The sequence below is a fragment of the Phalacrocorax aristotelis genome, chromosome 17 (genome assembly GCF_949628215.1).
Source record: "Phalacrocorax aristotelis chromosome 17, bGulAri2.1, whole genome shotgun sequence".
Lineage (NCBI taxonomy): Eukaryota > Metazoa > Chordata > Aves > Suliformes > Phalacrocoracidae > Phalacrocorax > Phalacrocorax aristotelis.
In genome coordinates, this window is record NC_134292.1 from 11162052 (window position 1) to 11299710 (window position 137659).

The 137659-nt window shown below is 48.6% G+C and overlaps 9 protein-coding genes and 1 non-coding gene across 25 annotated transcripts in view; 3 read left to right on the top strand and 7 right to left on the bottom strand.

Moving 5' to 3' along the window:
- Positions 1–447: 447 nt before the first annotated feature.
- LHX6 (LIM homeobox 6) lies at positions 448–17051 on the bottom strand. 4 transcript variants are annotated; one of them, XR_012663445.1, is made up of 11 exons: positions 16890–17048; positions 16250–16390; positions 15830–16015; positions 15627–15748; positions 9801–10021; positions 7050–7150; positions 6873–6968; positions 4719–4893; positions 3906–4009; positions 1423–2115; positions 448–914 (listed from the first exon to the last, which is right to left on the bottom strand). XR_012663445.1 is itself a non-coding variant. In XM_075111772.1 (10 exons), exons 1-10 carry the CDS (start codon positions 16962–16964, stop codon positions 2095–2097), a joined length of 1242 nt encoding a protein of 413 aa, XP_074967873.1. In that variant the 5' UTR covers positions 16965–17048; the 3' UTR covers positions 448–2094. The 4 variants fall into 4 exon arrangements, 3 of the variants coding, with proteins under 3 accessions (XP_074967873.1, XP_074967875.1, XP_074967874.1); XM_075111772.1 differs by having other exon boundaries at positions 448–2115; XM_075111774.1 differs by having other exon boundaries at positions 448–2115; positions 16250–16315; positions 16890–17046.
- Positions 17052–19410: 2359 nt separating this feature from the next.
- RBM18 (RNA binding motif protein 18) lies at positions 19411–32513 on the bottom strand. 3 transcript variants are annotated; one of them, XM_075112665.1, is made up of 6 exons: positions 32495–32513; positions 32079–32195; positions 25772–25898; positions 24421–24507; positions 22518–22603; positions 19411–21141 (listed from the first exon to the last, which is right to left on the bottom strand). In XM_075112665.1, the coding sequence occupies exons 2-6, from the start codon at positions 32189–32191 to the stop codon at positions 20982–20984; spliced, it is 573 nt and encodes a 190-aa protein (XP_074968766.1). In that variant the 5' UTR covers positions 32192–32195; positions 32495–32513; the 3' UTR covers positions 19411–20981. The 3 variants fall into 3 exon arrangements, with proteins under 3 accessions (XP_074968766.1, XP_074968765.1, XP_074968764.1); XM_075112664.1 differs by lacking the exon at positions 32495–32513 and adding an exon at positions 32270–32474; XM_075112663.1 differs by lacking the exon at positions 32495–32513 and having other exon boundaries at positions 32079–32390.
- On the top strand, positions 32358–46382 carry MRRF (mitochondrial ribosome recycling factor). Of its 2 annotated transcripts, none has more exons than XM_075112661.1 (7): positions 32358–32406; positions 33201–33401; positions 33856–34011; positions 35252–35370; positions 38271–38362; positions 44194–44353; positions 45825–46382. In XM_075112661.1, exons 2-7 carry the CDS (start codon positions 33227–33229, stop codon positions 45900–45902), a joined length of 780 nt encoding a protein of 259 aa, XP_074968762.1. In that variant the 5' UTR covers positions 32358–32406; positions 33201–33226; the 3' UTR covers positions 45903–46382. The 2 variants fall into 2 exon arrangements, with proteins under 2 accessions (XP_074968762.1, XP_074968763.1); XM_075112662.1 differs by lacking the exon at positions 32358–32406 and adding an exon at positions 32729–33012.
- An 11264-nt stretch (positions 46383–57646) lies between these two features.
- PTGS1 (prostaglandin-endoperoxide synthase 1) lies at positions 57647–70323 on the top strand. Its single transcript, XM_075112264.1, has 11 exons — positions 57647–57785; positions 63414–63530; positions 63698–63838; positions 64601–64744; positions 65172–65353; positions 65461–65544; positions 65928–66174; positions 66756–67042; positions 67960–68107; positions 68479–68854; positions 68932–70323. The coding sequence occupies exons 1-10, from the start codon at positions 57695–57697 to the stop codon at positions 68832–68834; spliced, it is 1797 nt and encodes a 598-aa protein (XP_074968365.1). The 5' UTR covers positions 57647–57694; the 3' UTR covers positions 68835–68854; positions 68932–70323.
- A 4240-nt stretch (positions 70324–74563) lies between these two features.
- On the bottom strand, positions 74564–82993 carry PDCL (phosducin like). 3 transcript variants are annotated; one of them, XM_075112268.1, is made up of 6 exons: positions 82935–82964; positions 82119–82283; positions 81478–81521; positions 80853–81027; positions 79612–79793; positions 74564–78518 (listed from the first exon to the last, which is right to left on the bottom strand). In XM_075112268.1, exons 4-6 carry the CDS (start codon positions 81019–81021, stop codon positions 77967–77969), a joined length of 903 nt encoding a protein of 300 aa, XP_074968369.1. In that variant the 5' UTR covers positions 81022–81027; positions 81478–81521; positions 82119–82283; positions 82935–82964; the 3' UTR covers positions 74564–77966. The 3 variants fall into 3 exon arrangements, with proteins under 3 accessions (XP_074968369.1, XP_074968366.1, XP_074968367.1); XM_075112265.1 differs by lacking the exon at positions 82119–82283 and having other exon boundaries at positions 82935–82993; XM_075112266.1 differs by lacking the exon at positions 82935–82964 and having other exon boundaries at positions 82119–82791.
- A 5111-nt stretch (positions 82994–88104) lies between these two features.
- RC3H2 (ring finger and CCCH-type domains 2) lies at positions 88105–113762 on the bottom strand. 3 transcript variants are annotated; one of them, XM_075112269.1, is made up of 21 exons: positions 113622–113762; positions 105081–105377; positions 103666–103783; positions 102990–103223; positions 101889–102064; positions 100402–100602; positions 99869–100001; positions 99500–99618; positions 99044–99156; positions 98127–98435; positions 97181–97395; positions 95770–96197; positions 95181–95351; positions 93915–94070; positions 92325–92538; positions 92083–92167; positions 91479–91560; positions 90943–91077; positions 90275–90382; positions 89065–89213; positions 88105–88453 (listed from the first exon to the last, which is right to left on the bottom strand). In XM_075112269.1, the coding sequence occupies exons 2-21, from the start codon at positions 105309–105311 to the stop codon at positions 88255–88257; spliced, it is 3576 nt and encodes a 1191-aa protein (XP_074968370.1). In that variant the 5' UTR covers positions 105312–105377; positions 113622–113762; the 3' UTR covers positions 88105–88254. The 3 variants fall into 3 exon arrangements, with proteins under 3 accessions (XP_074968370.1, XP_074968371.1, XP_074968372.1); XM_075112270.1 differs by lacking the exon at positions 113622–113762 and adding an exon at positions 113270–113388; XM_075112271.1 differs by having other exon boundaries at positions 88285–88453; positions 89084–89213.
- LOC142065910 (small nucleolar RNA SNORD90) lies at positions 100095–100203 on the bottom strand. The gene has a single exon (XR_012663557.1). It is a non-coding gene; the product is annotated as a small nucleolar RNA SNORD90 (small nucleolar RNA).
- A 734-nt stretch (positions 113763–114496) lies between the features above and the next one.
- Positions 114497–118947, bottom strand: ZBTB6 (zinc finger and BTB domain containing 6). The gene is made up of 2 exons (XM_075112154.1): positions 118851–118947; positions 114497–118698 (listed from the first exon to the last, which is right to left on the bottom strand). Exon 2 carries the CDS (start codon positions 118691–118693, stop codon positions 117410–117412), a length of 1284 nt encoding a protein of 427 aa, XP_074968255.1. The 5' UTR covers positions 118694–118698; positions 118851–118947; the 3' UTR covers positions 114497–117409.
- Positions 118948–119943: 996 nt separating this feature from the next.
- ZBTB26 (zinc finger and BTB domain containing 26) lies at positions 119944–127376 on the bottom strand. Of its 4 annotated transcripts, XM_075112147.1 has the most exons (4): positions 127276–127376; positions 126942–127016; positions 123324–124581; positions 119944–122984 (listed from the first exon to the last, which is right to left on the bottom strand). In XM_075112147.1, the coding sequence occupies exons 3-4, from the start codon at positions 124569–124571 to the stop codon at positions 122970–122972; spliced, it is 1263 nt and encodes a 420-aa protein (XP_074968248.1). In that variant the 5' UTR covers positions 124572–124581; positions 126942–127016; positions 127276–127376; the 3' UTR covers positions 119944–122969. The 4 variants fall into 4 exon arrangements, with proteins under 4 accessions (XP_074968248.1, XP_074968246.1, XP_074968245.1 ...); XM_075112145.1 differs by having other exon boundaries at positions 119944–124581; XM_075112144.1 differs by having other exon boundaries at positions 119944–124581; positions 126942–127375.
- Positions 127374–137659, top strand: part of RABGAP1 (RAB GTPase activating protein 1) — a 77033-nt gene continuing 66747 nt past the window's right edge. For 2 of the 3 annotated variants that reach the window (XM_075112113.1, XM_075112116.1), the window contains exons 1-2: positions 127374–127487; positions 134248–134449. In XM_075112113.1, coding sequence (XP_074968214.1) covers positions 134300–134449 — 150 coding nt within the window. In that variant the 5' untranslated portion in view covers positions 127374–127487; positions 134248–134299. Of the gene's footprint in view, positions 127488–127551; positions 127732–134247; positions 134450–137659 lie in introns of those variants that run through there. The other variant, XM_075112114.1, reaches the window with a different exon arrangement.

Sequence of the window (137659 nt, forward strand, 5' to 3'; positions counted from 1 at the left end):
TGCTAGCTTCTGGCTGCAATTAGACAGAATACTGGCCTAACTGTCCAAGGTGTTATCACCACACTCTCTCTCTCTCTGTATTTTTAAAATATGTATATACACACACACACACACAGAGCGGTATGTGTGTATACATATGTATTTGTTCCGACAGATATCAATGCACACTTGTATTCAGTTACTTCTCAAACAAAGAGACCTTGGCGGCCACCTCAGCAGACACCCACATCTCCTTAAGCCGCTCCCCGTGTGGCTGGAGCGGCGAGCGCGCCTCGGGGTTAGCTGGAGCCACGAGCCCGCCCGTCAGCGTCACGCGGAGCTCGGGGCCACGGTCAAGAGGAGGTTTGCCGCGTGCGCAATACGGACTGGCCAAACCAGTGGGATGGCTGCCCACCCAGCCAACATCGGAGATTGATCCAGGATCTCCCAGAGAGAAAAACCACATGTATCTACAGTTTGAATTAAAAACAAGTTATGTAAGGGATGGATTCCTGTCTTCTGTTCCTCAGGCACAGTTCGCTCATATTACACACTAACTGTGGCTCATAGTAGGCTTTCACATTCTTGGAAATGCGGCCTCGCAGACACTTAGCAGCAAGACAGACCCGTGTGCTTCCATGGAGAGAGGTTTCATTTCAGACCTGCTCTTGGCTCGGTGCAAACTGAGAAGGGCTGGCAAAGATTACTTGTTTACTTTTTGTTATTACCGTCAATGAAGGATCATTTCGGAGTTTTTTTCCTGATTTGGGGCCAGGCTGCCGAGCACTTCCTTTGCTGTTGCAATGAGCCCTGCAGCGCCTGCCCTGCTGGCAGCAGTCCTCCTGGGCTGCGCCTTCATCCGAGGACTTGGCAGGAGCCACAGCTGTACTCCAGCAAGGGAGAACAACAGGAGGGCACAGGGGCTCAGAGCGACGCTGCCAGATAAAGGAATATGCCATCACCTTGCTGTCCACTCAGCTAGCGACTGTTCCTGCTGGCCTTACTGTGGCTTTCGCCCTTTTAACTCCTCTCCACTTTCTACCCCACTGTTTCCACTAACTGAACTTGGGTCCGCACCAGGGAAGAACATTTCTACACCTTTATGGTTAGCTTCCATTGAGGATTTCCCAGTCCCAGAGTATGAAGTGTCTGAGAGTTTTATGTAGATACATTCTGAAATCACCCATTTGTGGTCCAATATGACTCCAAGGAAATAAAGTAGCTTGTTAATAAAGAACAAGAGTAAAAAATTAAAAAAAAAAAAGATTTGGCAGATGGCTGTGAGACGAGAGAGATATTCAGTGCTCTAAGAACGAGTCAGAAATCAAAAGCTTCAGAGTGCTAAACCTGGCTCTGCCACCAACCCCCATGGTTCCTCTCCATTTTGGACATCTCAGTTTCCCCTCCTATAAAACATGGGGAAAAACACTAAGATTTACTTACCTTAGAGTGATCAAAGGACATGTGATTCTAAAGCACTTTGAGGAGGAAGAAAAACTGCCTATTTCCAGCTGGCATCGTGTTTTCCACTTAGTGGAGTTTCAGCTACCCGCGAGTTTGGCTCAGGAAGGTCTGTCTATATATCAAGTTGCTGAGCCAAAAAAGCCCATTTTCAGATTTCACACATGCAAGTGGAAATAAGGAGGGATGTCCGGGAACCGACAGCACGTCACTGGTGCAACAAGAGAATCAGGCCAAACCACGTAAATTCCTCCTTCCTTTATGTTCAGAGGTGATCATCAACCCCCCTGAGACTCAGCATGTTCTGGTTTGTTCATATTCCCATGGGTTTGGGAGCAAGATTTGCAAGCACAGTAGAGTCACTAATTTTGACTGTGTCTGGCATTGCCTTGGAGAGACTCACGGTCATTCTACAAGTCCACAAGAAACAAGTGAAAAAATGTAACTCTGCACTCAACATACACATACACAGAGTGTCGCTGGAGAAATAATAGTGGATGTTAGGTGCTGGTCAATGGCAATAACTGAGAATGCTGGATCTGAGTTTCTCCTGCATGACTGACAACAGTTGCCTTGGGCCGGACGCTGTGTTTCAGCGGCTGAGGGGCAGTGGTGCTGGTAGCGCCATGGGCAGATGAGGAAGAGTTCGCGCAGTCAATACTGAAAGAGGATGACCTAGTGGGAAAAACGGGAATTGAGCGTTAGCTGCTTTCACAGACAGACAGCCCTCGCAGTGGAAAAGTGTATTCAGGGACCAACAGACCAGACATGAGCCCCGCTGCGGCAACAGGTGCCCACGCAGCCGCTCCCCCACAGAAAAAACCCTGTCTGGAACCACTGTCTGTCCCGGAGCCGCCAGCCCTGCCCACAGAACGGACCCGGCCGGGGAAGGCATGGGCGGAGGTAGCGGGACTGTGGCAGCACACAGCCTGGGAGAGAGGTGCACCTCCGGGCTCGCCTTTAGCTGTGAAACTGTATCATACTGGGCAACACACTGAAACCGGTATTTATTTGCTCTGTGCTACGGCAGCTACCAAGAAAGATGAAGACCATTGCCAATGGTCCTTACTCTATTTGCCTCACTTGCTGATCATCACAGGCTTCCCTCAAACCGCTGTACCTCGCTGCTCTGTAAATACAGTGTCTGCCCTTGCCATCGTGAGGGGAAGCAGCCGCTGAGCTGGTCACAACTCAGTCTCCCGCAGCCGCTGCGTTGGGTACCCCGAAAGGAGTGTGTTTGTGGGTGGTGTCCCAGTGCAGAGGGAAACAGAGCCTTAGCGTTTAGGTGTTTTCTCAGGATGGCGGCTATCACTGGTTTAAAAAAATTTCTGATGTGGAAAAAGAGGTTTCTTCAGGTTTCAGGAATTCAACATGCAAGTGATTGATTGGAAAAGGAGATGGTTGGGGGGGGCGGCTCCATGACCTGAGAACCCAGTTCTGCAACAGCTGCGAGCAAGTAATTGCATTTATATCACAGAGACTACTTGCTGCAGTGAAGTTTCTCTGAATGACAGCACTGGGACTGTGTAATATTTTCTGAAAACTCTCCAGCTCACTGTGCAGATATCATGACAAAATGGTAGCATTTCAACTCAAAAAATACTCATCCGTACCCCTGCATGTGCTTATCAAATCAGACCGCAATAATCTGCAGATGCTGCATTGAATAGAGCGCTTTGGAAAGAGATTCCGAGAAATTCTAACAGTAAAGACAAAAGCTAAAACCAACAAAAGTTGCCAAAGGCTTGGTGTTTCCTCAAAACAAAGCCACTTGAATTGGGATCCTAAATAAAATCTTATGAGCCTAAGCATATTTCAGAAGTCTTGCCCCTAGATAAGCTGTGTGTTAGAACAGCTACTTTAAGTGCTGAGCAGAAAAATATCAATATGCAATATTGTTTCCTGGCCAGACATTGTGAAACAACATTCCTACTTCAGATATTGTAACAGCCAGTTGTTATTTTTTTAAGCAATACTGGAATCCCCAAGAAATGAATCTTTCTTATTAACTCACGGAAAACTGGAAAATCAGCACATGCTAAAGGTGTCCCCCCCACACACTGTTAACAGGCAGTTGCTGTTTGCACTGACAACGCGTGCGGGCAGCTGAGGAGCGGAGCGGGAGAACGGAGCTCGCTGCACATGGGAGCGGGAGAAACCAGAGAGAGAGGAGTTCAGGCAGGAGGATGTCAAAAGCCTTTAGTGAATGCAGGCACAGCATCCCAGCACATCACAACAACGAGGGGTAATTAGCGAGGAACAAAGTGATGCCATTTTGGCCAACAGTTGGCACATCAATCCAGGGCCACCAAAATTAAGAAGAGACACATGAGCGGGTGGCAGCTGCCAGAGATCATGGAGAAGCAGTGATGCTGACAAGAGGCGGCAGTGGTAATGATGTTACACAAAAATCTTTGCTACAGTTGAGGTTTGGCCCCAAACCCTGAAACAGGGACTACAATTACCTTCTCACCCCTATTAGATAGTGGTCCTTCCATGTCTGCTTTGAGGTGCACTGGTGGAGCAGTGTAGGGAAGTCTACAGTGCACTTGTCCACACTGTACCTGACCTGTGGATGAGAAGAGGCTTCAGCCTCTGTTACTACAAACAACACACGCCCTGCAACCGGCACGGTCAGGCTTCCACCAGGGAGCAGCTCGGGACACGCGTGGAAGAAGATTTGCCCAGTGGATCAGGCGGAGGCACAGCAGGAGCCACGTTTTGCTACGGCCGCATGGGCGAGGGACGGGAAAAGCCTGACAGGAGTCACGGAGCCAAAACCTCTGTCCAGGCATAACCAAAGCTGCCTGCCACTAACAAATGATTCACCGGCACTTGGCAACTGTTAGAGAAAGCAACTCTGATCTTGTGAGCAGGAAGGAGACCACTTGACCACTGAGCTCAACAGGGCACATTCATGCCTCTTCTCCATGACAAAGAAAACACAAGAAGGGCCAAGGACCAGTCCGGTAAACCGGGGCAGTGACTTCCCTGGGGATGAGGTATGGAGGGAAAGAGGCTGCAGCAGCCTCCTCTCCCCTCCTTCTGTCATCTGGGGCTTCACTGTAAACGGCCCTTCAGAAAATCCCAAGACAAAGTCCCTCAGATCACGAGCAGGAGGAGGAGGAGGAGCACGTGCACCAGCCATGCACCCGCAGTACAAGGGTGTTTTTGACAGCGCTCTGTGCTGTGGCGCTACCGCCTGCTCCCGGGGAGCACCCCGCTGCCCTGCCATCCCCAGGCACCCCGCTGCCAGAGCCCTGCGAGCCAGCACTTACTTTCTATGTATCCATGCAGCGTCACCATCCGGGCCCGCTCAGGGCTGCTGAAGGGCGAGTAGTGAATGTCATCGGAGAGTGAAGAAGGTATGCGGGATGGGGGGGCTCCCGAGGGTGGCACTGTGTGCTGGGGGGTGTGTTTTTTATGGCGGGCTCTGCAGTTTTGAAACCAAACCTGAAACAAAAGCAGTGAACCCTGTGTCAATGGTGAGATAATTAGACTGAAGTGTGGTCCTTCACCAAGACCCTGTGAGGGATGTCTCTTCCATATATTTTAAAAAGGAATCAAATTTAGAAATCTGCATGCTGAAAGACCTCACCAGCATTCCATCAGCTTCCGTAGCTTTGTTTTACACTCACTGAAGAGTTTTGTCTCAAGATAGTAGAGGCTTTAGGGTGCCCCAAGTGGCATCTCTACTATTGATTCATCTTGGTCAAAACCAAGGCTGTTCTTTATTAGGGTAATTAAAACTTTCAAGTTTGTCGCAGGAGTCACTGAGTAAAACACCCTAACTAGGTGATGCAGAAACTCACATTAATGATCACACTATTCTCTTTTACACTAAAATCATTTTAATGGCAAGCTGCTTCCTGAGCTCGAAGGGCTGTGAAAGCCCTTGGGAACAGCACCGTACCAGCCACGGGAGCGGCCAGGCAGAAATACCCCTGGGCCTGGGCTTTGGCTGGGTTCATCCCTCCCTGCAGGCAGAAAGCCTCGTCTCTGCATGGCTTCCACAGCAAATGATGGGAGCACCTTTCAAGGTCTTATTTAGATTTTAACCTTCAACCCCAGCTAGCCTGGCCTAAAAGCACAGCTGATATCAGCTCGGAAATGCATGAGCGTTGGCAAAACAAGAGACAAGGGGAAACACAACTGAGTAAAAGCTTAGCCTAGGAGCAGATTAAAGCAATATTGTTTTAATCAGTTGTGGTTTATTGTATTCAGAATCTACATCAGCAGAACATTAAGGCTGAGAAAGGAGGGCACTGTGGGATACAGCCCTACTCCATCTGAGCAGCAGGTATGAGCCCTCTGACCATACCTCACTGCTCTAATTGAAGGAATAGTTAGGGGATTACATGCTAGAGTTAAACATGGATGGAGGGGGTTCTATGCTAATGTGGTGATTTCTTTCTTATGCCTTAATTTTTGAAAGATAGCTGCAAGTAAAAGTCTTCTCCGAGGCTGAGAGAAGATCAGCTATCTGAGGCCACGCATGCTGGACCAGAGAGAAGGAAACAGTCATAAGCATTTGACAAATTGTTTCCTGTTCAAAGCGCCTTTAAAAAATATCCACATAAAAAATAACCCAGTGTGCAGACTGCTTGATCTTTAGCTAAATGAAGAATCTCAATAACTGAGGCTCGAGCCAGACTTTCACACACGAATATAAATGTGTCATTGGCAAAACAATCCTGGATGAAAGCTCTAAATGTACTTTAATCGCTCATGTTTTTATTGTATGCAGAAAGTATGTCAGCAGAACATTACAGTGAAGAGTATAAATGTCACCAGGGAGCAAAGCTGGGCTGTCCATGGGGACAGCGAGCTGGGAGTTGCAGAGGGGACGCTTCTCAGTCCCTACACCACTGCTCTCCCTCCCCTCCTGAACAGCACAAGCACAGGGACTTTCCTGCAACCGCTTCCCCTGGGGCTGCAAAACCACTTTTTCTTTAAACTTCTCAGTCCCAGCGCTTCCCAAAGCAGCTGGCTCTGTCGGCTCCTAGCGGGGATGGCTGCCAGGGAAGTGCTCGCGCTGCCTGTGCCTGCTGTCAGGGCTGAGTACAGAGCGCTGGGGTGGCATGCTTGCAGCAGCTTTCCCACCCAGCAATTTATTGGGACTGGCTGGGGCTGTAAGTTTGGGGATTTTTCTTTTTTATTGCATCATAAGAGGGAAAAACAAATAGAAAACCCACAAGCGAGACAGGAAGGCCGGTGCTGGCATCACAACAGGACCCGGTGAAGCCAACACACCAGTGAGGCAGCGCGAAGCTGCTGGACGCAGCAAGTCCTGGGGTCAATGTGTGGGAGCATGGGGCTACAGGGAATTGAGCCCTGTCTAGAACCAGCCTTTTGGTGCACATCCTCTGCCCCCCTTCCTCAGCCCTGCTCAGCCGATGGTGCCCGCACCCTGCCCGCCCCCAGCCCCTCACCTGAATGACTCTCCGACTCAGCCCCGTCATGTCCGCCAGCTTCTGAAGCGTTTGCGCGTCGGGGTTGTTGTCCTGAGCAAACTGTGCCTGCATGACCTGCGGGGGAGAGGAGAAAGGGGCTCAGGATGAGGCCAGGGAGCTGCGGCCCCTCTGGCCGCCCCGGCGCATCCCCGCTACCTGCAGCTGCTCAGCGGTGAAGGAGGTGCGGGCCCTCTTGGCTGGCTTCGGCTGGCTGTCCTGCTCCGAGGGCACAGCCCCCTCCAGTGTGATCCCGTTGCCTACAAGAGAGAAGCCCTGTGTGCCACGGATCAGAAACTCTCCTGCCCACCTGCCTGTCAGACCGGGGGACAACACCCCTGGCATCGCAGCGTGGGGCACCCACAGCATCCCTTGCTGCGAGCAGTAGCAATAAGAGAGGAGACAACACTGCCACTTGGGAGCTGTCCCAGGCTGCTGAGCCTCTCCAGGAGACACCAGTGGCCCCGAGGAGTGTACCACTGAATTAAGAAAAATGCAGCAAGTTGGTGGAAAAAGCGGGGTATGAGGGATGGGGAAACGGCAGCAGGAAGATGGATTTCGAGTGATGTCCCACTGGCCCTGACTTGCAGTCACCACTTGGCCACGTCCTCCAGCGAGCAGCCTCAGAAGGGGACCCTGCCTCTGCTGGGCTCACCAACATCCATCATTCCTGCCCCATGCTGCTCCCCGTGACCCTGTCTTCCCCTGCGGGCACTGCCTCCTCCAGTCATTTGATTTGCTCAATGTTTCAATGGGGTCTTTGCTGCTTTCCCTGGCCCCAAATCCTCACGGCACCCCAACCTCCTACTCCTGGCTCCCAAAGCAGCAGCAGGAGCTTCACTGTCCCCACGGCCTCGAGGTGCCCACACTCTGAGCAGCAACCACGCTAAGAGGGACATGCCAAGGAGGGACTGTCTACCCACTTGCCACACGCAGCGTTGGGGCAAGCCCAGCCATGCTTACACAGCTATGGGGGGTCAGCCGGTGCTGGGGTCCCTCACTCCTCGCTGGGGTCCCCGCTGTAGCCCATGTCGTGCCCGGCCTGGCTGCTCTCGGTGGTGTGGGTAAAGCACCAACAAGTGATGGATGAGGGAGGATGCCTGAGCGGGGCTGGCGCTCGCCCCGCTCCCAGGATGCGCCTGCACAACCCGGCGCTCGCTTTACAAGCTGGACTGAGCTGTGATTGTCTTGGCTTGAGTTGAAGGACTTTCTCATATAGTTTGACTTGTTCTTTTAGGATGATGAATGGGACTCTGACTTCAGCAACATCTGTTTATTTTTCTTGTATGTAAAACCTCATGTGCAGAAGAAATTGCTGGGTAATTACTGGAGGGGGGGGGAGCACAGCCCTCCAACTCCGCAGCAACTGCAGCTCTCCAAAGTGATCCCATCCCCTTCTCAAAACTGGGGGACACTTGGACACAGGTACCTACACAAAACACTTGCCTTGTGCCCCAGCACTGCGCCAACATCGTGGGGCTCAGCCCACACCAGCAGGACCATACAAGCAGCAGCAAACCCATCGCCCCAGCCCTCAGCTGGGGTAACAGCTCTGTGGGAACCCCAGCGCCAGCCCCTGCAGTCCTCACACAAGCTTGCTCCTCCAGGCCACACAGCTTCTCCCCCTCCATCCCTGCTCCCCGCTGCCTTGCTCACACCACCGCAGCAGCCAACCATATGGACCAAGATGCCGCAAACTGCCTCCCAAGCTGAGACCCTCCCAGCCCAACCGGGCACTCTGTTTTCATCCTCTTACTCAAGCACTGTAAACAGAAACACTGATTATTTTCACATCAGGTTGTTAATGATTTCCACATGCTGCACAGGCCAGGACATGGCATTTGCCTCCTTGTGCCCCCCAAGCACTGGTGAGGGTCATGAGGGCTGGAGTCCTGCTCCCAGCCAGGGGCAATGCCCCAGCACAGCTCCAGTCCCAGCAGGTCCTGGGCACAGGGGCCCATGGAAAGGCAGCCCCCAGCACTTCCCTCAGTGACTCTGCAGCTGCACAGCATCCCTGGGTAGCCTCCCCTTGCCCGGTGCAACACCCACGTGATAAAAGCAAACAGCCTCACAGACTCCGCGGCCATCGCTCGCCACAGGTGCGAGTACAGGAGGGAGAGGGACCAAGCCTTGGCCACAGCCAGCAGGGCAGGACCTGGCCAGGCTCCCTCCCGCCCAGGCACGGCCGAGCCCAGGTGGCTGCCTGCTCCCTGAGCTACGATCGCTGCCGTGTCAACATATCTCAGGTGCTTTCTGATGCAGGACAGCTCTGGCACTGCCTGGCCTCCCCGTGTACCACGTAGGACTAACCCCACTCATTCATTCCTCTGAGAATCTCTCTAGCTGCTGCCTCGCAGAGGGTTGGGGCTGGGCTGTGCCCGAGGGGAGGGAGGTGCTGTGCTGCGTGACCTCGGTGTCACCAGCCCAGCCCCAGAGGAAGCGAGGCTTGATTGGGAAAGCAGAGTCTGGCCAGCTGCTCGTGGCATGCCGCGGTGAGGACGGCAGCACACGGCGCGGTCCAGCTGGGAGCGGCGTGTCCCCGGGCGGGCAGGGTGGGTGGAAAATGATGGGAAGGTTTTGTCGGATCGCCAGCTTTCCCACCTTCTAGATTTATGACTCACAGCCTCAAAATCCCAGTGGCTTCCTCACTCGCTGCATGCACCGCGCCAGGCTGCGTGGGACTGGGGGCTTGTTCCCGGCGTTGCCCGTGGCACATGGGTCTCCCATGAGCCGCTGGTGCTGCCAGCACATCAGCCGCCCCCAGGAGCCCTCTGCCAGCCCAGGACCTCACACTCAACACCCCCTGGGCCACCCATCACCCCCATTTGGCGACAACAGGACCAACCCCAGCACCCTATAACGGGGGTCAGCCCAGGACGAGGCTGTGACCGCGGCGTTGGGGCTGCATACCGTTTTCTGCCGCTCGCTTGAGGTTCTCTATCATGGTGTCGTAGTGAATCCGGCACAGCACCTTCTCCTCCACCAAGCCGAACTCCTCGCCGGTGGAGAGCTGCCGCTTGCAGGAGAAGCAGGCGAAGCAGGCAAGGTGGTAGGCGTTGCCCCGCGCTCGCCGCACCCAGTCGCTGGCGTAGATCTGCCTGCCGCAGCGGGCGCACTTTGTACCAAACCGGCTGCGGGAGGAGAAGAGGCAGGGTGAGGGCAGGCAGGGTGAGGGCAGGCAGGGTGAGGGCAGGCAGCACAATGCGGGGTGTGGGTGCTGTTGCCAGCCCTAACACTTGCCCTGTCCAGCCCAAACCCCAGAACGCTGATGCAGGGAAAGGGCTGCGATGAAACCACTCCACCGGTGCCGTTCCCCCCACAGCAGGGCAGCGTGGGCAGCGGTGTGGGCAGCAGCAGGGTGTGACTCGCCGTGCCGCCGCGGCGCCAGACCTGACCGAGGGGCTGAGGTGACGCAGCGCCATGAATCAGCCTCCAAGCCCGTGGGCTTTTTATTTTGATAACAGCCAGTGTGAGACTCGCATGGAAACTGTGTCAGAGCCCGTTCTCTCCCATTGCCATAAATCAAAACATGTGTTTTCTCCTCACACGTACAGATGCATGCATCTGCTTTTCCTCCTACGAGGAGGTCTCCTTGCTGCGAGAGGACGATGATCACGCTTGAGTGAGTTATGCTGGAAAGTAGCTCGGTGCAACGAAGAGGCAACAAGACAAGCCAGGATCCCCACACTGGGTGCGGGGGGTTTGCATACCCTTCTGAGAAAGCCCCTTTCTGCCAGGACGCTGCCAGCCAAGGGCGGGCGATGCACAGGGAGCAGCAGCCAGCGCCTGCCAGGAGGTGCTGCCCGCGGTGCAGGCAGGGTCAGGCACGGCCTTGGTTTGGCTTCTGCCTTTTAGTATTACTGCTGCTTAAAAAAATAAATGCAACGGGCAGGAGCAGCAAGAGCAGCAGCGGAGAAGTGAGCATCGCCTCTGTCACCGCAGAGCTGGTGCCGGCTCTGACACAGCCCTGACTGCAGCTGCTGCTCTTCCCTTCCCACTGCCTCGGACTCCCCGGGGAGCTCCCCGCGGCCCCCCGCTGCAGCCAGGCCCCACACATTCCCAATCCCCGCACCGGCCGGGGAGCGGAGCCGCTGCCGCCCCTGCCTGAGCAGCTCCAGCATCTCTCAGCGCAGGCACAAAGCACCGAGAAGAGACGACCGCACCAAGCGGCAGGAGCCACCCTGCACCGCAAACCCCTCGGTTCCGCTTGGCCAGAGCAGCCCCAGCCACTGCGGGCAGGCGGTGGAAGAGCCCAGGTCAGCCCACCGCAGCCAACGCACGCTGCCCGCGCCCAACCCCGTGCCGCAGAGCTGCTGCCCGCCGTGGGCTCAGCGAGATGCAGAAACACTGTCCTGTGCTGGAATTACTAATTGCAAAACTATTTGGGAGGAAAGGAAAGGTTTAAATTTTTCAGCCTGACCATAGCTGACAAAAAAAAAAAAAAAAAAAAAAAGGGCTGCCTCAGAGAGGACTTTTCTGTGTTGAAATTATACAGACTTAGCTAAGAGACTTCACTAATTTACTTCAGATGAGAACATTGTAAACTGACTTTGTGCCAGCTAGTTTATATAAACGCACAAACAAAAGAACTGTATTAATTTTTTATTTAGAAGTAAAGATCATTCCTGTAAATCGAATTACTTTGAACAATGTGCTATGTAAACAGTTGTACTTGCTGAACGGTATCAAACGAGGGGCAGGCATACCCGAGCTAATAGCACGTGGTAATCGCCGCTCCCCGCTCGGATCACAGCCTGCTGTGGGGAGGGGGAGCATGGCACGGCACCTCCGGGACCGAGGGGAAACTGAGGCACAGGGCACTGCGCAGGAAAGCTCACACATCCCCATCACGCATTAGCTGGGATCTGGGGGAGACACTCAGGTGGCCCCAGACCACAGCACAGTATCCCCCTGGGGCCAGGTGGGACCCCCAGGTTGGCGGCAGTTCCCAGGGAGCAGGGGCTGCCGAGGGCACAGGGGGTCCTGGCACTGCAGCAGCCAGCGCAGGCTGTCCCCGCAGAGCCACGGTGCGGGCAGCGCCCGGCGAGAGGCCAAGCCTGGGCAGGCAGGCACGGGCACGGGGGCTGCATGGGATGAGCCACCAATGCTGTGCCCACAGCTCATGGCCAACACCTGCCTCTGGCACCAACAGCAGCAACAGGGTGTTACAGAAACCAGTCTGAGCCGGGGCCAGGCGCAGGCACCCGCCATCACCCAACAGACACCGCCACCACAGGGACCACCAGCGATGCAGGAACGGGGAGAAAAACACTTGCGAGCAGCCTACCCTGACCCATCACCACTGGAAAGAACAGCTCAAAAATAAAACAGACTTTAGTTCACCGAGCTCGAAGGGCAACGATAGCCCAAAGACACCTGTCTGCTCAGGGCGGCAGAGCACCAGGCGAGGGGGTCCCCGTGGCTCCTACCCCCCGCCCAGCGGGGATGCAATGCAGCAGGAAACACAGAGCCAGAGGTTTTCCCCAAGCCCAACACTGCAGCGCAGGTCAGGGCATCGCCAACATCTGCCAGAGCCATCAGCTCATGCCCCACATGTGTGGTTTGTGGTCGGAGGAGCGGATGCTGCCAGCTCGCCATGACGGTTAGCGCCAGGAGATGGAAACTCCCAAAAAATTTACCAGCAAAGACTCACCCAGAGAGACTCATCCCAGAGAAACTCATCCCCCAGGGCTGGCTGCAACATCTGGGGCATGGGAAGAGCAGGGGCAGGAGGACGCCCTGGTGCATCCTGGCTCTCACACACCACTTGTACCCAGGTGTTGCAGCTCCTGGATCCCTGCTGTCCCTCCCCGCAGGCAGGGAGCGGGTGAGGGAAACAGTGCCCAGGGCCACAGCTCCAAATGTCCCCATCGCCTCCTCGGCCTGCTCTGTAGGAAGCCCCTAGCACAGCCCCCAGATCAGCTGCCGCTTCCAGTCATCATCCCAAACCGCACAGCAAGCCAGTGGCGAGTTGCCGCAGTGAGTCCATCTCCATGCTGAGCAATGGTGGTGCTCAAGCGGGAGCATCATCCCGGTGAGACACGATGGCAAGGGGCGACAGATGGAGGCCACCTGGGCTGCAGCGGGGCGGTGGGCACTGGCCCACCCGTGGGTCACAGCTTTTTTGCTGTCCCAGCCGCCAGGGACACACGGCGCGGCCAGCGACCCCATGCTCGCATGCCCAAGGGCTGCCCATCGAGGCTGGGAGCCACGGGGGTCACAGCAGGGTGCTGTGGGAATCATACCAGGATCACACCAGGCCTCCCTGTGACCACAGCCGTAGGAGCTTGGCCGTGAGCAGCCCTCGCATTGCCCGGGAACACAATGTTCTGCTCAATGAGCTCCAGTTTTAATTTGGTTCTCCTCAAAGCGCTGGAGCCCTGGATGCCAAATGCAATTATTTGACAAGACACAGGAAACAGCAGCGTTTGCTTAAAAAATGCACATAAGGCCGTGGAGCCGCGGCAGTGCCAGCACTTACGCAGCCCCTCACGTGAATGGGGAAAAGAAGGTTGGACAGACCAGGCCAAAACATGCTCGCTGTCGGGCAGCGGTGCCTGCCCGGCAGCAGGGCAGTGCCTGTGGATGGCCCCCCAGCCCCGGCCACCCGCGAGCAGTCCCGACTCCCAGGGAATTAACTCTGGTGCGATAAAAGCTGCCGCGCGCTCCACACAGAGCGCATCCCGCGGCCCCTTCCCATCTGCCTTGGCTCCAAAGACCCGCACGTGTTAGGATGGGGTTTCTGCTTTGCTTTTTTTTAAAAAAAAGCAGAAAAACAAAAGACAACCTGCATTCTTTATATGTAGCAAATAATAAATAATAGAAAAAAAAACATTTCAAGAGTCAGATTTGTCCTTTGCCAAGTACCGGGTCCCAGCTGGCCCGGGCTCACCAGGCTGTGGCTGGGATGCTCCCGGGGGCTGGGCGAGTGGCCCCCGAGATGGGTTTGCCAGGGATCGCCGGGGGGTTTCTGCCCTGACCCGCCCCGGCCCCGGCGAGCAGCCCCCTGCTGCAGACCGGCACCGGGGCTCACCCGGGCGGGCTCTGCCGCGGCTGCCCTCGGGGGCGGCGGGAGCAGCCGGGGGTCGCAGGGAGCCCCGCGGCCCAAAGGAAAATTTAAAGAAAAAAATTTTTTTTTTTAATTTTAAAAATCTACGCCATATTTTTCGGGAAAAGGGCAAGTGCGGAGCGCGGTCTGGGAGCTCCCCTACCCCCCAAAGCAGCTGCCCGGGAACCGGGGGCGTCCTGCGGAGCCTGCGGCCGTTTTCGTTTTGGTTTTCCTTTGGCATCCGCGGTGCCGGCGGCGGAGACCCCGCGCCGCGGCCGCTCCGGGGGCTTCTGGCTAAAGGGGCGCTTCTGAACAGCCGTTATTCGCTGTATTTGCTCGAAAGCAATTTAGGGATCCAGTCGCTACTTTAAAACCGCCTTTAGAAACGTCCACTCTTATAAAAAAAAATCATTAACAGCGTCGGAACGGTTATTAATCAACGAAAAACGCTGAAAGTGCCCCGAAACAGCAAAAACGGCGCCGCGGACCTCGCAAAACCTTTCTGCCGAGAGTGAAGGAAATTTCGGGGAAACGGCCAAAATAGAGCCGTTTAAAAAAATAATCACAATAACAAGAGGGTTGGGCGCGAGGCGCCGCGATCCCGCGGGGACGGATCCGGCTCCCGGCAGCTCCCGCACCCGCTGCGGGACCCCGCGGCGGCACCGAGCCCGGCGGGGACCGGGGCTCAGCTCCGATTTAGCCAGTATTTGGAGACCCTCACAATAAAAAATAAATAATAAAAAAAAAACCGCTAGAGAAATCTCAGAAGGTTTTTCCTCCCGAGCCTACAGCACCTTTGTCCGCCGAGGGACCCCGACCCGCTCCGGCGGGGCCGGAGGATGCTGCCGAGCCCCCCGCCGGGGCCGTTCTCCGTTCTCATGCCCGCCCACCATTCCCCTTCCTCCCCGGGACAACCAGAATTCCCTCATCCAGACGAGAAGGGGAAAACCAAAGCGGGCAGCTCTGATGTTTAGCTAAACCCCCGTGAGGAGCTCGGGATCCTCCATCCCCTCACGCCGCTCTTTTGGAGGAAAATTCATGGTTTAAGGTTTCTAGCCCAAAAGGCCGTCGGAGCCAGGAGCAGCCTCCCCGCGGGACGCGCTCGCGCGGGGGATGCGGGTCGGGTCCGGCCCGGCCGCAGGGGCTCGCGCTGCCGGGAATGCCTCTGGGTCCCGGAACACGCTCCCGCCGAGGGCGCTTCGGCGGCTCCGGTTGCGGCCGGAGGTTCCTAAACAGCCGCCCGGCACCGCAGAGCCTCGGGCACACGGTCGCCCTCCTGGCAGAAGCCTTCAACCAGCATTTCCCCAGGCGAGGGGACAATTTCCCCACCCACCCCCCTCCCGCACGGAGCCGGCGCCCAGACGCTCCCGCCGCGGGGCCGATGGGCGTCGGGACTCGGGGCGGCCCGTACGGCCCCGGCTGCGGGCGAGGGGGGGGCCACGGGCACCCCGGCAGCGAGACGGGGCGGGGGAAGGGGGGGGGGGGGCAGGAACCCCTCCGGGAGGTGGTGTAGCTGCACCCCAAATCCCCTTTCCCCCCACATGCCCCGAGGGGACGCCTCCCCCCCGCGCTGCTCCGGGGAGCCCGGCGGCCTTTTGCAAACCTTCCCCCCGGCAGCACCCGTCCGCAGGCGGCGGGGATTCTGGCTCCCCCCTCCTCCCGGAGCTGCCCCCCAGCCCGTCCCCTACCTGAAGTAGTCCATCTTGCAGAAGATCTCCTTGTTCTTGATGTAGCAGCTGTGCTGCTGCCGCAGCGAGGTGCGGCACACGGAGCACTCCAGGCAGCGGACGTGCCAGATGAGGTTGTTCACCTGCGGCAGAGAAGGGGCTGAGACCCGGGGCCGCCCCCCGGGGCCGCCCGCCGCCCCCCGCCAGCCCCCGCCGCCGCTCACCTTGAGCAGGTACCGGTCGAGGATCTCCAGCCCGCAGCTGGAGCAGACGTTCTTGCCGGCCGACGGCGTGGAGGAGGAGGAGGAGGATGGCGGGGAGCAGACGGACGGTGTGGAGGGCGTGCTGGGAGCCGAGCGGGCGTCCTCCTTCTCCAGGGCGCCGGGTAGCGGCTCCCCGTCGGGCTGCGACTGCGGGCAGAGCCGCCGCGGGGCCGTCAGCCGGGGCCCCCGCCGTCCCCCGCAGCCCCGGCCCGCAGCGTCTCGACGGGGCCCCGCAATCCCGGCCCGGAGCGTCCCCGCAACCCCTGGCCCGCAGCCCCGCGTTCTCGCAGCCCCGGGCCGCAGCAGCCCTGGCCCGCAGCATCCCCGCCTCCCCAGCCCGGAGCATCCCCGCAGGTCCCCGCAGCCCCCGGCCCCGCTTACCATGGTGCGGGCGTGCGGGTCGAGGCAGCGGGCGCTCCCCTTGGGCAGCGGCTCCGGCGGCATCACCTTGCGGGAGAGAGCGGGAGAGGGAGGCTGCGGCTCCATGCGCCGGGCGAGCGCGGGGCACCCTATATAAACCGCCTCAAAACAATAAATAAGAACTTTCTAGTGGCCATTTAAATCCTTTGCAACAAAAGCTGCGTCTCTTTAATGAAGCAATTTGAATGTGGATTGAATTCTCTCCCTGCCTGCACTTAACCCGGGCCTCTTGAAGTAATCGCTCGGTTCCCATGCGAGCCAAAGCGCTGAAAAAACCCCACAAACTACCTGCAATTAGAAATTGCCGTAAATGCCCGAGATAAGAGGTACCCAGAGTGTCAATTCCGGCTGTCAATCAGGGAATCCATCAGGCCACCCAAAGAATTGCAAATTTGATTTTTTTAATGGTAGTAATTAAAAATCGAAATTCTTCCCCCTCTCCCTCCGCCGAGCACAAAACGCCCCAGAAAACGCCGGGATGGAAAATCCTCGCCTCGGGCGCGGGAAGCAGCGAGCGGCCCCGGCCCCAGCCCCGGTACCGGCCCGCCCCGCGGTGCCCGGCCCCGCTCCCGGCCCCGACGGCAGCACCGGCGGCGCTCACCTTGCCCGCCTCGGCGCCGGCCGGGGCGCGGCGGCCCGGGCCCCGGGGCTGCCCGCCCTCATGGCTCCGGTGCATGGGGCGGGCGCGCCCCGCTCCGCCCGCCGCCGCCGCCGCCGCGCTCCGTGCCCGCGGGCGGCGCGTCCCGCGGCCGCGGCAGGAAGGGCGGGGAGCCGCGCCGGCCCCGCTCCCCCGCCGGGGGCGGCCGCGGGCCGGGCAGGAAGCGGCGCCCCCCCGCCGCGCCCCGGGGGCCGCCCGCCCCGCCGGGCCCCGCTACCTGCGGCGGCGGCGGCCCCGGCGGCGGCCCCGGCACCGCCCGCGGGCGCGGCGGGGAGGCGGAGGGGGGGGGAACACACACACACGCACAGACACACGCGACGGGACACCCGGCCCGGTCCTCCCCCGCCGCACACGGGCACTGCCCGCCCCGACGGGGCGCACGGACCGGGCCGGTCCCGGGGCAGCGCCGCCCCGCAGCGGCCACGGAGCCCCCCCTCCCCACGCGGGGCGGGATGGGGTGCGGTGGCGGGGATCGCACCCACCGCCGCGGCGCCTCACCGCCCGCCGCTGCCCGGCCTTCATTAGTAACCTGATAATTCCCCAGCAAAGCCCCGGCAGCGGTTCCACCACGGAGTAATTGCAGGACGGTAACGTGAGCTGATGGCGGCCGGGGATGGATCCTCGCCGTTATTGATTTTGACAGCTAAATTGTTAACCGAGAGGGAAATCAGATGAAAGCCATTTTAGAATAAATACAAGACATTAGGTTTAAACATTGAGGTTGCAAGAAAGGCCGAGAAACCCCTAGGAAACTCAGCCCAAGGCCCGCTGCTCGTCCTCCCCTCCGCAGAGGAAGGCAGAGTGGCAGGGGGAACACGCACAAGTGCGGAGGAGCGGTGCTGAGAAAGGGCAATTTAAACCACTCGTCCACGCTGGCGGGGTCTGAATTAGCTCCGACTGCTCCAGAAGAAACACGTAGGAGTTTTCACGGACACAGCCACGAAAGCTGCCTGCCCCCCTGCACAGCGCCGGTCAGAACAGGGCAATGCAGGTTTTATTTGCATCTGAGCACGGCGCAGGGCCGCTGCCACGGCACACCGCAGCACGGGAACACTGACAGCCTGCTCTTATGATTACAGACCAGGTGCTCTGAGCACTGCAAAGGCAGAACAGGGTTAGGAAGGGGGTGGCTTCAGCCCAGCCTCTTGCCTTTCCCCAGCCTCGGGATCAAGTCTTGGCGCTGTGGGCAGCCGCTCTCCCGCCCTCACTGCCTGCTGCGAGCGGGATGATCTCCGAAGTGCGAGTTGCACAGCTGCCTGCCCCAGAACTCCGCCCGCACGGTGCTCAGGGAATGCAAAGCGACAGAGTTGCTGGGTATTGGCATCAACTTCATCCCCTTTCTTTCTCCCCAACATGCTGCCTCCCACCAGCGCTGGAGCTCCTGCAAGGCAGCATGTCAGGGAGCAACCGTGCCAGAGCCCCGGGATTTGGGGTTAGGCGTGGTGTATGTTCTCACGGGTGAAGGCATGGTTTTATACCCATCCCAGTGAAGGACTCTCAGTATAGGCAGGAAGGTTGTTGAAATACAGAGGGGAAAACCCACACCGCGGATGTGGTGAACACTGTCCTTGGTATCCCACCTCACCCCCAGGGATTTGCTGGAAATGCAGGGGAAGCAAAGAAACCCCTCTGTGGGTTAGGACCGTACACCAGAGGTAAGGAACAGCCCCACGCCGGCTCCTCAGGGGAGCCAGGTGTCAAGGCCAGCTCTCCTTCCCAGCACCAGCCTGCCAACCTCATACTTACGGCTTCAGAGTCGGCCGCATCCTCCACCAAAGCGAGGTCCTGCTTCCCAGTGCTTTTCAAACCTACTTTATGATGGTTGATGGGCAAAGCCCCAGAGCTGTCGCTCATGAAAAACATTACTGAGCATTTACCTCCCCCCAGCTCCAGGGTTAGAAACTCTCTGGTTTTGCTGGGCTATCGCTGCCGGCGGCCAAAGAGGCACCAGGTCTTCGGGAAGCCGCAGCATTCCTGGGAAGCGCAGCCAGCACGAGCGCCTGCCAGGCCGGTGGCGGCGGGAATGACCGACACAAACGCCAACCTGCAATAAAGCTCCCCCAGGTCTGAGTCTGGCCAAATGACAGACAAGGCACTTCTGTTAGTGAAAAAAAAAAAAAAAGACTACTGCTATTGTACCCAGATTTGTATCAGTGGACTTCGGCTGATGCCAAGTATTTACCACCCTCACTTCCTGCTTGCCACCCTCACTTTCCTGGAGGAAAACATGCATTTTAAATGTTTATTTAGAGCTGCAAGAATTTCAACAAATTGTATTTAAATACAAATAAATAGCAAAGTAGGTTTCTGATGGGAACACAACCACGCACCCGATTTGAATCTAGGTATTTTCTAAATTCCTAATAGAAATAGAATTGATTGCTGTTCTAAATAACAGAGATACAGACGCGGAGGACTACAAACGTTAGACCACGCAAGAACAAAACACAGGCTGTTCACAGAGGAATGTAAACGGGTGTTATTGACATTCATAGGGGTACAAACTCCCAGTGGTACTACTTTTCTCTTTACTCAGGTACCCAAAAAACTAGAAAGCAAATATTTAACAGCACAAGACCTACTTTTGAACAATTCAGGCTTTTAACAATCCATCCATCACACACATGCACAGCTCCATTCCAGATGCTCGGTTTGGCAGCAGGAAGTGTGCTCTGCTTGGAGGTAGGTGTGTCGCTTCAGGAATACAAACCTTACTTTGCTGTGCCAGTGAGCAACACCTGTGTACAGAAATGAGGGGCTGTTTAAAAACTGTTTTCCTCCTCTTGTTTGAGACCACCGTTAACCAGCTTGGGGAAGCAACTCAGGAGTGACCGACAAGGTAAGGATTCACCATACAAAGGGCTAGAGAGCGCTGACATCGGGCAAAATCAGACCAGTATCTCCTGGACCCTAGCGCACACATTCTCGGACATCCCCCTCACGCACAGTCACAGCACTGCGTGGAGTAAGGAGAAAACGCTGCCAGACAACGTTTTTTCCCTCAGATTTCTATTTTGCAGATAAACCTTTAGGGAGAAGAATGCACTGCAGATCAAACAGCTTAAGTGAAACGCCATCCATCAGACTTGTAAATGAAGCACCTGGTGCAGGCAATCCTCAGCATGCAGCAGAACCATTTTGCCACAAACGTTTGGGCCACTTTACGGCCACCGGCCCCCTTGGTCTGGCTGCTGGGCAAGCGCTGAGGTCACGCACTGACAGACGTCTCTGAGGCTGGAGCGCTACTCTCACGTTGTCACGTCTGGTTTATGAGGAGCTACCACCGAAGGCGATTACTGAACGCCAGCATTGGAGAGGCCACTGCTGCGCTCTGAAGCTTACAGCGCAGAGCAGACCTCAGTGGCATGTGAATGCACTAATTCCTACGTGGAGGCACATACCTACAGCCTAAATGACACTGAAAATACCTGTGCTGTGTCATGACTTATCTTAGGGGTATCACAGCATAAAGTCATATCTTTAGAAGTTTGCAAATCGAAATGCAAAATAAATTGGCTTTGGTGCATATAAAATATTGCATGTACAGTTACTAAAAATGTTGCAAAATCTATTTAAAATGGATTTATTGAGATGAAAAAGTTTTCCATGGTAACTACAGAACGTTAATCAAAACCAAGTGCTTCCCCTCCATTAAAAACACAGATCAGAATATTTTTTGTTCAAAAATACTTTAAAAAGTAATCAGTTAAATGGAGTATTTTTGGATGTGCTTTACTCCATACGCTGGTTACTGTTTCTAATCTTGCTAATGAATGCACACTAACGAGAGGTTGTCTGCGTGTTCATCAGAGGCTTTGAAGGGAACCTACTTTTCTGAACAGCGTTCAGCTGTCAAGCTGCACTGGCAGTAAGGAGTATTCAGCAGACCACCTAAGGTGTTACAAACACCGGGCCACGTACAGTGGCCGTGTGCTCGGGTGGCGGCATCCTTCTCACTCTACAAAGTACAAAAGCATTGGAGGACTCCAGGTGTACAAAGCAGTGTTTCTTGCTACCATTATCCATTCGTAAGCATCATCTTCTAGATCTCCAGGCAGCTCTGGAATAAGGAGTAGTCCTTTTCTTATCTGGCGGTTTGAAGTAAGAATAAACAGGTGCTGCAGGGTATTCCGCATCTGGATTTTCTGCCATCATTTTCAGCTTGGCTTCAATGGCCTTTATTTTTGCACTGACACTGCAAAGATGAAAAGCAGAAGAGAAATTGAGCTTGATCTTAGCATGGAATCAGACTACAGCAACCCGGAGATGATGCTGGCATGCGAATACTTAGTCACACGAGGAGGGGCTACGCAGCCCCCATCACTGCAGTCACAAGCAGCGTGAAGTTGGGAGGCAGGAATCTACTCCTTAAAGCCCACGCTACTTCATTTCAATCCTCAGCACGGATTTGCTCCTCCAAGATATATCACAGCACCACAAAATAACAGTCCTTGCACCTACTCAGCACTTTCTTGAGGACACTGAGCGAGACAAGTACACAACAAGGCTTCCTACTTCATGTAAAATGATGTCATTTAGAGAGGTCTGAGCATGTGCAGCAGCGCGCAGCTCAGACGAGGCTGCTGGAAACAGCAGAGAAATGAAAGCCAGACTTCCTCCCAGCTACAAGACTGCTCGGGATGGGAAAACCCCAGACTCTAATTAGGTCAGGAAGAAACATTATTTCAGCATTAGCAGGGTTTATCCCAAAGGGAGAAGCTATCCCAGGTTACACCTCAAATTCCTAGGACTTCCGTTATTCACTCTGCTCCATCGGGTACGGACCGAGGAATGTTCCCTTCTCCACTGTGGCTTCTTGCAGCATCCATCCTCACTAAAACAACTCCTTCATACCACGAACATAGCTAACAATCTGCACGACTCAACCCTCTCTGCTCGTTGCTTCCTAGCACGTTACTTCTGAATTCCAAGCTCATTTTATCTGTACGCAAATTTATTATCCCCAGTCCTGGTTCCTTTAGGGTTCCGCTGACAGAACGCAGAGGAAACTCACACACCCTTTCAACCAAACTGTGAATTGGCAAAACCGCACTATGGGCTTTAGGTAAACAGAGAGGTTGGAGAATTTAACTGCATCCCACAGAGAAGACCTACCAGACTTAATGCCATCAATTAAAAAGAAAAAAATAGTTTTATGTGAAGTACTACTTATGATTTTGTTTTAATCTTTTGCCACTATAATCGAAGTCCTTGCTCATAGGCATGGTGCTTAATGAAATTAGTACAGTACAAAACCTCTCACCAAAATTCACATGAAGTGTAAAGCACATTCTGGCCAAAGGAGCTGGAATGTTACGCATTCCCAGTTCCTCTCCTCACCTCTTTTCCCTCCTACCGCCCTAGCTTCACACGTCAGAAAATGAACTTCAGATGTGAAGTGTCCCACATCGAATTAGTTACTTTGCAGCATGCTGCCCTTCTGAAATCTGCTTTTCTGCCATGTTGTGTTTTTAGCACAAAGATAATGCCAACAACTCCGGATCTTATTGAAGAAGTTAGTGCCCTGCCACTCCCATAGTTTGGTCACCTCTCACCCACCCCATCTCCTACCTTAGGTTAGACTGGGGCGGCTCCGTGCTGGAAGATGGCTCCAGGCTAATTGGAAGGATCTTCTCATTCTTATTGTGATCATATCTCTGTGAACAAGAGACCAAGGGTTGAAGTCAGCTGGAATTACAAACAAGGAAACATTTGCCCACAGATATGCTTTGAAGTTGTATTAACATCTCCTCAGATTTTGTAAAGCTTTTGCTAGGAATGGTTTTGGTGGTCAAACACTGAAATCCCAACCATAATATTTGTTTAGTACCAACATGGAATGTAGAGTGATACCTGAACTGAACCTTAAACCTTATCCTATCCTACCATTTATTGTTCCCCTTTATCTAAGCCATGACATAAAGATGGTATATTTCAAGGTAACTACTGTACTGTATCGCTATGCTCTTTACACAGATATTGTGCAGAGCCAGAAGGTAACCCAAGCACACGACTGCACAGAATCATGCTGTGCTGGGAGAGAGAGAGAATAAAAAAAGACCAGATAGAAACCACCTCCATTCTGCAGAAAGCAGCTTGTGAGTCTGTCATCTCTGTGAGCAACAGGCCTCCTGAACTATTCGCAGCAATCTGCTTCCTTATTTCACTTGGCACAAAGTCAGGTTTGTTTTTCAGCAGAGCTGCTCAAACTGACAGTGTCTGGTAAGCCTTGGCTGCTCATCTTAAAACTACTTAGCACGGTGCTGGTATTGTCTAAAATAAACACTTGTTACAATAAGCCCAAGTTTTGTGTTGTTAAATCTTTCCATTCACAGATCAGAAAATGCCATGCAAGCTGAACTGATTATGTGTCCTTGTTCTTCACCATGCCCCAGCCAGCCAAGCACTGCACTACCCCACTGAACTCCCAGTGGAGCAGACACTCCTCTGGCTGAAATTCCTTTTATGGCCTGATCATTCTTCAGGCATCCAGACGCACGTGGCGCTCTAGTAGCTACAGAGCTAAGGAAAATGGAGACTGGATCTGCACAAGCTTGGATGTGCTGAGAAGAGCCCAGAGCCCTCGAAGCCAATAATTAAAACAACATGGTCTCCTCTAACAGAGATACCTGGTTTGTTCTGGGTTTTTTTAGCATCCAAAACAGATGCACTAGTATACTTGATAAGAGAAAGGGTAGAACGCTGCTTGTAAGATAGTCAACACATGCTAAAAGAAAACTGCCCAAAGGCAAATAGCAACAAGAAGCTCCTCCCTGGGTCCCCCCAAATCCATTTCTCTGCAAAGGAAGTTATTAAGAATAAATTTCCCAAATACCAGACAGTAAATAACTGCAGGAGAAACAAGACAAGAGTTTTAAAAAAATTAAAAAAAAAAAAAAGATGTTCCAGAAGGTACTGCCTACATTAACATTAAAAACTTGATGTTTTGTGCAACAGACCAAGCAATAAAAGGATATTTAGCTTAGATGTGAAATATGTTGCTTTAAAGTCAGAAGTAATTAGAGCTGCTGCCACATAAGTGCTTTCAGAAGTGGAACAAAGCAACAGAGTACTGAGTAATTGGGAATTTCCATGCGTCTCCGATCCAAAAAGGGAGCAAAACCACAAAGGGAAGGATAGAAAAAACTTTCAGCCAATCACTCAGTTAAGCTTGGGAAAAGTTAAAATGTGGACATTTATAGAAGTAATCTGTTCATATTGCTCTGATCAGAAACTCCCTTACAAAGAACAACAGGTAAAACAGCCTATTCTTACGCACAGCAAATCCAGCATGGTTTAGGTAAACAGGAGAAACAGCAGATTTTTAATACCATATCTATGAGAGTTAGTTCCTAGAACAGACTGAAATTATCTTGCCAGGCTAAGACAGCCTTGACAAGAATCGTTCCTCAATACTAAAACTTTTCAATTTTGCAAAATAAAAAGCAGTTCTTGTTTACACCGAGCAGCTTACCTTGACTTGTGCATGTGCCCACCGCACCACCAATTTCTTGGAAAGGGCCAGCTTCCCATTGAGACATTGGATCGCCTTTTCTGCTTCCTGCACAGGAGGCACAGGAAGACAGTTCAATAAACAAACCAAGTCTTTAGTCAAAACCGACTCAGATGTAAAGAGCCTTTTCTTCTTTGTATATCAGTTTTCTGTAAGAACAGCTAATGACAGCAAAGCAAGTTTATCCCATTGTATCCCAATCCAGGAGTATCTCAGGAGACACCAACATCCATCTGAGGAACCAGACTTTTATAAACCAATAAGGCTGATTCTTTCACATGTTTTGGGGGGAAGAAATGGGGAAAAAAGACCAGGAATTTGAAAGCACCAAATGTAGAGGCCACTGGAACAGCATTCTGAGGGAGGTTTATGCTACAGGAATTTCCCTAGAAAATATTGTGACTCATTACAGTGATTACATGTAATTCATTAACACCTATCTATGCTTATTCCAGATCCTGCTCATCCGCACAGCGGGAATTATCCACTCTGTCCTGATCTAGGCTCAGCAGCGGAATCTCAGCTTCAAGACACTCCTATAAAACTTGATTTACAACAGTTGAAAATTTATGTCACAATGCTCTTCCACCTGGCCATAAATAACCATTCCAGCCTAGCTCTAGAGCTAACGCACAGTGTCTTCCGACATCCTTACCAGCACCTGCACAGCAAAAAACATGAGGGCATACAGCCGCAAGCAGTCTCCAAACACGCTGCTGTTCTTAACTTTTGAACAATTCTAGCAGAATTATGGCAAAATAACTACAGCTCTGATGTTACAGGGGAGCATGACTGGAAATTTCGATTTGTACAAGAGCTAAAGCCCCAGAGGGACAGCCAGGGGAAGTTCACCCCAGGGTGCTGCAGATTTGTCATGTCGTGCATCTGGCAGCATCACACAAGTTGGTATCTGTGCATTCACAAAGCCAAAGAAAAACTAGGAGGGCTTCAGAGTGGTTCTGGATTTCAGGTGGTCTGGCAGGGTGATCCGAGGCTCTGAGTGGATCACAGAATCGCCACTGCACAACTCCATGAGCTCAGTACAAAAGTGGACCAAAGAACTAGCCCTTTCCAATTAGCGTTAGAAAGCAGCATTCAGGAAAAGACAGCACAGGACAAAGGAAATCACTATTGCTACTTCCAGGAGCAGTCGCAGAACGGCTGTCACAGAGTGGGGCTGTTAGAGTCTGTGGGTTTGTGTAGGCAAGGTATTTAACTTATCCCTTCCTGTTTCAGCTTTATATTGACATAAAAAAAAGATGGGGAAAAAAGCCAGTCATTTAAATGAGAGTTTTAGATAAAAGCAACATACCTGTTTGGTCTCAAAGTTCACAAAACAGTAACCCCTTGGCTGCCCCTCCAGAGCACCAGACTTGTGAAAGAGAAAGTCAAATTGCTTTACTTTGCCAAACTTCTGAAGGAGTTTGAGAAGGTGATATCTGAAGGGGAGAGAGGACATTTGTAAAACCTTCCACCACTCTGAAAACAAGGCGGCGGGGGGGGGAGGGGAGGAAGAGAGAGAAACCCCCTGACAAACACACACACTCAGTTGCATAAACAGTTCGGTTGTGTCATACATGTATTCCCAACTACCCACAGAGGTGGGTGCCCTTTGCAGCAACCCTGCAGCATCCATAGCTCTGAGCTGCATTATCAGTGACTGCTCTAAAACGCCCAGGCACAAAGCTTCCCTCGCAGCGGTGCCAGCTGTAGGGCATGCAGAAGATCTATTAACAGTTGCCTTTTGGACAATTATGCAATGTTTTGCTAGGAGTCTAGGAGAGCTTTGCCTCCTGCTTCTCTAAATGACACCTACTTTCAAGCATAAACATTGTGTCCCCCTCCCCAGCTCTGATGTGACCATCTGAAGCTCCATTCCCTCCATTCCCTCTCCCTGCACAAGCAGTCCTAGCCTACAGTCCACAGCATCCTGTGCCCCTCAGGATCCCCATTATTCTTGCTGCCCTCCCTTTCCCTGTGCAAGCACTGCCAGTCCCATCCCTTCCCGGTGCCAAGCAGTATCAGCGCACTGACAAGGACGAGGCTAGATCATACAGAAATGCAGCCACTCTCCCACTGGCCTGGCAGAGCTGGGAGAGCAGGAAGACAGAAGAATAAGCAGAACAAACTGCAATCCAGTAACTGACAGTAGACCAGGCAAAAAGAGGCACTGGACACATCTCAGTATCATCCAGGCCAAATCTGCCAGTGCTTCTGGCTTGAACAGCTTTTCAGAGACATGCACAGGGAAGTCAGACACTTATTTAGCCAATTATCGTCCTGCCATCCAGTGGGGAGTCTGCTGTTTTCAATAAAACTGGGAAAAGCCAGAATAAATCTGTCTGTTTAGTATCTAGTGCACTGAGCAACCTAAAATTAGGAGCACATTTGTTGTACAGGCCACATCTAATCCTGAAAGTTCTTTGCAGATTTTTGTGCTGCCCTGGGATTGAAGTGTTTAACACTAGCTGACCTAGCAGGAAAACGACACCCGTCACTACTTCACTGCCTGACCCCCATCCCAGGAGTTTAAGAATTGTCTTAGGGTTTATTAAGCTTGTCTTAGTCAGGACTCATCTTCTCCTGGTCAGCTACGCAGCATCCGTCAGCGAGCCACAAGGTGTAAGCCCAGTTTTCAGCTTGCAAGATAACGGTGCTCTGAAAGCCTGCCAGGATAACTCAACGTGCACATGGGCCACCAGGCGTTGGATGAAACCGTGCATGTCCAGGCATGAATGACCAGCAGTGGCCCAAGACAGCCAAATGCATCAGGCAACCTTAGGGACAGTCCAAATGGAAAGGGCAGACAACATTTTTCCTAATAAAGCCTGATAGGATGTTTGAAAAGGGCCATAGCCCTTTGTTAAGGGTCAGAAGCCAGGCAAGAAAGTTCCAGGAATGTGAGTCATCTCACAGGATGGGTCATGGTGGACATTCAGGATATGCACTTTTAAAGAGGTGAAGGTGCAGCAAGTGTTCAGACGAGCAGTGCAGATGGGCCAATTTATCTCCCAGGAGAATAAACACATTGTAATTGATTATGGAAGGCTTCCTACATCCTTTGGAATACGGACGAAGCACTGTGGTCTTCCAAGAAGCCTGTGCACCCTCGGTCTCTGCTCAAAAGGCAAGCAAGACAGAAAAGCAAGAGCAGAAGAAAGAAGGAGCTGGTTACATGGTAGCCATGTCTCACCACTGCTCCTCAAGCTACCAACAAGCAGGCAAAGACGTGCAAGTAAAACCAGTAAACTTTGGAGACATGATGTCCCTAAAACCCCACATGTGGAACTTTCAGAGGCTCCAAAACATGTGGAGGCACCTCAGATTTGTTTCTATAAACATATTGCTACAAAAAGCACTTGCCATTTCAGCAGTATGAAAATAACACCCTTACCACCGGAATGGTGTTCCCCTTTCGGCAATTACAGAGGCAGTAGAAGGGCAACAATGATTCTCATCGCATTCTGTTTAGCACCAACAAACCCCCCACGGCTACCCTGCTAAAAGGAATGCTTTGTGGTTTTTTTCTGAGAACCTCCGCATTCAGAAAATACTTTCTTAGCAGCAAAGTAGCAGCTGTTCCTTTAAAACAAATTTCATTAAAAGTCTAGAAGCAATCTACGTAATCTATCTTATTTGGAATCTTTAGATGGTAGGTGATGCAAACACTCTTTTCTAAGCATGCACACAATTTTTTTTACAACTGCAGGTCACCTAATCTCCATGGAACAGCCCAGAACTGGTGTCTTGTATAACAAAGTTTCACGCTGTGATTATGATTTGTTATTGTTAATGTAGTGAGGGCATTAACAGTAACTTGACAAGTGGTTCTCCAAGCCAAGAGGATTTCAGTGCTGAAGGAAGACCTGTCACGGAAAACCTGAAGCCTTAAAAAAAAAAAGTGAGAACATGTGAAAAGCTTTACTATAGCAACGACTTGGGTTATCCAGAGCTTGGAAGTTATTCACACAGATGTGGCCCCACCGTGCTGTACGGATCACCGCAGCCAACCTCAATTTCCACTTCCTGTCATCTGATGCGAATGTGAGACAAACCAGCAGCTCCCCCATTTCCTTTTCCTCCACTCTTCCTCCTGGCACCCCGAGCGCTATTCAAACACAGGCAAGGCTTCCTCTGAACAATGCTGTCCCAAGGATACCGCAAAGGTACTGGACCACATGCAAAACCTATTATTGCGAAGAATTTTGCCCCACTGGGAGTCAGTAGGAGTCTGTAACAACAACTTAGGCACACATTGTTTTCTAGGTGAGACTCATCAAGATGGGATCCTAGACAAGCAGCAGAACAGACAAGGAAGTTGAACACCCGCTATTTCATTCCCGTGGAAAATGAATGGTCATTCAAAGGCTACTGGAAACTAGATAATGTGTATGTGTAGCTGTAGAGCTGGAAACATAACATTTTGGACAGGCAGAAGTTTAAAAATCTCAAAAGGCTTCACAAACAGGAATGGGCAGAGGAGGCAGGCCTTCCCTGCTTGCCACGCGGGAGATGTAACTGAAGTACGGGTTTTTTCCCCGCAGGACGGGAGCATTGAGAGGTGATATGAACAAACTGTTGTGCCACAGCACAACTCCCATGCTGCTGTGCGGCTGGGACCACATGCTGCACCAGGCAATGCTCACGGTGATGGCGAGGGGGCTCCACGGCTTTCTTGCTCAGTGGTACCAAACCCAGAACTGACCATCTGCTGCCCTTGTTGTGCACTGCTGCGGCAGACCCCGCAGCAGGGATCATTCAGTATCAGAAGTGCCTGGAGACAATGTCCTATGCCACGAACAGCCGCATGGTCCTACGGTGGCAGCTCACCTCCTTCCAGCTGCTAAGAATACACTCAGCAGACTCCTAATACTATCTTCTTCCAGAGGCAGAACAATCCTCTGAGGATGCTGGATAAAAGAAGCCACCCAAACAAACATCACCAGTAAGGGGGACTGACCACAAGAAGACACACCAAAGCCCAGTACATGGGGTATGTCAGTGTTCCAGATCCTTTGAGACTCCCATTTGAGTCACAGTTACTCAGTATGTGCAATAACCTCCTATAAGCCATCAACTTGCAGGCTGTAATTTGTGGGCAGCCCCACGTTTATATATTCCTATTACTGCAGCTTGTGCTCAAATGTGTATGTTACCTATTAACTCCCTAGCACTTGATTGCAGCTATAGGTTGCTCTCTAAACAGAAGTCTTGGATTAATTCAAGACTTTCTGAACTCATTTCTGCTCAAAAAAGTCACAACCAGTTATTAACCCTGCTAACAACTCAGTCAGCTTTACTCCGTCTTAAACAAATCTAACAAAAATTGCAGGGGCAAATGAAGAAACAGCTACTTAGTTTTCAGGTGTATGCTTTTAGTCATGTGATTAGTAAACTCAACAGGGATCATTCAGCTGAGCAACGAGGAGCAGAGACCTAAGCCCATAGGATATGAAAGCATGGGTCAAGATGATTTATAGAAACTTACGGACCTGACACAGAACCACACTCTTTCTCTCTACACTGATAATGTGTTAAAAGTATCTTCCTCTTTTTCATTCACAAGGAAACAGAGACTACAATATAGTTTGCAGGAGAGAAGAGCCATTTTTAAAGAAAAACTAAAAGCAAGACACAGAATTATAAAGCTTGAAGTAAGCAACAAGCACGGTCACTCATCACTGGGCAAACTTTAGACGTTTAGCAGCATGGAAGTGTTCTAGGTTTGATGCTGCTGGAGAACGAAGGCCCTTGCCCCCAGCCACGATGCTGCTCTAGACATAGTCCGCGGCAGCGAGGGTATGAGGGCAGCCGTGCCCCATGCCCAGACTGCTGAATTCATGCAGCTGTAATAGGTTATTCAAAAAGGAACAGCCTGCCCATGCAAGAAGCCGACTGAAACCCTACAAAAGTCATTTCACCCAAACTATGAAAACAGTAAATTTTGCCATATAGAGCAATTAGTTGTCTGGCCTAGATTCAGAGGAACAACCTAGACTGAAAGGGTCTTTAAAAACACCACTAATGATCACCCTGGGAAGTGAAGGACCCCAGGCATTTACAGACACCCCCTATTCTTCCCCTTACACTAACCCAGTTTCTTGAATCTTTAAGGACCCAGCAAACAACACACTCAAGAATCCCTATATCTAATTTTACGTGGTCAGTGAGTGTGGACAAGCCAGAGTAACGTAGCTATGGCATAAAAATGGTAATTAATGCAGAAACCACCCAAAGCTGAATGGCTGAAAAGCACAATGCATTAATGATTCCATTTAGAGGCTATTAGAAAACTGCTCCGCTAAGATGAACCACATTTAGAATAAAAACCTAGCACCTGCACACACACAAAAAGAAGCAGGAAGAAAAAGTATTCCATGACAGGCATATACAATAGTTAATCAGAAATGCTTGTTTCTTGAACATGTATAAACCCCAAATTGTTTTGGTTTGGTGTGCTTTTATTTTTTTTAAATACAACCTGCTGATTTCTCAGCACACTATCCAAATATTGGACAACAAGACATATTTCCTTGACAATTTAGCTGCTCAGATATTATGTTTGCTCCAAAGATAATTATCTATAGTCTGGAGAAAACACAAAATGCATACACACACACACTTGCATTTGATATATGCACTTATCCACCATCAGCAGCCGGTCACATCACACCCTACCTCATCACCACTCAGTTACTCGAGTAACTCTCCTCTGTTCAGACTACATACCACTGCTGCCACCAGCAAAATAACTAAACAAGGGTCTTGGTCACCGTGAAAGTCTCAAAACTAAATTTTGGATGTTTCCCTAGTCTGAAAAACAAAGACCTTTTCAACCCCTGGGCTTCCAGCCCAAGCAATGACTCAGAGGATTGCTGTGTGCAGTAATTAAGCACCTGCCTCTGAGCCCCTTGGTCCGTGGGGCCAGCACAGCCCTGGGACACCCCACATACACACTGTTCAGGCCATCCACTGCCAGGCCACAGCACCGAGCTGACACAGGGCCGCCCACTCAGCACTGTGGGAGCTGGGACTGTTTGAGTGGGTGACCGTCACCCCTTTCTGCAGGCCAGAGGCAAGACCTGGGTGCACTACATCAGCCTGCGCTGCTCTCTTGGGCACAGGGGCACTCCCAGATCAGGTCCCCCACACTGTCCGCCATCCCACACCTGGACGAGCCCCCCAGCAGTGGAGCCTGGGGAGTGCTCAGACCCATGGGGGCAGACAGGGCTGGGGAGGGACAGGTCAGGAACGCTAGCAGTCAGGGGTGGGGGTACCGGGGTGGGGAGACGTGTCACTGTCTGGGGGCACTTCACTGTTTGGGGGGGGGCAGCATGGCTGATGGGGGGGGGGGAACACGGCTCCTCTGATGGGGCAATGGGGGTGGTGAGGCTGATGTGGGGGTGATGCGGCCCCACTGATGGGGTAATGGGGGGGATGTGGCTGATGTGGGGGAACACAGCCCCACTGATGGGGTAACGGGGAGGGGGGTTTGCGGCTGCTGGGGGCGGGGTAGCGGAGGGCCGGGAGGCCGGGGGAGGAGGGGCCGCTGGTGGGGGATCTCGGGAGGGCCGGGCCGGGCCGGGCCGGGGTGCGGTGCGGCGCAGTCAGTCACTCACTCCGTGATCTTGGGGTCGAGGTTGCCGATCCAGAGGCGGTGCCCATCCTGCAGGGCGCCCTCCGAGAGGATGGAGGCGTTCTCCAGCGGTAGCGTCTGGCGCCCCGGCTCCATGGCTCTGCGGAGAGCACCAGTGAGAGCGGGGCCGGGGTCCGGGCCGGAGGCCGGGGTCCGGGCCGGGGCCGCACTCACCATTACACCGCGGGGCCGCGCAGGCCGCGGCCGCTCCTTCCTCGCGCAGGCCTCGCCCCACCCTTGGCGCCGCTTTCTGACGTACCGTCGCCGCGCAGCCCGATGACGTTGCCTGGCGTACGTGAGGCTGCGCGACGGTGAGCGAGGCGGCGGGGGGACCCTCGCCCGCCCGCCCTCCTTTCCCTCTTACTCCACCTCCTCCCCCTCCCCCTCCCCCTCCCCAGCCTTCACCGGTCCCGGTCCCGGTCCCGGTCCCCGGCCCGGCGGGCGGGGCAGCCCGGCCCTCCGCGGGGCACCGGTGGAGCGCGCGGGCGGGGCGGGGCCGGGCCGGCGCCTCCTGGGGGGGGGGTGGGGGTGGGGAAACGATACACCACTGGGGGCGGGGCCAGACGAGGGAGGGGTGGGGCTGGTGTCGCAGCGGAGGCAGAGAAAGGGGCGGGGCCGTGGTGGGCGGGGTCTGTGCGCAGGCGGGGCGGGGCCGGGACCCTGCCGGGGTTCCCGGGGAGTCCCGCGGGATCCACACCCTGCCGTAATGCCTCCGAGCCCCGAACAGCCCCGGCTGAAACAAACCCTGTGAATCCGGGGCGGTTTGGGGACCTTAAACTTCGTGGGGCAGAAATAACAATTTCTGCTCAGCTGATGTGCAAATCCCAGGTCCTCTGAGGAGCGGTTCCTGCTCAGAGGACGTGGCTTTTGCGTCCCAGGCACGTGCCCCTCTGGAGGGGTGTGCAAAGGCCGCGCAGGTAGGGTGGGCACGGGCTGGCTGCCACCCAGCCCCTTCCACTGAATCTACCCGCTGGTCACTGTGCCATGGCCAGACCCCCTGCCCCACACTGCTGAACTGTCACCTCACACTGAGAGGTAGCCTGAGGCCTGAATCTGTTTCTTTTTAGCATGCCGAGTGGACCACCTGCCTTTTCTCTTTTTGCAGGTGAGTTAAGAGAAGAGCTGCAAACGATGGCTCTGGCACTAAGATGCTTCCGTCATCTGGCTTCCCTGCTGTATCGTTCCCCGTTCGCGATGATACGGGGGCTGCCGCAGGCTCCTGCGGGCTGCCCAGCCCTGCTCCGTGATGGCTGCAGGCAGTGTGTCCATCGGATGCTGCTCACCAGACAGCTAGCTACCAAAAAAGGTAAAGGCGGCAGCCTTTTTCCTAGTTTTACAATGCCTCGGTACCTGCCACAATTTCTTTTCTTATTCTTTTTATCTTGTGTACCAGCATTGACCTGCCTTAGGCAGACCGCAGCTCTGGAGGAGCTGGTTTGCCTGACAGTGTTGCAGCGTACAGGAAACCTTAGTCCTTCCCACGGGAGAGGTACCTCATGGAGCTGCTGCTGCGCTGGGGCAGCAGGTAGCAATCGTCACAGTCCAGGCTGGAGTCAGTGCACACAGCGTGACCTACAAATACATTTTGGCTTCTGGGCTCAAGGGCTGGGCTATTTACTCATCAAAAAAATGCAGTTACGTCAGTTTCTCTTAGACTTAGTTCTGAATCGTAACAGGGGTTTTAATATCTTCTTACTGCTTTCTCATGCAACAACTAACTGTTGTCAGAAATAGAAATTAATTTTATGTGTAATCTGCAGCTAAAGGTAAAGGGCAGAGTCAAGCCAGAGTGAATATCAGTGCTGCCCTAGTTGAGGATGTTATCAATTTGGAGGAAACCAATGAAGACATGCAGGCAGTGGTAGAAGCCCTGAAGGAAGATTTCAGCAGAACTCTCAGTGTTAGAACCTCACCAGGTTGGTAACTTTCTTGTACGATGCTCTATTGCTTGTGAATAAGGATACGAGTCCCAGTAACAGAGAACTCTGATTCATTTCAACGTTGACTTTCTTATTATTGTTATTCACTGAGCACCCAATTACTACAACCTTGATGTCCCCAACTAAAAGCTTTCCTTCACCCTGAGCTTGACCAGGAAGAATCCATTTTTGTTAATAGCTTCCTGGAAATAGCTTTTGTAAGTGGGAGATGTCAAAAGTGTCTAACTGAACTGTTTGCAGATGTGATGAAGCAGCAGGTTGTCAGCTAATGGTGCAGTAGGGCAGGAAAAATCCAATTGCCATTAAATTAGCCTTTTGGAAATTGCCGTCAGGCTGGTGTCTGGCATATACAAACTTTTTTTGCTGTGTGTCTTTGTGGTTAGTGACCTTTACAAGCCTCATTCACTTAGTGAATTTTGCGTTCTAGTAAGAAATGTGAATATATTTGACTAAGCTACAGTTACTATAACACTCTGAATATACGAATTTGTAAGTAGTATTGAGTTTCAGGGATAAAATTTAACATTAAACAATGACCAAATTTGAATCATTCACCACCCCAGCTCTGGCAAGGGCACTTCAGTCTTTAATGGAGTTGGAAAGCATACCTCAGTCTCTTAACTATTTATTTTAACCATAGGTATTTTTTTTAGTTGAACTGATAAAGTACCTCTTGTCTCATGTGCCTTTTGGCCTGTTAACATTTTGCAGCAGAAACTAGAGAGCAGATTAAGAGTAGCTCAGGGAGAAACTGAATACTTTAAATTAAGCAGTGTACAACACCTCCTCTTGGGACTTGGAAAAAGAATGAGGGGTTTAAAAGAACACTGCTAAGTTAAAGACAATAGTTGTCCTGATTTTTATAACAACATTTTGATTTCCTTTGAGTTCTAAGAATTAAAAAACTAACCATTTCCTTTTAATTCTTAACAATCTTGCTTAGTTTTCCTTTTGTAGTAACAAAAACAAGCAAGAGTTTTGTTTTCATGTTTTTGTGCTTCAGAGTAGCATTGATATATTTAGCTTGCAAATACCGCAGGAGACACATCAACACAGCAGCACCTGAGGTCTGAATAAACATGGGTTTTTTTTTCTTTTCTAACATCTATATTCTGCGTACCAGAAGGGAAGCGGGACACTGCGTACGCGTTTTTCTTCAGCATCGCTGTGAGCTGCCGTATCATACTGAAACTCCCCTGTGTTTCGTTCTTTTGAGGGGCCCTTGATCACATAATCGTGCTGACAAAAGATGGGAAGTTTCCACTGAACCAGCTGGGGCAGATCTCACAGAAGTCACCACAGCTCATTATAGTGAACATGACCAATTTTCCAGAGGTAAGGACACATTACCAAAGGCGTTGTGAGGGGAGATAATTACCACGGGAACAAGCAGGTTGATGCTGAGCAAAGGAACATTTAGACAAAATCAGTCAAACCTGGCAGGGGCAAGAGCTCTGGCTGGGCTGTGTGTCGCGTTGCGGCTGACACAAAACAGAAGCATTATTTTGCTGCCGACTGCGCGGGGTGAGCGACTCTCCAGCCCTGCCTGGGGCACAGAACATCTCACGTGCAGCGGCACAGGGTCACACGAGAATTACACGCTGCCCGTCAGGCTGCGATTGCTCTCAGGGTCCTATCCAATAAATGCCACAGTGTGAGGGGTTTGCTTTGGGGACTGGTTTCCCACCAGTTAGATCTGCAAGAGCCTGGTTGAAAAGCGGCATTGAGCATGTCACAGCCCAGATGCCTGGATTAACTGTGCCCTGCCAGGTCTCCCCATTTCCCATGGTTTTACGGCACCCAGTAGTCTTGACCGTGCACACACTCTCCTTTGGTTCACCTGAATTACATGCGTGGAAGCAATGCTGCATCTGCCCCATCGTATTTATGTCATTTCAGTTCCTTGTGAAGATGTGGCCACATGCAGAACCAGAGGTGTAGTTAGAATAGTCTGTATTTGTGCTGGGGAGACCATCACGCTCCTTTAAAACTTGCTTACTTATCACCAGGGCTGGTGATGCTTCCTTGAGAGCTCATGGAGGCAGCTGCTGATGTAGCCTATAAGCTTTTGAAAAGCCTCCCTAGCAGGACTAAGCTAGCCCCGTGTTAAGTGCTGCCCCAGGGCCTGACTCGGGCACTGCTGAGGTTAGTGAGCTCCTCCCTTGGCAGCGCCTGCAGGTCAGACCCAAATTAGGTGCTTTGACCTATCCTCTGGGGGAGCTGAGTTCCCTTAATTTTCTGCATGAGCCTTAGTTAGACTTGCCCCTAAATGAGGCAGCAAATCTGAATCCCACCTCAGGATCAAGCACGAGTGGTCCCCTGCAGCAGGCTCACAGACAGAGCTGGGCAGCCACGCAGATAGGAGCAGTAATGAGCACAAGGTTAGCTATTCATCCTGCTCCAGGTCTGGAGGTTTGCCAAAGCTTATCTCTATTTATTTTGCAAAGGCTTTCCCCAATTAATTAAGTCAGCAAAGTCTCAGAGGAGGTCAGTGTAAGGCACTTGATGCCTAAGTGTTTCTTAAAGTGTATCCAGCATGTATAATGGCTTTGAAGAATGAAGGCCCCTCATCAGCGAGGGCACCGAGGTCCCTCGGAGTGCCGGAGCTGAGAGGGCCGGGGAAGTCACTCCATGACTTAGCCCGTGTCCAAGCGGGAGCTCAGGCTGAGAAATGGGCATGTGAGAAATTAAATATCACACTATACAGCATTGCCTACATTTGCTTTCTCAGCCAAAGGACCATTTTTCATTTGAAACTATTTCTCTCAGTGCAATTGTTTTATGCCGTAACTGTTCCATGGATAGACTGAACTCTTTAAATCGTTACAGACACTTTTATTTGATGTCATTATTTACAGCATATAGTCAGTACTTCAGGGCATTGAAAAGCAAATAAAAATGCCTGAAGAGTCGGGGAAAGAAAATAACTATAGAAAAGAACTTGCAGGGCCAAATTCTGTTTGCCCGAGAGTTACGAAACCAAATAAGACTGTTTTTGAAGCACAACTATTTATTCCATGGCTGCAAGAGGAGGGGGGCAATATTGCAATATTTTCCCCTTCCACCATATCCTCCAATTTGTATGTTAAACAACACAGCTTTTACTGAGCATTTCCTTCCTACAGAGCTAGCACTTTCCATAGAATAACGCGTTTACATTCCTAACGTGCTGAGATCATCTTGGTTACATTTTCTCTGCCCTTGTTGTGTTCTAGAGGACAGCAGTTATGTCTTACAAAACACTAGTAGAGCATTCATTTCATTCAGTGATGTCACACGTCAGAGACCTAAACAAATACGCAGAGCTTTAGTTTGTGCCTCAGTTGACAAAAGCTGAACTTCATAAATACAGTCTACTGCAGTAGCCTGGAGCTAAAGTTAACAGTGGGAGAGAGTATCAGAAATAGCAACGCGCCTTGTAGGAAATGCCACGCGAGTGCCACAAGAATACAGACTCGCTCGATCTTGTTATTGTCAATGTCAAGAATGAAGCAACCTGGCAGAGCGCTGCGGGAGCTCCCGGCGAAACTCTGATTTAACCATAAAGCCTGACACGTTGTAAACGTACACCAGCGCCCTGGGATGGGGAAGGAAGCCTTTTAATCGCTCTGCGGTTACCAGGCAAACCTGCGCACCCCACCTTTTAAGCAGAGCAGAGTGTCAGCAGCAGTGGTGGAGTTTTGAGAAGTTAATCCTAAGTAATAAGCTGTAAAATAAACATAGAGCTGGGCACAGGCGCTATTTCTCAGCCAACTGCTACTGCCCTGATGTAATGTGATTAGGTTGTAGCACTGAAGTGGTTAAGTTAGTTAACGTTTCTAAATTGGCACTGTGTGATTTCTAGTGGGAAACATTCAACTGGAATTTTTAAATGCTCAGAATCTTTCATCTCCTTTGCCACAGTCAGGCTATGCCTTGGGAATTTATTGCGGTTTCACTCTGCGTTGCCTCAAACCATTCAAATAGTTTCAAAGAAGCAAAACAGTTTTCTTTTGTTGTTGCTTCCCTTCCCCTCTGCCCCCCTTCGTGCCCCCCTACCCCAATACCGAGCACGGCCGTAGTTTCCCATTCGGTTTGATCAAAGCTCTCCGCACCAATGTAACTTCCTGATCTTACTGGTAACAGAAGTAAATGTTTCCATGTTCCGTGGAGATGGATTGCCAACTATTGACAGAGTTCTGGCATATGGGAATGATTATTTCCTAATTCCCTTTACCTTTTGATCTGTTTTACAGAGCACAGCTGCAGCTACGAAGGCTATAAGGGAGAGTGGCATGAACCTGAACCCAGAAGTGGATGGGACAATAATTCGGGTGCCAATTCCTCAGTGAGTATTGGTGGCTGCCTGAGTTCATCATAAAGATAACGCGATAGGTTGCAGTGAGTGCCCTTCAGAGGGTAAGCATGCACAACTGCTGTAATGTCATGATGCAGCTGCTTTCCAAATAGCTGTGTTTCAGGTTCAGAAAAAAATCTCAGCTCCGAAAAGCATCTGGAGGAAGCTCTTCCAAGTGTCTGAGCTCCAAGTCACCACATTTTGGCATCTGGTGGTTGGCCTTACTGGTTTTTATCTTCCCCCTGCAGAGCAAAGTTGGTCCTAGCTGGCTGCAGCACTTTGCAAGAGACAGCCAAAGGCTTTGGAAGCTATACTGCTATAATTCAGGGGCTGATTCTTTGCCACCCTGCTGTAAATTCCTTGAGTTACACCAGCGCAGTAATGAACCAGGAGTATTAGGGGTGAATAGCACCTTGCTGCAGAGAGCACTAAAAGCGAGGAAAGAAAGAGGGAGGAAATTGATAGCTTTGACTAAAAACATCGACTCCCTTTTCTTGTGTAATACACATTGTGTAACTGATGGCTGCGTGGAAACTTTGGTATAGGGCTAATAGAAAAGCAGGCTGCTCCTGGCTGAGGACTGAGCAGCGCTTCCCTCACCCATTGCAGGTGTCTCCTAGCCCTTGGACGAGGCAGGAGGTGCCACTGCATCAGAGCTTCAGTTTCGATCAGGAGAGCGCTTTTGAAGCGATCCTGATGATCCCTGCTTAGTGTGCTTCGGGCTGCAGCATGCTGGGGTCTCTGCCTGCAAACGGGATTCCTTTCAGAGGAAACTAAATAGAGAGTGGGAGTGCACTGAGCGCTCCCCCACTGCACGGATATTCTCAGTGCCTGGGACCAGGCTGGACCTCGTGTGGAACGAGGCCTCCCGGCAGCTCCACTCCTGCTGCGCGACTCGCTAGCCTAGACCCAGCCTGTAACGGGCAGTAGCACTGCTCTGCTGGGTTTGGGTGGTGCACGGAAAATTCACGAGTTCCTGTGGGTGCTCAGACCCTGAAGCGGTGGAGCCGTCTCAGTACCCTGGGCAGATGCGGGGGTACGTGATCTCACGCCCTGAGGCTACACAGCGCTGGGATGCTGCAAACAGCGCCCACAAAGGGTAAAGGCAGCTCCGTACGCTGCCTGTGCGCACCAACACCTTGCACGTGCGCCACGTTTTACAAACAGGTGACTTCTCAGTAAAGGCGAACCAAGTTATTTCTCGTGCTTTAGATCGACTTTAAAAATTCTATGGAATTTTATCTAGCATTTTGAACAGAGAAGTCTAATTGCAGCTTTCCGTTGCTGCCGGTGAGAGGGAATGACATTATCATTCTATTTGCTGATTTTCTTTTCCCCGTGCTCCCTGCCCTTCCCCCATTCCTCAGGAGAGGAGGCAGAGGAGGAGGAGGGCACCATTATCTTCATAATTGCTGAGGCTCCCGGGTTGCTGCACAGTGGTTTGATTGTTAATGGGCACTTGGGTCATCCTTGAATATGAATTGCAGGGGAGGAAACTCCAAAACTGCAAATCCCAATCTTCTAAAAAATACTGTTTTTTAAACAAAGGTGTATGGTCTGTCACTATCTTTTGCAGTGCTGCGGAGAGAAAACAAGTCTTGTCTCCCCAGGGAAGATCTGCCTGGTGCGATCCCTTGTTCCCCTGGTGTGTAAGGGTTGCCGCTCCTGGCCCCTCTCTCCCAGGCTCGTTAGCAGCCCAGGGAGTCCCGAGTTAAAGAGGTTTTTGGCCTGGGAGATCGGCCCTGCAGGTCTGCCCTCGCAGGCACCTCCAGTCCCATTTTCTCACCCGCTCTTTAGTAACATGACTGGGGCTTTCAGAGTTTCATCCACTTATCAAAGAGACAAGCAGGCTGTTTCAACCTTTTAAAACCTTCTAATGCAAGGGGTGGGGGGCAGAAATAATCAAATTCTGCTAGAGGCCTACCTTTAGTATTATATCCCTGAATTACCTTTTTAAATTTTCTAAGTTTTTCATTTTTTCAACTCTAAAGGTCTTTACGAGAGAATATACAGATGCAGAGAAATTGCCAGAATTATGGCAGGTGTGCAGAATGGGCACACAAATCAGAAATGAACAGACAATAGTGTTTCCACAGAAATCAGTTTTTTTCGTGAGGGCGGGCACACTAAAAGTAAAATCAAATCTGAATTGTCCTTGCCTGTTATTAAAAACACTTTTTAGTCTGACCTATCAGCTGGACACGCGTGTCATATTTTGCCTTCAGCTTTGCTTCAGTGCTTGAGTGTGTTTTGACTGAGTGTTTTAAAATGGAGTTTACTTTTCAGTATTTATTCTATTAGTTTAGTCTTTGCATTGCAGTTTTAACAGAAAAAGTACACTTGTTTCTTTTGTGTTTACTTCTGCTTCCTGCTAGGATCCCCTCTGCTCTCTAAGGCATTCACCTATTTATGTTACTAGTGCTGCATAGGCAATATTTATTTGTTTAAAAAGTATTCTCTGAGGGTTTAAAAAGAAAAAAAAAAAAAGAAAGAAAACGAGCCATGGGAACATTTGTATTGGTTGATCTCTTGGCCAAATTTGATCTGACCTTGTGTCTTTTATGGTATTGCCTCATTTTTAGATTCATCTTTTTTGGACCCATTGTCTTACACTGGATATTGTTTGTAAACTAGTAATATTTTTACACATGCTTTACTGAAAGCCAGATGACTCATGAAAGTTTAATGACTCATTGTGAGCTTTTTTCCTTTGCCCTTTAAGAAATCTGCAAAGATACCTACTGTGGGGAAAAAGGACGTAAAAAAAATTCATTTGAAAAAAACAAAGCTGTTTCTGATCTGTGTTGCTCTGGATCACTCATCATCAGAAGTCTCTTGCATGCTTTTTGTTGAGCAATATATGTTGCACCCTATGTTTATCTGCAATTTTGCATGCCGAGTATCTAGTTAAGCCCACTTTCCTTTAACTGATCCCTCTCGTTCACAGGAAATTCCTAGCATTTGAGATACAGAAATTACTCTTACCCGCATAAACGTCTTGCGTTGGAGACGAGCCGTGGCCTGCGCTGTGCTCGCTGTGGGTCTGCTCCTGCCGTACGCGGGGAGAGGAGCATCCAAGGGTTGCAGTGCTTAAACCGCGGGTTGCTGGTGGAAGCAGAAAAAGAGGAGATGTCACCCGTGGGGCGGTGTGCGTTTCGGAACGCCCTGGCACACCAGTCGCCAGGCTCTGTCCTGATGCTGGCAGGGCCGGACCGTGCCGGGGGGAACGGCAGGATGTGAGCCTCGAGCTGCAGGGGAAGGCGTTCCCCCAGGGGAGAGGGGAAGGGGCAACAGGCAGGGACCTTGTTCTTGTTCCCTACTTCTGACACCCCTTCCCCAGGTTCACTTCGTGCTTTTTTTTTTGCTTTAAAGAGGGGGTAGGGGCAATGGTTTCTAGACAGAAAAGAAAATGTATCTAAGAACAGCTTAAAAGTCCCAGATCTGGGGGCAGGATTAAACAACTGTCCTTAGAAACCGCGGGCCTGGCTCGTGTTGATGGATTCCTTAACCAGAAACAGCATCTGCTTGAAAAAGTGTCCGTTTCTGGCATTGTTGGTAGCATTGCTGAGAATTTACACACAGTCTGGCTGGAACATAAAACCCGCTGAGAAACTCCACGGTGCTGCGCAGTGATAAAAAGAAATTGGTGTTAATAAAGACAGACAAGGAGGCATGAAAGCTGTGACCCCATGCCAAGAAGCATAGGAAATCTGGCAGCGCTGCATAAACAAAAACATTTCCTTAAAGGCTCGGCAGCCCCAAGCAGGCGAGTGATACCCTCAGCACAATTCGCAAAAGCTGAGCGGGAGCGGGGAGGCAACTAGCTGACAAGCAAGCTCGGTCTCCCACAGCTGAGGTGGCCCTGCTGTGGACCGACTCGCCTTGCCACCCAGCAGGAGATGGGAGAGATTTCCAGCTCCTTCCTCCAAGTTTAGCAGCCAGGATTGACTCCCCACCCCTGCAAAAAGCTGCCTGAGAATCTGACCTCACCTGGACCTCTGTTTGTGAGCCAGCTTTGCTGGTTTCACATGCGCCACGGGACCTCTGGCTGGGGAGATCGAACACGAGAAGCCCTAAAGGCATCAATGTTGGGATGTGGAGGAAACCACAAGTAACCCCACTCGCTTCTAATTAAGTGTTCAGTCCAGGCTTGAGCCTGCCCTAACCAGAAGCCTCTCGCCACATGTGAAATTCACTGGCCATCTCCCTTCGGCTGTCCCTCAGCAGGGAGCAGGACAGGCTGGGGGGGCCGAGCTGCTGCCTGCGGGGTGCCCCGGGTGAAGGCAGCGTGCCCGTGATGGGGCAGCATGGATGCTGGGGCCGGGTCGCTGCTCTCTAGGCCTGTCAGCTTTTCTAGCTATCCCAAATTCCTGTAATTACTAATAGGTTCTGGGAAGCGTATTCCCTCTTGCACTGTGAAATAAAGATAACTGGCGAGAGGCCGGCGCCTCTGCAGACATCTGCTGCGAGTGACCTGGCTGCCGAGGGAAGGTATCGGTGCACGTGCGACTTGCTGGGCTGAGCACAAGCTCGGGAAGGGCTGAGGGTCCAGTCATGCCCCGACAGCCTCCCCGTAACGCACACCCACGCAGGGGCAGAGCTGGTGCTGCCCTGGGAGCCCTCGCCCCACATTTCCTGAGCGCTCTGCAGAAAGTGTCTTGGCCTCAGTGTTTTGGTGACCCAGGCTGTTACAGCCAATTTCTAAATACTCCTGTGAAATGTTTATTTTGCAATATCTTCTGCGAGCAGACAGGCGCTCTCTTGCTAGCAAGCCTCAGCGAGCACACCAGGGTTTTTCGTTCTCAAGGCAGTCTGGAATCTTCAATAGCCATGAAAATAATTAAAATATTATTGTTAAGCACTAGCAGTTGATGTTGACAGTGATCAGCTGTAGGTGCTGGAGCATTACCAGAGCTGAGGTGACACATCAGCCATTGGCCAGACTCCCTCATCACCTGCAGTTCTTAGTTTGGGATGGAAAGTTGAGGACTTTCTTATGGCACCACAGCAGTAACAGGCCCTGCATCAGCGGGAAGCAGGAGCTGAAGTTTTCCTGAGCCGAGTTGCCTGTGGCTAGCCATGTCTAGCATCATCCTCTTGCCAAAGCAGGCATTCGCATCATCTTGGTTGAAAAGCCTAGTCATGATGAGCTGGAATAAGGTTGAGCAAAACCTAAGCTCTGTAGCTTTTGAATATATAATTCAGGCTGTTCAGCTGCAGGGAGAGGATACCGAGTTTCAGGTAGGGATAGACGTTCCTCCCAGCTTTGCAGGATTACACTTTCCAGCTCTAGACCTGAGCGATGGAGCTGGGTTTTCCCTCTTTCCCACAGATGCTTTGGCAGCAGAAAAAAAGAAAGTCTGGACATTTCAGCATGACTTTCAGGCATTGCAGTGACAACTATAAAACAAGTAGGATTCAGTCCAAGTCCCTCGGTTTAGGGCTGTGCTGGTAACTTTCCATTCTAGGCTCAAGACTTGCTTCACTGGGGCGTGCTGCCCTGGCGATGCTGCGCAGAGGTGGCTGGTTCGCTCAGGTGGTCCAAAGCAGGATAAAAACACATCCTGAGCTATTAAGTACCTCTGCCCTTACGACATATAGCCTCCACACAGAGCGAGCTCTATCTTAAGACAGGCAGCTTTTGGGTATCCCTGTGCAGCCCAGCTCGGTGCTGCACAACAGCTCTGTCTAGGCCAGTCACAGAGGTACCATGGCAGAGAGGATCGCTGCATTTACCCAAAGGCCATTGCAGAAAATAGATCTGGCTGTGCTACACATAACGCTTTTTCCTTTTGGTGTTTTTTCTTTCCCTTTGCTGCTAGGGTAACGAGAGAGCACAGGGAGAGCCTGGCCAAGCTTGCCAAGCAGTCCACCAACAAATCCAAAGAGGCCCTGAGAAAGGTGCGAAGCAAAAGCATCAACCAGGTAAAGAAATTCAAGAACAAAGTGTCTGAAGATACCATCTGGCTGCTAGAAAAGCAGGTAATTTTTTTTTCCCTTCTGCCATATCATGGTGCATCACAGCTCAGTGGTATGTTTGTCCCAGCCCTTGCTGACAAATCTCCAGCACTGAGAACCTGATTGGGGAATCAGGGGCCCTGGGCTGAATCGCTGGAGTCGGCAATGGGTGTTGTATTTGCTTTTTCTTTGGGAGATTTGGGGCTTCGATCTCAAAGGCAAATTCATTATATGAACCATTGTAAGCTGACACAGGAAAAAAAATAAGTTCCCCAAAAGCTTTCATACTATGAGGGACTGTTGCACAAACCAGCTGAACTTGGAGAGCAAGAGGACCCACATCCATAGTTTTACCACCATTTACACAGTGCCTGGCCACTGGAAAACAGCTGGTGTTAATGAGGATTGCTCCAGTTTGTTATTAATGAAAAGGCTAGCAAGATTATCTCTGTTAGGAGTTTTTGGCTCCAATTCAGGAAAATACTTAAGCACATACCTAATTCCCTAAGAGCAGATGTCACTAAAGTCAATTACTTGGGCATAAACTCAGGCACAAGCCTAAGTGTTTTGCTGAATTGATGCCTCTGAAGGCAGGCCATTACTTTTTAGCTGTTTGTTTATTAACAGCTAAAGTTAGATACATTGCAAATGCTTCGGGACAGTTCTCTATATGCTCACAAAAATAAACATTGATATACAGAGCATTTGTGCGAGCAGGAAAAATGGCCATGCTATTGTAACTGAATCCTGTTGGGAAGCAGTTCTCCCAGAGCAGACAGATGGTTTTCTGCATTTGGAGAGGTAGTGTCTCGAGTCTAATTTTTGCTTGTACCCAAATTTTTCAGCACGAGGAAAAGCCATCGTCATATACCTCGGACCTTGGGAGCGAGGCAGTCTTGTAAAACTAGCATATAAACCCTGGCCCAATATGCTTCAACCTTTATCTGCGCTCACTCAAATAAGTGCACTCACATTTTGGTCCCGTTTACATGCTTGTCCATCCCGTGTTACCAGGAGACCTGATCCCTGAGCAGGGCCTTAACAATAGCCATTTAGTTCTTTTTACAAGAAAAACAAATCCGTTACTTGATGTGTGAATCCTTAGCAAGTGTGGAAAGGTTGCAGGAGGTAATGAGATAAGCCTTCTCTTCTCTGGTGCAGACACCAGCAGGTCTCTAACTCTGCCTTCCCTTGAAGTAGCTCTGTTAAATAAGGACCTGAACAAGTCGCTTAGGATGCTCAGCCCAGAGTTGTGTTGTGCATCTCTTTTCAGAGGCTTTGACCAGTCTTGGTTCTCACTGTACAGATGCAACACTGGCACAGAATCACCGGGGGCTGGTGGGAGCCCCCAGGAAGAGCCAGTTATTGCCCCAGCGTTACTTTGGGTTTTATTAGGACTTTAGGCTTTGTTTTAGAAGGTGACCTGGTCATTCCTTTCCCTTTAAACTCCGGCATCACCTAGCATGCAACTCAGACTTGTGCTATGTTGCCACAGATCCAGCAAATGGCAGACGATGCCGCAGCAGAGATGGACAAGCTGCTGGCAGCGAAGACAAAGGAGCTGCTTGGATAAGCGCCATCCGTATGTACACACTCACCCCTCGAGCAAGAACGGACTGTTGTGCAACCCAACTCCGGGAGTCAGCAGCCTCAGGTGACGGGCAGGGGCAGCTCTGCCAGACCTCTGGAGCAGCTCTGTGCTTTGCCTGCTCCAGTTCCCCACCTTGGATTGTACTGGAGGGAGAGGGAGCTCTCCTCGCTCTTCTTCATCCAGGTGGCAACACAATTGGGTGGACTAAGATTAAAAATAAAGTAGCAGGAAGGAGGACTGCAGGCTGCTGGAAGGGCTTCCACACAGATGCTGAGGCACAGGAGGAAGAGGTTGCCCCGCTCGCTGGTGCCCCAGCCTGTTTGCATCCCGGCATCTCACAGCCCGGCAGAGGCCAGGACCGCACACAGGAGAAACCTGCGCTGTCCTGCTGTGAACCTCAGCATTTATTTTTGCTTAAAAATAAAGTCAGAATGAGATGTGGAGGAGCAGCCTTGGGAAACAGTTCCTGGTTGGTGTGTCCCCTGGGTTCATGCATCTCAGAAGCAGCGTTTGCCCATGCTGTGGCCAGCAGTTACCTGCAGCCTGGCCACTGGGGAGGCACGAGGGGCCTCAGCACTGACTGGGGCAGGGCGGGCGGGGGGGACGGGCTTTGTGGTTCCCTAGGCTTCGTGGATCGAGAACTGAAACCAGTGCTGTCCATGTAGCTCTTTTAGCCAGGACCAAGCAGACAAAGAGCCAACACAGGAACTTTCCAAAACCAGTATCTGCCTTCCCTGACCAGTTATGGCCCACCCGTGCAAGCCACCAGTACCACATTTTAGGGGGTGGAGGAGGTAGAGGCAGACTGGGGTGCTAAGCGCATCATGCAGCTCACCACCTCGCTACCAGCGGGTACGTCCTGACAGCAGCAAACAGCTGGCAAGCAAACGATGGCAAGAGGGAGGAAGGTGGTGGCCAGCCCTGCAGCCCCACTCCCAAAGCATTTGGGTTCAAAGAGCACCAAGTGCTCTGCAGTCCTTAAATAAACAACTCCCAAAAAGTTAGTTTGTGCACAGTGGGGAGGGGGAGGAGGATGAAGGATTTGCTCTGCTAGGGCCCCACATGTCAACAATTTCTCTGCTTTGTGTATTTTGGCCAAAGCGCTTACCATGATAAATGAATAAAGGAAAATGGTGAGCCCAGGGCGGTTACATGGCTCGGTAAATTGCTTTCAGCTGATGACTGTATTTCTTTTGACATTTATCAACTAGGCTTTTTTTGCTCTTGTCGCAGCCTCAGCATCCCAGCAACAGCCTGGGCTTGAGGGTTTGAGGAGTTTCCCAAGTATTTACGGGTATTCCTTATCCTGTAGCATCTCCACCTCAAATAAATTAAAACTTAGTGGTAAAACTGCACCAGCACCAGGCTGGGGATGGAGCTGCCTGTCCCCAGCTCAGCCACCTGTCCCCAACAGAGCCTGTGCCTTTGGGAGGCAGCAGGAGGAGGTCCAGGGCTGGCCACACTCATGAGGCAAAGCCAGGTGCAAAAATAGCTTTTAAATGTGAAGAAAGGCAGGGACCTGTTCTCCAAACAACTGCAGCTGATGGCCCCACATCAGGGGAGGGTTTGGGGGGTCCATTTGTCTGCATCTTTACCTCACCCCTGTGCTCTGCATCAGCCAGGAGCAGGTGCAGTACCCACAGCTCTCACCCCTAGTACAGGCAAAGCAGTGCAGGCAACACATGAGCCCATGGAGCTGCACCACCATGGCCCATCCCACTCTCACTCCCGGTACAGAGAGCACGTGAGCCCACAGAGCCGTGCCACCATGGCCCATCCCGCTCTCACCCCTGGTCAGAGAGCCCATGAGCTCACGGAGCCATGCCACCACAGCCCATCCTGCTCTCACCCTCAGTACAGAGAGCACATGAGCCCACGGAGCCGTGCCACCATGGCCCACCCCACTCCCACCCTTCCCTTGCCCCGTGGGACAAGCAGACAAAAGCACCAGCTGCAGCCCTGGCACTTTCCAGCCCCACAGGACTACAGCAGCACCCACCACACACAGCCAGGTGCACGGCAGCATGCTGGTGCAGGAGGCCACCCCCTGCCTGCCACGGCCACAGCACAGGCAGCTACTGACAGCTGCTGTAAACCACCCAGGAGAAAAGAGGGTGGACGCTCACTGCACCTACTGCGACTCGCTGGCACAGTGTGGCTCTGGGCAGGTCCCGCTCTCCCTTTTGCTGCACAAACCACCTGCTGTTCTGGTGCTCCGCACTGGGAGCTGTACCACAGGACCTACCTGCTCCAAAGACCTCCTCCACAGAGATCAACAGGAACCTCTCACTTAGCTCCAGCCTGGATTGCACCCAGAGCTGATAAGCTGCAGCTGATGCTGTTGGCGGGTGGGGAAGGAGCTCCAGCTGTGCCAAATAACCCAGGAGGGGAAGGGACTGTGAGCCAGAAAGTGGTTGGGCTGGGTGTAATGTGGCTCTGATATCAGTGATCTGCTTCAGTTACCAAAGAGCTTGGCTTCAGTCACAAGTGCTGCTGTGTGGTGTGGGGCAGAGCAGGGGGGGTGAGGGAAAGCTGTGGCTGGACCCTCTCAAGCTGTGCCATGGGCTCTCCGCATCCTGCCACACTTGCCGGGGGCCCTTTCCCAACAGCACATGGATTCAGGGCACTGGCAGGTTCCTGCCTTGCGAGCGCCGCCGTAGCCCGGTGGGTTGGTGGTCCCAAAGTGGGTTGCACCCCCAGCATGCATGGTGCCCCTCTGCATATCCCACTTACTGTGCCCCAGGCAGAGTCCCCCACCCTTCCCTGGGGCCGCCTGGGCAGCCGTGCTCAGCCCTGCCGGGACGCTTCGGCTTGCCCTGAGCCATTGAACCAGCTCAGGCACGCCGAGGGGGGAGCGGCAGGGTCCAGGGTGGGCACTGGCCCCCCATCACCTCCCGGGCCGGGTCCTGCCACTGCAGGGAAATGCAAAGCAGCGGCGAAAGGGAGAAAAAACTCCGAGGAAGCTGGAAGCTCTCGACATAGTTAAAAACCAACATTGCTCTTCAAAATAGATGTGATTGCGCTCCTTGTGAGTCATCGAGCAGAGACACCAAGATTGCTTTGTGCCAGGGATGAGCCCGGGCGCTGATTGTGTGCCGCCCGGATTTGTATAAAACAGACCATGGATGGCATGTCAGAGTTTACAGCTCGCATACATTTTCTACAGTGAGCTTTGCAAAATGTATCAATGTAATCTCTGCCTCCTATATTCCGTGTTGATTAGACACGATTTCTGGCTGGATTTTCAGAAAGCTCAAGTGCTTTTTTAATCACTACAGAAGCTCATTATTGCTTTCCAGTGACTCTTATGTCCTTCACTTCTCCTTTCAGATTAGAGTCTATAGTCAGATGAATATTGGATGATTTCATTACATACAAATGCAATCAACAGTTTTGCATAAATTTCTCCTCTTTTCTTGAGTTTCAATTGACCTCAGCACCCGTGGAGGCAGGCGCAATACACATGTAAATGAGCTGGCGTTGCTGCAAAGACACGGATGCGGAGAAACAAGATAAACTGTCAGATAATATTCAGGATTTTTAAGAGATCAAAAAATACTTCCTTGTTCAGCCCAGCCGTAAAAATGGCACCTTCAGCTGCCGGGGGATTTGCTTTTGTTTTGCGCAGTGTCTGGCTGTGGACAAAGGCCAGGAGTGGCACCGGAGGCCGAGCGAGAGGCTGAGCAGCGCTGGGACGGCGGCAGCGGCGGCGTGGGGACGGGAGCGGGTGCTGTGGGTTGCGGGTGGTGCTGGCAGAGGGCTCCTGCAGGCGGAGAAGCCACTGGTGGGGTGCGGGCAGACCACCATGCTGGGGAGGTGCCCACCGCAGCCCAGCACCTGCTGCAGAGCTGGGTTTGGCAGCTGAACCCGTGCCAACAGCGGGTGCCGCCATCCCCAGCTCCTGCTCTGACGTGACTGTCCCAACCAGGGGATGCCGGGTTCGGACCCCCCCCGACCCCCATCTCCTCCCGGGCAGCCCTAAGCACCAGGCCTGTGGTGGGGGCACCTGCCAGGGCGCAGGGCTCAGCTGGAGGCTGCCCTCCTCGCACTGGCTGCCCTCCTCGGCAGGGCGCACGGGAACCACACGGTCAAAATATATTTAAACTAACACTCCACGTGAACAATCAGGGCTAATTTAAACAAACTATAATTAAACATAAAGACCCTCTTGGTAGGGAAGTCAGGGAAAACTGTCAGTGGTTACTTTGGATGTAAAGCCCTTACCTTTGAAAGAATAATTTTTGCGCTAATGAAACAATCCAGCACTCCCACACTCGCCTTTGGGGGCCGGTGGGGAAAGAAACTCTTGGGTTTCTTTTGATACTTTTACGTGCTAATCTTCTTAACAGATTTTTAATTAATGGGAACAGAGCACTTTGCAGCCGTGAAATCTATTGGTGTAATTGCCTGGTGGATTAGTCCCATTAACCACACAAATTACCTGTCTCCAGGCCACCGGCCCCACCGGGGGAGCTCCCTGTGCTGGACACACTGAGCAGTCCCATTCTGAAGCAATTTTGATAAAATAAACTCTCTAATCAGGTAAATAATTCCATAAGGGAAATTGCTGCCTTCCCGCAGCCCCCCTCCAGTGGGACCTGGCTACTTTCAGGGGAATGCAACATGCCTCCAATTACAGACAAATCTCCAGCTCAGAGGCCGTTTGGGAGAAGCCCACAGCACACGGGACCCCCTCAAACTGCAGCGGCCAAGGAATTAAGGCATTTAAGCTGTCAGCCAGAATCTGGCCCAGCCCCTGATTACCTGGGGGGACGTGCGGCATATTTAGGTTCGTGTCCGTTGCAATTTCCTGGCCCCCAGCGTTGATCCCGAATGACTCAAGTCCGTGTCAGGTTCCTGCCCGGGGTGCCTCCGACACGTGGCCCCGGGCTCAGGGACGCTGACCTTTGGACAATTAAGGACATCCAGGCTGGCCCAAGCCTGGAGAAGTGGAAACATGCAGTTGCCCCGAAGAGCCACGGAGTACGCGGAGCTTCCCGCGCCCATTTAACTGCAGCGCTCAGCAAAGCTGCGTGGCTGTGCCGGCTGCCGGCACCGCTCAGATGGGTGCCTGGTCCCTGGAGTCCCTTCCCAGCCCCATCCAGGTGTCTCCATGGAGGGGCCTTCTGTAATTTTGGACCTGAACCCGATGGAGAGTCCCACGGCTTCCCTCCACTCAGACACTGAGATGGGGATGTGCTGCCCCAGAGATGTCCCGGGGAAGTTGGGTTGCTGGGACACACACGTGGTGGGCACAGCAAGGTGCAGGGCATCCACACGGTGTCACACGGTGATGCACAGCCCTGACATGCTTCCCACCCAGACGGCTCCAAGCCTGCTGCGCCAGCCGGGCCAGTTCTCCAGTTCTCCACCCTTAGCCCCGCACCCTGGGAGCAGGGAGGAGGGGTCCCTGCCACACCATGCTGTGAGCAGGACAGCCTGGGAGGAAATGGCCTGGGGGAATTAAACCCTGGCAGTGACACACTGGCACCCAGTGCTGTGCACAGCCAGCCACGGTGGGGATGGCCATGCAGTGAGGTGGCCTTCAAGCATCCCCTGAAATGCTCGGGTGGGTGATCCCTGCGCTGGTCCCTGACCCTAGGATGGAGGAGCCCAAAACATGGTGGCACAAGGCTGCTCTTGCCTCTGTGATGGGAGACTAAAACTCTCCCCCCTTGGCTGCCCCCATGGCTCCTGGCACGGGGAACAGACGGTGATCCATGGGGCCGCTCCAAATCGGAGGGGCTGTGTAGGTGGGCCGAGCACCCCCATGGTCAGGGCAAACCTGGGCAAGAGGGCCGGAGCGCAGGAGCTGCCTCGCTGTACGGTGCAGGCAAGTCCGGCTGGGGAACCCTACACCACAGATAATTGGCATCAGATGCTCCCTGACCTGCTGCATCCACTGGGAAGCTGGAAGCATTTATTTGTCTGAGCCGGCGGCTCTATCTGCGTGCGGGAGGCGTTGGCGGTGGCGGGGCTGGGCTCCGCGAGCCTAATGAGTCTGAGCTGAAGATGATGAATATGATTGCTGAAAGCGCTTTCCTGAGTCCTCCTTTCCTGGGGCTCAGGTTACGAGTTCCCAGACAGCCTGTCCAACCCTGGCTTTTCAGCTCTGATTTGTAGCCCCCCAAACAGCGTCTGTCAGCTCCCCGTGCCAGAGGAAATGCTGGGTCCTCTGCTGCCTTGCCCAGCAGAGCTGGGGAAGGGGTCACCAGCCCCGCTCGGCCATCAGGGACAGCATCATTCTCTGGGGTGCCCCACCGCTGCCCCACTTGGCTCTGTGCCCCCACAGCTCCCCTGAGCCCAGCACGGGGCAAACCAGACCAGACCGATACCCTGTGAGGGGTCTCCAGCTGCCAGCATCTGCTGTGTCTTTGTGCTGGATTGACATACCTGCAGCTGTCAGGGACTTTTCCCATGGGGGACTCGGCACCAGTCACCTCTTAACCTTAAGGCAGAAAAGCAGGAGTTTTGGCTTCCTTGTTCTCTGCCCAGCCCCTGCAGCCCATGGTCAAGCATCCACCCGCTGAGCCACGTCCCACCCACGGAGCCTCTCAGGGATGTGCAAGGATGGGGCAGGCCAGGGGACGCTCCATGGGCCATGTAGATCCTCTGGGACTGGGGGACACGCTTCTTCCAAGCACAGCCACCCCTGGAGCACAGGACTGGGGGGCCGTGGGGGTGCCCCTACCCAGCTGCCCCATGGCTCCATTCCCTGTGCAGGGCTCGGCCAGGGTCCACATCTGCACCACGTGGCCTTTCGCCTGCCCGGGGAGGGCTCCCTGTGCTGCCACCTCACCACCCACCCCATGGCTGCGGGGCTATGGCAGGGGGTGTCCCCACAGCTCCAGCACCCCTGAGCGGATGGCGTGGGGGGGGACGAGTTTTGGGTGCCGACCCGCCCACAGGCTCTGGAGTCCTGCTCTCCCACCCCAGTGGCACTGTGGCTCACAGAAGTGGTATCACCCCAAACCTGGGGGAAAGGGGTGCTGGGGGGCCGGAGAGGCGCCGCGGGGTGGCCAAAGGCAGAGCAGCTCAGGACCATCGGTGGTGCTTTGTGGCTCCCGGTGCTTCCAACAGCCCCGGCCGGTGCCGCGCTGCCATAGACGGTGTTTTGCTGCCTCCCTACGGGAGGACGCGGCCGGCAGCACCGGCTCCCGCAGGCCTGGCGGCTCCTCCCGGGGATGTGAACACGGAGGGGCTCGGGACAGGGTCATGCCATGGCAGTGACCTCTCACCGTTGTGTCAGGGCTTGCACCGTGCGGGCAGAGCTGCTGCTCCACTGGAGGGACTTGGCTGCATCCGAGCATGGCTGCAATGTGCGTCCAAAACCAGCCCCACCCCAGGGCACCCCGCAGCTGGGGTATCACCTCTGCTTTAAATTGAAGCAGGACTGCTGCGGCAGTTCCCGCACCCGTCCTGCTCAGCTTCTGCTTCCCGGCAGAGACCAAGACCCGGTGCTGGCACATCGCCAGGCAGTGCCAACAGCCTCAAGGTGGACGGAGCCAGAGTGGGGCCACGGTCATGTCCCCCCTGCACTGGGGGGAAAGAAAAAGGAAGCAAAACTCCAGCAATGCCTCCAGAAGGAGGACAGAATCCATGGGAGAAAAAGGGGTGAAACTGCAATCCTGATGTCTATGGCAGCTGCTGTGAAAGCAGAAGAGCAGCATGAGACCGGTGCAGGGCTGGCTGACAGGAGCCAGCCAAAAGTGCAGCACGAGGCATGGTGAGGTCCTCGCACCACGCAGGAGGAGCGGCACGACCTTTGGGCATCAACCCTGAGAAGATTTTGGGTGCTCAGTGCTGAAACCCTCCAGCCAGAGCCCATCCACCCCGGGGTGCCTCTGCCGCTCAGCCATCCATCCTGCTGCCATGTCCCACTGGTAGCTGGTTGGGGAGGAGCGCTCCCAGAAGCCGCGGCAAAGGTACGTCCCTGCTGCTGTCCTGCACTTGGAGGAGCAGCAGCCACCCACCCCTACAGAATCCCAGAATGGCAGGGTTGGAAGGGCCCTCTGGAGATCATCCCATCCCACCCCCTGCTTGAGCAGGCACCCCCAGAGCAGGGGCACAGGGCCGCGTCCAGGCGGGGGGTGAATGTCTCCAGGGAAGGGACCCCACAGCCCCTCTGGGCAGCCTGTGCCCCTGCTCTGGCACCCGCACAAGGAAGGGGTTTGTCCTCATGTTCAGGTGGAACTTCCCATGTTCCAGCTTGTGCCCGTGGCCCCTTGGCCTGGCGTTGGGCACCACTGAAAAGAGTCCGGCCCCATCCTCCTGACACCTGCCCTTCAGATATTTATAGGTATTGATAAGGTCCCCCCTCAGCCTTCTCTTCTCCAGGCTGGACAAACCCAGGTCTCTCAGCCTTTCCTCATAAGGGAGATGCTCCAGTCCTTTGATCATCTTGGCAGCTCTCCACTGGACTTGCTCGAGCAGTTCCCTGTCCTTCTTAAACTGGGGGGCCCAGAACTGGACACAGCACTCCAAATGTGGTCTCACTAGGGCTGAGTAGAGGGGGAGGATAACCTCCCTCAACCTGCTGGCCACACTTCTTTTAATACACCTCCCTCAGCCCCGCATCCGCCTGACTGCAGGGAGGCTTTTGCTCTTCCAAAGCCACTTGTGTGAGTTTATTTTCATGGTGCAGACTCTGGGCTGTTTGTGCACTTTGGGAACTTGCATGCTCCATCTCTGGCTCAGTGACCGGTGACAGCATGGCCACACGCAGAGCCTAAGCCTGGGGTCAAGAGGCTTGGGGAGACCCCTCATACTGCTCACCTCCCCTAGCCCTGCCAGCTCCTGCGCCAGGACCACGGAGGGGAGAGCCCCCTCCTTGCAGCAGGGAGGAGGAGGGAAGTCTCCTGTGAGCCACCAGATGTGGCTGGCCCTTGGCCTGTTTATCGCGTGCGTGGTGCTTGGTTGGGGCCCCACAGCACCCGTGCTCCCAGCCAGGGCCAGCTGCCGTGGTGTGAGTGGTGCCGGCACTTGGAGGGCTCCGCTCGGCACTCCCCCACACTGGAGCTGGCCCAGAGGCTGCTTTTTCCCACGCTGTGCGTGCTGCAGAGGCAGCAGCTGCTGATGCTGCTGTCCCACAAGAGCCTCCCTTGCTCCTTTGAGGAGTTTTATCAAGCAGAAGGACACCTTTTTACTTGCCTGGTTTCCTCCTGTCTTCTCCCAGGACCATGGCAGTGGTGCAAACATGGGGGTTGGCAGCACTGTGTTGGAGCTTCCCCTTGCTGCTACAGAGCAATGTTGGGGCATTTGCTGGCCAGATCCAGCGCCCACACTGCCAAGGCCATGGCAAATCCATGAATGCACCTCCGTGGCCTGGGTGGCCCCGGCCTCGTGCTCGTGACGAGGGAGGCTGCGAGGACACGGTCCCACCATGATGCCCAGGCAGCGCCGCCTGCCCTTGCCCTGGCCGGTGACAGGGACCCATCTGGGGACCTGGGCTGGCTCCAGTCCTGGGACATGAGGCCAGACATCCTGGGTTGCAGCTCAGACAGACAGCCATCAAGGAGGGGAGGCGGGAAGGTCTGCTGGCAGCCAGGGTGGCAGCAGGGAGGTCGGTAGCTGATGGGTTTGTGCTGAGCCGCTCAGTGTGGCACTGAGTGCCTGGAGCGAGGGTTCTGGGTACCGAGCAAGACTCCAGGAGTGGTGAGGGTGCGTGGGACAGCTGGGCCACCCCCTGCCCTGCAGCTGCTGGCAGCAGCCCCCTCCCTTTCCCGGTAGCTCAGGGCAGCCCCTCCATGAGAGCTCCTCAGCAGCCCGGCGAGACAGCCAGCCTTGGGGCTGTTGCAACCGTTTCCCGTCTTGTGCAAGAGAACAATTATTAAAACCTGATGAGCGGGAAGGGAGCGGAGCTGCAAGCATGCAGGAGAGCTCCTGGAGCTGGGACATCCCCAAGGGCTAGCCTGGGGGGAGGCACAGGGGAGTCAGGCTGTGCCAGGTCCCACATGCTGCAGTCAATAGCACCCAGCATTGGGTGCAGGGCAGGAGGGGTAAAGGCTGGAGCTGGGGCTGATGGTGCTGTCTGCAGGGATGGAGAGGAAAGATGCACACCACAGGTTAAACCACTCTGCTCTCTGTGGGGCTGCAACACTGTGGGGCTGGTGGTGGTAGTGGCGGGGGGGACCCGGTGCTGCCCTGCTCCTGCAGCCTGGGAGTGCGCAGGCATGGGATGCTGGGGGCAGGGCAGTGCTTCGGCGAGTGTTTGGCACTGTCCATCTGTGTTCCCGCTGAAACCATCCCAAGGGCCTGCTGAAATCCATCCATCTGTGTTGAACCCCCAACCTGCCATGGCTTTATATTTGATGCCCATCCAGGTGGCTTGGCTGCTCTCTGGCTCAGAGGCCAGAGGACCGGGCGAGGGCTGGGCGCGCAGTGCCCAGGGGGATGGTGCTGCCTGCAGGCAGGCTCACAGCAGGCAGGAGCAGCCCTGGCCCCGGCACAGGCTAACTGCACCAACCGCACACGTACAGCAAAACCTGCCCCTCGTTTCCAGTGCATATTTGTTAGCGGGCCCCAGTATCCCCACTTTACAAGAGTGCTTCAAGAGCCCAATGAGTTCATGTTTGCATGGCTGATGCATTTGCCTGCTGAAGCTGTATCTGTGGCCCTTGTTCATTTTTGGGAACCTGCGAAGGCCTCCTACCCTGTGGGGACACTCCCTCCCTGCTGCTGAAACCCCGCAAAGCCCCTCAGTGTGAGCCCTGGTCCCACAGCCCCACTCCCACAACCCTGCTCCTGCCCCATCCCCACCGCATGGCTGCTTTCCACGCCAAGCACAGGAACTGTGCAGGAACTGCGCACCCCCCGGCCCGGCCGGGGCTTCCTGCTGCCATGCAAGGAGGTGACAGCAAAACCCAAAATAATCTTGAAGAACACCCAGGCCTGCGCTGGGGTCTCTGCTGTGCAGAGCAGCACAGGAGAGGGACAGCAGTGCCACCAGGCTTGGGGACATCCCCTGAGGCTGCCCCAGCCGGCTTTGCAGCCCATCGTGCTCTTGCTCACTCCAGCCACACGCGGAGCCTCTCCTGGCCGGACTCAGCCCCCGTGGGGTAGCTGGTGCCTGCCTGGGCTGGGCTGGCTGGATCCTGTCCCTGCTATCAGCAGGCTGGCACTGGGGGACAAAGCAGCCAGGCAGGAAAAAGCCAGTGATGGTTTCACTGATAAATTCAGCTTTTCTGGCTATTGATGGCTGTGGGCAGCCTGGTTCCTGGCGCCAGCTGGGCTGCACTGCCAAGGCAGCCTCCATGGTAGGTCAGAGGAATCTGAGCTGGGTTCTCAGCCCATAGCCACTCTGCTGCCCAAGCTGTAACAGGGTGCCCCAGGGCTTGTGGATCAGAAGATGGGCATGGGGGTCCTGGGGGACCTGGGGACCAGGGTGTGGGCATAGGGATGCAGGGCGAGACAGGGCATGGGTGTGGGGATGCTGGAGGATGTGAGTGCCGGGGGAGACGGGGACCAGGACATGGGCGTGGGGATGCTGGGGACGTTGGGACCAGAAGATGGTTATGGAGGTGCTTGGGGAGGTGAGGACTGGGGATGGGCTGGGGGCTCCTGGGGTATGCGGGGCTCAGGGCACGGCCGGGGACCCTGGGGTGGCCTCGGGGACCCCGGGAGGTTGCGTGGGACGGGGCAGCCCCCACGACGAGCCGGGCCATCGGAGGCGGCCCCGTCCCGTCGGGGGCGGGAGGAGGCGCGGCGGGGAGGGGGCGGGGGCGGCGGGGCCGGGCCGGGAGCGGCGGCGGGACGCGGCGGAGCTGCCTCTCGCCATGGGCGGTGGGTGCCGGGCCTGGCTGCGGCTGCTCCTTGCCCACGCCGTGCTGCTCTGCGCCGCCGGGAGCGCCGCGACCGACGGCTCCGGTACGCGGGGAGGGGGCCGCACCGGGGGGAGGGAGGGGAGACCCGGGGGAGCCGGTGCATCCCGCACCGGGGGGATCCGGCCCCGGGGGGGCTCGGGGAGGGAGGGGGGACCCGGCCCCGGAGGGGCTCGGGGAGGGAGGGGGGACCCGGCCCCGGGGGGATCCGGTACCGGGAGATGCGGGGGGACCTGGTCCCGGAGGGTGCAGTACCGGGGGTCCCGGGCCCCCGGAGGCACCGGGAGAGGTCGGGGCGTTCGCCCCAAGCCCCTGCCCAGCGCCGCCCGACGGGTCCGCGCTCTGCAGAGTCCCCGGGGGCGAGGTCGTCCCCATCGCCCCGGCCGTGGGGCCCGAGCAGAAGCCCCGGAGCGGAGGGCAGGGCAGTGCAGGCAGGGCAGTGCAGGCAGGGCAGGCGGGCAAAGCAGGGCAGGCAGGGGCAAGCAGGGGCAAGCAGGGGCAGGCAGGAGCCGTTGCATCGCCGTCCAGGAGCCCCGAGGACACCACCTAGGGCAGAGTCCCCGCAGCACCCAGAGATGCAGGGTTTGGCCTGTCACGCCTCACTGAAGAACTAAATCGTGCAGAAAAAAAACAAACTTCCCCTCTACTTCCCTCTGTGGTCACGCAGGGACCACACACAGGGGCTGGAGGAGCCGTCACTGGCCCGAGCGTGGCCATGGCCGCCCAACAGGACTGGGCTCCCACCAAGCCCACCGCCGTCCTGCGAGCCCCTGGGGCAGGACGGGACCACGGCTGCCCGAGGGTGGCCCCACCAACTGGGCTGGGGGGCAGCACCCAGCGGCTGCAGCCTCCCAGCAATATCCATGAATGCTGGCAGCCAGGGCCCTTCCCCACTCTCCCCAAACACATACCACGTGAAACTGTAGTTTGGGGGTGAGGGTGGAGGGTTGGGAGCAACAGGGACAGCTCCGGTGGCCTGAGCCATCGGTTCATTCCTGAGCCCATGTGCTGCAGCCATTCGCTGCGTGCCGGCACAGTCGCAGTGGGCTCGGGGTGCCTGTGCACTTGGGAGTGTTGAGGAGTAACGCTGCTTATGGCAGGCATCAACGGAGCATGTTGTGGAATAAAATTACCTCTTGAATCCCACCAGCTCCATCCCCAGCCCCTACAGTGCAGTTCCCTCCACGTCCTTAACAGGGCATAGAGTCCAGTCCCTCTTCCGTGAAATGACCTTCCTCCTGCAGAAAAGCTCCATCCCAGCACAAAGCTCATAGCACTTTTCAGGTTTTACAGTTCCTCATGAAAGTAATGTTCTCAGCAAAACCAGACCAGGCATGTGGGCTGCATCCCTCAGCGGGGCTCCGGCCACCTGCATTGTGAACAGCACTGGTGGTGATCCCGTCTCCCTCAGCCTGCCCGGGTTTACTCACCGCTGTGGGAAGTGATGTGCCCAAATCCAAGAGCCCCCAAGATGTGCACAGGCTGGGTGTGTGGAGCCAAGCAGGCACCCCGCTGCTGCAGGGGAAGCAGGACCATGGGAGGAGCGGCCTGAACAGAGCAGGTTTTGGGCTGACCAGGCAGAGGTGGGTGCTGGAGTGGGGCATGTTGTCCTTCCCACTGCCCATGCCCCCTTCCCGCAGCCACCCTGCTGGGAAAGGAGGGGCTTCTCTGTGCTGGAGCCACTGGTCCTGTGCAAAACCAGTGATCCTGACGTGGGGACTTCCCTGTTTCAGCAGCATACACGTCCGAAAGGGGAACGCGACCCAGGGTTGCAGCACTTTGAGGCCCCATGGCCATGGCTCTTGTGAGGGTGGCCGTGCCTGCTCTGCGGGGGACTCTGGGAGACAGGGTGTGACCTGGCAGGAGGCGGCAAGTCGACCCTCCGGAGACAGTGAGGCTGGTGCTGCCAGCGTGGCCAAGCCACCTTGCAGCTCTCTCTGGGCTTCTCAGCCTCAGGCTGCAGGGTTAGAGCAGGAGCAGCAGGAGTGAGCACTGGAGGGGGCTGGTGCTGGGGAGGCGGCCGGCACCCCGCTGCAGGGCCCATCAGGCACATGTGCTCGAAAGGAGGCACCCCATGGGATGGACCTGGCTGTCACCTGCTGGACTGGACCACAGGTGGTGGGGACAGGCAAGGGACAGCCCTGTGCTGTTCCTCTCTGACTTGGCCATGTCCTACCATGGGTCTCATCTCCCCCAGAAGCTCCTCCTGGGGTTTGAGGACAGCTGGAAGCAGCATCCGTGTGTCCTACTGGGCACAAGATAGGGCCTGGGGACCCACTGGGGACACACACGCCCAAAGCAGCTGGGACAGATGTGTGCTGGCATGGCACAGCTGTGACCAACCCCTGGAGCTGACTGCTGCATGCCAGGATCAAAGCAAATTCACTATGTGGGGGAAAAGGAGAAGATACCTGGGATATACATGAAAGGGTGGCTCTCTTCCAAGCCTTAATTAGGGAGGGAGGAATTAAGGAATTGAGGAATTAAGGGAACTGCACCGTGCCCCAAGGTGCTGTCAGCAGAGAGGCTGGGCTCCTGCTCCTCCCCAGTGCTGCACTGGGAGAACCACAGCCCTAATCTAGCCTTCAGATCTCTCTTGAAGACCAAATAACAGGATGTTGGGCTCAGGCTGGGATCTCCTGCTCACTTGGTGTTTGCTGCTTAGAGCATTTCTACTTGATTCCTTGCTGGCTGCACCTTGGCTCTGAGCCGTGATGTTTGCTCTCAGTAGACTCTTCCTCTGGCTGTGAGCAGACCCAAGCCAGTCCCATGGTGTGTCTCTGTTTTCTCTGGCAGATATTTCCCTTGGCTGCTGGCTTGCCTTCAGGGGTGTAGTTTTGTAGAAGTGTTCTTGCAAAATAAACCTGACCATCTTCTCCACAGCCATTCCACAGTACTGTTTCATCTGCTGGCAAACTGCCTCCTCCCAGCACAGCCCCTCCGCAATGGGGCTCACAGAGCTTCAACCTGGGCTGTACAGGGGACCCTGCTGCCACACCAAGAGCCCTGGGGCTGCATCACTCCCTCCAGCCAGCCCAGCCACCTGCCTGCAGCCTGTCCTTGGGGCCAGCAGCCAGGCTCAGGTGCAGGGAGGAGGATTGCCAAGCCCCATGTGGCATGCAGCTGTGGCTCTGGCACACTTGTCTTGCTCGTGGTGTCGCCAGAAGTGGTTGCAGATGACAATCTGGCTGCACTGCCTGTGCTGTGAACAGCTTGTGGGCCCGAGGAAACCTCAATGAATCAGAAAAACAAGTGCGTGAGACTTCATCATCTTCAAAGCCTGCGGCTGTGGAGCCATGTCCCATCAAACAAGCCCGGTTCTAGCCCAGCCGTGATTCACCCCAGGTTGCTTTGGCTGCAGTTTGCAGGGTGGATGTTGTCCCCAAAATCTGGCATTTTTCAGCAGTGATGGAACGTGCTCGCCAGCTCTGCCATCACAAGAGAGGGCTGCACTCCAGCGTGGAGGCTTGGCAGAAGCTTTCCCTGTACCTGGAGCCATCCCGGCTGGGCAGGCACAGGATTCCTGGCCAGGGTGGGGAGAAGCACAAACTGCCACGGGAGGGAGGCTCTGAGAAGATGCAAGGGGGTTTCCTGTTGTGGGCCAGGACATGCTCTGTCCACCTCCCACCCTTTTGGCTGGAACATGCGGCTCCTGCTCCACCTTTGGGATCCGGCAGCACTGACACCGCTGTGAACTGAGGGAGGAGGCAGCTCAGCTGAGCCCGGCATGCTGCCAGACCTGCCTTGGAGGAGCGCTTGGGCAAAACATGCCATCAGATCCCGCGCTGGGGAGACCCCCTGGCAAAGTGAAGTTCTGACTCCGCATGTCAGCTGGAGAGACAGGGCAGGACACGACCTGCTGTGCCAGAACCCGCAGCACAGAGCATCCTCTTGGCTCTGTGGCTGCAGTGCCTGCGGGCAGCCCTGCATCCCCCCAGGTTGCACAAGGCACAACACGCGGCTGCTCTCTTAGGTGCTTGCAAAGTTTGTGGAAGAGTTGAGTGAAGAGCTACCGACGCAGGAATAGCCCGGAGGATGCTCCAGCTGCGCTGCAAAACAGCCCCCTTTGCAAAAGTTCCCATCTTGCAAAAAACCGAACGGGTGGTCTGACCTTAATTTGTCTGAGATAAATAAGAACCTGCCTGCTGCCTCTCGCCTGGGTCTGTAATAGCATCTGGATACATTAAAAGATCTGAGATGAAAGGCAGTCTGATGGAAGGGCTGGGAGCTGAACGCGTCTTTGCAAGCCGGCCACGATGATGTGAGGGATTTGGGGTCACAGGGCTGAGTGCAGCCAGGGCAGAGCTGCCGGCCAAGCCCCAGGCTCCTAGGCAGCCCCTGCCTTGTCCCAAGTGTGTGGCTGGCTGGGAGAGTAAGCAACTTTGCAAAATGAGCTTTATTTTTCAAATATGTTAATTTTTAGCTGCAATTTCTTATGGAAAAAATGTGGTTTCTATTCTGGGTACTCATCCCTCTTCTCCAGTGTTGGAACCTGTATCCAAATTCCAGAAGAATCTGAACCAGGTCTGGCAGGGGCCTGGTGAGCTCATAGACCACACGGAGCAGCCGTTCTTGATCAGCCGTAACACTGGGCTCACCAGGAATGGCTCTTGGACCTTTCTGGTGCTCAGGGCGTGCTGCCCGTCCCCGTCCCCGCAGCCAGTGGCACCGGAGCTGAGCACCATGTGGTGGTGGCACACAGCCCTGTCCCTGAGCGCTGTGCATCCCCATGGGGCTGGTGACCGCTGTCCTGCCGATGCGCACCGAAACCCTCAGCCAGGTGTGCTTCAGGGGGTCTTGCCTCTTGGCACTTTTATTCTCCTGGCACAAAGGCTCCGTCCCGGCTCTGTGGGGACAGACCCAACTCAGTGGCAGTGCTGCTCCTGTCTCACCCTGTCTCACGGGATTGCAGTGCCGTGGAGCGGGTGGGAAGGGGCCCTTATCTTGTGCCTGCAGGCTGGGGCGTGAAGGTGGCAGAGGAAGGGGCCCAGCGGGAGGCAGGGGAACGAGCCCAGCGGTCACGTCTTTTCATCCGCTTGGGGCAGTGAGGGAAGAGGAGCCACTTGCCAAACCAAACTTCAGCCCAAACAATTGCCATTATTATTAACACCAGTGCTGTGTTTGCACTGCTTTATCCCACGCTGGGGCTCTGGGGGCACAGTAGCCCCCTGTGCATGAGGCTACACCCCCAGCTGTGCAGGAGACCGCTGTGATGTGGCCCTGCAGTGGTGTTGGGGCCAGGGCTTGCAGCACCCAGGCATGGTTGCGGGGTGCAGACAGTTCCTTTGGCAATCCCAGGTGTTTCAGACACGGCTAACTTCTACAAGGAAGGAGGGACAGTGCTGAAATGATGCTCTTGCCCAAAATACTGCTCAGAAAAGCTGATCAGTAATATCTACTGCAGGCCTGATATTGCAATGGTCAGGGCAGCGCTCGGCTCCTGCAGCACCTGCCTGCCCTCTTCCTGCAGCACGTTGTTGCCACCAGACTTGAGGTGCACCTCACAGAGGCAATTGGCATCAGAGCACCTCATCTCAGGGAGAACCCCCAGCGTGCGTCTCCCTGAGCTGGACCCAGCTCGGCTGTGCCTGGGGCAGCGTCACCCCGTGAGGGGCAGGGAGCCACGGTGACACGGCGGCTGGATGCTGATGTCTCTATCTCTCTCTCCCCGCAGTGAACCCCTGTTGCTATTTCCCCTGCCAGAACCAAGGTGTGTGTGTGAGGGTCGGCCTGGGAGGATACGAGTGTGACTGCACGCGGACGGGATACTTCGGGGACAACTGCACCTCCCGTAAGTCCCTCTCGCCCGGAGGACCTCTGGCACCCATGGGTCGGTCCCAGGGTGGCACACTGCACCTGCAGCACACGTTCTCACCAGCAGCAACAGCGTGGGTGGGCTGGGGCCGTTAGTGGGCTTCATTAGCAGGGTGAGCCACTTGCTTGATCTGTCTCCCCCAGCCGAGCTCTGGACACGCCTCCACGACCTGCTGAAGCCCACTCCTGCCTTCTACCACTTCATCCTGACCCACTTCAGGTGGTTTTGGGACATTATCAACAGCACCTTCATCAGGGACACGCTTATGAGGCTTGTGCTTACAGGTGAGGGGTTGGAGTGCGTCTCAGGGTGCAGCAGGACTCGGGGTCTCCCGGGCATCAGCAGAGGTGTGGGTGGGGGCATCATGGCTGTGATGATGCTGAGCAGCTCCCATGGGCATGGTGGGCATGGGGCTTGAGTCGTCTCACCAGGAGACACAGGGAGATTGTCACCCCATCGCTCCGTCACCCTGTCACCCTGTCACCCTGCCAGGGGGAGCTGCCCAGCCAGGCACCAGCGGGCGCAGGGGGTCGGCAGGCGGGGCTGCCTGTGCACCCCCAACCGTGTGCCGGGCTGCCAGCCAGCTGGAAAACACGAGTGGCTCTTGGGATGCCATGGTCACTGGGCCAAAGGGCTGCACGGAAAGCAGCCTGTGAAAATACGGAGCTGGGCCTTATTATTCATGTCCCCACATCCATCACTTTGCATAAATACTTAGGTTCCAGCCCTTGGAGCCACAGTGATATGTTCACAAAGCTCTGGCTATTGGTTTTGCCACTCTGTGTTGTTGTCATCATCACCCAAGAAACCACTTAGACCATTAGCATGAGCCTTCCGCTTCTGTGGGGAATTGCAGCCTTTAAAATGCTCGGAGCAAAGCCTGGGATGCCTGCATGTGTCTGCTGCCTGTACCTTTCTGGTTTTCGGGGTGGCAGGGGAGGGCTCTGGCAGCACCAAGCAGGCAGGCGGGGGCTGGGGGCAGAGCCCGTGAGGTGCTGCTCCATGCCCTGGACCCCACAGTGGTGACACCCCATCTCTCCTTTCAGTTCGTGCCAATCTCATCCCCAGCCCCCCCACCTTCAACTCTGACTATGGCTACATCAGCTGGGAGGCCTACGCCAATGTCAGCTATTACACTCGTGTCCTCCCGCCCGTGCCGGACAACTGCCCGACGCCCATGGGGACAAAAGGTACGTGCTGGCCCGGGGGCACTGGCACCACGCGGTGCCTGGCGTGGGGCTGAGTCACTGGAGCAGCACCCCAGTGCCATACCCGGTGCAGCATCAGTGTTTCCCACCCACCCGTGTCCGAGCTTTCGCTGCCATGGACACGTCGGCAAGGCACCGCTGGCAATGCTGTGTGGTACCGCTGTCTTGCCCAAGCTGACCCCGTGGGCAGGAGGAGCTTGATGGCATCCAAAGTGCTGCTGGGACAGCTCAGGTTGAGCTGCTGGGGCATGTCACAGCCTGTGTGAGAGGGGTGTAAGGTGTCCGTGCATATGAGTCAGTGTCTGGCACTGCAGGAGGCATGGCAGTGCTTGCTGACAGCCCCACGGCCAGCCCTGGTACCTGGCCGGATCAGCATTGGGCACACATCTTCAATCTCCATCCTTCACAGGCAAGCAGCAGCTCCCTGAACCCGAGCTCCTGGCAGAGAGGTTCCTGCTGCGGCAGAAGTTTGAAGCTGATCCCCAAGGCTCCAACCTGATGTTTGCCTTCTTCGCCCAACATTTCACCCACCAGTTCTTCAAGACGTCAGGGAAGATGGGACGTGGCTTCACCAAGGCGCTGGGGCACGGGGTGAGGGGTGCCGGAGCAGGGAGCACAGGGGTGTGCGGGGAGTGAGGAGGGGGACCGGGGCATGCACCGTGTTTTGGAGCAGCCTTGATGCCGTGCTGTCTTGGCAGGTGGATCTCGGGCACGTGTATGGGGACAACCTGCAGCGGCAGCACCAGCTGCGACTCTTCAGAGACGGGAAGCTGAAATTCCAGGTACCACCTGGTGTGGCTGAAACATGTCTCAGCCCTGTGGTCCAGGGTTGTTTGAAGCCCACATCCCTCTGGCAGCTGCCAGGCCAGAGACTCCCAGGAGCATCAGGGGACCCCAGCCCTCGTGCCCTGTGTGGAGCACTGCCCTCGCTGGCTGCTGGCCAGAGGTGCCGTATCAGGGGGGTGAGCTTTGGGGTCGAGCTGTTCTGATGGCAGCAGGTGTCCTGCAGCTGGGGCTGTACGAGGGGGATGTTTCTGTCCTGCTCAGCGCTTGCAGGAATGTGGCCGTGGTGCCCACAGGGAGGCAGACCCCAGCTGGGCAGGCTTTCACTGGGGTAGTTTTCTTCCCTCCTCCCTTTCTGCTATCCTGTTCTTGCCTCCCCAAGGTGGTGGATGGAGAGGTGTACCCCCCCCCAGTCACTGATGCTCCAGTCCACATGGTCTACCCGCCTGCCGTCCCCAAGAAGAAGCAGCTGGCGATGGGGCAGGAGGTGTTTGGGCTGCTGCCGGGGCTCTGTATGTACGCCACGCTCTGGCTGCGTGAGCACAACCGCGTCTGCGACATACTGAAACGGGAGCATCCCACCTGGAGCGATGAGCAGCTCTTCCAGACGGCTCGTCTCATCCTCATCGGTGAGGACCGGTGGTGCCGCAGGGCATGGGCACCATGGAGCCCTGTGTCCCGCCTCCCAGGGCAAGCACCAAGGACTTGGGCACTGGTCGATCTCTGAGGGTGATGACCAGTCTGTCTTTAGAGGCTGGAGGAGTTTCTGTGGCAGCCTTCTGGGGACTGTTGTCTTTGGTCTGTATAGCAAAATTGGCTTTGGTCCATCAAAAAATTTAATTTGTAATAATTTTGTCATAGTTTTGAATTATTTCATTTTAATGTTCTATTATAAATTTACTATAATCTCAAGAAATATAATTTTTGACCAAAATACAGGAGAGACCCATGTCACCACCTTATATCTAAGCATATAAAGGTCACCTTCCTCAGAAACTATTTCACTTTTGGCAGACTGACCTTTGTTGGTGAAAAAAATAATTCACTGAAAAATTCCCGACCAATGCAACAAGCCCGTAGTCAGAAAGGTCCCAGGTGGTGGATGGGAGGTGAGAGGTGCTGCCGTAGCATGCAGGTAACATCTCGGGGTACAGAGCCAGTGGCTCCTGCTGCTCCCAGCTGACGGCTGCTTCTCTCGCCTCCTGCCCAGGGGAGACCATTAAGATTGTCATTGAAGACTACGTCCAGCATCTCAGTGGGTACTTCTTCAGCCTCAAGTTCGACCCCGAGCTGCTGTTTGGGATGCAGTTCCAGTACCGGAATCGCATTGCGGTGGAGTTCAACCAGCTCTATCACTGGCATGGGCTGATGCCCGACTTCTTCATCATCCAGGGAGAAAAGTACAACTATGAACAGTTCCTCTACAACACCTCCATGCTCTTGGACTACGGTGTGGAGGCGCTGGTGGAGTCCTTTTCCAAGCAGGTTGCAGGAAGGGTAAGGTCCTGCTCTCCCCTCCCTGCCAGCACCGGGGCTGCGGGACCCCGGGAGGGATGCTCATGGTTCCATGCAGGCAGACGCTGCTGTGCTGTCGGGAGGAGGAGCCCAGCTCTGGGGCTCACAGGGCGGTGGAGGGGTTTCGAGCTCCTCTTCTTCCGCTGCACGAAGCTCCAGTCCAAGGCATCGCCTGTCCCTGCAGTGCCTGGAGCGCACCTGTAGCACACCGGTATCGAACCTCCCTGTTTGGCAGTGGGACGCTGTCACACAGTCTTCTGCCCAACATGCACGTTGTGAGTCCTCCTTCCAAGCACCGTAGCCAGGCTGGGCCTTGGCAGCACAGTTTGCTTCTTCTCGGGACTCCGTAGTAAACATCACAGTGGCGCAAGGAAGCCTGCAGTAAGCCGGGATCTCCTGGCTCCGACCAGGCTGTGGAGCAGCCTGGGCATGAGAGCAGCTTGTCTGGCACTGTTCTTTGCTGCCATCACATGGATGTTTTCTTCCAAGCGATTACATCTATGTTTCTGACCATCTCTTCTTGTGCAAAGTAGCAAGGCTGAGGTGCAGACCCGCTGCTCTTTTGGTGTTTGGGTCCTCCCCGTGACCCCAAACCCCTGTAATCTCTCCTCCCAGGCCGGTGGGTCACCATCCATCTGGCGCTTCTGTGCTGTTCCCTGACCCACCCTGGAAACAACCAGCTTTAACCCTAGCTGCTCTACAGCTTTTTTTTTTTTTGCAATGTCCAGTGATTCTCCCTCTTCTTCCTGCTGCGATGATGTGCTGGTCTCCCCGACACCATGCCCAGGACACAGATGCTTTAGTGCGGGGTGGTGGGGCTGTGCCGTGGCTGCCCTGGAGCAGATGCCAGTGCTGCCTCGTGCCTCATGCATGCTCCTTCTTGTGTTCTCACCCTCCAGATCGGTGGGGGACAAACCATCAATGCCAACATCTTGAAAGTAGCTGTTGGGGTCATCAAGGAATCCCGAGAGCTGAGGGTACAGCCATTTAACGAGTATCGGAAGAGGTTTGGCATGAAGCCCTACAAGTCCTTTCAGGAGCTAACAGGTAGGGCTGCAGTGCTGCCGCAGGAGCTCCTGGGGCTTTGCTGGGGCAGCACAGACACTCTGCGCTCGTAGCAGGGTACGAGACCACGAGCTGCCCGCTTGCCGCTGGGCTTGCCCAGCAGAGCAGCCGCTCCTGCCCAGCCAAGCTTTGCCTGGTTGTGACCCTTGCACCAGGATGGACAAGGCTTGGCTGCAGGGGTCCTTCCTCCTGCGAGGCAGGACAAGCGGTCCAGAGGGCAGTGCCTGGCCTGGGAGCCGGGCTCGCCGCTGCCTGGGTTGCAGATGCTGCCACGTTCCTGTTACCCACAGCAAGGCCAGGCCTTGCCAGGGGTGATTCCCTTGCTAAAACACTCTGATGTTTATTTGATGCAGGAGAGGAAGAGAAGGCAGCAGAGCTGGAAGAGCTGTATGGAGACATCGATGCTCTGGAGTTCTATGTGGGCTTGCTGCTTGAAAAACCCCATCCCAACGGTATTTTTGGAGAAAGCATGGTGGAGATCGGAGCTCCATTTTCCCTGAAGGGGCTTCTTGGAAACCCCATCTGCTCCCCAGAGTACTGGAAACCCAGTACATTCGGTGGAGCAACTGGCTTTGAGATAGTTAAGACAGCATCACTCAAGAAGCTCGTGTGCCTCAATGTGAAGAAGTGCCCATATGTGGCATTTCATGTGCCGGATGCTGCGGAAAATGGCAGCTCTCGGGGTGGTGGACCATCTACTGAGCTCTAGTGCCAGGACAGCCTGCCCAGGTAGAGCCCGTCCTTGCCCACGCACCGGCTGAGCCGAGCTCCTGGCCTGGTACTGAATGTCCCATTCCTTCCTGCAGGAGCAGCAGGGACCTGCCCACCCCTGTGCCGAGCCGGAGCAGGACAGAAGATGGTTCCACTGCAGGCGTCCTCCACACAAGCCCCTGAGGAGGCTGGTACCAACTCTGTGAAAAGCTCGAGTGCCTCAGGAGTGTGGCTGCCACCGCTGTCCTCAGCACACCCAATTCTCTTGCTAGCAAATACCTTGCACTAAGCCAGCTTTGGGCTTCCCCAGGGGACACCCACCTCCCTGGAATGCTCTGGACTACCCCCACGCTTTGTCACCTTCTGCCCCGCGGCTTTCCAGCACCAGGCCACCAGCAGCCCCTCTTCTGCAGGGCTTCCCTGCTTGGGACAGAGGATTGGAGAGCCTGGGGAGCCCTCGCAGTCCTTCCTCCTCTGCTGCACCCAGTTCAGCCGCTGAGCTCCCCAAGGGAGGCAGAGGAGGCAGCTGGCAGCATGCAGAGGGACACAGAGGACACATCGTAGGTGTTTGTACTGGCCCAGCGGTGGCTGAGCTTGCAGTAAGAACCTGCCCTGATCTGCTTCTCCTGCAGCCGCCCTGGACTGCCTACCCCAGCCTGCCCAGCACACAGGCGTAGCCAAGACACAGCCAAGAAGGAGGAACCAAAGCAATGTCTCTGCAGGAGGAGACCAGGGGAGAAGCATCAGATCAGACCACCCATTGGGACCCCAGCACACACCGCCGACCGCCTGAGCAGGGCTGCTCAGAGTAAGATGCTACCTCTGTGCTAACAGAGCAATGAAATCTCTTCCATCCTACGATCGTTACACTTCCTGGCATTAATAGCTCAGCAAATGGCATCCCCAAAGCACACAGAGCCCACTTCTGCCCTCTCCAGAAACACACGCAGTCCTCACTGACATAGTAACATGGTAGGTGGCAGCCATTGTCACTGGCCTTGATTCCCATCAGATCCCAGTTCACCTCCAAGAGAATGGACATTTAAAATAATAAGTGATTTTAAAAACTCCTTTCATTTCCTCCAGCCAGTTTCCAAGTTTTGTCTCACCGGCACTAGGGCCTGCAGGAGGGCAGGACACGTGGGAGGCAGCAGGAGCTTGGGGAGAGAAGTCCCTGGGGTGTTGCTGGAAGGCTGGTGTCCTACTGGGACATGGCTGGGGTCATGCAGCCAGAGCTGGCCATGGTCACCGGCGCTGCGCTCTCATTGCCGACTGCAACAGAAGAAATAAATGGAGCAACCCTCCTCCTTAGGGATTGCCTCGGCAGGGGGGTCTCTGAGCCTGAGTCTCCCACGAAGGTTTGAGCTGTGCTGCCCTCTGGCCACCACCAGCCCACAGCCCTGTGCTGCGCTGCTCCCATGCTGATAACACAGCGCTTTCATCCAACAATATGTATTTCTATCACATAAAATCTCTCCACATGTAAATCTTGCTGGCCAGGTATTTTGTAGGCATGAAACAGCCAGTCTGTAAGAGAACAGTTGGCTGCAGTTTCCCCCTGTGCTGAGCTGGAGGAGGGGACCGCTCCTGAGCTCCGGCTCCGTCCCAGCAGGACTTCCACCCAGCGTGGTGACTTCGTGCCATGAGGCTGTGGGGGCTGTGCTGCTCCTGGCTGGACCCTTCTTGCAGGGTCCTCCACCCTGACCGCCCTGGGCACTGCCGGCTGCTCCTCTGCCCATCACACAAAGCTACAGGAGATGAGAGTCAGGGCAGGGAGTCCTGGTCCAGGGCACTGCACCGAAACATGGGGCCAGGCAGCATGAGAGGGACAGGGCGGGCAGGGGTGAGGAGGGTGGTAGACGTGATATCTCCAGGTAGACAGACAGGACCCCCCCATACTCTCTGCTGCCATTCCCTAGGTGGGGACGAGGGTGGACGGGGGTATTGCTCGTTTGTGGGGGAGCAACAGTCCTGTGATGTCTCACCTTCTCCCCTGGAAGGTTCAATCATTTCTGGTTGCACCAGCTGACATTTTTATCCCTGATCAACCAAGTATGTCATGATCCAAATTCCTCAAGAGGGGGTTGTAAGGCACTTCCAGGCAATAATAAAACTGGTTATAGGGAGGTGTTACAGTTTTAAACCAGGGAGACTTAAAGAGCTGGTGCCGCAGGAGGGACGTGTTATGAGGACGTCATGGCAAAGGAACACCTGCAAGTGGAGACTCCCAAGGCAAGAGCCTTCTCATTCATTCTTTTTAACCCTTCAGAAATGGGATGGTTTTACCAGGATATCATCTGGATTTTAATTTCCTTATGGCACACAGAGAGGCAGGTCTGACCCACGAAGGCACAGCGGGCAGGTTTGCCTGGGTTGGCTCTGCCCTGCCCAGCCAGCCTGCACTGCTGGGGACCAGCATGCAGAGACCCCCAGTCTCATGGCGGGGGCAGCACCACCAGGCACTGACAGGCTCCTACGAGGTGCAGAAGTGCTGAGTAGCAAGCCAAGAGGAGGACACGGTCCTTTCCCATCCCACAGTTCCCTTTCCCCAGCTTTCCCCTTCCCCTCTGGGTGGGAATCCAGCGCACAATGGTGACGCTGTGCCCAGGTACCAAAACGACCAGCTCCCGCCGACAGCTTGTTACATGGCAGTGATGGGGGTCTGCCCTGCCACCAGCTGCACCCTGTGACACCCCTGGGGACCACGACCCTCGTTGTGTTTCCTTTGCTCAGCTGGCAACACAATGCCAAAGAAAAGGGCAAAGAGCAGCAAATGGGGAGCAATACACCATCCAAAGACTGCCAGTGTGTCTCCAACCCATGCTGGGATCCATGCGCCCCGTGTCTCCAGCCAGCCAGAGCACACTTCTAGAGCTTGCATATGGCTGTGCTTGCCCTGCGCTGAGCTGCTCCAGCCTCGAGCATCCTTCACCATCTGGCTAAAGGCACAAGCTTGGCTTCTTTCAGTTAGACCACAAACATCCTGCTTGTGTTTGGAGCTATCAAAGGCTGCCAGCGCTGTTTTGGTACCAACTGATAAGCGTATGACAGCCCACCAGGCACAGAGCGCTGCTTAGATCCTCTCCCTCCAAGGAGGAATGTTTCACCAGGAACTAGCTCAGCTGAGCCAACACTGGCAAACCTGACATGTCGTCCAGCCGTGCCACCAGCTCCCACAAGGCACAGGCCAGGACAGCAAAGCATCTCCTCCTGTACCTCACTCTTCTGCTAGTGAGAAAAGCTTTGAAATTGTTTCTTTGTAGGACTAACATGTACCAACCCCAGGCACAGCACCCAACACACTATTGAAACGTCCTCCTCTGCGAGCCTGGGCGTCTACAACCCTGCACACGGAGCTTTCCCCAGCCCAGCTCTGCAGAGACTTTGTGTTTTCTTTGCTAGTCTTTCAGCCATGGCAGTTTGTAGAAATGGCTCACATCATCATCGCCTTGTCCATCACAATCAGTCACGCCCAAGTAGAGGACAGCAGTTTGCATCTTTACGTGGTGTTTAGTCTGGCGCATCCACCAGCATCACCCAGCCGAGGCAAGGGCTCCAAGCCCCCCCCGCCACTGTAGGCTCTGGGGATGGCGCAGGGGTGAGTGCTGCCAGACAGCCCCTCTGTTTGAGCTCTTGGTAAACATAGCTTTGTACGACATCCTGTGACTTTCTAAACAAGTGCCTCCGAGGAGCCCAGCTGCATCTTGCCTGCGCACGGGTGGACGTGGACGGGAGGACAGCGCTGCCTGAGTTTGTGTGGTGCGAGCAGCAGCAATGAAACATCTGTCTCTGGTTGTGCGACCTCTTAAGCGATGATTCACTGAGCAGAAGGTTATTACTGACCAGAGCAGGCAGTACAAGGAAGATCAATTGTCTGCAATGCTTTTTCCATGCAAAGTGGTCCTTATGGCTAGCAGGAAAGGGGCAGACATTGTACTGGACTGCAGCTGCTCCAGGGTTTCCCCCTCCGGGCAGCCCACACCCCTCCAGCCCCACACCTGATCAAGATCCATGCTGGGAAGCCATCTAAACCCCGTGGTGGCAAAAATGAGTAGGGTCCTGAGGCTGAATGGAAAAGCAATACCCCATCTAAGTCACCCAGGCTCCCCCGAGCCTGCCCTAACAGGCCCCTTCACAGCGTGAGTCACACCAGCAATTGCACAAGAACAATTGTTTGCATTTTCAACAAAGGTGTACGTTTAATATTTCAGAAAGAAGAGGTAGGCTGGAGGGAAAAAAAAAATCATTATAAACTTTTCTAAATCTTGTCCCTTATTGCCTGGCACTCAGGACAGTGTCATGATTAAATGCCCGAGTTTTTCATTCATCCTCTGATTTCATTCCTGCCCTCGCTGAGCAGCCATCTGCGTTTCCTTGGGCATTTCCATTCTGTGGCCAAATTCTGCTGTTTGTACTGGAACGTCATTAAATCTGAACAAGCTCAGGTGATTTTACACTCCTCTCTTCCAATGCAGAAGTATGCCCTCCTGTAAAAACAGTTGGTTCTGGCTGCCCTCTTTCCAGCAGGCTGCTTTTCCAAAACAAAGCATTTCCCAGAGGCAAAACAACCTACCTGACAGATGTTTTTTTCAACTCCTATTTATAGTACTTCTTGAAGATGAAAACCAGACACAGAGATGACTTAGACTTGATACATGTGCCTTCTTGATCTGAAGGGTGTATCACATCAACCAGACCAGGCTGCACAGCCAAGGCGATGCACAAAACCGGCCGATCAGAGCACCGCTACCTGCAGGAAGAGCCAAATCCACCCGGGCCGTGCCGACACATTTGCCCTGCTCTTGAGAAGCAGATAGAAAATGGGACAAGGAAAGGACAGACAGCAAAGAGAGGGCACATAACATCTCAGCAGGAGGAAGCCTTGTTCATTAGATCTTAACCACATGTTAACTTAGTCATATTTTAGATACACAACTGGTGTAAACATCTCAAAACATTTACAGGTGATAAATACCAACCTTATTTTCCAGGACTTGCTTTCTGAGCCCTCGTGTCCTGTTGAAACTAACAGATTTAGGAAAGTTTGCTTTTATTTATAGCTTTTAGATGCTGGCAGAATTGCATCTGAAAAATGTTAAAACGCAAAGAATGCCTGCACAGCTCTGCCGGTATGAGACAGGGTGACTCTGGTCACTTTGCACCGGGGCTCCAGACTCCCTTGGCTTTTCACGAGCGATATTTGTGTATCAGGCCGAGTTCATCGGACGCACGAAAAAAAGCAGAATCGCTGGTGAGGGGAGGTGGGGGAAGAAGCAATCGAGAGACATCAAGGGACACAAACGCAGAGGCTGGTGCCGGCCCGGGTCCGGAGCCCGGTGCTGCCCCTGGACGCTCCTTCCCCCAGTTTGCTGCCTGCAGGCAGGGGCTGCCTGCGCTGCCTGTCCAGCAAACAGAACCCCCTCGGGAGGTGCACGGGAGCTGTGGCTCAACGGCCGGGCACAGCGGCTGGGCAAGCCAACTCCTTCCTAACTTCAGCTGGTGTCTAGCAGCACGAAGAATGCTTGGCCAAGCCAAGATAAGGTCTAGTTTCAAAATATTTGAGTGCACAACCCCTTCAGCCATCACAGTTGACTAATTTCTGCCGCCCGCTGCACCAGAGCCCTGCACAGTACCAAAAATCACTATCGCAATCTCTCGGGTTTCTGCCAAGAATAATATTACGCACGCGGGAGGCTGCTGTGCCAGAAAAGACAGATGAAACATCTCTGACAAAATTAAAAAGCATACTTTTATTCAAATCCCAAGCATTTAGTAGGAATGTGCCAATTTAAGTAAGTTCTGACGGTGATGGAGTACAATGGCTCTGGGGGAAGGAGAGGCACCCGGATCAAACCGAAAACCTGACGCTCTCGCTGCCAAGTTCAATGTTTGAAACCAGTTTTATTTTATGTGGGCGTTTGTGCAATTTCATTTTTACTTTAGTCCCCGTATGAGTCTATAAATACAACCTGATTCTTAATCTGCAGGTCAGGACCACATCTAACACAAGAGAAATTAAACAGAATTGAACACTTTGACCAGAACATTTACACGTGCAGCGTTGGTATGAGTTGTACTTCTTATTTGTATGGAATGGATAAGGGACAGACACTCACAAATTAGTAACTAACCTTTACTAAATTATTTTGTTATATTGTCTAATGCATATTAAGAATGCTGGGTTTTTTTGGGCACACAATTACCGGTTGGTCAGTTTGGAAGGATTTAGTTTCAAGACTGGACAAAAGCGTCAGCAGCAGTGCCCACCGCCGCCAGCCTCCCCTTCCTTCTCACGTCTGGGCTGTCTGTGCTGAGAACAAGCAGCAGCATTATATGTAGCTCATCTTCTCTCTACCCCTCTCTCCCTTGTGCTGCTTCTATTTTTCCAGATCGGTGATTAATTGGATTCAGACCTTTTTCCTTTTCCTTTTTGCTATTGGCACTGTAAACTATCTATCATCTAGCTGAGCACTGGAGATTAATCACCAGGAGTCACCTTGCTGCAGGCCGTCCGACAGAGAGCAGCAGGAGAGGGTTTGATCCTGTTACAGTTTTGCTGCCGTAGGGGCGCAAAAAAAAAAGCACTTTATAAAAATAAAACTTCAAAGCAACTCAAGCAGTCAGCTCACCCCGACCCCCCCTCCAAGCCAGGTTTTATTACGATGCTAATACGCACCCTGTCTGCACAACAGACTTCCCGGAATCTCATCCTGACTATAAATGACAGCTGCTTTGATTTTTTTTTCCCCTTAAAAGTGCTGATATCCATGCTCAATGATTTAATTTCACAAAACTTCCATGGGTTTTTTTCTGCAATTCTGAGATGAAAAGAAATAATCTCTTACCACACTTTAAAATCTGGATTTCTGCCAGTTTCCCTAAAACGACAGTTTGTGCCAATTCAGTAATTTTTAATTAGAAATTATTTATTTTTCTGCTTATACTTTTTAAAGCACAGTTTGAATAGACACAATTACAAATTATTCTTTTTCTATCCTAAAATCCATTCTTATTAAGAACCTAGCACTTACACAGAGACATTTGCATTTCTTCCTGGTGTTCCAAAGTGCCTGACATAAAACTTACAATTAAATTTAATCATCAAACATGGCATTACGTTGGGTCATATATTTCAGTAATGATAGTCTACTTCCCTCAAAATTAAAAAACAACCAGCAAAATAAGCAATGCATGAGAAAGCAAACATGTTGTAATATCAAATTAAGTGCGTGCAAGATGATTCAGTAGTAAGTAAATAGAGAGCGCGACACGCAAAGCGCTCGCTGCGCTAGGTACACTGTCGGAGCAATTTGGCCACACCATGATCTGCCCAGCGAAGCCTTCACCTCGCTCGGCATCATCCGAGGTTTTCGTGCTTGCAGTCGCTAGAAATTGCTCACGGCTTCTCACGCTACCCAGGTAACCGCACGACTACTACAAGCACCAGGCTTGCGGGAGGCTGGGTGAACTTCAATGTGATAGAAACCCTGATAATTACTTCCCCATATTATGATCTGATTTATGAAGGAAGCAGAGACAATCAAAATAAATAGACACCTTAATGAAAACGTGATCACTGGCAAACGGTGATGACAAAGGTGGTGCAGGAGGGGAGCGCAATATGCAGCCTCTGTATTCAGTAGCAGTAATGTTCACAGAGACACAAATGGGCTCAGCCAGTGCGGGATGGCTTTTTTTCTGTGTCCAGAAGCGGGAGTCACCCTGGGGTTTTGGGGAAGGTGAGAACTTTAAGATCAGTGTCACTGGGCAACTGAAACAGCTGCAGTGATGCTTTTGAGGCGGCCTTTGTTATTCTTACAGAGGGAGAAATTGCGGTCTCCACAAAGGTTCCACCCCCACCCCACAAGGTTCCTTTGTTAGTGACCTCCACTGACGCATGGTACAAAAAACATGCTCCCAGAGAGCTGCTGGCAGAGGAAAACCAGGCCAGTGGCAACGTTTCTGATCCTGCTGAACACTGTGCAGAAACTGGACACTGAGCTTCAGAGAAGGGAATCAGCTGTGAAAAAACAGGCCTGCTACTGAACAGATGTATTGGTGACCTGGTCTCCTGGCTCAAGGCTGCTTTCCCACAAAGCCATCCCATCATCTGTCAGGGCCAGGGGTTATTAATATTCAAAGCACACCTGATGACCTGGCTGAGGCAGATAATACGAAGGCAGACAGAAATGAACTTTAGCACTGATTTAGTATTTTGAGAGAGAGATGAAATTCTGAGGTTATTCCAAGTCCTAATACTGCATTTTGCCAACAAAATTCTCCGTGATGCTATTCAGCACACATGGGAGCTCTTTATATCCATCTGAAGAGGCAGAGATAATTGTCTGATTAAGTCACTACTACATACTCTAAGAGTGGGTGTTCTAAAACCCAAGAATGTTATTAAGAGCTGTAACTGAAGGAAGATTTTCTCATTTAAGTCTCAGGCAAGGTTAAAGAAAGAAGAACCCTCTCCATCTGAAAAGTAATTTTCAGGATGAAGTGAAGGGCTGCTGTTATTTGTGAGTGGGAAAAGAACAAAATTCTGATGCCAAGAGTTAGAACAAGAAGGCACTTCCAGGAAGGAGACTGCAAACTGGGGAACGGAAGATGGGACCCTGCACTGATAACTGACAGCAGTTCAGCTCCAGGTTAAGAAGAGACCTGAACGCTTAAAAACTTCTTTATTTGCAGTCTCAACTCTTGTCTTAGCGAGTAGGTGCCCACACCTTGAGCCAACTGGTATTCACATACACCATTTCAGGAAAGCTGTAAGGAGATTGACCACACACAGCTGATCTGAGAACAAAATGGTAAAAAAAACATAATTTAAGTGATGTGGAGAACAGAGATGACAATTCACAATTCCCTAAACTTACTGAATTGTGTTAGAACTTCATGTTTAGTTAAATACATGTGAATTGCATAAAAGCAAGATTGTTTCAGTGTGTATTTTATTGAATTAATTTAAGAAAACGTTAGGAATTCCTTATCTTAACAAGTTTTTAACGAGCAAAAGTCAAAGTGCATGAAGGGGAAGAATACATACCCACACTAAGGAAGAAGGGGAACAATCCCTAGCATAAGAACACTGTACAACTACACCTACTGGCCCCTGGGCAGAAGTGGTTCAGTCTATTTCCAGATCGCTGTCTTCACTGTAACATGCAGATGGATTATGTATAGAAGTCAGGAGCACTAGGTCTTTTTCTGGAAGCAAACCGCATTCCTGCAGAAAAGCCTCCAGGTCTACAGCAAAGAAATCTTCTCCAAGCTGATCAGTGATTCGCACAAAATTGCCGATGAGCTCACCTGCCTTATAGATCAGCAAAGCTGGTAGAGCATTATTAGTAAAGCGAGTGCTAGCACCAATGAGCGAACTCTTTACTCTGCAAAATTTAACTGTTGGATATTCAGCAGCCAGGCAGATCATACAGCCGTTCAGCGATTCGGTGCCAGGGATATCATCTTCATAAATATGGATCATGATCAGTGTGCTCTTATGCTCTTTATCAACTGTGTCCAAAAACGCTTCTCCACTCGTAATCTCAAAAACCTGTTTAAATTGCTGCCCGCTGTACAACTGCTGTCTCATCTCCTCCATTCGCTGCTTCCTGTATCGCTGTAAAAATTCCTCATCATCTTCATCGTTGTGAATCATGTTATATTCTTGTAACGACATCTAAAAAACACATACAGGGATACAGGTAAAAGAGAAAAAGATCTGCATCACCATATGGGTCACTTATGTAACGAGAATTGAAATCAAGAGGATTAATGTGGGTCACTCATCTTTAATAACAGCAAAGTGCAACCCATGAAGGCTCAAGCACCCTCTGCACTGTACTCCATTTTGACATAATTAGAAACCATTCCCAGTGGGAACAGCGATTTCAGCCTTGGGTATTCCAGTTTCCACAAGCTGCAGTAATAACACAAGTGGCTGCTCGATGCTCTCACTTCAGTTCAGGTTAATGGTGGCTGGGTGCTTTCACGACGCTATGAGCACTGACAGGGACACCGTGCCCGACCTAAGCCTAGCTTCTTCTGCATCAGCTTTTTCATTTAGTTTCTCAGTTAACTTTTAGTGGCAACCAAATCCACTACCTTGTCTGTAGAACTAAAATTAGTAGGATTTTATGTATTTCATATCTGTCCATTTGCTTTGTTAAACATATTTGCATCACTCAAGGTATAGGACAGCAAGAAACACTCTCTGCTCATTTAACTTCTCTGACGAGAACTCTAAGAGCTAGTTATACAGACCAGCTCATTGAAACCATTCACTGCTTCCAACAGCGCCTATCTTTGGAGCTCAAAGTCAAAGCTAAATTCTCAACATCGACTTACTAAATACGAAATTAATAAGAACTCCTAACTCTTGTTTTAGACATGGGAGGCAGTACTCGTAGGTTTGCTGTACAACTCTTCATGTTAATCCCCTGAAGTTGACTTCTTTGATAAACAAATAAGGGGAAATCTGGGAAGAGGATTTGGACTTCTTTGGTACAGCCGCTAAATTGCTTATTTCTTAACACAGGCAAACACAATGCTCCTGGAATACCACTAAAATGCAAAATAATTAAACTTGACAACACCTGGCAAGTACTGTTCCAACACACCTCTTACACTGCCACTGTGTTCCTATTTACTAGGGAGAAACGATTTGCATCTACTGATAGAACAAGGGTTCCTATCTGCTTCATCTATACAAAGGATGAACCTGGAAATGTTAAACAGTTGAGTGGCATTTTAATTCCTTCGTGCCGTGCTACCTTTCCATTGATTTTTTCCTGAAGCTCTTTCTGCTTCTGCTTATCGGTCTCTTCATCTAAGTGAGATCTACACGTCATAGATAACTTTTTTATGAGTCGTTCCATTTCTCTGCGCTGCTCCTGCCGCTGTTCTGTTTCCAGTTGTTTAAATCTTCTCCAGTCATTAATGACTCCTTTGGGACCTGAAATTAAATATGTGGGCATTTTGTGTAAACGGCTAATAAAATTACACCTATCATTCAAAATTCAAGTAATAATTTGTAAGTCAGCAGTAAAATAGCGGCCCTGTCATCAACTTTTTGTATACTGTGTAAAATGTTGAAATGAAATGAAAGAAGTAATTTGCCATTTACATGTCCTTGAGCTTGTATCTATATTTTCCTTCTAAGACTCAAGTTTGTCTAAGTAGGCTACTCTCATAATTATGCCAAAGATTATTCTAAAGATTAGTATCTGTGCTCTTGAAATAGAACCACCAGCCCTCAAGAATTCCCCTATTGTTAGCATGGCTTTTCATAAGAACAACGATAGGAAAGCGTAATTAAGTTTGGCAACGCTCTCGTACAGAAGTACGTTCTGTGATGTACAATAGTGCTAATTCTTACAGACTGCGCCTTGCTGCTACCTTGCTGCTGAGGCCCGGCAGAGTTAATTTTTCAGGTCCTCTCTCAGTCTGCCAGTTTAGTTCTGTAATTCTTCCATTCTCCCTTCAGGCTAAAGATGTGAACACATGCAGGAAGCAGGTTTTTCATCATTCTTGGAGAAACCGTAAAACACAGGGGGCCAATCTTTCATAAGAACATAAGAATCGCCCTCTGGATCACACCAGCGATCCACAGACTCGGTCTCTGATGGTGGCAGAGGACAATGCTATTTTGGGAAAGCTTGGCTGCTTTCTGTCTATTCCTCACGTACTCATTCAGCACCTACCTGTTAGCAGTTAACAACTGTGCGGCTTACAGGAAAGAAATGTGTGCGTTATCAACCAAATTGTACAAATCAGCTCTGTATGCAAAGCCTAACTGCTTTGGATATAATGCTGAAGTCTCTCAGAGGAGGAGACAAACATGGAAGTAAAGAACCAGCTATTAAAAATAAGGTTATAGACAGGAAATGATCGATCTCTGACTCAAGTATGCATAAAAACAGGACTTTCATTTCGAAAAATGAATTTTAGAAAAACACCTGAATCTTCCAGTAAACAAGGCATTTACAAAACAATTACTGTGATATGAGGATACCTGTGTTGACTGCACTGCCATCGCTGCTAAGCTCTACTTCCCCAACGCTTTCAGGAATGGTGCTCTCCCCTTCTTTATCCTCTTTCTCACTGTCTTCATCCTCACCCTCGCTACTGCTGTAATAGTACTGGAGCTTCTCACCAAGCAGTTTATCATCCAAAGTAGTCATTATGATCTAAAAAATAAATTAACAAAATAAAGAATATATCTCTTATTTAAATATGCAGCACCAGATACCACTTTAAATGCATGATAGTCCTTTACTTCCTCAGAACAGTTTAGCCACATACGAACAGCTTAGAGCCCGCTATCAAACAGCCCACAGTGCAGTCAGTCACGTGAATTAATTCTTAGTCACAATTTCAAACTCACTTAAGTTAAAAACCTTTACGAACAGAACTGGTTTGAGGCTCACGAGTGCAGAAACGCTTTATGTGTGTTCCCATTCATGGAGAATGAATTTCCTAACTGTGATTCAGGACTCTCATGAGCCTCACTCAGACAGCTCCATGAGGCTGATTTCCCGGTTAGTGAAAGTTCAACTTCCAGTACTACTTGCATTATGTGAACAATGATTTGAAGTGAAAAACAATCAATGTAATTAATCGATTGAAAATGTTCTGACCTTTGTTCCTTTCCAGTCCTTCAGAGACAGGCTTATATCAGACCCTGGAAGAAGACGTTTCAGATTAGATTAATTCAAATTGTCGAAGACAATCTCAAAAAAAACTTCTGCAGAAATCTGACACATTTAATTAATGTAATACATACATGAAAAAAGTTTCAAGAAAATGTAACCATGTTTGCCATTTAATAAAAAAGGCTACTCTCAAACACAGAAGACAGACTTCCTAGGTATTGAGACACAACATACAAATGCTTAGGGCAGTCAGTGCTACAGTTTCATGACCATCACTTCCAGGCTAAGAAAGAACACATCAAAAGAAAAATCTTCATGTCCGTCATCTTTTCACCTGTCCACTGACCACGTTGGTCACCTTCACAGAAGTCAACAGCATCCTGTTCGTATGAACACCACCGAAATTAGAGGCTGACACCCTCATAAAGTTAATGCAACTGTGCTAAAAATCCGCACTTTTCCAGAGTTAAACATTTTAACCCCAAATAGCTTCTGCTAAATAGAAACTAACAAAAGCAGAATCCACCCTCTGAAGCTCAGCATCTACAGGCTCTGTACGGCTCCCACATCAGAACAGAAAGATCAGACGCTTCCAAGTGATGGAAAGCTGAAGAACCATGGAGCACCTTAAGAGTTTGGGGCTCTCTCTCTCCGCTGACTCCTTCCACCACAATCCACTATAAAAGCTGCTGACGGAGATGTAGAGCGACCGAGAATTACTCTTTTTTCCTGGGTGAGGGGCAAAGGGTGTAGAAAGGAGTGCTACCAAAGTCAGATATGTGGCTGTGGACCTGTGATGCACAAACGACGTTTAAACACCCACAAAACATTATTTTAAAAAATGTTAAAAAGGCGATTTAAAGCAAATCAGTTAATTTGGGCTCACAATTCCGCAGGACGCTACCAGTCAGCCCTATTGATGTGTATTTGACAAGGACACCCCGGGCGACGCACGGATAAAGCAGGGATTTTAATTTTTCTGCCAATCGCTAGCAGGTTCTGCGAGAGTTAAAAGCAGATTAAGCAGATGATCGGGGAGGTGCCAGATGGCCCAGGGTTACTGGGATGACTGGGATTACACCCGGAGCACCGCGGAGAGACACGGAAGAGGCACCCCGCGTTCGGCGGGACACAGGGCTGTACCCCGGCCGTGACAACACCGCACCGGACCCTCAGCCCGGGGCCGAGCCGGGCGGCGCGAAGGCAGAAAACAAAACCAGTTCGGTTTCAGCAGGAGAGCTCCGAGCTGCTCCGTCCCCGGCCGCCCCCTCAGCGCGGCCGAGCCACCCCCGCCCCGCCGCCCTTCCCGCGGCCCCCCCCGGCCGCGCCGCCCGGCCCCTTCCCCGCGGTGCCGCGCCTCAGGCGCTGCCCGCAGCCCTCAGGCCCGCCCGGGGGAGGCCCCGCCGCCGTCCCCGACCGCGACCCCGTCCCCGCCGCCTCACCCGCTCTCCGCCGCCTTCCGGGGCCGCCTCTCGCCGGCGCGGGGCACGGCGGGAAGGAGGCGGCGGCACGGCGGGAAGGGAGGAGAGAGCCGCTTCCCGCCCCCCCCACCCCAGCGTTTGAAGGCCGAGAGACGATTAAGGTGGACAAATAATTTTTATTCGTGCATGCAAATACATGTCAATACTGCAAACTTCTTCCATCGAGTCTCTCAAACACTGAAAAACCAGGATGCTCTACTCCGTGACCAGCCAAAGCTAAAAACCTCTTCACTTCAGTGCTACAGCAAACACACACGGCACCGCCCCGCCGGGGCCCCCCTACTTCTAACACGAAGGGAAACATTACCATTGGGAACTCAAAACCGAAATAAACGGAATAGAATTTACTCCCCCATATATCCCCATTTCATTTTACAGATTTTTTTTTTTTTAAATTATAGTTTTAAATAGAAGCTGAGAATGCGCCATAAAAATGAGCATTAAATCCATCGTAGCGATGGTGCCTGCTTTATACATGATGGGTGTACACCATCTTTTATTTCATTTACATTTCAATCGAACAATAGATTTGCAAAGAAAATGTCTAATACAGACGTAAAAATATTCACACTAGAGCTTCACAATCGGTTGTACAATTGACAAACAGGCCTCTTTTCCCAAACTTTCCAGCTAAGCAAATTTATAAAATGTAATCAATGCAACAAGAAAAAAAATTTTTCTTTAAAACTTCCAGGGAAAAGAATACGCAGTAAACAGTATAAATGCAGACAGCAGATGCTGCAAGCTAACCACAATACTTCTGGGTGGCTGTACAGTGGGTATGTGCAGTACAAATAAAAGCCACGTGTGTTGTATCACAACTACTGTATAATGTACTTGTTTGCCCAGCTAAGAAAATGCATGCATTTCCATGCCTTGGATTAACTGAGATCTACTCTGGATAAATTGATGGGCTATGTGCAAATGACCTTGGCTTTTGGCAGTAATAGATGCAGCCAGGCTCTGTTTTATTTCAGCTTTTACAGCAAAATCTTGAGTGATTAAAAGCTTCCACAAGCATCCTTCTTAAATAATGGGGTGTAGTATTATGTTCGAGCATGGGTCATTTTGATTATTCAGATTTGTTTCATCTCATCAATGACAGTTTTTTGTTTTCCTTGTTGTGCTCCCTTGCCAGCAAAGAGATACACAGTGATGACTAACTGCCAAAGTCAACTGTTCATTTATACCGGAAAATTGGGTCATTTTAAAAAAGCACATTTATTGTGTTCTGCTTGCAGAAGAGTTCCCTCAATGAGAGGGAATTTCCTAACAAAGGGATCAAACTACAACATAAAAGAATGGACTTTTACATACTTAGTTAAAATCTGATCATTTCTCATTTTGTTACACTCTCAAATTCAGCACCTTCCTTTAATAACAGTCTAATATCAATTAAAAGTCTGTTCACAAATATGATCAAGGAGCTGCTGGCATACAGTGTTTATGTACAGCAACAGGTACAACTTGACAACTTGTGCTTTAAAAAAAGCAAACAGAAACAATGTTTGGAGCTATTCTGAGTTTAGATCAAGTTATTTTAAACGTTCTTTCCTCAGCTGTTTCTGACCACTGTGCATTATTTTGTACCTCATCCAGCCTAGTACACTATTATACAAGAACAGCATTCAGCTCTTGAGTACAGGATAAATTAAAATTTCAATTGTGTTATCAAAGCACGAAAACCTTCCAAATTAGACTTCTACAAAGAGTAATTAAGAGCTTATTTAACATAATCAGCTGCGTACAACTTTTTTTTTTTCCCTAAATCAAATGTCAAACTTCAGTGTCCCTGTACTAGACTACCAAGAACCAACGCCAGTTTGCTTTGCAAAGAGTCTAACCTTTCCTTTGAAGGGTCTAGTATACATTCTACAATGCAAAATCTGCATAAACACTAAGATTCATTTCTTGTCACCTGTTTACAGGAACAAAATATCAGTAGCAGGGCAATCACTCTGCTATAAGTATATGTTAAGAATGTACAGATAATTACTTTCTCACACAAGCATTCTCCCAGCACAAGCATTAGTCTCTATTAAGACCTATGTGGGAAATGAGGCAAACCAAGGAATGAATCCAGGTAGTGAGGCAACACAATTAACTTAGATACTAATACTTCCTGTATCTCTTGCATGTGAAATCCCTGCTGCACCCCTAGTGGGGGAAAAGAAAAAAACAAAACCAAAACCAAAAAAACCAACCAAACCAACAAACCAAAACAACCCAAAATGCTTGTTCAAGCAAAGCAAAAGAGCCAATCTCTTTCCCCGATCTGCTATGGGCCTTTTTTTCTGACAGCACAGGTAAGTTAGGCCAAAACCTAAATGGGAATCACTGCTATTAACACACAAAGATCAGTCACTGTATCTCAGTGTCAGAAAATAAGCCCTTCCATAGCCCAAAGGCACCTGATTTACAACTAGACAAATGAATACCTACTTGTTTGTATAGCGTCAAGGGCTGAAGCTTCACCAAAGAAGAAAGCCAGAACTAGGTTCCCACCTGTAGCTTCTCCTTGTCAGGGCACTGGAGGGCATAGTTTCATGGCAAAAACCACACAGTCAGTGTCAAAACCGTAAGACAAAGCTGGCATGCTGTTAGAACTCCCAAATAATTCTCTTGCCTGTCATTCTATATATTCAAAATTCAACTAAAAAAACCAAACTAGCCTCAGTTAAGAACCAACTTTCCATATGAAGTGTATGGTCATCCTAGAGAACTGCTATATCATGGGACCTCCTGCTGCAGACAAGAGTCTACGGATACCTTTGCTCTTAAATACGCCAGTATGGTTGGCAGGAATATGTTAGGCTTATGTAATTTCACTGGACAAACAGGCAAATGTGTGTAAGCAGCTTATCCCAATCCCCCTCCAGCAGAGCACAACCAAGTTTTTAAAACTGCAATTTTAAAATTAAAAAGTTAAGGTAAATACACAATCAATTTATGTAGTATATATTCACCCTCAGATCATGCTGAAGATGTTCTGTGGAGTTCTGGTGCACAGAGGGCTCTTTCCCTGAGGGCAAATAAGGACTTCTCAAACCTTTATATTTTCTCTATTTTTGTAACAAAATAGCAATTTAAAATTTAAAAATCTTTTAAAAAAATTACATCACCTTCAACATGGAAGATCTCACTGTTTAAATATCCGTGAAAGAGACATACTTGTTTGCATATCTGTTTTGGAATTACATTGTACAGCAAATAATAGTATCTCAGAAGCATTTCAAAAGTAATATAAATTCATATTTACAGAATGGTCTTGGTATAAAATATACAACAATCATATTTATGTCTAACATTCTAAGTTAACATCAATAGGAAATAAGTTAAGGTGACAAAGGTGGTCTGGTTCTTGTATCCATTCACTTCAAGTTGCAAGTGAAACAAAGCATCGGTCTAGTCCTAGCCATGAGGTGGTACAGCAACAGCCAAAGGAAACTAAGAAAAGACTACTTGACTGTTTTTCTACGTACATTCCTTTACATTTGAGTATTAAATAGCTGTGTAAGATCTTCCATACTGACACCAGAATATCAAAACTAACCCTTGGATTTTCAGGTATATTTACAACATAATTATTTCATGGACAGGTTCATTAGGAGAGATATCAAACACCAATATTTACTTAGTCTAATCAGTAACCCTCAGGGAAATGCCAACCCCCACCCCCCAGAAGCGTGCACAAAACAGTTATCAAAATCTTACCCGACCACATAGCTGTGATTTTGTAAAATAACAACTCAGACGACCAGTAACATGATCCTCTTTAAGCATTTTGCTAGCAGGAAAAGCCCTTACATGCAGTACACCTGGTGAAAGATCAGCTTGGCTTAAAATATTCCAGTACAATTTTCCAAGTAAACAACTTCACAGAAGTTAATAAAAACATAAAAAAAAATGTAAAACTTGTCACAAAGAAAAGTAAGAGGACAAACAAGAAGATAGTAATCATCAGGAGGGAGAGTCCTGCTTTCTTTTAAAAAAAAAAAAGTGGATATTTAAGCTTATTAAAAAATATGCCCAGGGCTCTATTTCGTATGTATTTATGAAAACCAATTTTCAGTTGACATGTCAAATATGATTCTCAGTCACATCTTAACAGGGCATAAATTCATACACTTTTCAGTACTGTACTCTGAAGGTCAGATAATGCTATATTATCGTATTTTCAAGGTCTTTGAAAATAAGTTGCCATTGAACAAGCAAAAATTAAACCTGAATACAAAATTATGATTAACAACATTTAACAAAGGTAATACAACCGCCTTAAATTCCCAATATTTAGTTTAAATTAAAAACAAAACAGTACAAAAAACAGCAATACCATCTTGTTAGTCAGTGCAAACACTACATACAGGGTTTTCAAAGGAAAGCCAAGAGCACCTGATACTTTTTGCCAAGTCATCTGGATTCTATAACCTCCAAGTTGAGAACTATTAATAAAAAGAGGAAAAAATAAAACCAAATTGCTGTTATTAGTGCATAACCTCTCAAAATGGTTGAAAATTGTTTCACGAATAACTTGGGGACATCAATACCTAGTACATTAGCTGGAGGACTTAGGCACTTGGTTTACTTCTGATAACTTTACTTTGACAAATAGCCTGTGTATGTGTACCTACAGTACTAAAGCAGAAAATGGGGGTGGGAATGGAAACAAAAAGCTGCAGCAAAGCACTGCACCACAGACCTGCAAATAATGCAGCAGTGCAAAGCTAATGGCGTGTTAACCCTGTAAAAGTCTCAAGTTCAAATCTCCACCTCTCAGTTGTCAAACAGGAAACAATACTCCATGCAAAGTTCCACAACTAAAGAAAAAGCAGCTGCAACAAGACACAAGTTCTTCTCTCATGAAACAAAATAGAGACAAATAAGTTAGTCTTCCTTTCACTAGATGTATCATTGTAGGATCCTGCTAGTTTAAATAACTGAGTTGTTAGTTTTCTACAGAAGCCATTTTAAACAAGAATGGCTCAGATACCGCACCGGATTGCTACAAACTCATAAAAAGCTGCTTTAAGCTTAAGTAAAACAATGTCCAAATTCCATTCATTTGTGGAAAGTGAACGCCTTACCCTAGTAAGTTTTTTTTTTTTTCTTCAGAATGCTAATGCGAGAGGGGCTTGAAGTATCAAAGAGTCCACAGGAAATGCATGACCCCAATATTATTTTTTTTAAAAAAAATATACATTATATAATATATATTATATATATAAAAAGCTAGTGTAAATGCTTCCATGGTGTGGTCACAAGCTGGAAAGATGAATGCCTTTCAGCTGTTAACCATCCTGCCATTTGCAACAGGCTTTAAAAAGTCATTTTTATCCTCAGACATAATGTGAGCAGTTTTCAAAATGAGGCTGCCAACACTGACTGATGTGCTGATGGGCAGGCAGCTTGCATCGCTAACAGATGTTGTGATCGGCTGACTGAAGCAAGAAGTTACGGGCAGGATTGTTTTCTGCTCCTCCCTGAGGAGAAAAATAAGTTACACAAATATTAAACAAGTACATGCACAAGTATTCAGAACTGAATTGTGTGCATTAAATAAATACTGACAAAACCTCATTTTTAGCAACAGGCTAAACATCTTACTATGGAACGGTACGCTCGAGATGTTAAATGCAGTCTGCCTCAATTTCAAAGGCTGCATTACACATTAAAGACTACAGAACGTTTAAACCTAAAATAGTGTATTTTAAAAACTACCCCTCTATGGAGATTTGTGCAAACAGTACGACATTTATCCTTTTGAATTTTTTTCTTAGTTTCTGTTCAACTACAAAAATACTTTTGCTTTTTTTGCTTACTGAATGTGAAAGGTATTTAACAGCTGTGACACGGTTCAGTATATATGATTACAACAATGCATACAAACAATGGTACCATCCTGTGACTTTCATGTTTGTGACCTAATTCTATTTCTTAACAGGTTCTTCTCACTTCACCATGTACACAATGCAGGTGTCTAATCCGCGTCTGAGTAGGTATGTAGTTCATCCTCAAACAATCATGCTTCAACTATTCTGCTGCTGCTGTTTGTCTAATACTGGCAGACACTGCTGTTTTGTCTAACACTCACAGAATCACAAGGTCTTCACCTAAACTTTGTCTCTTCTGTTCCATAGATTCTTTCTGGTGCTGCTTTAGCGGATGCCCGTTCTCTACAGTTGTTCCATTGAGCAGCTGATCATCTTGCGAACTAATACCTAGCTGTATATCCAGAATCTCCTACAGAAGAAAAGGAGAAATGGCCATCAATACTGTCGCTACCAGCTTTAAATTTTCCTATTATGCTCCACTACATAAAGCTGATGGAGATGGGAGTCTCGTCATAAAACTCTGTATTTTTATTTCATATTATTGGAATGTCTGCCACATTTTACTATATGAGAAAATAAAAACCAATTATTCAAAGATGCAGTGAATGACAGCAGTAGCGTAAACATCAGTTACTAAATAATGGTTTATCAGATGAGATACAAAGGAGGCAATAAAGACAGTGAGAGCTGTTTCAATAATTAGGGGTAGAGGAAAGGCTAAAGATAAAGGTCCTTCCATTCATGCAATGGCAATTCACAAATTAGATGACAGTGCTGTATCGTACACCACAGGCAGAGCAAACAAAAGCTGTAGCCAGTACGGTAAGCCAATATTGGAATGTATTGTGGAATATGCTCCAGATAAGAACCTTATTTTAAGTGTATGATGCTTTAAAAAAAAAAAAAAGACAATTGATCCTAATGCCTGGATTGAACACCAGAATGTTTTATGACTGCATAGCAAAGCAGGAAATAGCATACAACAAACTGGGGCAGATACAAAGAATTACGAAAAAACAATGAAGTAATAGTGAAAACAAAAGAACACGGAATTATAATAATTTAAATTACTATTAGAATCAGGTGAGCACAAAGTTTAAATTAAATGATCACATTTAAATGTATATGTAAAATATTTTTAACTACAGTTTCAACACTGGAGGGAAAGGAACAGACTCCCCATCATCACTAATGCTATCAAAAGGTATAGAGCAAAAAGCTGAAAGCTATGACCAAGCACACAGTGAGCTCTTTTTAACTTTGGTAATACTCACACCAGGTATCTGAATGAGAAGTATGGGACCCCTAGCGTTAAAATAAGGAAAACGTTTGCTATCACTGCAAAGACTAAAACCAAAAGGCTTTGCTTCCAGCACAATCTACTAATTCACAAAGAAATTTTGGAAGTTTTTTTAATAACTAATGAAAGGACCCAGTGAGCTCTTTAAACACGCAGACATTTGTACTTACTTCTATTTGTTCACCTTGCCCATCAGGTTCATCAGTATCAAGGGCTGACAGCTCCAATTCAATGTCTCGATCAGGCTTTGTGTCTGCACAATCTTCAGTATAATCGGTCTAAAAAAAGAATTAATATGCTCTGTAAATATCAAGTTGGCATTTCACCTGCTTCACACAACACTCAAGTATTAAAGTGAAAACAGAAGATTTCTTTCCAGGACACATTTCTACAATACAGAAGAAGAGCTAGTTAGACACAAATTGGTCTTTGGGCATAGACAACATAGGATACAAAGCTAAACCTAATCACATTAAAGTGCTGAAGCAGAGATAAAATGAATACGGAGGTAAAATTTCTGTAGAGTCCATTGGCAGAATGTTTAGGTTTATCGCATGCACAAGTAGAACAAAGAGAAATGATTGCATGAGAATGGAATGTCACATTCTTCCCATTTTGTAAATGGATGATTGGAGCAGCAGCATAGCAGGCACACCTGCTTGGTCTCAGGGAAATAACTGGGTACAACAACAGCAGTGACTTAACTTGCACAGAATGCATTATAAATATTTGGAAGTGTTAAAACTAAGAGTTTTAACTCTCAGTTAAAACGTGTGCACTTGTGTATATACAAAGAACTCTCAAAGATTTGTTTCAGCCCAATTACCCCTTTCTTTACCTCACCATTCCTCAAATCAATTTCCTTGCTTAAAAGATTTAAGGTAAGACGACTGCCTTCATCTAGAGAATTCCACTTCTGCTGCATGGCTAGTGCATTCGCCTCTCTCTGAAGTAATAATGAGTTACTTTTGGCCTACGGAAAGAAATACATCAGTTACCAACAACTACACTTAAACACATATGGTCAAATGGCAAAATAAACCAGCTTACAAAAAGAACAGTTCTCGTGCTAGATGCGTAATTATGTGTTCCTTTAATGCACAGCATTCATTTTGTTCTGTATTTGTTGACATATATCAGGCCTACCACTTTCTTCCAAAAATGGCCTTACTGATGTCAATGGAACAGCTCATATGAGCAGTCCTTATGCATCACACTACATGTTGCGGTCCTAGCATCTTAACCCTTACTGATCATTTTGTCAATTGTACTACTTTCTGGTGGCTACACTGAGAAAATTTATGTAAAATCACTTTACTAAATCACTTTTCTTTTTAAATTAAGAAACCCACACGGTATAATATCTGATCTTACCTGCTGTAATTCAATACTCAGTAGATCTCCAGTGCTGGAATGCTTTCTGTGACCAGACAAATCTGTAACTATGAACCTATCCCTTTCAAGAGAAAGAAGGCAAAGCTAGGAATTAAAAACAAGTTCTCTAAATCAAAAGGCCCCATAAACTTCATTAGTCTATCAATGTTAGCTTTCCGGACAGAAACTGTGTGATTAATGTAATGTGTTCTTTATCTTCACTGGGGCTCACAGTACCCCAAGGTGTTATATGAAGCAAACATCCTTATTTTACATGTGGGTGAGATGTGGCAAGAAAACTTGTGAGAAACTAGTCAATAGTGCATATTTTGACATGACAGCTTGGCAGTACCTGACTCCAATTCTTTGACTAAGTCTCTCAAGGGATATGTTGCTAGTAATGAGTATTATTAGCTGCATTAAGCATTAAAGACTACACAAGTTTTAACCTAGTTTTTCCAAGGCTTTATGCTGGGTAGGTAAAAAAAAATCTTTTAAGATTAAGAATGTCTATTAATAGTTCCAGATTCACCCCCGCTTCAGTATTTTGAGGAACAGCAAGCTAGAGAAGAGGCTTTAAACAAAACACAAAAAAAGTCCATACCGTTCCGCATAACGTGCTGATGAAGTAGAATCTGAGCCATAGGCACTCCATCTTGAGTCAACAGCATTGACATAAGGGACATAATCTATAACAAATTAAGACACCACCCATTATCTTCTCTATTCTTTAAGTAGGATATACAGGTATTTTAGCTCTTTGCATCTTCATTGCTGCAGTAAGCACGAACAGGATGAAATGCTCATGAAGTCTGCTATATTCTCATACAAAGCCTGTACTTGTACCTGATACACTGATGGGCTTAGTAGCACTTCCTTGGGAAGCAGTGGCCTGAATAGGATCTGTCGTGTGATAACCCGTGCGGGATGACCTGGAGATTGCACCCCACTTGGAGATGATCGGTCCATCGCTAAATGGGATTATAGGATCTTCTTCCTTTGCCCTTCTCTGAGTTTCAAATAAATGCACTCTCCTTTTAACATCCCCGCTGTCCAAATCCTACATATTTAGAAGACAGAAGATACATGGACTCATTTCAGGTTACCCAGATTCTTCAGCTGGCCGATAACTTTCTGATTATTGTTGCTGAATACAGTGCTGAAAATCTGTCCAACTAGAGAGCCAAGATGGGCCTCCATGATTTAACTATTGCCCTTTAATGGCAAACTGACCATGAGAAAGCTATTCCCAGTGCTAGAAGATATAATTTTGCTTTTCCAAGCTCGTGTTTCCAGGCAGAAAAAGTTCTAGTATGCTTTATGGTCCTTCAGTACCCTTTTCTATAGTTGAAGGAGGTGGTATCAAAGAAGGCTTGGAATTAATTTGGTTACACTTGTTTCATAGAACATAAAGGTAACCTGCCACACTATCCAAAAAGCATGAGCTCTTACCCCCCTCCAAAGATAAGCTGTATTCCATGACTCACACTACCTATTTTTTGTTCCCTAAAGTCTTTCAGTTAGCTTTTTTCTCCTCTCATGTAAATTGGGTGATAAAAAATAAGTTGCATTATATTTTCACAGATTTGTTTGCATTAAACCTTTTATTAGGGGAGAACGTGCCTTCCAACCAAGTAAGAGGTGTAGTCTAGGAAAACAGTTCATACAGCTTCTCTGTGGGTACAAAGCAGCCAATATTAAGTTCATGCCAATTATCCTCGGTCCACAGTATTAAACTTTTGTTTGTGAGTGTACATTGCTCTTGGGATTAACCTAGAAGTAAATATTTTCTGAAACAATGGCTACGTAACACATCTTAGAATCCTGAAGAGGCCAGTGAGTCATTCATACAGGACAGACTATTGCACTTAAGCCAAACGGGAAATGTGCTTCTGCAATGGAAACACCGACTCTGAACTGGCCACGATGTCCCTGTAGCAACCAGCCAAGCCTGCCACTGCAACGTATTCTGAGACTATTTTAGATGCCTCAGAAATTCTAAGGCTGTATGTGTACATATATACATTTTTATAAAGAACTCTAGACAAACAAAATTAAGAAGTCAAAAATTTTTATCCCACTCTAATAATGAGAGAACACATTTAAAAATAATGAATTCTTATCAGTCTACAGACCATCTACTCAAAATATTTTGGCTATGAGTTTGATTTACAGAGATCTGTTATGAAAATAGTTGTGTCAGACATCTGAGAATTTTAGTCATGGCACTACATTCTGTCACTGAAGTAAATACATTGTTTATTTACAAAACTGGGAAACGATATTCCAAACAACTTTAAATGGGCAGAACTACTTTAAAATACTAAGAATAGAAGCTATCAACTTAAAAAAAAAAAGGCTTGGTTAACCAAACAGAAGACGCTTCAGCACGTAAGTATCATTACACTAATGAGATAACATGCAGAAAACCCCTACCATTAACACGGCATTTGAATTGGCAATCACATCCTTGGGCTCTGAGTCGATAGCATTTATACAAGAGCCAATAGTGCCACAAGACCACGGTGAATAGTGAGAGAGATGGTCTTCCTCAAATTTAGTTCCACTCAAATCACTGACACTCTCTGAGAACTATGGAAAAGGGAATAAATAAGCAGTGAATAATAAAAACAGGGAATTTGGTATTAAAATAAGACATACATTTACTGCTATTTAATTAATTATCTCAAAAGTCAATCAAGGAGTTCTAGCCATATTCAAGACTTGACTCAGGGAAAACAACCCGTTCAGTCAAATTTTAAACCAGTTCAGCTGACAGCTGTCAAAGAAGGGCAAGCTTTGCCACTACAAACAACTGCCTGGTCTGCCAAGATCAGAGACTGAAACCAGCGTCACTATGTTAGTGGCAGATTTCTTCAGGCAAATACCTACGGTAATTAAATTGAGAGGAAGCCATACATTTTCCTTGAATATATGAGCCATTGGCAGATAGAAGTATGACTTAGAACCCTCCAAACTGGATGAAAAGGACTAAATCCTGATCTATCTTGAATGCACCTGTAAGGGACTTCAAGCACCTTACAGGACCTTTTCTGAATAATCACAGTCTAACACCTCAAATGTCATCAGTGGAACTGTCAAACCACAGCAAAGAGTGGTTGGCACAGTGCTTCTCAAACTAGTTTCTTAGATGCATTTAGTTTACATATACAGAAAATAAATATCACAAGATTTTTTTTCCTTCAAAAGCACACTATTTGTTGAGTTTCCATTCTTGTTTACAGAACTCATTATCTATGTACAAAATGTTCTACCAATGCCTCTTGCCACTTCTAAGGGATATGTATTCTCTGGGACTTGACAAGCATTTGCAGCTTCATTCAGTCTACTTGTCATGTTATAATGCTGTTTGGGGTATAAAAGGGAAGATTCTTCTTAATGGAAAACAACTGTTCTTCCCTATACAAAAACCCGGAGGTTCACAAAGCTTGTTCCATAAAATTACATTTCCTTTAGTCAGGGGTAAATTGAATCACTTCACTTCTTGACCCTTTTTCAGCAATCATATTTAGCATCATCTTAATATCAAATTGAATGCATTTGTTATTATATATTGCTTTCCTTTTGCTAGAAGATGAATGTTATGAACAATAGATGGCAGGTAGAAAATCTTTACTAGAAATATTAAATGGCATCTTACAGGAACAGGAGGGAAAATAAATAAGTTCTTTGGCTTCCCACCTCTGTGCTGAAATCTACACTGAAGAGAGGAGAAGGTGGTGTTGGAGATGGTGTTGCCATAGGAAGGGTTGACGATACCAGAGGAGTCTTCTGTGTGTGGTACTGTGCCCATTGCTCCGGCTTCCGTCTTAATTGCTCATCATACCCAGTCTTCAAATGACCACAAGGCTCCTAGCAATAATAAATATAGGACTATATATCCTATCATTCTCTAACCAGAAGGTAAATACCTGCAGGGGATGCACCTGGACCCCAAAATTCCCTTGGGTCTGTAAGCTTCCATTGATATTCCTAGAAGAGTTTCACACGGACTTGGAGGAGAACCTGGCCCACGTATGGCAGCTCAAATCTTAAGTAATTAATTCAAGCAACATGCATGGGAATTAAAGAGGCAGAGGGGCTCTGGTCCTAATCCAGATTAGAGTGGTCTGTTCTACAAGGCCATTTGATTAAGGTTAAAACAAAGAACTTTGTCCAGGTCACAGCTCCTGATCACTGTAATCCCAAATAAACAGAAGAGGTCTATGCTAACTATTTACCAACTTTTCAGAATCAAGATGACACGACTCCCTTTCTGGCTCTCACTTACCCTTGGTAAAGGCACAGTCCTCTGTTCATTTGGAGGTTGACAAGCCACAGAGTAATACCCATCCAAAGAGTTGTATCTCTCACGTAATGATGTCTGATAGACAGATGAGTGCATCACATCCATGGGAGGTAAAGAATTGCTCCTAATAATATCATCTCGTGGGTACATCTGTGGGCGCCAGATGCGCCTGCTGTCATAAACTGGAGCATACATTCCAGAAGGGACAGGAGGAACTGGTCCATACGGCTGCGGAGGAGGAGGTTGGTAAGGAGAATTCAGTCGATCTCGAGGGGGAAATGTACTGTAATGATCGGCATATGGCACGGAAGCAGGTGGGAGGGAAGATTCTGGAACATTATTGGACCTCACAAAGCGAGGAACACAGGGAGCCACACCAGCTGGTACTGTTGGAGGTGGTGGATAATATCCTTAAAAATTGGAAAAAGGCATATTTAATGTAAAATTCTGGGTCATTTGTGGTTACACCTTCTAAAACTGTAAATAGTGTTCGTAAGTACCTTTAGAGAATGAAGACTCACACTCTACAAACCCGTTACTGACCCTATCATATTTCTGTGGAATATAATTTAATGTATGACAACCATATTTGCAGATGTCGGGCTGGCCCTTTACCACCTTGACCCAATTTGGAAAATGGAGTTTCTCTGCCATTGCTCCTATGTACTGTGGCATAACTATGTAACTGAAAAGACAGCATCTTAAGCACTTCTTTACATAGGAAGTTAAAATAGTTATCTCTGAAATAAAAAGCTATACTGCTTAAAGAAGAAAAAAAGTAATTCCAAAGGTCCGTAAACAACCATTTCACACTTGGCTTATTCTTTCTTTTTTTTTTTTTTTGGAGAGGATTGTTTGAACACCTCTGCCTGTTGTTTTCAGAGCTTGTGAATGACCTGATGCTATAACACTGAATTGCTTGCTTGAACACAGACATGCACACTGCAACCTAAAAAGATGACTGAAACCTTTCAAAAACATTTGAGCAAGCACAAAGATGTACAAGTCACACAGTAGAAGCATGCTATGCCTCTGGGTCTGAATCCTGTCTATGGATACCCTCACGGGTCAGCAAGCCTAAATAAATGCAATTAAATGCTAACAAAGGAAAAGTAGATGGAAGACCTTGAGGTTCAAGTTTTTCTGGGTGCTGAGGTACAAGCTGTGTAACATACAGCACACAAAGACAAGAACCACCAACACTGGAAGCAAACTACAGGCCCCTCCCATACTCAGCAACAGACCACATTAGTATTCCATTAAGTGAAGGTTTAGCTGATATTTAAAAAAGAACAAAAATCCACAAAACTGAGATAAAAGCTATTTCTCAGCATTCAGGCTTATCTAGAGAAAAGTTCAGAGCTGTTTTTGATTCGGTGCTCATCTCACTCACCTGTCTGTGGGTACTGTGGAACTTCATATGACAGCTGAGTCCTGGGATCTTGGAAATATTGAACGTTATCAGAATGTGGAGGGTAGACGGGTACTCTGGGAACAAACGGGCTGGATTTTGGAGGCACAGAATTAACTTCTGTTCCAATGTTAGGAGGACCAGCGGAGGTAGCTGCTGCCTGGCTTACAGGAGTCTTGGGTGGAGAACCAATTTTACTGAAAAGGATTACCAAGAAATCATTAAGCAGATCTTTACTTAGTTCAGTTAGTCATCTCTTTGTGTACGCTCCCATGTAATGTGGAAATTTGGGCCATGTCATTTTCTTTTTCATACCCTGAACTGATACTACTATTATATCTCAGACTTTCTCCTAAGATAACTCAAAAGTGGATGTAAATGTCTTGGTGTGTACCCAGGAGCTTATCAGAATACAATGACAAGCGGTATGTGAAGATAAAAGCTTTGAAAAGTTATTTGGAGACTCAGCGCTTTCTGGAGAAATATCTAAAAATTTTTAAGGGAAAACCCCAAAACTAGAAGGCTTCCAGGATTATTAAGGGACTGCGCATACGTGCACTCTTCTTGGCTTCAGGAGATGTCAAATTTTGAGTGCAAGTTTTTTTGTTTTGTTTTTATGTAATAACCCAATAATAAGTAAGATACCAGGCTGAGAGCAACCGAATAAAAGATAAAGGGACAGATTTACCATTTTACCTACATTGCATGGAATATTCAACAGCTAAAACAACCTATGCTAGCTCTGACAACTTGAATCCATACACTTGTTATCTGTACTGCAGTACAGGATCCTACACAGCTCTGCAGCCAGTGAGCACCAGCAACAACTGCAACCCAGGACCAGAATTCAGTCTTTATTGTTTGCCACCACAAACTCCATAATAACCTAAAACCAAAACGTTGTGCTTTATGGAAAGGAGTTACCTACTTTTCAGGTAGTGATTCTGTAGGGGATCCAGAAACATTCTGGCCGTTGGCTCCAGCCTTCCCTCCCTTCTTGGCGTTCTCCAAAGCTCTCAAGGAGGTGTCTGCACAGCGAGGGATCAACTGGGGAACACCACTTTCTAGATTAGCTATTCCGTTAGTACTTGGCACCATCTTCCCTGTTGCTTCAGGGCTTCCTATGACAGAAATTACGTTTCCTGTTGTGGTTGAGACGGTGCTATTTACGCCAACTTTATTTAGAAGGGGGAATGTTCTCACTGTTGCACTGATTTTTTTGTTCCTCAAGCGGTATCTATAAACAAACACATGTATGAACACACAAAAGACAGACGATTTAAAAAGTGCTTATTGGGCAGTTTAATATATTTATAACACTAGCAAAAGGAAGGGATTGAGAGGAACATGATATCCAAAATTAACAAGACTTCAAACTGGTGCTGATTTTAACAATCTGTAAATAGAACATTGATGTCTTCCTTGTAACCAAAGATCATCTCTCCTTTTAGAGGACCCACTTCTGTAGTTGTTTGAAAATGGATTTGAGTGAACACAGCTTCAAGAATGCATATGTTACGTACTATTTAAATAACTCACTTTATTCCTTAATCAATCAAAATGTAATTAACATTCTCTCTCCTGTAGGCAATGTAACTAGACTCAGTTTCAGGAAAGGAAATTTTACTTCATTTGGGATAAAATGAGAAATAAACCTGGAATGAGTTTACAAATATTGCTTTACTGTACCTTCAATTTCACGTAAAGAGTTGGCACTTCAAGAGATTCACAAATCCTTGCAAATGGATAAATGTATAGAAGAAACTGTTTTCAAATTCTATGGAAATTACTTGGACATAAATTGAAAAGAAGGAAAAAAAGAAAAGTAAAGTCTCCCACACTCACTTTTCGAGCTCTTCCTGAGAATGAGCAAACGTACAGTTTGTTCCTCTTGGACATCCCCCTTGCTGTCGAAGGTCTCGGCACATACTTGTTTTATATTTACTATTTGGTTGTGGCTTTGAAAAAAACAACACACAAACATTCCACTTACAATCTAATACACATTTACACAAAAATAGGCTTAAAATGCACACATGCATCCATGATATGCTTTTACATTTTGAATTGTTACTCAGAAAAGCAAGGAAATTTCTTGTTGATGGGCTGAGTACTATGCCATTGTATGGCTCTCACTCAGCTACATTCCATATTCAGAAACGTTAAGTTCTCAAAACCTGAATGTAGTAAATGAGAGTATCACCGGTTATTCCACAGAAAAGGCCGTAAGTATTTCAAATCAATAGTAATTTTTCAAATTTGTGTCTTTCAGCAAACATACGTTAAGACATATAATGTTACCTGTGGAGTTTCATGGCCTTTTCTACTGTAATTCTGAATGAAATCCACCAGCCCATGTACCACAGTCTTTACAGCGACCATTGCATTTTCCAGCTGCTCCCATGTTGGAGATGCTGCATCTAAAATTATTAAAAGCAGGCTTGTCATTCTATCAATTATTCTAGTAGTGTCATAAATAAGAGGCAACTCTTCTAGTAATTCAAAACACCAAGTACTAGGATAGAGCTCAGAGAGCCCTGAAGAAGAGTTTATGATATACTATGTCAATCAGTGGGAATTCTGAAACCAGGAATGGAGGTTGTTGTCTTAATAATTCACTTTACTAGATACAAAATATCAACCAATGTTTTAAAAGCTTGATGTGCATACCTGGATTTGGATCTATGTTTGCCAGCAGCTCTAAATGAGGCCTCAGCCTGTTTAAGTTTGCAGGATCCCCCGTGCGCTGCAAGACAATTGTCAATTCTTGTACACTCTTTGCAAAAGATTCTGGAGATTGGAGCTGAAAACAAAGTGAGCATTAGTGTGCTGCATCTTACAACTATAAACTACTAATCTTGAAAATATTTTCATTGAACCAGTTCCTAAATGCAATAGGAAGTGTCTTCAGATGGCATATAAAGAGTATCAGTGGAGAGAAATTTAATTTCTCAGCTCAGAATCTGCCCTATGAAGCTTCATCATTAGACACAAAAAAGGGAGTTAGACTTAAACTACTGGAAAACAAAATGTCTTCCCACAAAGAATACACTACAGTGGGGAGAAAACCTTCATTCTAGTTTTGACTAATATTTGATATGACTAAAGGCAAAGTTAACTCGAGCAGTTCTTGGATTTTTATTACAACATTTAAAAGTCAAATCTAATCCTACAAAGATCTTAAAATCACCCCTTTCACGAACCTTGTCAATAATGGATTGCATGTGTGATTTATGTGCCAAGTCACCATAAAGAAGGGAAGACCATTGTTCTGGCGATATTCGAAGTCCTGCTTCCATGGCAATGTGAACAATCTGGGCATCATGTTCTCTCCGCAAAGCCTCATAACTCCGAAACTCTTCTTTAAGTTGCATCAGAGAAGAATCTTCATCCCTTTTAGTGACCTAATAAACAGCAATAGTTAAATATTCCTCCTTTAACAAAAAAAATCTCCCAGTCCGTCAGAAAAAGACAGTTACACAGCACAAAAGCATTGCTTTTGTATATTCAACATATACTTAATTTTCTTCCATGTATTCATCCGCTTAGCTAGCGGTGCACAGGCAGAACAGCTAGCTCTTCAAGTTTTTAACAAGATCACAGGTGCAAAACTATACCTACTCCACTACTTCCAACTAGGAAAGTAATCAGATCTGCTTAAGTCACAGATAGAGTTAAATATTTACTAGTTCTACTGGTAGTTTTTGCTACCAGATATTAAAGGATGACTTAAAGAAACAGAAATGTGTCTAGAGGTGACTTAAATAGTATAAAGGAAAAAAAAATTAAGACAGACATTTAAAGAACAGAATATTTCACTGAAAGTCCACTATAAATGTTAAGTAAAACTCTTAGGTTACAGAACACATTTGTCATAAAGAAGAGCAACAGGTCTCACTATTTTAATATTTAGTGATGTTGTGATAATCATGTTTTTAACTGTGATTCAAAAATAAAAGAAGACTTATTGAATTAACTTTTTGCTCTTCTCCAGATATAAAGAGTGGGACTATTCAGTTTAAACAAGCCACACCTCTATATCAAAAATAAAGGGGCTTTTCAGTGCAAGGTGGCTAGATGCAGACAAGGGAAAAAGAAGAGAGAGTGACAGATGTGTTGGAACACAACGTGGGAGCTCAGGCTGATGGCATGCTCTGCGTATGGTGTCCCTGTCTCACGCCTGGCGCCGGAGCTAGGGAAGTTCCCAGGACTACAGTATTCCAGAAGTTTTCTTTAGAATGCTGGGATTGGATTCTAATCTTTGAGAGCACCCAGGCCAGTCGGGCCATGGCCTACTCTTATGAATCTAAATAAAGTCAGAAGTGATTATAGTCAAACATTTCCCTTCTTCCTGAAGCAGGCTAGGAGTGCCTACAGAGAAACAGAGTCAGGTTTCATGCCTCTCTCAGGGGAGATAATTTCCAGATGATGGGCAGCAGTTAACTGTTGTAATTTCAGAATCTATTCCGGCTAATTCCACATGTGACCATTTGTTACTTTCGCAGGAAATTTTAAATGTCAAATGACTAATTCATGACAGTTCTAGATAAAAATCTCATAGTCTACATTATTTAAATGTGTAGAAACTGAATTTATGTAACATTTTACAGGTTAAAGATACTAATCCTAGGCTGGGTTCTCTGGAGCTGCACTATCTCCCAGTAACAAACTTCAAATATTGGTATTTTACCTTAAAGCATGACGCTCTATACAGTAGCTGCACAACATGACCAATGCTTGTTTTAGAGGCCTGAGGAAATCTTGGTTCTAGCCTTTGTACAACAAAAAGTACCAGAACTTTTCTCGAGAGTGCAGAGCCATCTTCCAGTGCCAGTAATACAAGTTTCAGTGCCTCCTCTTGCATAGCTTTAACACACAAAAATAAAAGATAGGAAGTGAAATACATTGCCAGAAAACAGCAAGGCTATTATATAGTAACACCGTAAGTAGGAGCATCTGAATCATCTTGAACATATTTCCTTATTACTTTTTATTTCAATAATCATAAGAAAACCTTTGTAAACATTAAGAACTTTGCTAGTTTAGAAGTATTTAGAAGCACTCTAAGGGAACTTAAAGAGCTAAGACTAATTTTCAGTAATAAACACATCAGTAGTGCAGTTTTTATACTTTTCTCCACTGTGCAGTCCTGTAACCTTTGTCATTTTAGACGTCTTACCAATGCTACCACAGAACTGTATAAAATAAATATGGGAACAGCACGGTAATGCTGCCATCAGTTACTGGAATCAAGAGAAGACTACCTCCAGTTTAAACACAATTTTCTTCTCATTTCTGTGCTTGCTTTAGCAACATTCTTAACTAAGAATTTGCTGTTTCTATCAAAGAGATAAACAGGATCATCATGAATTTTAAAATTAAAGTAGGCTGCAGCTAAAATTAGGCTGAGCATATTTATATTTAAAGTATGAGCAAGAGAGTGTTTGCAGTTTCCTACCCAATTTTAATCACAGGCAGCAGTACAACCAGCCTGTGTTACAGCTACACTGCATTACAAACTGTGCAGAAAGCATGCTTATTTACTCTTCTTTGTCAGGAGTTTTTAAAAATACTTCCTCACAATTTTGAAGAACAGTTAATAAGGGGGAAAAAAAAAGCTAGCAGATTTTAATAACTTGTAGTCTTTCCCCCCCCCCCCCTTTCTCCAGGCAAAGAGTTAAAAACCAGAAGTAATTGCATCAACCGAACAGAAGAAATTTCAAAAAAATGGTTTGTGTGAAGAAAAGGTATAACTAAATACACCCTGTTGCAGACTCTACAGGTACTTTACCTGGACCTAGAAACTGGCATCCTCGTGCCCTGACAGCAGCCCAAAGATTGGCAGAAAGCTGCTGAGGATTTTGGTGCTGCAGGATCAGTTCTGTAACAGTTCTCTCTCCCAGTGATCGAGCTGCCCTCATAGCTCTAACCCGACCCTCTTCCTCCACCAGCTGACAATTCACCAGCGTTACAAGCTTCCTTTGCATTGGACGGCTCAGTGCACTCTGATTCAAGCTTGCAACACCTTCAAAGAAAGCGAGAAAAGGCAAACTTTTGCTTCTGATCAGATAAATTTGAATAAGACAAAGAAAAGGATCTTATAGTATGTGTCTGTCTCTAGGACTTGGATTCTAGTCACAGTTATCTTCCCTACTCTTCAGCAACTCTGTGTAATTCATTATCAAAAAGAACTTTAATTCTAAAGTCTTAAATTGACCTCAAACCTATCTGTTGAGGAAAGTTCAGCTTTAGCCCCAAGAAAATCTTATTAAATAAAAAAGATTATTTTGTCCACTTAAAATAAAAAAAATCAAGTGTCATTGGTGTGAATAAGCTTTTAAAGATTTAAGGGCAAATATATTAAAAAAATGAGAGGAATATCCCATTGACACCTAAAATCAGTGCTGAAAACACAGTGCTATTAGATGTAAGCGACATCAAAATTCTGCTATTCAGCAGAGACTCACCTTTTCCTCCACTTAATGGCTTTAAGTAGAGTGCCAAATCCTCAACACATTTCTTTGCTACTTCATAATGTTTGTTCTCTCCTACATTACTCAACTTTACTGTCTGATGATCAGGTACCTAAGAAAATGCAAAGAGGAGGAGGGGAAAGAAGAATTATATATACACCAGGCTGACCTATCTGATGTGCCTGTGGTGGCACCATCATCACTACTATTAATTACATAACACTGCAGATGTACACTGCTTTTTAGAGAAGAGAGGGCCCACCCAAGGTATGTAGCATGTAATAAGGAATAAAAGGACTCGAGGTAAGCATCAGGGTGATGAGAGACTATTCTTGTTAGTACTCAACACATTAAGAACAAAGGTAGGGTAGAAAACGGCAAAGGTCTAATGAGAAGGTACTTAAAAGGCGAATGAAGAACACAAGATTGGAGAGGATGATCGGTGTACAAGATCAGCATGATTTACTACAGAGAGACAAGGGAAGCTATAAGACAAAATTAACTGGCAAGAAAATATGAAAAAAAAAATAAAGTGCAAAGTTAAAAAATAATTTAAGCATAATTTGGGCATGCTGAAATCTTCAAAGAAAAGAACTACCAAACTTAACTTGGTGGAAAAAAGCCTCAAAGTAGAAGTAGCAATGTCAGACAATGAAAATAGAGGGAGTATTAGTCACAATACATTCAACTGTTTGAAAGGCATTTCAAGAAGTTCGGAGAGCAGGAAAATTAATGTTGTAAGATCAAGGCAGTGATTTGACACAAACTTAGAAATAAAAAAAAAAAGAACATGTGAACTTGAGAAACAAAACTGCTTTGATATAGACAGCGTTATTGCCGATAGCTGTGTCAAGGCACGTGATAAAGACATCAAAAAGCAAAGTAAAAAACATCATCTTACTGCATTGCCCAGGTGTTATAGAGAGAGTAATATGAAAAAGCATATGAATCAGCATAAGGTGAACAGACTTATTTAGTCTCCATAAAGCACAGTGCTGATTATATAATCGCTGTTTTGCCACTGCTACGAGACAGCACAAGGAACATTCCTGGCCTGATTAGCCAGTATCTGAAAACGCAACTGAACAGCCATCATCATGCATATTTAAAAAAAAAATTACACACACCGACACTTCTGAAACTTGGTTAAACAGCTAGATACTTTCAAACACGTGACATGTAGAAACGAGATTTCTTGCCAGAGTACGATGAACGATTGCAATCTGCAGGTTTGCTTTTCTAACGACAATTGTGACAGATAATTGTCTACTTCTAATAGGTATTCTTCTCCAGTAACAGTTCAAGAGCCTTTTTAAACCAGAATTCAGCTTACAACTAGAACATATTGCAACTGGCATGTAAATGGTAATAACATGAAGCGGCAAAACAGAAAGCTGCTTAAATCATACCTGGGCTCCAACTAACTGGAGGAGTGCAAAGTTTACAGGAAGCACATCGATGTCTGTATTGATGGCAGTCTGGTCGAAAGGACATGCCTTGCGATGAAGCTTGTTCAGGCAGGTCTTACAGACAGTGTGAGAGCAACCTAAGCTGATGGGTTTGTGCACATTCTCATCAAACTCGTTGTAGCAGATTGGGCAGGACAGAAATTCTGTCCACTGAGCTGCCTGCACAGGCATTGTGGAAGCTGGACACTTGTTTAGCAGGCTAGCAGACCATTATTTCACTGTACTATGTTTTGGCAGCTGTAAGTGAATAACAGGGTATTTAAAACATGCTTTCTGCTATTTTAGAATTATTTTTAATTAAAAAAACCCCCACCATTTCAATATTATACAAAATAAAACCAAATCCTTAGGTTGAAGTACTCAAAACAATCCAACTTTGTGTTAATTTAATAATTGTACCAAAAAAGGCTCATGAACTGAATTAATGCAGACTACCGTAAGTTCAAGTCGGACTTATTCACAATAAATGGCATTGAAGTTCTCACAGGATTAAATACATCTTTAGCGTGGGAAGAGAAAGACATTTATTGGCACAGAAAGCGTAAAGGCATGAAACACAATAACCACCTCTCACACCATCTCATCTAACCTCAAGTTTTCAAAACCCTAAAAGCACCCCCTGGTTGTAGAACGGGCCTGGGGTGGGGAGAAGACATAGTATTATCTTTTTTTGTGGGTGGAGTTAACATGCTATTTCCATTTGAAGTGAAGTAGAACAACGCCGTCCTCCTGCAAATCTCAGACTTAATCAGACACCAAACACACACAGCTTTGCTTTTTTTTTTTAAAAGCACATATTCGCTTTTGGTAAAAGACAAATCAATACACAAAAGTTAAGAATCGTAACAAAACACTAAAAGAATGAGAGGTTAGTTTTTAGTTTTCTGATTCTTGAGTTACTTCCCCCTTTTCTTCCTAGAACCCACTGGAGCACTCAAGGGCAGAGATTAGTGTATTCGGTTTTGCTTTTCACATCTCCACCTTACACAACAGTGCAACTCTGCTCCCACGAACTCACAGCAAGAAAACCTCTGATGTGTTGAAAATCCAGGTATTTAGGACAAAACTTATGATGAGGCAAGCTATAACTTCAGTTGGCTTGCTAGGAAGTCTTTTCTCTTGCAACGTCTCACCCTGTGCAGTAGTATCATGCAAATCGTCTGCATAAATGTATTCCAACCAAAATACAAATTTACAGAAATTGTTCTGAAAGACATCCCATCTTATACAACTTATGTTCTTGAAAAAGATAACAGGCTGGAGAAGTGCATCGAAACCGTTTACATTCAAGCTTTCATCATCAAGATTTCAATTCACAGCTTCATCCAAGAGCTAACAGCCCCACCCTTCGCTGCAATGTGCAACAATGTTGACTTTCTATGCAACCTAGAGACCAGTTAGTTCACTTCAAGGCTAGGAACAAGCTTCTAGCAGCGTGTTAGAAATGCAAATACACAAATGTTTTAATTACATGTTGAACATTCTATTTTTTTTTCTTCGATGATGGAAAAAAGGTAATTGTTTTGAGGAAGCTGAGATCTCCCCTCCACATTTGAATTCAGTAACTCTTTACTCCAATTCTATTGTTGGCTGTGCTACAGTTTAATTAATGGTAAAGTATCGGACCATTGAAATAATTACTAGAACACCAAACAGACTCTGTCTGTGGATGTATTTTATGTTAATTATGACCATCTGTTTAAAATCCTATTTAGTACTATGAACATTTAGTGCCCTTTAAGTAACAGGATACTTGTACAAGATGTCCTTATCTCAGTGAGCTTTTCAATATTATGCAGCGATTTTCCCCCTAAATGAATTCCCACAGTAAGTGTAAAATACAACAAACTGAAAGTTGAACCTGTCTATTCAAAACCAAAGTGCTGCGGTAACACTTTCAACATAAGCCAGAATATTCACACGCATCAGACAAAACAGATTTTCATCCCACTTCTAGGAAAGCACAATCAAAGCTCTTGCAAGGATGAAAAAAAAATTGCAGTCCTCTCTAATCTGCTATTGCCACATATGTCTTTTAACTAAGGAAATTCAAAAGCAAAACCAAACAATGAGCCAACATGCCTAGATCTTTAATTCCTCTATCAAGAATCCCACCATTTCCTTTAGCACGTCTATTTCAGCTTCCTTACCAAAACAGCAGGACAAGAGACATGCAGAATTGTAGCATAAAGCCCTGCAGTGAACACTTAAAGCTTTTTACTAGCATTACCAGAAACATCAAGATACTAACACCCACACCACTGCTGACCTAGGAACGCTATCGGTGTTTTTTCACCTGTCTGACTGCACCACACAGGTAACAGCACAAACGAGACGACCCTGGGAAGTGTGCTACCACCGTGACTCACACGGGGAAAAGTTGAAGGAAAGGCTAGTACACGCACAGTTCAATTGCTAATATGTTGTTGGTCACTGACAATCTCCTAATAAACAGTCTCCGCTTCCACACTGCTCATTAATTATCTCAAGTGCAGGAAACTCTGCTCTGAGACAGTACCCACGTTCAGTTTCCACAGATACTTCAGAGGCTTGCAAGAAACAGCCACCTCTCTATTTGCAAGCTTTTAAAATACAGTTGTTTGTTTTCCTGGCCAGCACAGAAATGAAACACAACAGATTCTCAAAGTGTGCACCACCGATTACAAAGATCCATCCCAGAGTATTTAATTATCATAAATGACAGATTCTACTAAGCATGTGTTGACCTTCAGATTTCTTGACAGGAAAAAAAAATCTAATTAAATCAGTGAACAGCTGGGGAAAGCTCTCAACTCCTAAAACTTCAGCCATACACAGAGAAAGCCTCCATACTCTATTAAGCATGCCAGCTATCCTGCCATTCTTGCACTCCAGCATGTTAAGAAAACAATCTCACATCTCCTAATTATCACGTCAACTTCTACAAAAAGCAGAAGCCAAATGCTTAACAGATTCTTGGTCCTTGTCAGAAACAATGTATTTCAGGGATGTCCTCTTGAAGAACAAATCGCTCCAGTGCTCTAAACTGAGCAAACGCAAGGAGAGCATAATAAAGAAGGCAAGCTAGAAATCAGTTGGGGTTTGTTTTTAACAGGCAGCATACTCAGTTAGTAGAATTACCCTTGGTCTATCTGTTCATTCTGGCAGACATGCTCTCTACCTCTACAGATACACAGGGCTTCTCTTCGTCATCAAAGTAGAAGCACCCTGCAAAAGGAAAAAAACCTAATCCCCAAAGTGGCTGATGCGGAAACTGGCCAAACATACAAGGTAAACAGTTTGATAAGACATGGCAGTTTTCACTTAAAAGATGTTTACATAATAGAAGTACAATAAATTTTATATAGTATTACTATTAGAAGTAATACTTCAGATGGCAAACTGAAAAACGCACAGGCCTAAGTTCAGAAATTACATAATAAATAAAAACCATTACAGTTGAGTAATTTTCTGTTTCTGATACTGCAGTGGGAAAATGTTACTGTAATGGTTGCAATGGAGTGGAGTAGCAACAATAAATTACTTATTTTCTCATTATAATTTTAGAACAGAATATTTTATGAAATTGGAAGGATGGGTGTGGGGGGAAGGCGAAGCCCCCAAACCCCCTCTCTAATAGCTGTACTATACACAAATGATGGAAGCTGTAAAATTTAGATGTTCTTGTTTTGCATTAATTTTTAGCTAGTTAATCCCATGACATTCTTTACAACTAATCCAAGTCACCGTACTTACTCGAGAACCTTTGGATGTGATAAGTATCACTCAATCCTGATTTCCCAAGGAAACCAAGCTTAGGGAATCACATTTTCTTAGTTTGTTCCTCTCCCACATGAGCCTCAGGAGGCCTGAGCCATTTTTGAGCAAACCTGAGAGATGCCTCACATCTGAAAAGTATATACATTCCAGGAAAACTGGAATCTGGAAAAATTTCCAAACCCGCACGCTTCTCAGGAGAGTCTACAGCACCAGGCTCAGCAGTTATCTGTCTGCTTTTCTGATCTATCAGCATATACGCACCAGCCAACCAGAACCCTGCCAAAAATTTTTGTTCAGATATAATAAAGGGCTATTGGAAGGTAGGGACATGACACAAATCTGCAGGAATTCCAACAAACCTTTAAAGACAGGGGGCTTAATCTATGAAGAGCAATGTCGAACATTTGGCGCTCGGCCTCCAGGGCTCAGTATCGGCACTCGTTAGGCAAGGCAAGGAGAGGTTTCAGAACCCTGCTGCAGGATCCTGAGCCAGCACGTTGAGCTGAACATTGCCTGGACTAGCTAATTAGAAATTCTGATGACAGTGCTTTATCTTACAGTCTACCTTTACCCAGGGCTTAGAGGCCTAACACCAGAAGATGTTAACTTCTCCACACCAGAAGTTAACAACTTCAGGAGTTCAACAACTTTACACAAAAATAAAGGGATATTATTTAGTTAGAGGTGCTGGTGTTGCCTTACCTCTTACTTCAGTGACAGATTTCTCACCTACACCAAGAGATACAAATTCAAATACTTTTAACCCATGGCTTTACAAAGAAGCATCTAAACACACACATTTAGAGATGGAGCAATTTCGGTCCCTCCCCTTGAAGCTACTCCTCACTCATAAAAGGACTGAATATTCATCAAAGACAACTGCAGCCTAGTCTTCAGCTGCCCAAGCAGACAACTTGGATTTTGCTTCATTTTAGAAGATAATTTGCACATTTTTACTAATCAGTCATTGGATCGAATCTAGATACAGTCCTCTGAGCAAGGAACAAAAAAATTTAGTGCCTCCTCCCCAGCTACATGCCCCAGTTCCCAGGTAACAGGGCGAGCATGGGTCTCAGCCTAAGAAAACCTTTTTCAAAGTGTAGCACGTTCAACACAAGGTAGGGAGGTGATCCACTCCAAAGCTGCATGCTGCCTGGAGTCCAGGCATTCACCAATATGTGAGAGAAGAAAGTTTCATGCCTTTTCAAAGGAAGAGTCAAAGGCTTGAACTCAGTTCCCCCATAGCCTAGGCAAACGCCTAGGAAAAAAAGAGAAGCAGCAGCATCACCAGCAGCCATGTTTCTGAACAGAAAAGAAGTGGCAGTCTTGCAACTCCACATTAGGTCTGCTCTGCTCCGGCCTACTTGATCAGGTCCCTTGTGGGACACAGGCGAAGGGAAGGCTAATAAGCAGAGCTTGTACAAGAACGCGACATGGAGGAATTCTGTCAGTGCTGAACAAAGGAAAGTCTTCTCTACAGATGGAGACAAATCTATAAAAACTTGCAGGATTATGTGGCATTTTCACAAATTAAGGTAGTCCAACTGCAATCCCACTGTGGATTTAAGCCTAAATCTTTGAATTCAATTGGTATTTAATCACTAAACTGAAGAGTCCTTGGTATTGACTTGTGCTTAATATTGATTGCAGAGATCATGGCATTTTCTAAGTGATCACCATTATAATTTTCCATTATGCAGATTAATCGTATGTTTGCAATACAAGGAGGTAGCTGTTTCAAGCCTTCCTAAGTTATGTAGTTTTGAAAGCAACCCAACTGGGTCAAAAACTTAGTGTTCATGTCATCAAATTATCAGTATTAAATTATCCTATGAAGGGCCTAAAATCTTTTATTTCTCTTCAACAGCCATCATCTACAGATCTAAAAAACTAGCTTCATTAAAGGCTTAGAAAAGGGCCAGCCCCATAACAGCTTTGCATCATTCAGCTATGACGGCTTGAAATTAAAATAAATCCTCTTTACAGAGCAGACTTGCTTATTTCGACACGCCATAATATCTGTCACATGTAAATCTCTTCATATCGCGTGCAAATTCTATATATAAAGCAGAGTCTTTAATGACCATTAAAGACAGTGTTTCAATGCAATTTCTTCACTGAATGTTAATGCTACTGAAAGTATCTACAGGCCAATTTAAATTCCAGAAAAGTTATAATGAGAAAACTTGGTGACACACCAGAACATCTCTCTCTATCCAGACTATGTTTTGCCAAAACACCTACGGGATGCTTCACTTGCTATCTTTAAAAATTAAAGCTTAGATCTCCTCTGCCTCCCTAAAACACATGGCTGAAGAATAATCCCCTATGAACAGTGGTACAACTCACTCATACAAATTTAAGTTCATGGTTGCTCAGTAACTGCCAAAGTTCACTCAGGTCAGAGGTAAATCCCCCCAAGTCAACACCAGAGTCAGCGCATCCTCAGCAGTTCACACCTGCTCTTTCCCATTCAAGCGTGGCGAGCAGAAATCCTGTTACTAGATTTAAAAAGTTTCCCATATACTTATGTAACGCCATGGTGGGGTTTTTTTGTGTTTCGTAGGTGTCACTGAAAGGAGAGTTTGTCCTTGTCACAAGCCTGATACTAATTCAGCTCCTGTAACAGTATTGACTTTTCAGGACTTATGGAAGGGCAAATAAACAAAAAAATTTCTTTCCCACCAAAATCAGCTGAACTTAGACTGAATGAAGAGAAAGAGAATCTATGTCTAAGCAGATCTATTTTGACATATTTACTTCAAGAAGAGATACTCTGAAGAATTCCTTAGGCTTCATTAACATTTTCAGAGAATAAGGGCTCTCTCGTGTGACTCAGATCCCCATGCCTTCCCCCCCCCCCCTTAAAAACACGACCTCCATGCTTCAGCTAGATGTCTTACCAATGAGAAATTCCATATTCTAACATTTTTTCAAATAATTTTAATAAAACACCAATTCCATTGTGAGGCATAGGCAAGAAAACAAGAGGTTCCATCAGAGTCAGAAAGCCCTTTAAAAGTTTGTATGGAATAGCTTGATATGCCCATGGAGATATATGTATGTTTCCCTCCCTGCCTTTTTATTAGGATTGTCCAGTCAGGAAGGAGAGACCACTTCTACTCAGCCGATTAAGGGGTACACAAAATCTTACCAAATGAAACATACCATACACCTAATGAAAATGCTACTACTTATTACCCTCTGGATACTGTAAATATTCTACCTATTGTAAATCAACAAAGCCTTAAATAAAGGAGATCAATACTCAGGACTAGGACTTCGCTTTGAGATATCTCAAGCGCTGACAAAAAAGTTGCCGGAATTTAATATTTTTGAGAAAAACAACCATGACCTCAAACAAGACAGGAACATGAGTTAATAAGAAATCTTTTCTTGTGGAAAGCTTTGCTTACATTGCAGAAACAAGAGTTCATTAACAAGGCACACAGGTCTTGGGAAGGTGATTAATTATAAAAACTAAGAATTCAGTGCTTCACAGAGTAATACTTACACTAGCAACACAAGCTTCAATTTCTAGAATTTCCACAGATATTTAATACAGACCGAAGGTCAAGTAACAGTATTTCGATTCACATGGTTTACAACAGTACTTGTTGGTTCCAATTTAAAATGAGAAAATCTTTCCTGCCACAGTTAGAAATTTACAACTTTGTAATCCAAAGGGCTGTTTTTAATTTTTGTTTCAACATTACGATATAGCTATAATAGGCATGAAAGAACGAGCCCAAGAGTAGCTACAGAAATTACAATTAAACCCAGCCAAAAATCCTAAGTTTGCACTTAAAGCAAAACAGACCCACATCAGACATTTCCCTGGTTGTCAGCCTAGACTTTGTCATTATTTTCTCTTGTTCTTTAATGAATGCCATTCCACTCCGAACCCTGACTGTAAATGAATGCTCACCACCCTCCACTCACATCACCGCCCTTTGCCATGCTTTGCACTGATTTCTACGCTCAACTTAAAATCCCCAGCGCACCTCAAGCATCAGCAGAGCCAGGCCATGCTCTTCCCACTCAGTTGTTCTGGTTTTTTTTGGTTAAGACACTTTAAACGTGACCTGTCCGGTGCAGTTCTAGGGCCTACTTTCCACCATGACTCTTCTCCACCATCACCCCACAGCACAGCTCCGCCAGAGCGGGAACACTCGGGATACCGGTGCGATTCTGCTTCGTACCGGAGAACACCGCACGACGGCGAGGGACCCGGGCGCCTCGCCGCCTCCCGCTCGCCGGCGCCGGGCGAGAAGCGGGGCGGCCCCGCTGGGGGAAGGCTCGCCGGGTCTCCTCCCAGCCTCGCCCCCCTCCACCAGCCCGCTGTCAGCACCCCCGGCCCCGCCGCGCACCTCTGCCCGGCCCCGTTTCTCGCCGTCATCTCGGAGCCGCCACCAAATGGCTGCCCCGCGTCCCCGGGCCGGCCCAGCGGCCTAGCGGCGGCGGGGTGCGGGGGGGGGGCGGAACGGGGACACACGGGGACACCGGCAGCCCCCGCTCCCGCGCCGCGGCAGGCTCCCGGCGGGGCGGCAGCGTTGACAGGCCGCGCTCGGCGGGCGAGGCCCGGCCCCGGGTTCCGCAGCGCCGGGACCCCGCAGGGCGGCGGGAGGCGGGGGAGGAGGGAGGAGGGAAGAGAGGCGGGCGGGGCCCCGCCGGGTCACCGCGTCCCCCCGCGCCAGCCGCTCCCGCCCAGCCCGCTCCTACCTGCGAGGCGCGGGCAGCGGGGCCGGGAGCAGGCGGCGGCCCCGGCCTCTCACACGCCATGGGGGGGCGGGCAGCGCGGCGCGGCCCGGCGGAGGCAGCGGCGGGGGCCCCGGCGGCGCCGCCTCATCGCGCTGACAGCCGGGAGGGCGCGCCGCCACGCCCCCTCTCGCGAGAGCCCAACGGCCGCCCCGCGCCGCCGCCCCGCGCGGGGCACGGCGGGAGACGGACGGGGAGCTATCATAGAGATGGCGTGCGGACGCAATGGATGCAGCGTGGCAGAGCGGTTCCCGCCGGCGGCGGCGCCCCCTGGCGGCGCTCCTGGCTGCGGCGGCGCCTCCTCGATGCCCACCACCCTGTCTTCGCTGCCGGCCTCGCTTCTTTATTTTCCTTTTTATATTTTAATTAACAACGTTAACATCACTAGGGGATGGGATGCCGTCTGTGGCGCATGTCACTTGCCCCACTGCCACCCGCCGTGGCCTTCCGAGGAGGTGAGAGGCAAAGCTGCCTCACAGAGGTGGCCTCAGAGCCCCGGGGCTGCTGCTCCACCTCAGCCCAGCCACGAGAAAAGCCCGTGGGCGGCACCTCATTGCTCTGGTCACTCACAAAGACCAAACCAGGTGTTCTAATGAAGGCCGAGGCAGCGTAGAGTGGTGATTTCTGAGGAGGAAGCGGTCATCGGACAGGTAGGTGCTGCTGACAGACCCTTCTGAGGACGGAAAAAATGCCTCGCTCAATGACTGCCACTTGGACGCCGTATTTAATTTACAACGTCTTGTTTACTCACCACAGCAAGCCAAACTAGTAAATCCCAAGGTAGATGCAGAATTATTTCACTGTGATTAGAAGAAAGCATACGTATTTCTGAAACAGCATCTTGTTTGCATTTCATTTATTGTGTTATGACAGGACAAGTGATTACATGTACAGACGGGAGAGGAAACACTAATGTGAACGTGCACAAAATCAGTTTTTGTTTACAAAGCTTACTAAGACACTCTAGCCACAGAACAGAACATGCTGTTGGCCCCCCACACGACACGACTCCCTCGCATGTTTACATGCAATACAACAGCAAAATAACTCGTGGTCCTGATCCCACAGACGATGCACCTCAAAAGATCAGTCTCGGTTTGCTCTTGGACACACAGGGAAATACCCATGCATATACCTACAAAAACCAGTTGAACAAAAAGCAAGGAGTGATCTTTTGAAGTGTTACCAATGATAATCATACACCTGCCAAAAATGCATATTAACTGAATGAATTTTAGCACAGTTGAACCAAATCTGTCCCATAAATGCACAATACATGTATTTACTGAACTACAGTAATAGCAGCTCAATGTAAAAAGGATAGGGGGAGGGAAGTAAACTTTTCCCTTGCTTTATGGCCTCTTCCAAGGATGAAGGAGCTTATTTTAACTAAGTCAGTCTGTAGACACAAATGAAAAGCTACATACAAACCTGTGTGTATACCCAAGTTAACATTACCCAGTAAGGGCCAGCGCAGATATTAGCATGCTTTTGAAAATCAGACTCTTCATTCTTATGCAAGTAAGAATCCAAAAGTAATGGTATTTCGTGAAAAACAAGCAAACAATACCAATCACAAGATCAAAAAGGCTGTAAACAGTAACAGACTAATGAAAGCAAACAGAAGACAATGCTATAAAATGCAATTTTTTTTGCAAAATGTCAGGCAGTCACACCATAAATGACTTACAAACCTTTTTAATGATAGTAAAAAATTGCCAAAATAAAACAAATTGTCAACTTTTAATATAATAGCAGAGATTGTGAAAGGTTGGGCCTTACACTTATAGTACTGGGTAAACCAGGTGACTTTAATTCACATTTACACTAGCTGCTTACCCTGGGGGTGTAATTTCTGTCATTGTTCACAGGGACACGCGGGTATGCCGATGTGGCACCCGCGCCTTTCCAAGGCTCCAATACAATGGAGCCCTTCACAAGTCAACCCTCTGTGTAAAGTCAGACATTTCTGTGACTTTTTGGAGGAATATGGCACTAGTGGCGTCCTCAGCTTCTGAACACACTGCTCGCCTATTGAGACCCCAGGGTTTTGGAGGAAGGCATACACCGTCAACCACCACGAGGCCTAGTATGGACCGGGACCTGCAAATATTGCTGCAGTCCAACTAATATGTACTTTAAGTGTTAATAATATCAGATTAAGAGCTTTAAAAAGCCCTTAGAAAATAAGTTTTTACAAAACTTTCAACTGACATTTCCAATAGATGAAGACAGAAACAATGATGGCACAGCTGACCATGCCTGTTATAGATAAAAACAGGAAACTGCATGGCAGGTATTGTACATATCTAACCCCTCATGTAGCTGACAAATAGAACCCCAGACAATGGCCGGTGCACTCACAGACACAGGGGAGGAAAGTAAGTGAAACCTGTTAACTGACATAAAAAACTATTGTCTTTTTAAAACAGCCAGGTTATGGAGCACATAGGTCAGGCTTCTGGATGCAGAGCAAGAACTTTGTCATGGCACTTCTGGCACCTGAAGGAAAGCATACCCTCGTCATACAGACTAGATTAAGGACTACTGCTTGTTGCTAACTGGAGAGAATCTAATGTAAGTACCATTATCTCACATTAACAACTGAATCGACTCTTTATTCATATCACATTAAGGGGAAGAAACATATACCAGTCAAGGACAGGTACAAGATAAAGATTCTGCGTTACAGGGCTTTCGTTGCTTGGGATGAAACTGAAATAGCCTTTGACAAAGTACAAACACGCCTATCCAAACACACATAGTTACTGTTTTACAGTACCACAGAATCAGAGTATGGGAAGACCTCTATGTCTAAGCCGTTCCTAGTAAGATATAAAGGATTGTTTTCAAAATTAACCTAGAAACTGCCATTACGTAACAGCACACAGCTTAATTTTTCACATTAGTGTATATATCTAAGATTTGTAAAAAACTAAGGCAAACATTACAACTCAACAAACAGGACTAACTTAGTCGGAATTAGTCAAATGCAGGTGCAAAACACTGGTAGGATGGGAAAAAAAAGATCAGAAGAAAGTAGTTTAGAAAAATTCAGAACTCATTCATAAAACTAAACACAAGTCCTAATAAGACTATCCAGTTAAAAATGAACTGCAAGGCAATACTGTTTCTTTCTCTTTTACCAATTCTCTCTTTGCAAGAGGCAATCTGCAAGCTTCCTTGATTATTTTTTGTTTGTCGTGTTCTTTCTTTAGTATCACAGACTTGAGTATGAAAACATGCCTTCCTTCCATTGAAAGGCTGGGCAAATAAGGAGGTGATTTCACGATAAATGGTATATGAACTGGGTGGGAATGACTGATGTGCCGAATAAATACAAACATTTCCTTTCCTTAGCCATTATAGATCAGGAACATCATGGCTCAGGCTTCAGCTTATTGCAATATCAGTAATAGTTTGAAAATTGGCAGTGTCTGCCCTTGAATCAGCGGAATGCAAAACATAAGTGTGGGGGGTATGTGGATCAGAACGCATCCATGATAATAGAAGTGTGAAATCATTTCCTGTATTTTGCAGCTTACTTTCAACTAGTAAACACCTTTTTTGCGCTAACAGCAATAGCAACCTTAATACAGCAGGCAAGTCTGCTGCTCACAAGGCCTGCCTTTGATCACTGGTCACGTATTTGTGCTTCTCTCCATTACGTGGGGATCTGTATCTAGAATTTCATCTAGAATTTCACTAGGCAGGAGCTTTTTGTGGAGCCTGGCTCCACATCCACCCATCTGTTAATCATAATCTATTTTAACTTTTGTAACAGTGTTTATGTTTGGTTTTTCACTGCTGCTCCTTCCGTGGACAGAAGTTAAATGCTTTTTAAGAGCAGACTTGTGTTTAAAGTCCATGTCGCAGCAATGACACTTGTAGGGCCTGTCGCCACTGTGTATGTTGAGGTGATCCTGAAGCGTGCTTTTGGCAGTGAAGGTCTTCAAGCACACCATGCACTGGAAGGGGCGGATGCCCATGTGCCCCCGGATGTGCCTGTTGAGATTCTTTTTTTGCGTAAATGTTTTGCCACACTGCAAACACAAGAAGAGTTTGTGCATTTTCAGATGTCTGAGATAGTTCTCAAGATGCAGAAATCCCCTCGGGCACTTGGGACACTGGTGCCGCCACGAGCTGCCGGAGTCCTCCAGGCTCTGGAACCCGTTCATCAGACTAGAAGTTCCTTCTGGATTGTCACCGACAAAAGCCTGGAAGTGATTTCCCGACATTTCTGTATTTCTGCTTTCAACTGTAGAATTTATCAAGGAGTGCTGGGTTTCCGGAAAATACAAACTTGTTTTAGAGGAAGTACAAGGCTGAGGAAAATGATCGTTCTCTACATTTGCTACACTCATAGAATCCATTCTGAAGATGCAGATTTCATCGTCCTTATATCCTATTTCAACGGTTGATATTTCTGGGGTTTTTGTGTCCTTTCTTTCCGAGACCAAGCTCTGCGCCGCAGGCCGCGCGATATCCCCCTTCTCCTGTTTCACTGGGTATTCTGCATTCGCTGGGCTGTCTTCAGAAATCTCGATTATTTCACAGTCTTTATCTAGAACCTCATCCCCGTTTCTCAGTTCGGCGTCCGAGGAATGACACCTCTCTGCAGCCTGGCTGCCACTCTCCATGGAAGCATCGATTTCCAGGTATTTTGACAGGGCTTCGGTACACTTCTCCACGATGTGAACCATCTGGAGGTAACTCGCAGCGGTGAGGTATTTCAGCAGCTCCTTCTTCTTGACTTCCAGAGCCCCCGTGTAACAAGACAGCAGCAGCTTTCTGCCTACCTCGGCGCTCTGCAGGATGGTGATCCGCACCTGCTTCGACTGATTGAGCAGAAACTGATCCCTCATGAAGGTGGAGCACGCGGCGAAGATCACCTTGTGCCCCTGGAACTCGGTGTCGTTGATGTAAATGGAGACGTCACAGAAGAGGTTCTGCTGCCGCAGGAGGTTCATATTCTGCAGCACGGCATCCCCCTGCTGCTCGAACTGGAAGTGCAGCACCTCCGAGTCCGCAGCCATGGCTCCTGCGGGGGAGGCACCGGTACCGACGGGGAGGGTCGCGCCGCGCCCAGGGCCGCCCCCGCCGGCAGGGCCTAGCCTCGGCCCTGCTCCCCCCGCGGCGGCTGACGGGCCCCGCGGAGCCCTCGCCCGCCCCCGCCCTGCCTCCCGCACTCACCGGCCGCGGCCCGGCCGCTCTCCGCAGCCGGTACCAGCTCCGCCGCCGGTGCCGCAGCGTCCCGGAAGCGCTTCCCGCCCCCACCCCTTCCCTTCCGGCAGCGCCGCCGGAAGCGCCGCCCCGCACGCTCCCCAGGGCGCCGTTACCGCGGCGGGAAATGAGAGGCGGCGGGAAACAGAGTTAGCAGCACGTTTATTAGAAGACTCGGCACTGCTACAGCGGCTGCCGCCGGGGAGACACCGCACCGGCAACGGGGCGCGCCTTCGCCAAACGTCCGGTAGAGGTAGCAACGTATCGGCCCGGGCCGCCCCCGGAAGGCACGGCGGGGGGCGGCGGCCCGGGGGCTCCCCCTCGCCACGCCGCGGGGGCGGACGTCGAGGGCGAGGCGCGCTGCCGGCCCCCAGCGCTCCCCGGCTGCGCCCCCGCCGCCGTCCCGGCCCCGGAGCGGAGGCGGCTACCGGGGCCACCGGCCGCCTGCTTTGGTAATAACACTTAGGCTAAGACTTGCCCAGTCACTGAAGAGGTAGCTAATGCTCAGTCCGTCCATTGTACAATCTCAAAGGAAAAACGTCCGTTCTGCCTCCTCGACCCTCACCCAGTCAGGAGGGCCGACTGTTTCCCCTCCTCTTCGATTTTAAAAATCAAGCTTTCACACGACTTCAGAATTCCTTCAACAGTCTCAGTACGTATCACATTTTGATCCTCCCGCCTCACCTTTACTCCTCCCAATGACACCAGAACCAAAATCAGCCCCACACAATTATTTCAACAAAAGTTCAGCGGCAGCTATCTAAGTTTTGCCAAAAAGCTAGGGGAGAAAAAGACTGACGCTTCAATTTTATCAGTTACTGACTTGCAAAACATGTCTTCTAGAAGAAAAATAAATTAAGGAAAGGCTCATCCCTGATCTCTACAGGAGTGTGTGCACCTGCACCGTATACTGCAGGAACACATGCTACACAAGCTACCACCACTCAGAAGAGTGGCGAGCCTAAACCACTGGTAAACCTAAGAGCTCTAAGATTTTTCTTCCTCTATATAGAAAAAAATAAATAAAATGCCAACATAAAAAAATCCTAATATATTCAAGGAATTATTAAAATATTTTTGTAATAGACTTCAGTTATTTTTAGGATATGCAGGAAGTTGTACAGCACATTAAGTTGTGAGACTATCCACTGACCAGCAAATAGTATTCTACACATTAACACACAGATTATGATAACTGCCATAGTCCTCATCTGAATACGCAGCATCAGTAGCAACAACCAATGGATCTAGTCTTTCACTAATCAGAACATTGCAATGAAGACAACATTTTACATACATGGACAATTAAGTTCATCTTATGCTATAATCGAGCTGCCTCTGTATGTTCCATTTATAATAATACTCATTCCATTGCATCTGTGATTCAGAGGAGCATTAGCCAGACTTTTCTTTTCTAATGCCTCTTCTATACTCTCCACTTGTCAGTTCCATATAGGGGCACACCTTAGGTGAACTCTACCACCAGCACTCTTTGCACCATGCCATCAGTGTACTGCCCTCTGATATCTCCAGTATTTCTGGAGTCACACACCCATCTCATGCATAAATTTTTTGGTCTGCACCCTTTTGCCAAGCCAAAAGCACAGACATTAGTAAGAAGTCACTTTTCATCCAACAGATGCATCCATTTTCACTGAAGAAGCAGTCTTCTACATGTCTTCTTTTTCCTATTTATTTCTGCTGCAGTCTCATCAAATGACTGCAAGCAGCCTCTCAACTGAACAGCCAGCAGTCTCCGCCTCCTCAGACACTGACATCCCCCCACAGGACAGGGTGAACTGAAAGCCTGTGTATCTTGACCAAATAATTTTTATGTTTCTTAGGAAACTTGTTGTCTCTTCATATCAGCTTCAGGTCACCCACGGCTACATCAACAAGCTGTATTCTCCTTGCAGTAACATCACAGCTTCATGATTCCATGAAAAAAAAAACTTCCCAGGTAGACAATGCTTTCAATATCGTCCATTTCGCTGCCACTTTCTCTAGCATTTGTACAGTTTCATTCCTTTCTCTGCCAGAAGACCATTTTCTTTATCACATCCATATTCGTATCTGGTTAGCTTGTCCACTAGTCCCTTACAGCATGTTGACCTGGCTCTGCAAACTCTTATTCTCCATGTCTATCTTCGTTCTGACGTTACACTATAACTTATTTCCATATAGTGAATAATACGTTATCAAAATGTCTGAACAATACAGAAGATTCTGCCCGAAGACAGAATGCAAGTGTCAGATGCAACTGTCACGGCCAGTTTTAGCTCAAAACGATTCTGAAAGCAGATTGCTTTAAGAGAAAAAACAGTTTTTCTTCCTGTGCAAACCTATTTTCTGCCCCAGGAACCTGAACAGTAATTTTAAAGAGTTCCAAATAGTTAAGATTTTAGGCCTAAATATAGCTGCTACAACTTGAGAGATGTAATGCCCTGACTCCATTTCCATTGCTTACTTCATAGCTGTCCATGTAACAGTCAAGTACAGTAGTTCAAAAACTCAATTGCAAAAACTGATTCACAGAATCACCTTGCTTTTCTACTTGAAAGTATGTGGATTTCTGAAAATGTTCTGGAAGATTAACACTTTTTATCGTCCATCAGTGTAACACCTGCATAAGGAAATCCCGGCTTCTACATACACATATATATCTCAAGATCAAGACCAACTTTTGATAATTACATACAAAACATTTTTTGCTCTAACACACCTTTGGTCATACCAGTTTAGCATTTTTAACCACACAATAGCAGCCTTTCACCACCACCCCCTCATTCAAACACACAAACAGTACTACTTTTAGGTAGGAAGCATAATCTCAGCCTCATGGCAAACCTTGTGGAAAAGAGCTGCATTGGAAGAAATACTTATTTCAAATACAAACATCAGTTCTCTACCGAGGATCAGCCATTTGATTATTAGTCTATACTACACTTCAATGTAATGAGTGCTGTTCTACTGGGAATGGTGTTCCTCAGATAAATTAGTTTCTTTCAGCCTGATTGGGATGCGGATAATTCCACGGCACTTTCGAGAAGTAATATGGTATAATCCCAGAATCCCAATTAACATGCCATTCCCGCTACATTTGATGTTTAAGGCGGTATACAAGAGGTATTGCTGAGTACAGTCAATAGCTGATATATTAACCTATGGAAATTGTGCTACCTATACCTCATCCTAGGCTCTGTAAAACACTAATGAACTAGGCAGGTCACTTAAAAAAAAAAATATCCTTTGAATGTCCAAGAAATCAAAAAACTTTATGCTGTTAATGTTCTTATGGCAGGTATTTTTGTTTTAAGTTAACTGACACATGGCCCTCACTAGATATCAAGGAGAGATATACAAGAACTAAGGGGGGGGGGGGGGGAAGGAAAAGCGTGGAGTTACTATACATTGCAGCTTTTAAAACATTCTTTTCACAGTGTCAAAAAGCAGTATTTCTCCACTCCAGCTTTGCTCTAAAACCAACAACAGTTGTGGCTTATGTGACGCAGAGTTTATGGAAGGTGGATGATGAGTTTTAGTTTTGCAGTGTTTAGCCGGTCTCAGTACATACACTGGTTAAGTGCCCTTCAAAAATCCTAGGTATGACAGCATAAGAAATAGGTCATACTTGCACTCCAGACACCGGCCTCTCACATTCCAGAGCTGCAATTTATCCTCATTTTGAAAACTTCTATGCAATGATCAGCCCGGCCAAATCATTTAGGGTTTTATCTTTTCATAATGCATGTCGAGGTTAAAAACCCTGAGAGCTTTTAAGATAGCATTGACTCGCAGCAGAATTTTCTTGAAATAGTTTAGAAAGGGCAAAAAAGTGACACAAAAATACTTCATTTCAACTGTAGGGGTCTAGGGGTAAGATCAGAGAAAGACAACTTTAAGAGGTAAGTTTAAGTTTAACCATGGAGTGCGTTCAGTTATCCAGTGCTTAAAAAAAAAAAAAAAAGCAGATTATCTCACAGACTTGTCCTATTTGCTCTTTCCTCCATCTGCCCAGACACAGAGAGGCCTCTGATTGTACAGCAGATGGTTTACTTGCAGCCCACCGCAACAGTCTTTCAAAAGGTGTTAGTCTTGAGTCTCCTAATCAAAGAGAAATGAAACAATTAACCCCATAATCCACAGTAGAGACACAGACAGAAACCTGAAGGAAGATTGCTATTCACAGAAAATATCAAGTAAGACTAAGAACGATGGCTGAAGACCTGCCAGGTTATGCAATCCAACCCACCATCCATCCATCCATCCATCCATCCGTAGCCTTTCAGGGCATACCACTAGTTTAGGTAAGAGCCCAAACCAACCGTTTGCTCCTCTCAGTCACGATCCCTACAAAGGGCTGTTTTTAATTGCTTAATTGACACAGGTACTATCATTTCTTAAACTGAGCACAGCCTGAGGCAGCTTCCCTGCATCCAGTACCTGGCTTGCATCAGCTTGCTGACAGACTTTACTGTCTGTAGCAGCACTGCACGTGAATGAATCGAAGTCCACCGTTATGTCTTGAACGTTTCTTTCATTGGCATTGTCAAAGCTATTTTTACCGTGTAGCTGTTTAAGGTGTTTCCTCAGAACGGGTTTATGCGCAAAAACCATGTCACAGTAGTTACACTTATGGGGCTTGTCCCCACTGTGCAGGTTAAGGTGGTCCTGTAAGGAACATTTCTGAGAGAACGTTTTCCCACAGATCTTACATTGGAAGGGTTTGATGCCTGCGTGCACTCTCATGTGCCGGTGGAGATTGCCTTTCTGAGTGAACGTCTTACCACAGAGCAGACACATAAATAGTTTATGCATCTTTAAGTGATTAGCATAGTTTTCCAGATGCCGAAACACTCTTGTGCACTTTGGACACTGATGGTGCCACTGGAGGCCTTTGTCTATACCTCGGTTGTTAGGCCCGAACATATCTTTAGAGGCTAGAATGATGTTATCGCTGCCAGCATAGGAAAGGGCATAGTTGTGGAGGTGGTTTTGCTCTATTTCACTTGCTCTGTTTTCAACTGTGGAGTTGATAAGAAAGTGTTGAGGCTCTGAGGAATGCAGCGCCGTTTGTTCAGAAGAAATAAACTGGTTCTGATCCTTCTTATTCCTAACTTCTGTCACCTCCCCAATGGACTCCACCTTGATGATCTGAATATCGCTATCCTCCATGTCCATACTGTCTTCCGAAGGTTGAATACATGGTGAATCTTGCTGCAGAGAGTCGTCGTCCCCTTGATGGTCCTTCAGCTCAGAGGAGTCACTTTGCTGTTCGCACTCCTTGCTCTCCAATGGCTGCTTCGGTTTTATAAACTTCCAGAGGGCCTGCGTACATCGTTCAACAATGTGGCTCATCTGCAGAAAGCTTGCAGCAGTCAAGTAGTTTACCAGTTCCATTTCGGGAAACTCCAGAATACCACTGTAACAGGACAGAAGCAGCTGCCTCCCGACTTCCGAACTCTGCAGTATAGAGATTTTTACATCTCTGGAGTCATTTAGTAAGAACTGATCTCTTAAAAAGGGAGAGCCTGCAGCAAATACAATTTTATGCCCGTGAACTTCAACGTCATCTATATGGACCACGACATCACAAAATTTGTTTTCTTCCCTCAGCTTGTTCATTTTCTGTAACATCGAATCCCCGTAGTTGTCAAACTTGAAGTGAAGAATATCTGATCTTTCTGACATTTTGGCACACCTAAAGAAAAGCAGAAAGAAAACAAAAAAACAAGTGAGAACTTTTTTGTTGTCTAGAACACAAATAAGAAGGGTCTAAAGTAATAATATAAAGTGTATTTAATTAGATGTTATGTTTTATCCTAAAGACTCAAGTCTGTTACAAGGTCAAAAAAATCAAGTTTGTACCTCGCCTTACAATATCTTTACTCTTTTTTAATTTAATGCAGCCTAAATATAAAGCAGAGGTGACATGACAGAAATTCTCCTGAAGCAGTATCCAGAAGAGTTAGGATGTTTTCCACACTACTTGTTTGGAATTTAAAGGGAAACCATGGAAGTATTTTTAGCAGCCTTAGCTCTTGTGAAGCTTTGCTTCCACATTAAAACTCCTGATACCAAACAACGACGTTCCTTTAGCTTTTGGTTCCCAATTTCCTTTAACGCCCAGATAGCTTTCATAACAAATGAATTCAAGGTGAGACTGAACCTGGCACCTGCCAGACACACAAACATCCCTCTTAACCATCTGCATCTACCCTACACTGCTCAGAAGAGTTGCAGTCCAAGAACAACGGCTATAGCTCCTCTAGGACGCTCCACAATTTGCAGGAATATTGATATAGGACACGTTGTCTTATTGGAAGCAGCTGTAATTTCAGCAGGCCAGTCTTTTAGCAGGAAGGACTACGCAAGCTTTGCGGTATCTGCAGCACTGGGTTTAATGCATCCATTTAGATTGTCTTTTAAGTCTTTTTGTAGGGGTCAGTTTGCTGTGTTGTGTTGTTCGGGTTTTTTTTTTTTTTATAAGATTGCAGAAAAAAAAGTCTTCCATATGGTCCCTCTTTATATAAATCATGCCTTCTAGGCTCCCTGTTATGAATACCTGGGGAATGTAGAAGCCTTGCTTCTTGTTGTCTTCTTTGGAAGATCACTCCTCTAGGAAGTTTGTTCTTGTGTGATAGTATTTGGAATGAAGAACAGCAGATCTTCCGTAAAACAAGTATCAACCTTTTGTCTTTCAACAGTTCTTTTAAGAATTTAAGACTACAGTGATTCTCAATGAAACACTGCTCACGCAATCCTGCCAGAGAACTGGGATTGCAGGAAGCGAAGAAATCACAGGAGACTAAATGACGCAAGATTTGGTGAGATAAAATAACAAAGCAAAGCAAAACTTACACCTCGTTATTACAAACACCACCACATAAAGCTTGAAAGGAAGCTTTTCAGTTTATAGATAAAAGCAGATATTGCTCTCCTGGGGCGAGACGTACCAGCTCAGCGTACACAATGGGAACGGAGTCACGCCTAGCGTAAATGAACAGGACAAGGATTCAGAGAAGAACATTTTGAGAACTATCTTAGAAGTAATTTTTAGAAGTTGATAATCAGGGTGGTTTCAAATTGCTGCTCAGCATCACCCGGGGACATGACCTCCTCACTACTCGAGCCCATCAAGCATATCTCCCGGTGTACGGCACGGGAAAAGTACAAAAGGATTTCAGAAGCCTTCAGAAACAAGGGACTGCGGAAAGTTCGGAAACGGGCAGCACTGCTCTGCAGCACCACCAGTTCTGCTGAATCTATGGAAAGTAGAGCCGCCACAGTCTCTTAGCCATCCTGTCTTCAGTGCTGCCTGACTCATCCCCATTTCTAGGGCAAAAAAAATAAATTTTATGAGGCAACGGTCTTTAGCAAATACAAACTGTAGCAACAGATCATCGTGAAGTATCTTCAGTGACTTCCAGGTTTTATCAAACTGTTTCTTTTTGTGTTTTCTCTTGAAAGCGATGAAAAGAGTCTACTTGTGAGCCTGTTTTTCCCACCTTGGGATACTAAGATATAAGCGCAGCCAGAGCACCCATGCTGAGGTAACGCTACTTGGTGCCACTAACCAGACACAGCTACTCCAGCCACCCAGCGCTCCTTGGGAGCATCGCAAGAGTCACGGTGGGAGAAAATGACAACTGAGAAGAGGTGACTTGCCTTGACACACATTCAGTTTCCACTACTGCTGCTCTCCGAGGGGGAAAAGAAGCCATGGGATGAATCCCAAACCCTTTCTCGGGAGGATGGCAGGCCCAGCCTAGCTCCTGCTTACCCGCGGCCCTGCGGGGCGGGCAGGGCTCACCCCGCAGCACCCCCTCTTCGCAGCCAAGAGCTTCCCCGGCTTTCCCCACCGGTGGCGGCCACCGGCTCCTCTACACCTTCTGCCCGAGCACCAGGAAAACGATGAGGCGGGACAGTTCGGCCAAGAGCGGCTTCTCCAAACAACGAAGCCAAGTCGCCCCTCTCCAGAAGCACAGGGGGTGCCTGTCCGCTCCCGCCCCCCGGCCCCGCCGCCCCGCTCCCGGCCCCACCGGAGGTAAGGGCAAGTACCTGTAGCGTCGGGCCGCCTCCCCCCGCGGGCCCCCGCCGCCGCCGCTCCCGCCGCAGCGGCCTCCGGCTACGGACCTAGAGAGGGGAGGAGAGCCGCCGTGAGCCGCCGCCCGGGCCTGGAGCCGTGCCGCCCCACCGCCGGGCCGGGCCCGGCCGCCAGCCGCGCCCCCCGGGCGGCCCCGCGACCCGCCGCGCCCCCGGCCGGGCCGAGCTGCCCGCCGAACCCGGCCCGCGGCAGAGGCGGCGGCGGTAGCGGGGGGAACGGGAGCCGCGGCACGCTCCGGACCCCGCTCCGGGGCCGCCGCCCGCGCCCCGCCAGCCCGCCGGGACCTACAGCCGCCGCCACCGCCGCAGCCCAGGACGGCGACTCGGAACCGCATTGTTCCGTCGCCGGAAGCGCCCGCGCGCCCTCCGCCCCGCACCCGGAAGCGGCCAGCGCGCCGCCCGCCCCCTCCGCCTCGGTCACGTGGTGGGCGGCAGCGGCGGCCCAGGCCCGGCACCGGGAGGCGGCGGCGGCGGCACCGGCACCAGGAGGCGGCGGCCGGGGTAGGTGGGGGTGGCGCTGCCGGCGGGGTCCCGTCCGCCCCGTTCCTCCTCTGCCTTCGGGCCGTCCCGCACCGTCTCCTACGGCGCCGAGCCCGGTTCGTGCGGACGCTGCCCCCCCAGCCGCCGCCGCCACCGCGGGGCTTCACCGCCGCCTCTGACGGGCGGGTGGGAGCTGGGCGCCCTTCTGCGCCCCGTTACCAGCGTGTGTCCCCTCGACCCTCCCGGCCGTGTCTCCCCCCTCCCGGTGCGGTGCCCCTTCTCCCGTCCCCTCTGCCCGGCGGGGCTGCGGCCTCGGCGCGGGGGTGGCGGCGGGAGCGGGGCCGCCCCGGCTGGTGCAGGGCCGGGCGCCGGCGCGTCCCTGGGCCGAGTGTCGGGGCTGGGCCCCTCCCTGCGAGCCCCCCCCCCGTTGACTCCGGAGGAGCGCGGGGGGACCCGCATCGCTCCTCCAGCTCCGGGACCCCTCTGAGCGCCTGCCGGGCATCGCCTCGGCGGCGGGGCCGCCTGTCCCGGGCCGGGCCGGGCTCCCTCGGGGCTGCTGCCGCCCCTCTCCCCCCCACGCGGCCTGGCCCCCCCGGTTCTTGCCTGTTGCTTCCAGGTGGATCATAAAATGTGGGACTTCATCGCGTCCAGACGCCTTTATTTGCTTTACGTACCGTAACCTCCGTGTTTCTCTCGGGTTTTAAAAAAAATCTTCCGTCCTGTTGGCAAGGACTTATTTGTTTTGCTTAAAACACCCCCAGACGGTAATTTTTAAGGGCTGAGTGTGTCAGGTAGGGACGAAAACGAAGTATAAACAGACTGTGCTAAGTCGGCTTAAAAACATGCATCAGCAAAAATTAAGTGAAAATCGAACTGGTAGAAGTAGACTTTTGTGGTTTTCGCCTGTGTGGTTTTGCCTGTTCAAGGCGTTTTGAGGGAGGGGAGGAGAAGGGGAAGAAATACTCGGGAGGGGTGTGGACACAGGGAAAAGACCATGTTTATATCTTAAATACAAGTGGGAGATCAGGTGCTGCTTACCTGTACTGTTACATAGAGCTTGATCTACATTCCCGGTTTTATTCCCCTTACAGTTTTGCTAAAGCACAAGTTGGTGGGATTTCTCAGATTATTGGCTATTTTGTTAGAAAATGGGTAACTGCACGGACTTCCCCGTTGCTGATTGAACTACAGAAAGGCTGTGTTCTTTTCAAAGGCCTCTACTTCATGTTAAAAGGTCAAGGAGCTGCGAAAACTTAGTTGTGTGTACACAGTAAACAAATTAACAAATGGAGCTTGGCATAGGGGTTTCTTTTCGTTTCCAAATCCCAGAGCAGACAGCTTCTAGCAGCATGCGCTGTGTCCCCTTTTTTTTCAGTTTTTTCACAGTGTATTTTTAAAGTGCTGCGTTTGGTGAGGATAATTCTGTTTCTGTCTGAATCCTGATGAGAGAGAGCTCCAGAAGGGTACAGAGCATCCTCTCCAGGGTTTGGCTAGCCTCTGGCCGCGCTGCTGTGACGCCAGGCTCCAGCTGCCTTATGTCCCCCGTGTCCTGGCTCCCCCAAGTCCTGGCTCCCTGGGCAGGCAGTGCGTAGATGTGCCTGATGCTGATGGAGTGCCGGCCACAGAGCGTGGATGAACCAGCCGTTCATAGTTAATTCGTTCCAGCGACATTCCTATGATGGGCTAGCTAAGGCAGTGTCAGCGTTTCTTTTATGAACCACAGTTTCCCAGGACCTGCTGCATGTTTCTGGGCTTGGAGAATTTGCTTATTACAAGAGCCTAAAATCAGAGTTTTGTCCTCTGAGCAGATAATGCAAATTAAGATTAAAAGCAAAATTATGTTGGCCATAACTGTTTAATTTTTTTACAAAAATTAAAATAAAAACTTTCATTACAGTTTAATTTAAGATTTTTAAATTAGCATTTTAAATTAAAAACTCTTTAAACTGCCAAAATTATGTTGGCAATATTCTGTTAAGGATTGTTACAAAAGATTACATTAGCTGTGTTTTGTCCGATGCCTGGGTTTGCACTCACTGGCCAATGATCCACTCAGCTTCTTGAGATCTGCCCTTCTCTCTTGAGAAGGGGCAGCGTGTGTGACATTTGAGGCAACATTATGTCCAAATAAATAACACTTTTTCTTCTGGCTGTTGAGGTTAGCAGGAACATCTGTGCCTGTCAGTGTGTTTTAAAATGAACAGGAAAGTTAGTACTGTAGTTGCCATTTTTTGTTAATTACTCTCTTTAGTCATCCGAAATCTTTAATTTTGCAGGCAGCATTCCGCTGGCTTTCTTGCTTCATACTGAGTGCAAAATACTTCGTGTTGCTTTTGAGAATGTGTTCTGTGCAGGGAAGGTGGGTAAAGATCAAACATGATTATGTGAACTAATCATGTGATATGTGCGAAGGAAAGGGTTGCTACCGATTGATCTTTTTCATATGTTTGTTTTGTTGTTTTTTTTTTTCCCCAAAGCTGCACTAAAATACAGTGGTTTGTATGTGCTCAGAGCCAAACCACAGCTCCTTTCCCATGTGTCTGTCAGTGTGACATCGCTTTTGCTCTTATATTTCTTATGCTGCTTGGACTGAAACACCAGGCACGACCATGTGTAATGACGGCATCGTGCAGTAGCATTTTCCAGGCTTTTTCCAGGACTCACTGTGTATTTGTTAGACAATACGTGTACACTATGGGAATTGTGACGGTAAAAAAATCACAGATGTCAAAGACTGTAAAGAGCTAAGAATCCTAAAGAATGGCAACTTATTTGTCGTAAAACAGCTTTGCAAAGTACATTGTGAAGCTTCTGAACTCTGCTACAAATTCCACTTTTCACCCACACTGAGATGCCAGTGACGAAAAGTAGGAAAACAGAACTTCCTATGTTTAAATTGAACCATACTGGATATTATTATTAAGTTATGCATAAAGCCGGAGGAACAGAAACAGAAAATATCCTGTGTTGTCCTTCTGTATCTGGTGCATTCTTCATCAGATATATGTATCTTTGTAGAACCGCTATAGGAACCACAGCTAAAGCACAAAAGCTGAGAAAGATATAAACGGGAGGAAAACCAAAAATCTCTCTTCCTCTCTAGTTTGCATGTTCTCCTGCTTAATCTCTCTTCTGCCCTGAAAACCCAAAACTTAAGTATATTTTGTGTTATATTCTGTAAATGTAGTGATAAGGGTGCTACATCTGCTTTTGACTTACAGGTAACTGCTGTTTTAAACAGTCCAAGAAGTTCACAGCTGAAACGTTGGTTTTATTGCTCACCCTCTGGCTTTTTGTGTGGCCGTGGATGTTCTGAATGCTGGAAAACGGGCGCCCTTGGAGATGGAGGGAGACCAGCCGCAGTTACAAGTGCCTTGTTTCACTTGTTCTACGTGACCCAAGGTGGCATTCAAGCCACAGCCATGTAAAATGGAAGGGTTTCTGGTTTTTTTTATACACTGTTTGCTTTAAACTTTTCTAAATTCATTCTGGCAGTACTTACAAGGAAAATTTTGATCCCAAGTTGCAGGTCAGGTGCCAAATACGTGGGAGAGGATAGGAAAGTAAAGGATGAGTATTTTATAGATCTGTGTAGCTGATCTTGAACTTTGATAGGTTTGGTTTTCAGTTGTTTGAGATTTTAGCATGGTGAATGGCGTCTTTGCGGTACCTTTGCACGGTAGCTTGAGTAGAGAGAGTAAGGTAGGTTGCGACTGTTTGGTTGCTTTAGAGATAAACAAGAACATTTTTAAAAAGATAGTTTCAGTCTTGGGCTTGCACTGTAGCATTGCATAACAGCAGCAAGCATAGAGTGAAGGCGGATTGAAAGCAGTGACCCACGAGCCAGCTGTGGTGCCTTGCTCATTTTGCAGCTTTTTCCAATGGTCTTTTGTGTGAGGAGAGGCCAGGATACCCATTTAATTACACAGGTGAGCAAAGAAATAAGTTGTTCAAAATTTGCCTCTTAGTATGCATTTTACCTAGACACTCCGTCTCCTGTAGAGGTGTAAAGAGACCTTCAGGCAAATACTACATAATTATGCTGTAGTTTTGTGTCAGGAGCTAAACTCCGCTGAATCCATAAGCTTGTATTTTATTTATGTTGAAACAAACCGAAGGCTCTTTCCTTGTAAGGGATGAGACTTTGGCTTCTTCTGAGAAACATTAAAACTTGAGATCTGCACTGGGCTGGGGTCTTTTCTCCTACCTCTCTATGCTGTGAGAACAGAAAGCTTTGGTTCTTAGACAAGTTGCAGGTATTACTAAAGAGCACTGTCACCGCTGTTGTTTGTTCTTGCTTTTTGATTCCAGAGGAGTCATAAGCCTGCCACACTTAATTGCTCTGCTGGTCTTTGATGTGTGCCCTTCTAGGCTGGCCCGTATTTTAATGAGCTCATAGGCTTTCTGTTTTTGGTTCTGCCATTGTGAGTTTTCTGATTCAGGTAAAATGGTCCATGCGGTAATCTGCATGGAACAAAGTGATGGTGAGGAACAGAGGAAATAACCTGCATGCAAAGCAAAGTACAGGGGTATGGAAATTTTTGGTTAACTTCAGGCAATATTTTAGCATTTTTAGTATTTTAAGCCTGTGCTTTTGCACCTCGACTATTTGAGCGTTAATCCGATGAGCCTTTGTGGCTGATTCCAGCGTGGTTGGGTAATTGAGCCTCGCTTGCTGATACATCACTAATAAACAAAAGCTGCTTACAGTAGTCTAGTGCGTTGTCCCCTTTCCTGTGCTCTCTTATCTTGTGTAATTTCAGTAAGACTTTTGCTCAATGTCAGGTTGGCAAAGTTGGGCTCATCGGGACCTTCTGCTGTTGCAATTCTGTATTGTGAAACTGCTGCAGGGGTTAGGCTAAGCCAGCTGTGCGCCAGGGCCAAGTGTGGTGTCTGTTTACACCACGCTACTGAAAAAAAGGAGTATGCAAAAGCACAGCATGCTTTTTCTTTAATTGAAGTTAATGTTGGTGGAAGGTGTCAGATTGAAAGACTTTGGAAACAGGTGAAATTAGCACTTCAAGACAGATGCACTATACCAAAATAAATTGCTAAATTGATCCTCGCCTAGATGATCTTCACAGCTGCCTGTGATCAAAGCTCGCTTTTCTGCTCCTACTGTCTTAGAGCAGCAGATGAGTTTGCACTGACTGAATGAAGACAGTAAAGCCAAAGGGATGTTAAGTGTTTGAAGCTTATTTTTGTTCTGTGTTTCAGTATATTTGATTTAGTTATTTTCAGATGATCTGTGTATTACATAGATAGTGCCATACGGAACTTCTGTAGGAATGTTTTAATATGAAGTCATTAGACAAAAGCATCTTTAAAAATGAGAACTCTGCCCTACCTTTAAGGTACCTGTGAATAATACCAGATAGATGCAGTGGGTAAAACTTTTCAAAGTATCTAAATTTCTCAGCCAGTAATTCTCGTTAGAAGTCAGTGGATCCTAAAATGTTGTGTTTTTTTTTTTTTTTAAAAAAACTATATCTAAATATCTTACATGCTTTTGAAAATGAAACCCAATAATCATAGGTATATTGTTATTCCTGAACATCCCACATCTGTTCCTCCTCTTGCGCACTGCTTCAGGAGACCAGTGAAATGTTTCAGGACTGTGAAGCGACTCGGTCAGGAAAGTAATCAGCTTAAAAATAACCTGGAGGAAAAAACAACAAAAATTGTTGTCCTCCTGGCAGAGTTTCAAGTTGTATCAGTGGCTGTGGAGAGGAGCGTATTGATAGAAATAAAAGCAGGCTTTGCTATTTTTGGTGCATTGTTTGTGGTTCAGTGAGGAATGTGATGAGCTGTGCTTGTGGATATGCCAGGTTTCTCCGCTGTGGTGGTTCTGTTGGAAGCCAGGTTGGGATGGTGTTCCACCGAATGGAGGGCAGAACTTGAGGCTGAGATAGTACTTGGGTTTTGGTTGTGCTTGGCAGTATGTAAAGGCTCTGGCTGATGTGATAAGGGTATGTTTGGGTTTCTGGGAAATTTAATCACCCGTTTTTATCACGGCAGTCTGTTTTGAGCTACAGATTCTGAGAATCTGTGCTGGAAGAGTTCAAGGTGTGCAGCTGAACTTCACCTTTTGTTCCTTTCTTCAAATGCCTCTCAGTGCCAGTTCCAGCTTATTTTAAAATCCTCTGTTGGCTCTGATTCTCAGTACTGATCCAGCCTACGCTGTTCTTCCTGCTTCTTGGAAGTCTTTTCTTTTATTGTTCTGTGCAGTACAGAAGATTCAGCATAGATTCATAAAATGCTATATGTCCCAAAGTTTTAGAGCATCCTTACCACAAAATATCAAGAGTTAGATCTAACTCTTGTTTTGGAGGAAAAGAATGTGAGTGCAGCATACAGTGAGCTCTGTACAGAAGTAATTTTTGCATGAACATAGGTGAAGGCAGACAAATCATCTGAAGAAAGTAAATGGACTTTATTGTTCTGACCTTAATACGAGTCCTTTGTCAGCAGGCGTGGTGTATGTTCCAAGGGCCTGTTTTGTGCTGTGTGTAGAAAATGGTGCCTAACATAATAGTGAAATACTGCAAAAAGGTTTATTAACTTCCCTTTTTGAGCTATGGAAACCAGTGCTCTAATAGTAGCGTGCTTCTTAGCAAAATCAAAGCAGGACCACGAGTGTACACTGACAGAAGAGTTGTAACTTGGTTATGCTGTCAGATGTGTTACTTTTTATAACTAGTCAGCAGGTTTCTGAAAAGAAACGTTTGAGCATTTTAGCATGAAGTTTTATATAAGTATTTTTATGATTTTTGTTTTTCAGGAGTTTATAACATATTTAATCTCATTCATGAATCGAACTTCCTTTTTAAGTCATGGATGACAAGGCTTCTGTTGGAAAAATCAGTGTCTCTTCAGACTCGGTATCCACTCTTAACAGTGAAGATTTTGTCTTGGTTTCCAGGCAAGGGGATGAAACACCATCTACAAATAATGGTAGTGATGATGAAAAAACAGGACTGAAGGTAAGAATCAATAACCTGAGTTTGTTCCCTATTCTTCTAAATCAAACTAACCATAGAGAGCTTAAAGAGGGACTTCTTTATTGTGGAAAACTTGACAGAAGGGAGAACTTATTTGAGAATCGATTCTGCTAGTGATTTCTGGGGGAAAAAAAAAAATTCTTTTGCTAATGTCAGAGGTGATAATTAGGTTTGGAGTAAGACTCTCTCCATCTCTACCTGTGGGGTTTTTTCCCCACTTTGCAGAATCCTTCATGAAGTGCTGAGGATGAAACTGACTGTCAAGAACTTGGAACTGTGATTTTTGTCACAGCTTTCAGATAGAAAGCAATGTTAGCATACACTTGATTTGACCATATCTGTTGATTCTAACGTATATTAAAGTTTTCCCCAATGTGAAATGTTCTCTTTAAGAAATGTAGTTATAACTAACAACTTGGCATGAATCTGAGAACACAAGCCTATGTGGTAGGTTTGTGCGAGTTGGAAGAGCATTGACATCTTCTCACTTGTAAAAGTGCTGTTCTGAAAAGAGACCCTTGTCACGCTCTGTCTCTCTCTCTTTTCTGGCTACTTAAAGAAAATCTTTCATCCCAATTTGTATTTCAGCAGTCTTTAAGCAAAGTGACACAAGTAAGGTGGTCACTCCAAATTCTGTCATTCTAATGTGTTGAAAACTGTATCTTTCCTAGAGTGAGTCAAGTTAGTGTGTTCTTTGTGGGAGTTGGAAAGAGATATTCCACCATCACAAGAAGCTGAAGTCCATGGTCACGTCTATTTCTTCAAAAGAATATCTTTAAAGATGATAAGAAATCATGACTTCTGCCTGTTGGACTGGGTGTTCCTCTTTTCCTTAGCAGCAGTTGTAACAGAGACTTTATTAAATATTTCTTGATGCTTTTGCTCATCTTGCTTTTACCTCCCAACTGCTTTGTTTGTTTTTCTTGCATTCCTTCGAGTCCTGGATGAGACATGCCATTGCAGTGGCTATTTTCTTTTGCATAGGACTTCAAGCTGATTCTGTTAGTTATGAGTCTCAGGATCTGACTTTTGCTTAATCTGGCAAAAACATTCACTTATATTTTATTGCTGTTGCAGAAGATTGCCACTTCACATCATAGGATAGTCTAAAAAAGTCTGAAGTTACATTGAACAATCAGCGTGGTGATCTACAAAACCCGCTGAAAGACTGTAACCTCACGCTTGTCTTTCTAGATGCTGCAAATACCAGCAGCTATGAAAACTTAAGAATTCAGAATAGTCTGCGTAGCAGTGCTTACCTTGAGAATGCTTATGTGGCACCGTATGTAACCAGCTCCCGAAGTTATGATGCATCGTTTGAGACCCCAGGAGACAGATGCAGTCAACCAGATTTTCCATTCCATCCTATTATTCCCAAAGAAAGTTTGGAAACATGAAATGGCGTAGTCTGCAACGCTTCTTGCTCCACATGGGAGCTGTTTGTACTGCTGGTCTAACAACTGCCTTGTGGCTGTCCTGCAGTGTTTGTGTGACTTGCCATATCTTGTTCAGTACAGTCAAAGAAATGGAAGAGGCTTGTATATAAAGTCATCTTCAAAAAGCTTGCAAATATTTCAGAGAAGAATATGCTCAATGAATTTCAGACCAACTCCTGAAATGTACTTCTAAATCTTCCTCATTGTTTACTTCCAAAGTGGTTTATAAAAGGCTGGCTACAGGTATGCTGTTTCTCTTGATGAGGGCAGAACAGCATTAGCACTGCTGTGTCCCGATCATCACCAATTGTAAAATAAAGTTACGCCGTTCCCTGATTTGGCACTGAATGTCACAGAGCTGTGCAGGTCTTACAGATAAGCTTCTTTATGAATTTGATGCCAAGACTGAGCACAATCCTTGAACAAAGTGATTCACCTTGAGCCTTTCAGTATTCCGGCATTGGAGAGTGTGGGCTGTTTGGTTATTGGCTGCAGTGCGAGTGATTAATGGAAAAATTATACCTTAGATAAGCAGTGGGTGCGCAGCCTAAATTCTGCCATGCAGGGATCTTCCTGTTAACCTCCTGCCTTCTGCTTAAGGAGATGAAAGTTTTTAATAGAGGAAATGGGGAGATTTTGTAGCCATTCTTAGGGACTGAAATTGTCTTTTGCTATTGTTCTACGAGAAGAGAGACATATTACCCTAGAATATGGCTTTGTTCTTGCTATCTTTTTTTTTTCAGCTTGCAAATAGTCATTCAGTAGCCAGTTTTACTATATTATTAAACTGTTTATTGTGTGCATGGATTAGTGAAGTTGTGAAGGTTGTCACAGGTATGTTAAAAGTACTGTCACTGTGATATGTAAAAATGTTTAAGTAGTACATGGAAAAATAAGAGCTGAGGTTTTGTATTTCATAGGAACAAATGAGATGAGTTTTTTCAGGGAGAAGCAGTTGCTTCGGTACTTATAACTGAGTTAATTTGTTCGTATATGTCAGAACCCATTTGCTTTGATGTGCCTGCTAAGAAAAGCAGAAAATAAGTTCAGGCTCATATTTGAGCAAATGTCTTTTTCTGGTGTTCTGTTTCCTTAGGAAAGTAGATTGAGGATCTTACACTGGCTGAGCTTGGTCTGAGGATGGTGCTAGAAGTTTAGGCTTGTGTTTGCTGAATGTGATGGCTGTGAAATTTGTAAATTGATCCAAAGGCTCTTATTTCACATTTGTTGTTATGTTGTAGTTTTAAGTCATAGTGCTGTGGACTCAATCAATGCATGTTTTTGTTTTTATTCTTTCTTGAGTCCAGACAGATAAATATTCCTTCTGAATGCAATCAGGAGCCATGTTTTTTTTCAGCTAGTCATAACTCATAGATGTGTTTTTGCTTTATGTCTATGCTGAAATACTTGGGTCAATTTAAAAAGGGGTTGTCAGTGGCTGTTTTCCAGAAATATAAGTTGCTATCTGTCTCTGCTTACCCGTATTGTTTCTGTGTCTGCTTTTGCCCGCTGCCAGTGGGGCTGAACTGGATTTACGATAGCCTTGCTTCCGGAGCACACGGTAGAACAGGAATTTTTGAACTACATGGTACAATGAGACCTCTCCCAGGAAAGGCCAGCAGCACATCCATCAGAAGAAAGGACTAAACTGCAGGTCTAATAAATCCCACCTGTTGCTGTAAAGGAAGTTCGTTACATCCTATTTAATGTTTAAGTAAAATTAGTTTTCAGTTTTGTGAGAAATGGAGAAAACAAT

What these genes read in the sequence shown, in the direction of transcription:
- LHX6 (XM_075111772.1), bottom strand. Translation starts at nt 16,964, where the DNA reads ATGCACCGGAGCCATGAGGGCGGGCAGCCCCGGGGCCCGGGCCGCCGC. An exon ending in TGCAAGATGGACTACTTCAG is followed by an intron (nt 10,022 to 15,626) that starts GTAGGGGACGGG and finishes CTCCTCCCGCAG; the next exon opens with CCGGTTTGGTACAAAGTGCG. An exon ending in CAAGCGAGCGGCAGAAAACG is followed by an intron (nt 7,151 to 9,800) that starts GTATGCAGCCCC and finishes TCTCTCTTGTAG; the next exon opens with GCAACGGGATCACACTGGAG.
- RBM18 (XM_075112663.1), bottom strand. Translation starts at nt 32,272, where the DNA reads ATGGTGAGTGCGGCCCCGGCCCGGACCCCGGCCTCCGGCCCGGACCCC. An exon ending in GGGCACATGCACAAGTCAAG is followed by an intron (nt 22,604 to 24,420) that starts GTAAGCTGCTCG and finishes TCTTGTTCACAG; the next exon opens with AGATATGATCACAATAAGAA. An exon ending in CCGCCCCAGTCTAACCTAAG is followed by an intron (nt 21,142 to 22,517) that starts GTAGGAGATGGG and finishes TCATCTTTGCAG; the next exon opens with TGTCAGTGCAAAAATAAAGG.
- MRRF (XM_075112661.1), top strand. Translation starts at nt 33,227, where the DNA reads ATGGCTCTGGCACTAAGATGCTTCCGTCATCTGGCTTCCCTGCTGTAT. An exon ending in ACAGCTAGCTACCAAAAAAG is followed by an intron (nt 33,402 to 33,855) that starts GTAAAGGCGGCA and finishes TGTAATCTGCAG; the next exon opens with CTAAAGGTAAAGGGCAGAGT. An exon ending in ACATGACCAATTTTCCAGAG is followed by an intron (nt 35,371 to 38,270) that starts GTAAGGACACAT and finishes TCTGTTTTACAG; the next exon opens with AGCACAGCTGCAGCTACGAA.
- PTGS1 (XM_075112264.1), top strand. Translation starts at nt 57,695, where the DNA reads ATGGGCGGTGGGTGCCGGGCCTGGCTGCGGCTGCTCCTTGCCCACGCC. An exon ending in CGCCGCGACCGACGGCTCCG is followed by an intron (nt 57,786 to 63,413) that starts GTACGCGGGGAG and finishes CTCTCCCCGCAG; the next exon opens with TGAACCCCTGTTGCTATTTC. An exon ending in TATGAGGCTTGTGCTTACAG is followed by an intron (nt 63,839 to 64,600) that starts GTGAGGGGTTGG and finishes CTCTCCTTTCAG; the next exon opens with TTCGTGCCAATCTCATCCCC.
- PDCL (XM_075112265.1), bottom strand. Translation starts at nt 81,021, where the DNA reads ATGACTACTTTGGATGATAAACTGCTTGGTGAGAAGCTCCAGTACTAT. An exon ending in TGGCAGTGCAGTCAACACAG is followed by an intron (nt 79,794 to 80,852) that starts GTATCCTCATAT and finishes ATTTAATTTCAG; the next exon opens with GTCCCAAAGGAGTCATTAAT. An exon ending in AGGAAAAAATCAATGGAAAG is followed by an intron (nt 78,519 to 79,611) that starts GTAGCACGGCAC and finishes TGTGTTTTTTAG; the next exon opens with ATGTCGTTACAAGAATATAA.
- RC3H2 (XM_075112269.1), bottom strand. Translation starts at nt 105,311, where the DNA reads ATGCCTGTGCAGGCAGCTCAGTGGACAGAATTTCTGTCCTGCCCAATC. An exon ending in ACAGAATCACTACCTGAAAA is followed by an intron (nt 97,396 to 98,126) that starts GTAGGTAACTCC and finishes AATCCTTTTCAG; the next exon opens with TAAAATTGGTTCTCCACCCA. An exon ending in GGACTGTGCCTTTACCAAGG is followed by an intron (nt 95,352 to 95,769) that starts GTAAGTGAGAGC and finishes TATTATTGCTAG; the next exon opens with GAGCCTTGTGGTCATTTGAA.
- ZBTB6 (XM_075112154.1), bottom strand. Translation starts at nt 118,693, where the DNA reads ATGGCTGCGGACTCGGAGGTGCTGCACTTCCAGTTCGAGCAGCAGGGG.
- ZBTB26 (XM_075112144.1), bottom strand. Translation starts at nt 127,321, where the DNA reads ATGCGGTTCCGAGTCGCCGTCCTGGGCTGCGGCGGTGGCGGCGGCTGT. An exon ending in GAGGCGGCCCGACGCTACAG is followed by an intron (nt 124,582 to 126,941) that starts GTACTTGCCCTT and finishes GCTTTTCTTTAG; the next exon opens with GTGTGCCAAAATGTCAGAAA.